Source organism: Calonectris borealis, chromosome 19 (genome assembly GCF_964195595.1).
Source record: "Calonectris borealis chromosome 19, bCalBor7.hap1.2, whole genome shotgun sequence".
Lineage (NCBI taxonomy): Eukaryota > Metazoa > Chordata > Aves > Procellariiformes > Procellariidae > Calonectris > Calonectris borealis.
The window spans coordinates 1,404,114-1,545,210 of NC_134330.1; the positions used below are offsets into that span (position 1 = coordinate 1,404,114).

A 141,097-nucleotide genomic window follows, 5' to 3' on the forward strand; every position below is an offset into this window, starting at 1 on the left:
GGGGGAATGACTTTGAATCTCTTAACAAGCTCTGTGCATCAAGACTTTATTTAATGCCCATTTAGGGATGGCTTTTTCCCTTGTCTTGTCTCTCCTGCCTCTCCCTGCAGCTCTGGGAAATGTCTTTTCTTCTACAAATGAAATGGTGATCGGGGCAGTAAGAGTCAAGTCTGGTTGGTCGGTGTTGTATTTCCAGAAAAGCTGCTAGCTTAGGGGACTAGAACTTGTTGTGCCTAAAACTTCAAAAGAAGAATTAGGCCCCTGTGCACAGAGCTATTACAAGTCATGTTTTTACTTTTTTAAAGGCCAGCAAGTCTTAAGCTTCCTATGGGATTGTATGAGAACAAGCAGCTTTTATTGTGAGTTCTGTGTAGAAGAGCGCTTGAGTCTTTAACTGAGACAGCCTCCACAATCAGAAACTCTCCTATCAGCAGTAGATTTGTACTACTGTGTAACTCAATTCAAGGTAACCCAGAGCTTGGACCAACCCTGCTGAAACAAACCTCAGAACTCAATTATTGGTTTGGGCAAATCACAGTGTAATAGATTCATTTTTACCTTAATGAAAGAAAAATGCAATCTGGAACTTCAACCCCTTGTACTAGACGCGTTGCCATACCGAAACAAGCCAGTTACACTTCTCTCGGGGAAAACAAATGCTTTGAAGGCAAAAGATAGCTTCTGTTTACCACAGACACCAGAGAGAACTAGACATAGTTCTTTTTTTCAGTGCTATTTGAGAATGGCTGTAGTTCAACTTGATTCACTGTTTATTATGTTTAAAAAAATATAGTTCACACAAAAGTATCATGTAAACATCCTTTAAATAACTGCTGGTGCTCAGGCAGAATTCAGACTTTGCGAACAACACAGGACTGTGAACTGATGGTCGTGTGGCTTTCAGCTGTGGCTGCACCAGTTTCATAGCTTGGAAGATTCAGTGAAGACTTCTGATGCTTTGTGTAAGTGGCAGACAACATCATCACAAGACAATTACACACCATGCTATATCTTTTGATTACTTGGTTCCAGGATTCCCAAGCCAAATCTTTCAAAACGCAGGACAACTTTGCTACTGTTAATGCTGAAAAGAGTGGGGAGGGAGAGGAGAAGGGAGGGGGAAAGAGTTATTTATTTTTAATTTTTCTTACAAAGCTACAGTCCTATAAAAGGAACTAAAATGGGTTAGATTCTGATCTCATACAACTTCAGATCACCCAGAAAAGAGGCTTAAGTAATTAAGCAGCAAACGCATGAACTTATTCATGCTAACCTCATCAGAGGAAACATACAGCATAAATCTGATTTGCCTCAAATTGAAAAAACAGGAGCTTTTCATAAGTACCTAAGGCGGGTAGAAGCCCGACACTTGTTTTCAACGCGCCCTTGGTTTCCTTGAAGTAGAAGGGAAGGAAAAAATGACTTACAGAATTTTCTTTTTAAGAGAAAGGGGTGTTTTGACAAGGTACATCAATCGGTTAAAAAAACCCCAACAGAACAAACCCAAACCCATTTGCTCCTCTTTATAGACTGTAGCAAGTGCACAAAGATGTCTTTTCCTTCACTCTTAAACTGTTAGCACAGCTAGAAACATTTTCACTGCAAAATGCCTTCCTGCACACACGCACTCAGGTGGACGGCAAGGCAGACAGCCTGAATGTGTGAGCTCTTGCAGGAGACTTTGAGAGAATGAGTGTGTGGGTGTATATGTCCTCACTGAAGACAGTAGAAACATCTCTGGTTCTTGGTGCACGTTCTCCTCTGCCCCTATCCTCTCCCCTCCGAAACATGATATTTTTTCAAAATCATGAATTGGTAAAGAATGAAAAAAGACCTTTTCTAAAAAGGCACATATTTGCTGTGTTACCTACAATTCTGCAAAGCCCCTAACGTTAAGTCAGACATTTTGCTGAACAGGGGATGTAAACAGACGCAAATCATAAAATTCAAAGCACTGGATTTGCAAGGGGAGGAGGAGGAACTGACAGGCGCTCTTGCCTTCCTCCTCTTTTAACTCAGCATTGTAGCTGATCCCAGCTGACCCATGTGGGCCAGTTCTGGACACCACTTGTGGCCTGGTCCCCGGTGGGCTCAGGGACTGCAATCTGCTCCAAGCAGAGCAAGGACCATCCTTCTTTCCACTCGAGAACTGCACCAGCTTCATCCAGCCCCTGACAAGATAGACCCTGGCTTCAGTGCTGGCTCTGGTCCCAAGGGAGAACCGGCACAATCTGGCCCTTAACTCTTGTTGTTTGCAGTGCAAGCGGAGTGTTCAGTCATCGGCTGCGCCTGTGAAAATGTACCTGTTGCTTTCAGTCACAAAGCCACAGTCCAGCACTAAGGGTGACAGGCGTAATAACCTCAGATTGCAACTAGGAAGCTGCACCCTCCGCCTCGTGAGACTTGCAGGCAAGTCACACCAGTTTCAGGAAAACCCCCAACCTGCTGGGCAGGACACACAGCACTCGCTGCTGCTTGCACCGGGTTAGTTAGAGAGCAGATCACCAGACCCTTTCCAGGAGGAAGTTACAGCCTGCTGAAACGCTTCAGAAGTGAAAGATGGCCACGTTGTTAGACAGTAACTTCTCGCAGACAGGAGTTGTTATTCAAGCTAACAGCCCACACCAAGCAGAAAAAGGCAGAAAAGGAGAATTCGGATAAAGTGTTGATTATGTCCATGGGCTAATTTCGTGGTTTGTTTTTGCTTTTTTAAATGGAAGGTGATTGTCCAAGTTGCCAGTTAGGATACAACACATGGAAACATGCAAGGTGGAGCCCGTTATTGCACCAGTAGCTACAACCTACAAAGAAATATGGGAGGGAAGGGAAAAAGACACCATGAGAGTTAGTTTTCAGTTATTTAAAGCAAGCCCTTGAGAACTACATATTATAAAGCTTACACCAGAACAAAGCATGGGGTTAGTGCAATGTTTCTCAAAGGATTTGTCAGAGGGGATGTGAACATGTCTTTAGTGGGTTTTGAATCTGAGCAGGTCTCTGGCTGACATGGCTACGAGACCCTCCCAAGAGTGACTTGAGTTTAACGCAGTTTGCAGGGGATGAACAACAACTGAGCTGCCTGCGCTTTCATTTCAACGAGCACTAATTCAGCTGTCAATGCTGATAGTTAATACTGACATTTAAAGTACTTCTCCCCTATTAAATGCTTTGAGTAGAGAAAAAGTATTAATGTATGCAAATTGACAGGAACCACTTGTGGGGGTGGAGGGGGGTGTCAGTCCGTCTACCCAGGGAAAAGTAACGAGGGTAGCTACTACATAAGACATCGTCCTGCAGTTCCACAAGCTGTTCAAGAATAACTCCCTATGGAAACACTAATCCAAAATAATCACTTGGCAAATTGCTCTGGAATAGAGCGTTCTCATGAACTGACTGCCCAAATGGGAAGCATTACTTCAAGTTCATTTCCAGTGTGATGTTAGAGGACAATGCGAGTGTGATTGTCTGCATGGGAATGTGCAGGCAGCCTGGGCTCTCAGTCTGCTCCCTGGTGTCTGGTTAGGTAGGTGAAAAGGTGTCAAATCAGTCATCAGAGTTAATGATCCAACACAAGTGGACCTTATTGTACAGAGAAACGAGGGCATGAAAGTGTTGACACACAGAACCATGGTGTTGGAATATCGTGTATTTCTGCAGAAAGGAAAAAAATATTACTGAAGGACACTGCTCTATCATGGAAATCTCCTGGCAAAAGAATTGTTGTCTTCATAACATAACACGACTTAAATACAACAATCTTCCTTTGAGGCAAGGGAGGATTAGTTTAAAAAAAAATAGGAGGAAATGTCACAGGTGAAACTGGATGACTTGAAGGAGTGGAAAATGGTAAAGCACATACTCAAGGTAGCTGGGTATAGATCTGGTAGATCTGGCCAATGCAAGCTGTGCCTGGAAATAGGGTTTGGTGTGCTTTAGGCCAGAAGAGGAAAAAAAATTGTTTCTCTTAAATTATCACTGAAGGACAGATAAGAAGCAGCAATTACATGCGGGTCCATTTTTTAGCTCAGATTTTGTTGGTTTCTTTAAATTTTTATTTTAAAAAATCTAGACAATTGAAATCCCAAGGACTGATGTGTAGCTGTGACAGCTCTGCTGGAGAAGCGAATGTTCAGGGTGCAGAAAGACACCTTGCCTCCCAGCTACGTTCCACAGCAGAGAGGCAGTAACTGATGATGCAAAGAACAACTGCCAAATGTAAGGCGCTCTCAACCCTTTGTTGTACCTTTTTAAAATGAGTGCTGTGATATGCATATATACCTGTCTAGTGCAAGGAAAAAATACCAGACAGTTCTACTTATCCCTGAGTGGGCAGTAAGCATTCAATCCTTGCTGATAATAGTGTCCTTTTGTATAGAGATGAGGCCACAGTCTTGGAGAAGTATTCCGCGTTTTAAAGTTGTTAGACATCGTAATGTATCAGGGATCAAGTACAAATGTTAGGGAAATTGCACAAGAGACAAATGGTGAAACTTTCAACCAAAACCCCAAAGAAGACACACCCACCAAAGCACAAAATGCCATGACAGTCACCATATAAGCAAACAGAAGCATTTGGTTAGCTATGATAAGGTATTGCAGGGGGATCGTGAAGGGTTATGGGAAAGAAAAGGGTAGATTAAACATCAAAAAAAGGAAAAAAAAAAGAAAATAAATATTAGAGGTTCAGTAGATGAAAATAAACAGTGAGCAAAGTACGTGGTAAATGGGCACTGGTTGCAAACGTGTCTGATCTCCCCCAGACTTTGAGAAAAAAGACTGAGGTCATCAAAATGTGTTCCTGAAACTGAGCTGGCTGTCTTTCACTGGGGCTTGCAGGCCCAGCCTGTTAACCGAAGTCCGTCGGAGCTACTCAGGGTAGGAGCGGTCAGCAGTGGAGATTAGGCAACTGACATAAAACTGGTCTGGGGTGGGGGTTTCAGTCTCTTGGCTCCAGAAGTTGTACCTGCTTTGCTTCCACTTGATTTTGGTAGAAGTGGAACTGGGAACCATCCCTTCTCTGAGAGTGACAAGTTATGCACAAGAAGGGAGGCTGAAAGTTTTAGACCTTGTGGCTTTATGCTCATCCAGTCTGAACTGGAATGAGTTTTACATTCTGGTCTGGTCTGTCGTAACACGTCGTGGGATGTACAGTCAGGTGTTTTGAGGGACCTCTTCCAGTTTTGACAGTTTACAGGTGCTTGACCATATGAGACCTTTCTTCCCCAGTTGAAAGTGACTTTGAAAGTATCACGATCTGACAAGGATTTATGCTGACTTCTCATGATTTATCTTTCCTTGGTCTAGATCTTGACAGAGATTCAGTCCAAACATTGCAACTTGCTCCTAGCTGTCAATTTACTGCACCTTCAGGATTATCTAAATCACTTGATACATGATTACCACCTACTTTGGTTTTTCCCCAGAAGTCAATTATTCTGAGTCAGGACAAATGCTGCATTTCTTTATCTGCTTGTGCAAATTGGGCACTCTTCCATCAAAAGGAAGAGGGGGTTGGATTTTTTTCCTACATGCTCCTTGAGGAAGGCTACAAACTTAGGACTCTTCCAAAATTTGTCAGTTCAGTTTCAAAGGGAAACAGTGGCACATTCATTGGTCCTTCCCTTCCTCAGTCAGTACCAGCCATTATAGGGGAAATTCTAACCACTTTGGGGTCATTGTGGGCCCTTTCCAATACTGTTGGTAGATACTCTCTGAAACCAAACATAAAGCTGGATAAGTCATCTACTGAAGGAGGGAGGTGAATATGTTAAAGTAGGAAATTAACTGTCTGAAGCATGCAAGCTTAATTGCATAATTTCCTAGTAACTAGAAAAGCAGAACAGCACGCTGTTACTCTCCCATCAGAGGTTTGACAGACCCCAAGAAGGCAAAATAAAGCACAGAAATGATCAGTTAGGAAGTTCTGAGTAGCATAAATGTTCAAATTCTCAGTGGCATAAATAGCAGCAAATACTCACTCAGCAGACTTCCAGAAATGCCCTGGGTGGGAGAGCCGACGATTCAATTTTGGCAGTTTTTCAAGCATATCCATGAGGACAGTGAAGCTAGGTCTCTCACTGAGATCAAATGACCAGCACGCTGAGAGAATTTCCTGCAAAGGATATTTGCAGCTCATTATCTCCACTTAGTTCACAGGTCAACTGTGCAGACCAAACAGCTGATTGAGCATTGTGATTTGTGCCAGAGATACCGTTTAACAGAAGTCTCGGACATTCTTATAATCAAACAGTATCCTGCGTACCAGTGGATGTCCACTTCTATATGACAGTAATGTTCTCTCTCCTGGCCTTTATCTTTAGACTTATAAGAAGATAATAAATCTCCTCTTTAAGCAGCTCCCTCTTTTCCTGATAAATAGCTGTATGGAAGGATTCCTGCAACTGAGGTACTTACGTTGACTTCTTTCCCCAAACTAACAGTTGCAAGGACTTGTTTCACTCCTTCGCCACTTCCAATCTGCCAGATGAGCGCCTCTGCAGGCTGGTTCTTGAAAGGCCATTCTCTTGCTTGGAGCTCATACCACACAGTCCTGCAACATCAACAGACAAATCAAGCCTTTGCCTGCTCTTAAGAGAAAGATACAAAACCCTGACACTCTTCCAATTTCTTCAGATAAGCTCTGGAAGATGTATAAGGCTGTGCAGCAAATCCCTCCCACCCCACACACCTCTTGCCCATGACTTTTGTAGTAGGTGAGAAAAATGCGAGTCTGTGAGAAGAGGAGCACTGACTCACAAGGCTCAGGCCTGTAACAAATCTCATTTGCAAGCTCCCATGGTACTCGTAGGTGTTCCTCTCTTACCCAAAGGCATAGATATCTGCAGCTTTGGAGAAAGGCAGCTTATCTTCATCCTTCCCAGGGGCCATCTCACGAACAATCTCAGGGGCCAGGTAGCATAACCAGTCATGAGGCAGCTTCAATTCATTCTCCCTCCTGAGTTCAAAAGAAAGAAGTGGTACTGAAACACTACTGCTTCAACCAAGAAGCAGCGTATGGACCGTATCTGTGCTTCACCTAATGCCTTGACTTTATTTACTCAAATGTTTTCGCTGACATTTCCTTTTTAATTTTCTTGCCATATTAAAAAATATGCTTGTATGCTAAAATACGTTAGCCTGACTCTCCAGCTCATTCTTGGGCGTAAGGTTCTCTTTGTTCTGTGTTCTGAGTCTTACTCCATACATAACTTCCTAGCTCTGTGCTATGGGAACTGTAGAAAGAACTCTGCTAAAAAAAAGAAAACAAAGAAAAAGTGTGTATTCCAAAAATGTGTGTATCTACTAAAGCAATCAACACTCCTCACTTGTACTGTGTAACGCATCAAAATGTTTCCCTACTTAATGATTATTTATCACTCTAGAATTGGACCAAGCACTTACCTTCCTTCCTGAACCACACCCGAAATTCCAAATAATCCAAAGTCAGTGATCACAACTTTCCCATTGTCATAGAAAACATTCTTGGATTTCAGATCCTTATGTACAATCCCCTTTGCGTGAAGATACCCCATGCCCTGGGAAATATATGCAGAGATGTAAACTTTTTTTTATTATTTACAAGCCTCTAACTCTGGGCATGCTTTACTTTCTAATACACATTGACTCTTATTACTCCAGCATAAATGAGTAATTGTATGTGGGGACACAGCAGCTGTCTGACTTATGCAGGAAGGGTGCATGGGAAGTCTGCAAGGGAGCAGATCTCAGGTTAGTGCGCAACCTCTGAATTGCTTTTCATCCTCTGCATAGTAGGGCTGCTGGAAGGGTACTCTTAGTTGAAGCATTAAGTGGCTGTGGACTTCACAATTCTGAAGAAGTCTGTATGTGCAAGAACAAGGAACAACTGACACAAGTTTGCTCACTAAATTCACAGGATATTTCTGCCAGAAAAGAAAACAGCAACTTTAGAAATGCTTCTTCAGTTGAGAAATACTGAAAGCAAGCACAGAAAACACTGTGCAAATCTGGGAGAAAATGCCATCTACTTCAGAATGCATTAACTTAGCTGCAGTTACTAATAAAGAGAAGAGACCAGGAAGGAAACCTGTGCTGCATACCTTTCTTCATTGTTCCCTTTACCTAAATTGTCCCCCCCAACCCCTTACTGACAAGCAAAAGGTCTATTTCTCTCCTTATGGGCCCTTAGCTTATTGCCCACTAAATTAGCACTTTTTTTCAGCCAACTTTGAGCATCTCCTGCTGCAACACCCTGTCAAGCTATTGAGACTTACAGAACTGTGCAGCCCCTAAGCTCTTGCTGAGGCACTGCCCAGAAAGTGGATGTCTCCCTCAGCATAACGTACCCTTACCTTAATGATCTCCTGTGCTATCTGCCTGGTTTTGTTAATATCCAGGGATATCTTGGGGTCCCTTACAAACGAGTGAAGCGTTCTTCCTTTGCAGAAGCTACAGGAAAGAGGAACAACAATCCTGAAAAAGGTCTTTAAAATATTGCAGAGAAATAAGAATGTAACACTGGATGTTCAATTGGTTTTCTTATCATGTTGACAGAATCCCAGCCCTCTTCCACTGCTGAGAAATGCCATTCTGAAGAACTTTAAGGACCCAATTGTACAGGAGACCTATAGTTAAAGCATGCTCAAGGATATGCAACAAATGCTTAGGCCTTTCTTCAGAGGCCCAGTTGTTGTTATACTGCTCTGACATCTGAAGTCCAGTTTTCAAAATCTGAGCACCAGCTTCTGCTGCTGGTGCTACTGGTCACTTAAGCAGGAAACTTCTTTTGGAGCTGGCAATTAGGAGTGATTGAGTACCTCCTTGCCAGACTATGAGAATGGCATGCCCTTGGCCTTACTTAAATTCAGCCTGCATATGAACATCCCAAAAAGCTGTTATTTAGGGGCTAAATGATCCTCATCTCAACTAAATACTGAAAACAGAAGAGAAGGGAAAAATAGTAACATTTTTGCCTAATCAGCAAGTGTCCCTAAGAGGAACAGAAAGGAACAAATAACTGTTGCATTATCAGCCTCACACATTGGTTTATTGTCACTTTGCTGAATTGGAACCATCGAGAAGTAGATGACAGAGGAACCGCCTGTTCCAGGTTTTTTTTTCTCCTGCTTTTTGAATTTTATTATTTAAGAATTCAAAAATAAGAAGAAAATCACCAAAAAATATTGTATGTTCCCTAAAAGGAGACAACCCTAGTATCCAAAACTGTGAGTAACACAGACCGCATTCATGTTTGCGACCTTCTGACCACAGTGAGAGGTTTATTTTTATGTATGCAAAATAAATGTTATCTAGCTATATAATATCTATATTAAAAATAATACTAAGATGCTATATCCTTACCTGGTAATGATTGCTAAATGAGGAGGGTTCATGCATGCTCCCATGAAAAGTACCACGTTCTCATGCCGGGTCTGCCTATAGTTCATCACTTCCTTTTTAAAGAGCTTGAGATGATCCTGATTGTTCCCGTCTATCTCCAACAGCCTGATGGCCACTTCCCCATGCCATTTTCCCTTGTAAACCTTCCCCCAACGTCCTTGGCCAATAGGATCCCCCAGTTCAATCTGTTCAAAGGGAATGTCCCATTCCTGCAGGTAGACGCTGGTCTGGCTAGGTTTGCGGTAAATCATCCCTTGCAAGTGTGGCCGTCTGTTCGGCAAATCTTCCACCTCATCCTCATCATCTTCAGGTTCTGATTTATTAGTCTCTGCTTCTTCCACCTGTTTAGAGAAAGAGAAGGGAAACATATGCTGAGAGTCCCGTCTGAGGGGCAGAAGCAGCCTACCAGCCAGCAGCAAAGGCTGCTTTGAGAGAACTTCAGGGGGTTGGATGTACACATTCGACTACAGCTCCAGAAATATAGCTCACAGGACAAAGTCATCTCAGAAGGCTACAGAAAGACATACATCTTGTGTACGCCAGTGCACGCAGGTGAAGAAAGAAAGGCTTTATCCCATACAGAGTTAAATTTGTAGAACCAGCACTAACATCTAGGGACTCAGCATCCCTCAGGATTTGGCCTTCAGTGTGGGGAAAAATACTACAAGACCACTCTAAAAAGGAAGGGTCAAGAACCTCTTTGTTCTTCAAACAAATGTGGGTGGGTTTTTGGGTTTTTTTGCGATTACTAAAATTCTCCTGTTAGGGAGAAATGCTCCAAAAATCAGCAAGCTTGATCCAGATTCCAGTAATTTCTGCTGAAATCATCGATTCCATCTCTATAGGTTTACTCATCCCTACAGAAACCCATTTCAGTGTTCATACTACAAGCTGAACATGTGCTTAGGCACTACCAAAATCAGAATCTTGCGAATAGGTATGGAAAGGCTTTCCTATGCAAAACATTAGCTCATGGTAGATCCTACAAAGCAAAGCCTGTAAGCATGGGCTTATGTGACCACGGGTAGCACCTACACACGCATTACTTGCAGATTTGAGGACTGCAGAGCATTTAGACTTTGTAACTCCAGCAGCAGGCCTGCAGCTCTTGTAAGGTAAAAATGGCTGCGCCAAACTGAGTAAGCCAGAAGTTTGAGAAATACCATCTTAGCCCCATTAGAAAAAGTTAAGTATTGTTACAAGTTCTTAAATGTTTCAGCCTAGCTACAGAAACCATGAATTTTCAGCTGAGATCTTTGCAGTACAAACAGTTCAGTGGAACTGAGGTAAGGCACAGCTAGTCTACGCTCCTAATTCCAGGGCCACAACTTTTTTATTGCACTTTCAATTATGGCATTTCTGATTGTACAAAAGGGCAAACCAGAAAACCTACCTCTGCTTCACATTCAACTCCATCTGTGTCTGGCTGTTCATGAGCACTAACAAGAGAAGACAAGTTTACAGTGAAAATAATGTTTGCACATCCACCTGAGTCAGAAAAGTGGGCTGCTACATATGCCATTAGCGGAGTAGAAAGAAGCAAATAGAGAACAGATCTTGATAGCAGTATAGTAGGTCAGAGAAAAATACAATTACTGCTCCACTTAACTTTCTAAGCTTACTTTAGCAAATAAGGGACAAAGACTTTGAAGTGATTTTCAATGATTAAGTGGCAGGAATTGATTTGGCAGTGGCATGGCTGCATTATTACAATGTGTTCCAGTAATGGACACTCCTATTCCTACTACCGAAACACCTACAGCGGCGAAGCAATTGTGAGTGCTGGCAATGCAGGCTAAAATCTTTTGCACGCCCTACAACTCGGATCCTTAAAAGATGTTTGCTTGCAGCTAAGTGTGTCATGCTCTTTCAATCGTAAAACTCTAACTTCTATTTCATCGGACCTTTCTGATTTTGGGAATGCACACATAACCGTAACTAGGTATTAAAGGTGTGGGCTTCTTACTGTCTGATTTACAGTAAATATCATATTCAGCTTTACAAAACTGGGAATGCCAGTATCACCCTTGCTGACTAAACTTATCCTGTGAGTTCTCAGATAAGATCAGTTTTGGTCATAACATAGTGCTTTCAGACGGATCGGAAGATTATCAGGTAAACACTATGCAAATAAAAGAATTTAAAACTATACTTACTTAGTGTCTGCAGCTGTTTCTGGAGGCTGTGCTATTTGTGCAGGACTGGGAATTTCTGGGAAAGTAGAAACATTTATGATACATATTTTACACTTTAATCTCTTATAGATTGGAAGTTTTAACGTTGCAATAGGAACGCAATTCCTGCAATTCAGGAATAAGAAGTAAACTCAACCACAGACAATATGATTTTATACTTCTATTCTTTTAAAACTATGCTCATCTTTCCTAGTACTTACATGCCTGTATATTAACCAAGCCCAGCGTTCTTCCCATTCACCTACTTATCTGTAATGTCTTTCAGGGTCAGTCCTTGTCTGTGAACCAATCACATGCCTTCAAGTTGCCTTGGACAATCACAAATACTTAAGTCTTCACAGAACTAGGATGTTTGAATTCATCTATACTGCAGGTCATGCATTCCATCTGCACCTAGTCTGTCCAATGTTACCAGTGCACAGGAAATTCAGCTTGGCTTGCAAATCCTTTCAAAATTCAGAATAAATATTCTGTACCTGGCATCCTACATCATCAATTCTCACTTTGGAAAAAAACAAGCTGTTTCTAAGGGCTCACGAACAGCTGACTGAGAAAAGTTTGTATATGCAAATCCACATATGAATAGTGTTGCATCGTTCTTAAATCCCACAGGCAAAAGCCTCAGTTCATAAAGGTGAGCTCAGTGTTCCTGAACTGAGAGTGTCCATTTATACTAGCTAAGTATATAACCCCAAAAGCGAGCCTTTTTAAAGAAAGAACATGGCTGTGCATAGAACCCCACAGCATAAAGCTACTGTTTTACAACTGAATATTCAAAGTTTCACCTTAGTAAGAAATCACATCACTATCTCATATTAGGAGAGAGAGGACTGAATTATGTACTGAGATAAGAGAAAGTTTCAATTGTTTTAGATACTTTTTTTTTTTAAAGCAGAATTATTGTTCTTGGGCAGCATGCAGAAGTTTACAAACAAGTTACTTTTTGGCAGCAAAAGCTGGTTAGTAGAATTAAAACAATGAACTCACCTGGGAAGATAAATTGTTGTCTATGCTGAATGTAGTAGGCAGCTTTTTTTTTTTAATTGTTTAAAAAAAGGACAGCAAAAAAATTACCAGGAGAAAAAAAAAAAAACACAAACAAGTTAGAGGATCATCAGTAAGTGCCCATACGCATTCAATGAATTAGTCCCAACTCTCTGTTGGGAAACAGATTAGTAGATTATCAGCCTGCTTGAGGGGGTGAATTTCAGCACATGCATCTTTGGAAGACTATGACGGATGATACTTATCAAATGAAAGCTATGTTACCAATAAGCAAACAGTCTGGTGGGAAAACAACACATTCAGACTTCAAGTGGCAGAAGCAAATTTAGAGAACCCAGGAATGCTAAAAGGCAGGCCCAAGTAAAAGCTGGTGCTTCAATGCTCTCTCATGTCTTCAGCTTTTCAGAGATGCACCCAGAGAAGCTGAAGCTCATGAGCCATCTGCAAGCATTTTTTTTATTTCAGTGAATTTGAGCAGTATGTCCTAATACAAAGTAGTTGCAGTAGAATCCCTGTACTAAACTGGCTCTGCTTCTGCTCCTTTTAAGTAGGCTAAAATAGCAACTTTCACTCACAGATCAAAAGCTTGATGAAAAATACAGCAATGTTGAAGGCTAGATATAGCAGCTAGTGAGCAGCATATGACTTCATTTCCAGATCAAAGGAATTAAATTTATTCTCACTATGTAAATCTTTGCCCTTGTCAGAGATCCTTGCCTCTATCGACTTTAGTAACGACTGCACATTCGGATCCTTAATCTGTAAAGTATGTAGCGTAAATTCTACTCCACCATACGTGTATGTCAGCGGTTTAAAAATGAGTGTTGATTGTTGGTTATCTTTTGGAAGGGACTGGTAAAGCAATTCATCCCAGTTCTCATTTTCACATTTTGCTCTAGCAATCAACTTACTCATGATTTAAAGCCACTGGTGACCAAACACAGCAGGCAGCATGCATTTTACAATACAATGAGAAAAGGGAGGATAAAGAATATAATTTTTTTTTCAATCCTTTTCAAAAAAGGAGAAAATAGAAAGATCAAATAATTTAAGAAAGGTGCCAGCACTCCTTAATAATCTGTCTCCTGCAAAGGTATCTTGTTGATACCACTTAAAAGAACAGACAATTTTCTTTATCAGGTAACAAGATACACCTTCACACCTTGCTTAAGACACAACCATGTATTCAGAAACCTGCAAATACCTATGAAGTCTTGGTCAGCCTCTGCTTGCGTAGAGACCTTTCTGATCTTGGCAGAGGTCTCCTGAAAAAGATAAGTTTACCTGGGAAGTTAAATCGTCCATCCCTCTGGCCCATAGGAGATGGGTTTGGGGGAGGTGTTGCACTGGGAGGGTTGGAAGACTGGAAAGGTGCTGGAGAAGATGGTGTGGATGAGGTTGTCGAAGAAGGATTACTGCTAGAGTCCAGATGATTTATTGCTGGTGGATGCTCCTGCAAGGCAAGGAAAGTCACTTGTGAGAAAACAATGAAAAGAAGGAAAGAATTCCCCTCATTGTTTACTGAACAACAGAGAAAGGAAAGCTGTCCCTAGCCTCGATCATAGCATAGCTTTTCTAAGTGAGTAGGCAGCTGGAGCTGTGCACAACCTATGTTTTACAAGGAGAAAATGTCACATATCAAAGTCTCCTTGCAAAGCGAAAGCTCAAGGTGCCATTCTTGCTCCAACCAGCAAGGTACTGCTGCCACCTCTCCTTATTGTAGCTCCTCAGTGACTTACAGACACAAGACTCACTTCAGTCACCATGTACCTTTTTAGTTAGTGCTTTGGGAAGAGTTCCAAATTGTGGTTCTGTTGGTCTGTCTACTGGATTATTGATATCAGAAGGGACAGACTCCGTTCTTCTTATTTTTGTTACTGAAAAACAGGTTGGAGAAGGGAGAAAAAAGCTTTAATCAGACTTTTTATTCTTGTGATACCATCAATTGCATTGAAATGCTAAGAACTTGTAGAAAATTACTTACTGGGAAGGAAGGATATTCTACAAGCAGGTGCCTCTTTAGTACATTTGTTGTGACATTTTAATCTGAAAGAGAAATATTACATGTTAAATAGCAACTTGTTCTTTCCCAAAAAGAGGAAGCCTGCCCTTAATTTGTAATTCTTATGCTAATCTCAGAGGGAGTTCTGGAATGCTCCAGGCCCCAAAGCAGCATGCATTCATATGAAGAATCCTACTATGTGTGTCATTAGGCTAATGAAAGCCATATACATATCTTAGCATCTGATTTATTTTTAATATAGTTACCTTCACTGACTCTCATTCTGTGAAAGTGAAGCGCTAAAATCTCAGCGCTCTGGACTAACAACCCAGACAGAGAAGCAAAAACTAAAATCCTTGCTCTTATTTAGGTATCCAGCTTCCAGTGCAAGATTTGCCCATGACCAGGTAGGAAGCCTGTGGCAGGGAAATAAATTTGGTTCATCTATGTGTCAGGCTGCCAACCTAAGTATCAGTTGTGCCAAAGCATCCCTTTGCCAGTTCAGAAGCTGACTGAAAAAATGATGCCACTGTTGAGTGCATTGTCAAGAGATACTTGTCACTGGCAAACTTGAACGAATCAAATGCAAAGTTCTTCTGAAAAAGATCCTTACTGTGTGCTCACCTGCAGTACTTACACTTCACCCCGAACATCATGCTTTTCTGACAGACTTGGCAAATCTGAGATAACCAAGACTTTGTAGAGAACCTAAGTGGAGATAAGAGGGGAAAAATTATGTTAACTGGTGTCTAAAGGAAGATTAACATTTGTAGGTAGTTACAGACAGGCTATACTCCTTTAGCCCTTTCTGAAAAGGGCAAGTGGTGTTGTGAAAAGACTTCTCACTTTTCTGATCAAAAGCAACTGAAAGAAGGCTGGCACCAACTCTGCTGGCCTCTTGCTAGTTCTCCACTCTTGGAACATGGCTGAGAGGTGCTCAGAGGTGTCTCTGACAAGGAGACAGGGTGTGCATGTACACACATCTCTAGAAGGTCCTCAAAGCTGCAATTACAGATCTGAAGTCTCATGCAACCAAAGATACCCAACTGACAGAACATCACATCTTTTCATAAAAAACCCTCAAACTGGAATTGAGCTTCACCTCATGAAACAAGCAAGTACTCTGAGAGGGAGGAGCCAGCACACACTCCAAGTGCAGATCCAGCCCATGAGCACGTGCTGCCTATCAGTCACTGGTGTCCCTCCTTAGGTCAGTAGGACATGTCAAGTGTGCTGGTTATATTCACCTGAACGTCTTTGTAGAACTGGGACCCAATTTATGGTGAATGGGTAGTGGTGGGAGAATTATCCCTTTTACCAGAAAATTAAACGGATAGGTTTGTTTGGCATTAGAACTGGCTGGCCCAGTTTTGGTTTGGATTTGGGAAGGAGGGATGCAGGAAGCTACAAAGGAGGAAAAGGGAGGGAGGAGCAGCTTCCCTTTCATTTGTAGCAGTGGAAGTGTTTTAGAAAAGGCGTTGTTACACATTTGGTACGCTTGCACAACATTGCTACTGCTGGTACGCTAGTCATTACGGAATCACAAGTCAATTGGCTTTGTAAACAGGATTTCAAGAGCATATATGACGCTGAAATACAGAGTTAAGGCTGAACTTGGCAAATGAGGCACCCAACTCAACTTCAAACCTCTTTTAGAGCTGTGACTGCTACAAATGCACTAAATAGGATGCTGTCCTGGTCTGACCTCTCAGTTGGTCTCCTTTGTGGCTCCCACAGCCTGTGTTCCTTACCTGTGTGTTACAGCTAAACCAAAGTCTCTTCGTACCGTTTGAGGGGATCCTTGGGAGAGTTCTGATGGAGAACAAAAGGATGTTTTAGGGAAGCATTACTCACAAGCGTGCTTATCAGTCTAGACAGAAACAAAACGATCCCTGTCATAGATAAGGACTAGTAGCCATTGCACTGTTAGTAGCATAGCTGAGATTTGTTTGCCTTCTGCTTTAAAGCTACTACCAGATACTACTCTCTTATTTGTTTTCATATGGAGGCAATGGAAGATAAGATTTGGTGGTGGAATCATAATTCTTCCTTCTTTTTGTTAAATCACTGTGTTTTACATTTAGGAATTACAGAAGTCCATCTGATTAAGTCTAGGCCATTCTTAAAACGAAGTGGAAATCAGACTTTACTCCCAATTGTTTTACTTCCAATTGGTTTACCATGAATACCATCACACAGTTTTCATGCAGTGTCAGTAGACTTCAGAATATTCTTTTACACTGAAAATTATTGTCTCCATTTTATAGATAGGGCCAGTGTGACCCAGAAGAATAAAAAGATTTAGTGAGATCACTTAGCTAGCTGTTAAGTGCAGAAAGGGAGACCTAGACTTCAAAATGCCAGTCCAGCACTCCAGTGGTTATACCACATAACTTCCTAAAAATGCTAAAATACTAAGATTCTGGCATATTCCCTGAATTAAATCTATAGCCATATTGCAAATCTGGAGAAAACTCAAATCTGCAAGTATCAACACAGCTTCAAGGCTGGACACTGTCAATGCTTACAGAGAGCCAGTCTCTTTATTTGACCCTAGATGGCACCAGATTGTTTTTTATCATTATTCCAGTGAACGTTTAAAGGCATCTGTGGTCTTCAGCATCTTAGAATAGGCTGGAATGACTAGTTGCATTTCCAAGGAATATTGCTTATCTAGTGTGGCCATCCAAATGCACAGCCGTCTGAACTAATCATAATACAACAGTTAAGATGGCTGTTAACATCAGTTAGGATGGCTAAATCCTTACTGAAGAGTCCTAACAAATATAAAAAAGTTTGGAATTGAATGGGACTTAAAAGAGCCTACAGTATAGATTTTAAAACAGACAATACAACTATATGCATAGAAACACCAAAATTCTTCATTTGTTTGAATTTATTCTAATGCCTTTTTTATTTATTGCATAAATTCTATCACTCTCACAAAGAAATGCTCAGATTTCTGCTTGCATTTTCATTTTACAGTTTTCTTTCTATGTTTTTTCAGTTCTGAAAGTAATTCCTGGGATTTTTGTTTTAAAGGGCATTAGATATATGTGTCGTGCTACAATGTCCTTATTTGGACTTTTATACTTTATAAAAAGGTGAGACACTTTCCAAGATGCCCATCTCTCTCTACATTAGCTTCCAAGGTTACAGGTTGTGTCTGAGACGGACACACAGAGTCACATCAGGATAGCTAAAACACTAACTGGCATTGATACTGGATAAAAACACAAGTCCTAGCCCTGTAAGCCATTAAACACATGAATAGACTCATCAACATCAGAGGAAGCATTCCACATTTAAGCACCTGCTGAAGCATTTCTCAGAAGGTTGCACGCAAATGTCTAATTTCATTACAGAGATACTTGGCAATGAATATCCAAAGATACTAAATGGTTAGATATGAAGTTATTTCTAGTACCCAAGAGGCACCAATAACAGCTGTCTGCAGTCACAGACAAGCAATTACACACAAACCCCCTGCTTTAACCCTTTAAACATCAGTATTCCTTTTCCTTGCTTTTGTCATCTGAAGAAATACCAGGGACAAAAAAGACCATGTAGACATCCTGCAGTTCTCCAATAGGCCAAGTAGGCCAAGCTCCTGCTAAAGTTCACAGAAACTCTGGGATAGAAGGCCCTATTGAGGACCTCCAGAGGTTGCACAGGGATGATCAACAGATAGTTGACAAGGACAGGTTCTTCTCTCTCAGCAATGAAACGAAGACAGCCCTGTAAAAATCTCTTACCGAACCTAGAGAGAAAAAAAAAAATTTTTTTTTAGACATTCATATTCATGTGACAGGATACACACTTTGCTAGAGCAGAAACTCTTTCCTGCAGCGTTTGATGTCAGGTTTACAAACATTTCTGGTTTTGCACAGGCTCCTGAAGTTGCTGCAATATTTTCCTTCTTACAAATGGTAGTCTTTGCTGGGTAGAGCTCCAGCTCCAGTCTGTGAGTGAAGTGTACAAGAGTGCACCTGAATTTTGGCTTGCAGATGAGAAGTGTTAATGGGGCTGCCCAATTCAGTCAGCTGGCAGGCTCCATGGAAGTGCCTGAATTGCAGAAGTGCTACATTTTGCAATTCCTATCAGACTTAATCAATAGGACCTGGATCACAGCAGAATCAGGTTCTTACCACTGAATTTCAAAACAAAGCTATGCATTGGCCACAGATGCGGACTTGCTGCATTTAGACGTTTAGCAATTTGCAGGTTTTAGTATATACTTCATATGCACTCACAGTATGGAAGAATACTGTACTGCTTACAAGCCTACGCTCTTATAATGAACTCTTTCATATCAATCACCAGGCAATACAGTACTGCAGCATCAAAAGCACAGCCCTTTGCTGTTAATGCTCACACCCAAAATCTCAACTCCATTCTGAGCTGGGCTAGTTTCCCTTATATAAAAATGTAATTTTGGCAAAAAGGTCCCGAGTAGAACAGGCTCTTTGAACTCTTCCAGGTCGTCAAAGAGTTAGGGTAAGTTGTAATGATCCAGTGCCTGCTACAGAATTTGGATGCTGACCTAAGTCTCTGCGATATTTAGGAATAGCCAGAGTCTTTGGAAGGCACATTTCTTTCCCAGTTTCAACTATTAGTTAAATGTTAGATTAATACCTTCCATCCTACCTACACAAAAAACCCGTATCTCAAAGCCTGGATCGCTCCAAAAAAAGGTGTAGCCTAAGACCATTTGTCTTGTCATGGAGCTATAAGTTGTCTATACTGTAATAAATGTGTTTTAAAGCTCACACTAGCAGCTAAAACACATCTTAAGAGAAAAACATAAAAGGATACCAGCCACCTGAACTGTGAGGAACATTTAAGGACAGAAGAGAATTCTAGTATGTGGAACTGGCTGCTAGATGTTTGAGAAAAACTGGTTGGGGCCCTTTAGTAGCAGCAGCCATCGCAACCTCCCAGGCAGGTGCCATTTCAAATAAATTCAAATACATTTCAAGTAAAGTACACTATTAACAAGCAGGTTTTGTGGTTATCTTAGAATATCCCACTGATAGAGATTCTCAGACTACAGTGAAACCATGACGAGGCAACTGGACACCAGCTCTTTCACAGAGTCCGAACTGGAGCACTGAATGCCATTTGGTATGAACACAGCCCACCAGTGCCCGTGGGGTGGGAAGAAGTGTCATGCTTACTTTATTGGAGGAACTTCATCTATCCTGTTTCCCAGCTGTGATTCGTGGGACTTGCTCCTTGTGAGGGTTGGAAAGTTGGGTAGCAGCTGAAAAACCTTCCGGCAAGGAGGAGGAGGAGTCCGTGGTGGCTTCAACTTATGCCGTCTCTTGGCTTGAGGAGTGGTTGGTGGAGTGATGGTGATGCTGTGAGGAGTCCTTGGCGTTAACCTTCCACTGTGTGCGGGGAATGCAAAAGGGTCCAGGAGGTTTTCTGCATAGATAGAAGGTCCATGACTCGAGGCAAGAGAATCTGAAGATGGGATTGTAGATACTGACACAGAACGTGCCTGCTGGCTGTTGCCTTTGGGAAGGTGCAGGGCAGCGGGAGTCCATGTGGGTGCAGAGGAGCAGGGGGATTCGGTCGTGTTTGTAGAGCTGTTCTCTCGGCGTGCCTCAGAAAGATTCATCAGGACATCATCTTTTAACTCCCCACCTGTTCACCAACCGTAGCAATGTTAGTGATTGATTAAAAAGAAAAGCCAATGTATATACACATACCACATCGTGCTGCTTTAGGCTATAAGGTGATTTTTTTTTCCCCTGCTTCGCACCTAGCCAAGGCGCAAGCCTAGTTTCTCCACCCCTGACATCCATCTAAGACATCAGCTAAAGTAACCTTTAAAATGAGAACAGCAGTAACTACCCTTCTTTCCTATCTGTAGCTACGTATCTCAAAAGCTAAAATCAGGTCCTGTGTTCTAAGATGGGCTGAGTTTTAATGGGTTGGGGCCCTACTGAAGAATGTGCGATATATATACCTGCATAAAACAGGCGCTCACATCCCACTGCAAGCCTATGTGGATTTGGTGCCAATCTATTCAGACAAATCTGTACATCCAACCTGGCACCCTGTCCGCTTTTAGGCTGGTCTTTGGTAAAAAAAGGAAACTATTTTCTGTTAGCCAACAGAAGTGCTAAATACCACTTAAATTGAGAAAGGCCATTAGATTGGAAACAAGAGGTATCTAGGAGCTCCTGATACTCATTTGGCCACTTTTTTCTCTCTCTGGCATGTAACCAGTGCCTAGAACTCACCTGACACCTGGAGTACTGGGGCACTGCTGTTCAATTACAGGCAGCAGCAGCACTCAGCACAGAGTTGCTGTGTTTGTTCAGACTGTATTAGCTAGAGCTGCACCAGGGACAGAGCGCTGGACAAAAAGGAACCACCACATCCTGCCGGATCACTGGTGGAGCCCAGCACTGCCTTCTACAATGCCTAGCACTGTAGTTCAGAATGATCCAGTAGAGCCTGTAGACCGATTCTAGGTATAAATGGGAAAAAAAAGTGCAAAGGCCTGCAGGCAGCAAAGCAGGAAGGCACACATTATTGGGATAATTTCAGAGGCTTAATTCATCAGGATAACTCTCTGTCTTAACTTGAAGTATGTCCTTAATGACTTAAATCAAGGTGAAAAGTCAAAGCTTCAGGCCCTGATGTCCTATTGACCAGTCAGTGGTTGAAAAGAGACGATATACCTGGATTTTAAAAAATGTCATTTCTTTATAATAAGTGAACGCCATGACAATGGCTGGTTTTGCCACAGTATGGATGGGAAATATTTGGCAGCCCAGGACAAGGAAGATTAGAAAAAAGGAAATATGAAACTGAGCTGTTTGCTGACTTTTCCATTAACTAATCTTTATGATTTGTGAATGGTATGAACTGTCATAATACCAACAGGAAACATCACCTTTCAGGGACAGATTGATAATTGCTACAAAGAAAGATCTGATGCATGTTAGTACCCGTATGCTGTGAGAAACACTCTCGTACAAACAGATTTTACAATGCCTTTGAAAGTAGCCTGGGGAAGGTGACAGGGGAAGATGGTGAAACAGCGCTCTGAGAATCTTGAGTTTGACTGATCTTAAATAACCTGGTCAGATCCATTTGCATGCTGAACACATGCATTTCTAATTACACAGTTCCTTTCTTTCCATAATTTCAAGGTAAATCAGGGTTCTTTCTAGCTCTTGAATCTGCTATTGGAATTTGGCTAATGATTCTATCAATTCTAGTAGTCAAAAAAAGATAGCAGGAGGCAAGCGGTTTTAGAGAGAAGCGAATCAATTGGCACACTACAAGCTACGCAGTGATAAAGGGTTGTCAGAGCAATGTTCTTCACTTCCAAAGCATTGAGCTGAACAATACTCAGGCTTCTGAGCAAAGTAATGCCAAAGAGAATTACACCTTCTCTCTGAGCTAGCAATATTTGGGGAGGGGATTACCTACAAGAAATCTGGTTGTATCCTTGTTAGATCAAGGATATGTGTACTGAATGATGGAGGATTAATTGGAGCATTAGACACAACTCTGAACAGAGAGGGAATAAGGATATAGTCTGTTGAGAAGGAGAGGATATTTCTACGTACATTTATTTCCATTTATTTATTTATTTGACATGCTGTCAAAACCAAATCCAATCCACAGCTCTAGATGCATCTGATCACTGCAACTTCACATACATCCAAGAGCCATAACCTGAAACTGGTTATAGAATATACCCAAAGACATCTTCTAGAGGTTTTTGCAGATTCTGTCATATGAAAGGAGGCAGGATGGGGGCCGGATTGGCGAGAAATTAATTCCATAGAACAACAAGGCAGTCTGTACCTGATTCAGTCACCTTCCGTAAGCAGCTCAGTGCTCCATTGAGTCTGGAGCACTCCTCATCTCTGGCACCACATCTCTTCATTGTTTCTTTCACCTTTGACTCATTCATTTCTAGTAAGGCATCTAAGGTTAGCTCCTCTGGTATTCTCTGCAGAAAAACAAGAGGATACATTTTTTTTTAAATATACATATATAAACAAGACTGTCACTTGTTATTCTGATGTACTTTAAATAGTGCCACTGTCTCACTGTCTGGTCTGACTCATGATTTACTCATTTTGGTAGCGCATCTCTCTTAAGGATCACTGGGTCAGTAATGACCATGCAGCAGATCTCAGCAGTGCTCAGCAGCTGCTCTTTCTCCTCCTTCCATCATGAGAGACCAAGCATATGCTCAAGTGTGCTCTGTATCATTAGGATGTTATGGTCATTCTCTGGTATTTAAGTTAGGATTAGAGGTGATTGAAATATTCTTCTCCCCTTGTGGAAAGTTTTCACTCAGTATTTTTGAAAAGCTACTAATGAAAGCTTAACTTTTTCATTAAAAATAGCAGTCGGAAAGAAAACAAGCCTAAAACCTGAAAAAATGTCAGATAAAGATGTTTGGCTTTTCAGTAGGGAAGTGAAAAGTAAAAACAGTGAGGAAGATGTTAAACAAAAATAAATGTTTTGTTTAAATGTTTTGTTTGTTAAACAAAATGAATGTTTTGACAAAGTGATAGCGACCTCCTCCTCAAGCAATTTTTCCTTCATTAGAGAATCAGCCTTACCCATTTCTTGCTTGGAAAGAAATTTGTGCAGAACTCCTACACCTTAATACATGGAAGCCCCTAAAGTTTTACATCAGGCAGACACAAAAGATACAAGAGACTGGAAAGCATGAAACGATCTGGTATTTCCTGACACAGAATTGAGCTGTGTCGCCTCTCTCCTCCCCCATTCAAATGTTTCCAGTGTAAGTTTGCAGCAATTGTGGTTAATAAACAAAACCAGGATATTTAGCCCAGATACCCAGGAATTTCCCTGAAAGTTTTGCCTAAACAAACCTCACTGTTGCCTGCTCTCACAATGAGATCACAAATTTCACAATATTTGGCCTCCTTCCTAAAGTTTCAACTCCTGGAATCAAACTATATAAAAGGGTTTCAACTTTTATTTGAAGGGGAAACTCAAAAGTGTGTCTCACTGTTTGGAGAAACAAAAAGCTTGAAATCCTCTAGATTCTTAAACCCTGCTTCTGACTATAAATCAGATTTGAATGTTGTTGAATGTCCTTTAACAATCACATCTTTCTTAATCCAGACTCATGCCTTTGAGATCTGATGCATGACTTCTGATTTTAACTGTGACAGTGCTAGAAACAGCCCCAACCTTTGGAGCTTTGTAGGTGGTAACACAGAGAGTAATCACAGTTTCCATTTTTAGTAACTGTTGCATGGAGCAAAGAAAAAGAATAAATTAAGAAAAGGCAGAAGGTTAAGAAATGCATCCCGCATCTTCTGTCACATGCCCTGAACCGGACGAAATACAAAACACAGCTGACTCAAGGAGAGGCCAAGAATTTCAATGAGCAGTAAGCACAAAGCAGGTCCATAGTAAAGCCAGAGTTCAATGAAGTTTGGGCAAATTTTCTTGTTCTTCTACAGTCAATATTAGCAGAATAACAAAAGCACAGATATCCCACCCGATGCTGGGTATTACTATTCATTTTCCTGCACATCTACACCACCAAGATGCAGTAAGACTGCCCCAAAAAACTTCTTCCTGAATGACTTCCACTTGGGTAAAACGCAGGAAGCACAAAGACTCCAGTGAAAACGCAGTGCAAAATCTGCTCTCCTGGGATTCCTACCCTGATATTACACTCCAAAGCACAAAAAAACCCAGGGGTTCAGATCACCTGAGTTGAAATTGGAATGGGTTTCCACAACTCAAATATGCCAGCATGAAGCCAGTACAGGTTTGCTCACACAGCTCCCCAGCCGAACTGGGCTGATAACAACAGAATTAAACCAAGTCATTCTTATAGTTAGTTATTTCCCCAGCACCCCCTGAATTCCTCTCCCCTGCACGCAGACAGGCAGCTCACAGAAGCATCTTTGTTCAGCGATATCACAAGGGTGGTTCTGCGATGCAGGACGTCAGCCTCGCAGCAACAAGCAGCTCTAAAAGGGACAGCGACTGGGGGCAAACATGGAGCGAGTTTTAGCGTAATACGGAAGAAAGTTTTCTACACCGACATGGGTGCCCCTGTGCTCTGAAGCAGGGAAGCTAATGTTGCCCCATTAAGCATAAGGGAAAGCCAATGTCTCTTACAAAAACATTTATCCCGTTTCATGCTTTTACACGGTCTTAGAGTAAGTGGGATTATGGTGATGTCATTCTTGAATTATCTTGAAACATTTCCTCACCCCCACCACTCCCCACTAAGAAAACAACCCAGATTACGTAGCCACTGTTTTAAGCATCAGTGTCATTCCAGATCCCGGTATAAACTACCAAGTCACGTTACCCAGTATCACCTCACTTCCCTATCCTTCACATGACACAAATGTAACCAGTAACTTATTAGAGCTATTAGTAAGTCAATCAGTGAAGTGGAAGAGACTAAGATTTCCTCTGGAAAGCAAAGTTTTTCCACCACAGCCAGTTCCATAGCCCGGGCTTTAAATGGCCAGCAGCAGCAGCTGAAATGCAGGGCCAGCCGGGACGGGACTGGTCGCAGTGCGGTTGGGGATCTGGTTTCTCCAGTGCCTGCTCTATGGCAGGATCCCGAGTGGACAAGCACCACTGATCTGCAGTGTTCACACTCAGGGTAGTGACTGGCACCGGGGGGTATCAAGGCTTGGCAGCAAACAACATCTGGGCTGGCAGAAATGCTGATGAGCCACAATGCTTCATAAAAGCAAGTGTGGCATCAGGTAGTGAAAAAGGTTCTCCCTGCCCAGTTTAGAGATCACAGGAAAGTCAGTAAAGCAAATCCCAATAAAATAATTTTTAAAATCCCCCAAAACCAGAGGCTAGAAAAAAAAGGAGGAGCTCGGTCTCGTCTGCAAGCCTGTGCCCACTCAAGTGGCCACCTGCAGTCAGGTTCTCTTCTGTCTGTCCTCCTTTCACACAAGGAGGGCAAAGTACAGCAGTTACCCAGCGCAGATGACACTGCACCTTTCACAAGAGCCTTGTACCTGTGCAGTTAGTCCTCAGTGGAGTAAGAAAGGGGCTATTATGTCTTTGGACTGAAAAAAATGAGTGTATACACTGAGTGTGTCCTTCAGTTTGTATCAATAAGGCGGAATTGACTATTTTAACTTACCCTAAATTAAGCTCTCCTGGTTGTGCTAGTATAGGCAAGGCCTAACTGGGGAATTCCCATTCCCTACTGTAAGAGGTATGTGGAATGGCATCCGAGCTCAGCTCCTGCTTGTAACAGCACACACACTCGCTGCTCCCAAGGCACAACTCACAAGCACAAAATTGTCGAGCTCACAACCAGCACACATGCCCAAGGATGGCAGGGATGGGGTGTTGCAATATTCAGGGAGCGGGCCTGGGTCCTCCACAGTGGTGCTCAGAGCCTCACAGGTCCTTCTCTCATTCCCAGAGGGGAGCACAACCACAAGTTTACTGGCACAGAGAACTTAGCTGTCATCTCTGTCCTATGGCAGCTTGATAGTTAAACGCCAGGATTGCCTGTTGTTGCAAGTCTGCTGGTGTTTAGTGCTTTTCTTTTTTAAAGATCAAACCCCTGCAACCAGGAATTCCCAGCTTTCACTTCTAATTTTCAAGCCTTCCTGGTTGCAGAGAAAAACCTTTAAAACAATTTTTAAAAACAAATTTTAAAATTTAACATTCCAAACTATTGAGCTTTTTAGAAAGTTAGGGCATTTTTTCCTTCATCTCATTCATTTGCAGGACACAATCACTATGGAGGGCTTGATCACCCCTAAGCTGACTGGTTTCACTTCCTTAAACAAGTCTGTGCCCTACAACTCGATGTGTGGCCTGCCATGAAAAGCTGTAACAGTTCACACAAGGCACAACTGAGCAGTGAGGGGCAGTCCCAGCTCTTCACTGTGAACTTTGCTCTGCATCCCTAGCACAATCTCACCCAGACACGCACGCTTACAAAGGGTCCAGCCTGCTGCTAGCTTGCCCCCTTCCTGGGCCTGCATGGAAAGTCCAATCTACTCTTTGCTCAATAGTCTAATTTTAGAAAGACAGAATAGCAAGTTGTAGGAAAGTATAAGTACAGAAAAGGAGATTATATTTAAACAATCCCAATGACCTTGAGCTGGGAGAGCTCAGACTTTCTGAACCTGCTGCCAGCCCCCATGACACGCGACAAAAGGAATAAGCCTTAAAAGGGGGGGAGGGAGGGGAAGTAAGAGGCTTTCTTTAAACAGCCACTCATGTGCTGCACATATGTGGTGGCTTAATATAAAACTGGTCAACCTGATCCCTGTAAGATTGGTCTGATATGATTTAGCTCTGTGTGAGCCCCCCAGCCAATGTGATAATGATGAGGGTCACTAGTTCAAGATGGCTCTTAAAACAGGTTCCGTTGCTGCTGATGCTCTGGCTCAGCTGTTGAGTTGGGGGGAAGAATGTCCCCTGCGAAGCGCCCTGACAGTGTCCATCTCAGAGGAGCATGTGGTGGGTTCCAACCCCCTCAATGCAAGTGCAATTCTGAGTCCTTGCAAAGGCGTTACTTCCAATCTTCAGCACTGAGGGTGAGAAATGTGGGTCCAACAGACCTCTCTCTACCTGCTTCTTCATGGCTACTGTGGCTTTAAAAAAAACACAGCTTTAAAAAAAATGCAGCTTAAAGGCTAGCCTTAAGGCCAAGCTAAGTACCATCTCCCTGCACACACCTTGCCTTGACTACAGAATGACAGAGGAAGCCGCAAGATATTCAGATACTATTCTAATAATAAGGTCAGATTAAAAAAAAAAAAAAAAAAAGGAGAGTAGGAGGAGACAGAGCCTGCTTTCAGTCTTTCAGCACCTCAAAACTGCCAGAAAAATCTAAAGCCTTACTCACCACACATTGCTTAGCAGAAGTGATGCTAAAAAGCCCAAACCAGGAAATTATTCCTCTTTACAACAGGTAAGAGGACTTTTCTACAAAGCCCTCCTGCTTATCAGACATACAGACTGCGTACTTCATGGTATGCGTGTTTAAAAAGGAAAAAAGTAAACCACAGTGTATCCAAGAAGCCATCCAAAGGTTAGTCTCAATTAGTCAGGGTGAAGAGTTCACAATAGTGTAAGAAGGTCTTTAATCTTGCCTGGTATCCAACTTAAATCCCTGAAACATGGCAAAAAAGCTGGTATCTAACACAGTGGATGGGTTATTTTTGGTGAAGATTCCTCCCTGCAGATAAGCCTACGGAGCTAATGCTGCTGCTAGCACTCTGCAAAATCAGTCTGACCTGCTCCTCGACCTAGTAGACGTGGCTCTTCCTATAAAGCCAGACAGTTGTCAGGGCCACAAATGCCTCCTCTTAAATCAATACGTTCCCTCACCAATCATCTTCCTGTAAAGCAGCAGATGCTAGAAGAGAAAGCCCATTACATAAGGTGCTTAAATTCCCACTGACAGCTCTAAGCAAAGCATGTAAGGATGCTCTTAGAACATCTTGTGCCTGCTAGTTGTTACTTTGCTCTGGGTTTCTGGTGTCCAGTGAAGAAGGTATTGAAAAATTGTTGTATTATTAAATTTCTGGAGATTTTATGGGCCTTCTGGAAAGCCTCTCACATGAAATTTCTAGCTTGCATTAAGCTGCGAGTACACACAGGCTATGGTTTCACATAACATCTCCCTCTTCACTGTTTCACCTCTCACACAACAGGTGGGGTGGAGAGCAGCTGACAGTCTCAGGGCATTCCCATTCAGTCTGCTCTTTGTGGACAGGATAGCTGCTGTCATTTACTACTTTCCTGTGGGAAGACAGACATAGCGGTTGCAGTGTTTCACTGCAGAGCCTGAGGGGTAGCATGAGCCTCGTGCAGACCTCAAGCCATGAACGATTCACAGTGAACAAGGCTGTGCAAGGGGCACCTGGACCCCTTGGCAGGAGACGGGAACCCTGGCAGTAGTAGAGAATATTTTCCAAGAGCTGTTTACACTGGGGAGAGGCCTTCAGCTGGAACATGGTGGTGGAGTTTTAGGTCCAGGAAGCCTGCAGGACAGTGTTAATTTGCATACACACAATTAGCACATTCAGGATCTCTACTATCTAGCAATCCAGTCAGAGCTTCTGCTGCCAGACCCATGGAAATCCCCAGCAAACGGCCAAAATCCTCATAGTCTGTTCATGTAGATATGCTGACAGAAAAAGATGAGAGGATACAGCTGTGGAAACCTGATAGGCTTAGGCAGATCTGCTTCTTTTATTCCCCCAACCAAAGTAAGGATGCACACACATAAACCCCATGCTTTTCCTCCAACAATTGATCAGCATGATGTGCTACAAGCTAGATCACAGTCCAAGCAAGCATAACCATCTGCCGTGGTCTCCTTAGTATCAACCCGATGCCTATGCCTCATCCTCTACAGATTTTCACAGGGGCAGCAGGAGACTCAACAGACAATTCCTACTCAAGGCACGAGCCTTTCCTGCTCTGTTCCCCAGCGTGCCAAGCGCTGCCCCTGGCTTGCTCAGGAACCACTCTCGACTACTTACAAGAAAGTAGGTCTTTGGCATAAATGCTAAATGGGGAACGAGACAAGTTTCATAAGCAAAAAGGAGGTATTACGAAAAAATATATACATTGGGAGTCAAATACATTCCCCAAATGCAGCGGCCATAAACCAGACCCAACCACAGTACTGTTTCATCTGCTCCCACGTAGTCTCCCTGGTGGCAAAGTTCTGCTTACAGACAGCAATCATTAGGGCAGGATTTGCCCCTCCCCGTGCGTGACAGTTATCTACTCTAAAAACAGCTTTCCAAACTTGATTGACTGGAACCCCTGCTACACGGTGAGCAGGGCTGGTTCAGACATGTTTCAGAAGATGATAAGGAGATGACTATGTCCTTAAGTTACTTTTTAAGATGGTGACAAGTTATATGTGGGAACAAATATAATAGTGACATTTCTGGGAAGAATAACGGTAAAGACAGAGAGGATTTTTTTCCGTGCTAAAGAAAATAAGCCAGTAGAGATTTTTTAATCTCTTTTTTTTGGTAGACGTGCCCCCCGCCCAGAACCTCGTTAGTAGCTCTGCAAGAGACTTAACCTAACAGTGGGGACAGCACTCTTTTCACATCCTCCTTCCCTCCCACTCCCCCCTCAATTCTTTACTCCAACTCTCAAGGGGAGCAGGATAATCCAGATCAGTATATTTTTCTAGGTCCATTTTCAGAGCAACTTCTACCCACTGGAGACCACTATATAGCTTAGATGTATCTTCTGGCTGTATGGTTCCTTGTTCTGCCTTTTCTAGTTCTCAGTTCAAGTACCTCTTTTCCCAGTTTCAATCCACCATATTTAACCATTTATGCACCATTTACGATATTAAACCACATGTACACAGTGCTAATCAATCTCTAGGACTCCAAGCCAAAAACAAGGACTCTAGCTTTTCCTAGGAAAATACTTAAAAAGAAAGTTACAGAACAATACTAGCCCAGCTCCAAAGCAGAGCCTGCTCCACACTAGCCACTGTTTTCTATGATAAAAATCTGTCTGGCAACTGATTAGAGGAACAATAACAAAGAAACAGAAATAGCACAAGTTGGGGTAGGGGTTCAAAGTTTCCTTACCCCTCAGAATTGTGTATTCACAGAGAGCAAACAGGATCACAAACTCGAAGCTTGTATTCACCACCTACCTCCAAGTCTGCTAGGTCCACACAGAACAGCCCTTTCACTCCACGCAGCACGACCGGCTGACTGTTATCCATGCTCACAGGAGTTTTAGCTGTCGCCCAACGCCATAAACAGTGCATTGTTATTACTATAATCTCTTTCAGAACTAAAGGATTTTACAAGCAGTCATTATTCTTGTTTTAAATATAGGTTTTCAAAGAAAGAAAGGAGCCTGACAACAAGACAGCAATTATAACAGCAAGTGCTTTCAAGCTTCACAATGTCTAGAGCAAGTCACTGAGCAAAAATAGTCTTCACTGTGGACTAGAGGAGTCAGCAGATATTCTAAATTAGAGCTGGTGCTCTATTTCTGACAAGAGAGCCTGGGAGCTTCTGTGCTTCCCTGCATGGCAGCTTTATTTGGGAGAGGACTGGGGGGGAGAGAGGGGAGGAGAAGAGAGAGGGAGAAAAAGAACATTGTTTCTCTAACGGCTGAGCTAAAAAACTGCTTGCAATTAGGCTGTTTTTCAAAGGTGTTATGTCACAGACTAGCACAACCTTGCAATACTCCCTCCAGCAATGCTAAAAATGCAAAGGGAATCAGAACCAAAAAAAAAAGCAAAAAACCATGAAGCAGTGGGCCACAGGAGAGCCCTTCACCTGCACACACCTCCTGCATTGTACCTGCTGTTTCTATTTAGATCTCAGAGGTGGACAGGGAAGGGCTGCGTTGCAGCTATTCTCCGAGACTCTACAGGTACTTGGCAACCTCTCCAACTAGTTTCAGAGCCTAAAACTCTCAAGAAAAGAGGCTATGTGCCTAACATGAATACACTATCACAATGGTTGTGGGGTTTTCTTTCTCTCTGCAGCACTGTTTGGAAGCATTAAGAAGGAAACCCAGTATGACTATTTCAGTTTTACAGTGAGCTAACTATTTTAGAGATGGGAAGACATTCCCCGGTGTGTCTCGTACACCAGCCACAGAACCAGGTATGGGACTCAAGTGTCCCCGTTTTCACTGTCTGACCTACTCAGCCATCTCTTTAAAGGCTCCCTAACCACCTCTCTCCCCAGTCATGTCACAGGCAGTGTGCATAAAGCTAAGGGAAACCATTATATATTTCTTAATAACTAACCTATTAAAGCTCCTTCTGTCAGTGATTTCCATTTTGAAAGCATTCAGCTGAATTGTGGTTCACATGCTGTATAAAGTCTAAGCAACAGCAGGAATGATCCCATATACCTGTAACATTTCTGAAAGACAACTCATCACAGACAAACATCTCCCCTGCACTGTCTGGTGATGTCCACGCCACCAACACCAACAGTGGCTGCATTGCTATTTTCTAAGCAGTGAAATAGCAGGACAAAAAAACCAAAAAAACCAAACCAGGGCAAGAACAGAGCAATTGGTTTGTTAGCCCAGCTATTTCCATTTCCCCCAGATTACAGCCTGTTCCAGCATGCCTACTCAAAAATAATTTTAATGACAAATGGGTGTTGCAGTTCTCCTGTCCAGCTATTATAAATGCTAAAGAAGCTGTCTGCAGCTGCATGAAATGGATGCAGAACTTTTAAAAAATAACCATACATTTGGAATCACAGAGGAATTTAAATGCTTTGTACACCTCTTATATTTCCGTCCCAGAGAACAGAGGGAACAGTTCATTACACTGGTCACTGCTTGGGAGAGGGTAGCAAGAGAGCATGAATAAAAATAATAAACAGTTGGAATACGTTCTCTTCCTGCCTTAGACCAAAACCGAATTTGTTCACCCTTTTTAGTGTCTACACAAACGGAAGGGCAGTCTCAACACTGTTTGCTCCCTGAATTAGCAGGATGTGACAGATTTGAACTGTCCACCTCCCTCCCCCTTCCTCTACCCCTCCTCTTTACCTCTTCCCTTCCCCCAGTTCTGCAGGCACCACAAAGGATTTAAAAAAGAGCTACAAAGACATTCTTTTAGGCTCAGGCAATTCCAGTAACCTTAGAAACCAACAATAGTTGTGAGCCTGGCAGTCTGGCCACAGCAACAGGCTGCTTTTCTGTTCTCTCATTGTCACTGCTGCACCTTTAGCTGCGCTACCCAAAACCTTGCTGGGCTGGAAGGCAACATGCAGCATCACATTCAAAATAAATAGTAGTAAATAAAAGGAACAACTCCATCCTGAACTCATCCTATTTTACCAGAGTATGCTCAGTTACATCAGGACCAAGCTGCAGTAACTTCCCTGAAAATTTGCTGACTTTTTCACTCAGGCAGATCCCTGCTGAAGTCAAAGAAAATTTTTGCTTGTGTAAGGATCAAAGGAAACTGAATGAGAACACTGTGATCTGCCCTGCAGAGCCAAAAAATGGGAAAAATATGGAAAAAGCCTTTTCTGCTTTGTTTAGCCATCAGTGGACTGAGCTCTACTTATATTGCCATTAATGTTACATTGAACCGAACTATCCCCAGTACAGAACAGCATAGGGAAGCCATGCACAGTCCAGACCCAAGGGAACAATCTGATGTCAGTGCCGTGCAGTCCTGGAGTTCCCAGTAACCACCTAACCGTGGCCAGGATTTCAGGCTCCTCTTCCGAAAAAAAAAAAAAAGTGCCGGAAAAAAAAAAATATGTCAGAGACAGGAGCTGGAGGCCTTGGCTTATCTGGTCATTTCTGATTCCAGCAGAAGTGTCAGATTATTCTGTGCAGTAAAGAGGCTTCCAGTGATTTGCATGTTAAGAATTAAACTGTAAAGATCAGAAGGAGCCACGATCTGCAAGCATGAACAGCTGATGCCGGCCACCACACAGACCACCACAGGAAAGTTATTTATTCCATTCTTTTACACTGATGCAATGCTCTTTGGTATCAGTTTGAACCAGAGACTTTACTCATGGGGGGGCGGGGGCGGTGTATAAAATGAAAAACCCTCTCTTGTTTCTGAACAGAGACTCCTATCCAGTCAAAATCCAGATCAAAAACCACCTGCTCACTACTGGGTTGCAGTCCACTTGATTTTGTAGTCCGAGTGCTGTGTGAGGCTACACAGTTTCAAAACCATCAGTCTGGGACAATCTTGTAAACTCTGACCCCTTTTGCTAGTCTAAGTTTAGAGGGACACAGTGCTATTGGCTATTTTTGGATCTTCACTAAGTTATAATTGTGGCATGTATGCTTTTAGAGATAAGAAAACTCCAGGCTGTCACAACTCAACATTTTTGTCCATTTGTTGGATCCATCAGTGCACAAAATGGTAACTCTTGGTCCTTTTTTGGCTAGTACTGGACGGAGAATATAGTATGGTACAGTATTATTATTATCTAAAAGTTAGTAAGTGATTAATTTATGGCGTCGTTCTCGGCCCTAGCAGGCAGAAGAAGAGGAGGTCCTGGTAATGCAGGACCTTTGTCTCATACTAAGCAATAGGCGTGAGGCGCTGCTTCAAATGCTATTATGAGCAGGGAGGGGGAGAAAGGGAAGGGAGTATTTCAGCACTCCCACTGGGTGATCACTGCTTCTGGGAGATAGGAAGAACCCTTTCCTCCAAAGGTCCTTCTGTGTACTCACATACTCCCACTTTGCCTGAAAGTAAGTTCAGGAAACTTAAACCCAGCAGGCAGCTGGGAATGTCTCGAAAGGGGAGGAGGGTTCTGTGCTGAGGGTTGTCTTCTCCTTACCTGTACAACTTCTTTCCTCACATTGACAATGTCTAACCAGTCATTGAATCTTGGGTAGCTGTTGAGCTCTGCTGTCCTGTCATTCAGGGGCACGCTCAGCTTACACTGCCGTTGTCTGTGGATGTAGTCAATCAGTTTCACCTGTTGGGATCCAGAAAGTAAACAGTTAAGTTCCTTGGGATATGTTGTCATCTTCCTGGGCAATGTTTGTATAGTACCTAGCCAAAGGGGATGCTGGTTTCTGAGTGGGGCTCTTTCATGATATAATAATAACATACTCTTACAAGCACTCAGGGAAATTCATACAGGGAAGCACTTCCCTCACACCGAGCATCTTTATTCTTCAACATTTCAGCAGAAGGCAGGACCTTGCAGGGCCCATCCCCGCAGGACTCTTCTCTAAACTCGTATCAACAAAAGTTCCGTACAGAGGCTGGGTGTCATGTCAAAATATGAAAGGGCGTCCAAACCATCTGAAATAATTAATTACATTCAATTTAAAGGTACTGCACATATACATGCAACTACATTCTGGATGCTGCGGGTATTGCTAGTCTAACCTACTATCTGCCCTCTCATCCATTGCTCCCATATATTTATTATATTCTCTTACATTAGGACTCATTTGGGCTAGAAGATCAGTGAGGCAGGAATAGCCAAAGTACCCAAAGACTCTGAGGCCCATTAGCTGAGGGGCATTTCTATTAATAAAAACCAACACTAAAACCAATGATCTTAAAAGAACAAAAATTCAGGCAGTTGGACTAGATGATCGTTGTATGTCTTCTATTCTCTTCTAAAGTTTTATTCCAAAGCTTTTATCACCTGACCATCTCATGCCAAATGCACTACACAGAAACCTTCACTTCAGACACAGAAGAATAAAATGGCAAGAAGGAATATTATTTGTGCCTTATGTTTGCTTATCAAAAAGAAAATATTCTCAAAAGATTTCTCACTATGTCACACATTCCCATGGGGCAGACTTAAGCTTCAAAACCTTCCTAACAAAACAATGCCGCAAAGCAAGTTAGCTGATATGTGATTTATAAACTAAAACACGTTCTTAGTCAACAAATTTTAGCATTTGGGACAAGATCAGACTACAAATGAAAATGAAAAAACAAACACAGATTCTTTGACTGCTATAATATCTCTCCTCTGAAGTTTCTGCTCAAAATATTTTTTGTCTATGTATCTGAATGATGCTATACATCACTTGTATGCACAATCTCAGTTATACATGGGAAGGAGAATTAGATCATCTCCTTTTTCCCCAGATAAAGGATATGGCAGATATTACAGGGAAAATAGATATGCGTTTGATCTCAACTGAACGAGCCCCATATGGAGCATAATGCTTTTGGCCTGCTTATCAGTTTGGGAGAGCTACTACTTCGTAGTAACTGTCCTAGAACAAATGCAAATTCTTCCCTGGCGGCAATATGTGGGTATCACTTGTTTTATTGAAAGGGGGAAATTCTTTCTCCCTCTCATCTTGTTTACTGTGACCCAGTCCTGCAAATGTATAATCATGAGGTTGATCCAGGTGCTCTTACACACAACTGTGTTAAATAAGCAAGGCTCTGCAGGGGATAATAACAGAACATGCACAGAAACGCAGTTAACCATAAACAAGCACTGAGCAGGAGGACCTGTACTTGCACAGGGGAACTACACTCTGCTAAGTTATTACATTACTAATACTATTCTTTTAAAATGGCTGATGAGACCACAGTTCTAGCTACAGTCACAATTTCTTGGGACTCAAGCCATTGTGGGCCTCAGTTTTTGCATATGGCTAAAGACTGGTAGTCAAGAGTAGGAAAAGCCATCCTTGGGAGGGCAACAGATTGCAGCAACATTTGACTGAAGTGACCCCACCTCAGCATTGGAGACCAGCACATCCAGCTGGATGTTTGTGGCTACAGCTTCAAAACTAAGCTATTTCCATGTGAATGGAAGAAGCATATAGCTTCTAGAAGCTTCTAGCTGCAGCTGAAGCCAGTGGAAGCCAAGTGGCAGCAGCCCCAAACAAAACACCACACTGGATGCTTCTTGGAGGTTGGTTGCGTTCTAGCAGCAGAACCACCAGTTCTGTGTAATGAAGAAAACCAGCAGCTGTTGATAAGGTATTTCTAGCTTGTGCTTTCCTGTAAAGTTAGCTGAGGGTTTTGTTTTATGAGCAATCTGACTCCTCACAACTATCGGGTATAACAAGTATGTCTCTGCCCACACACTTCTGAATTCAGACAGCAGTGTCATGAAGTTTGAGATTTATCAAAAAGTGGGTTAATACAAACAAAAGTGATTCAAACTCTTCATGCAATGAATACAGAAATGCAAAGCAGTGCCAGTCTTAGGAGAGGCAGCTGTGCAATAGGACTGCCATGTCCTAGAAGACTCAGCCATTCCTTTTCATTTACACTCTGACCACCCAGCTGAAACCAGAGGAACCTTTTAACCATAACTTCCTAACATGGCTTTGGAGCGTAAGACCTAAAAGAAATTACCTTGGAAATCCCATTCAATCGTTCTCAGTCTCAGTACCTCTTTTTATGAAAAGGGGATGATAGCACTTCCTTTTTTCCACCCTTTGTCTGCTTTCTCTAGTCAGAACCAATGCTGCAGAGCAGGGCAGGGCAGGCCCCTGCAGGCAGCCACAGTTCTGCTGAAGGCGGCTGGGCTCCGAAGGGGCTGGCAATGGGCTCAGCAGAGGCCTGGGCACCACCAACAGCCATGTTCCCGTACTCTGCGCCAATTAGAGACAAGTCAGCTCGCTCCCTCAGCCTAGTGCCGTATGATAGTGACCACGTGACTTTTAAACACTGCTGCAGCTTGCTCTGCCTGTACCTGTACTCTTAAACTTGCTGTCAGCTGTAGTCTCCTACACAGTTGCACCTTCAGTTGTACACACCCCTACATTAAGGTGTCTCAGGAGTATGCGTGCTCTGTTCCTTCAGAGTTAACTCAGCGCTGGCAAGGGGCACCTATGATGTCATTGGCTGGCTTGGCCATGACCTTCTGCTTTCTCACTGTCATACATACTTTCCCATAACAGCCTATCCAGCGAGCTCTCCCATTCACAGTCAGGTCAGAAATGAGCTTGGAGATGCTGTTCCAAGTATTTTCCTGCTAAGTGCTTGGTTTAAATTTTTTCTGCTTCTTGTTGTAATTTTTCCCCACCTCATGGCTTGGCTTTGTATCATATACATCCTGATACAGTACAGCCGCTGGCCCGCATTAGATGCGGTGTGTCTCTGCAGATCTACCCAGCCATTATAGTTAAGTCTGTGCACAGCTCGGGGGGTAACTCCCATATTAGGGGGAGGAGCTGGAAATACTGTCTCCTACAGTTAAAGCAACTGTTCCACAGTTTAGATTGAATGCTATCATGGCTCTTGACTTTTGCCTATCTGCCCTAAGCCTCCTTTTTTAACAGGAAAGACCTACATTCTCATCATTAGGGTTTCATTCTCAAGATACCTGGTTCTGTTGTTGTGGCCTCCAAATGTATCTCGTTTGCATCCTGGCTTCTTTCCTCAAAAGACATTAGGTAAGAAAAGATTTGAATGAGAAAGAGCTGACTTTGCTGGGTAAAGACAGGAACAAGATAGTCAAAGCCCTGGCAGGAAAAGTGAGGAGAGCACATTTTGCCCTTCTCGAAGAAGAAGAGGGGATCTTGGCAACCCATGGGCTAGAAGTAAGGTTAACCAAGAGCACAGAGTGGGAATGGAGGCAATAGGAGCAACAAATACCTGGTATGAATAGAGGGGGAATGTCCCCTAATAAGAAGCAGAAAGAGGAGGTTGCAGGAAGTTTGAGGACTACTCAATAGCCCCCAATATGCCAAAAATCAGCCTATATAAATCAAAAATAGTGCAGCTTCCTGGCTGTGCAATAGATATGGCATGGAAAGGGGAAGGAAGACAGAAATCATCCAAGCCTTCTCTTTTTCTGGAGGCCATTCCAAGCAAGGTTCAATGACGATATGCACTTTGATATACAAACTGCAACCACAAAATCCAACCAAAGGTAAACAAGTCGGCTGCGCATTTGTAAGCCGCGGTATGTAGAATTCCCAGGGTACTGTGGTATGTTACTGCTTCTTCCCCCAGGTCACCTCACCCCTTCCCCATTCCTGGGCATACCTCAAGGTTGCTGAGCTCCACTCTTAGTTATATGTAACACTAATTATATGCAAATGCCTTAAAAGTAGCACATGACCCAGTATAAAGCAGGGAACTGCAAGCACTGACAGTGGCAAGAAAAGGTGTGGGAATCTGTTCCAAAAACCACGGTGAAGGGCAAGAAGTACTTAGCATCTATTTATAAACTAAAAATCACAAATTAAGTAAAAGAAATTATACACAAAATGTATGGTCCCACATTATCCTATTACAATCTGCAGTATCACAAGGACAGCATGCTGCTTTGAGGAAGGATATTCGTGAGGTACAGTCACTATTCTTGCATTCCGCACAAAAGTTCTCCTCACCAATTTCAGTGTAACACCAGAGGCACCACACTTAATGAGTTAAGAGAATGGACCTCAGCTCCAGGGAGCTGGACTCTACTCCTAGCTCTGCCACTAACCTGCTGTCTGACCGTGAGCAAATTAAATAATCTGTCTCCTCTTCCATCCAGCATGTGGCTCTACCTGCTTGTATCATATAAACTCCCTGGAGCAGGCGCTGTCTTCAACTATTTTCATACTGCTTAAAAAAATATGGGTTCAAATATTTTCACTTGACGTGTCTCATCCATAGCATAAACTCCTAAAAGGATATTGCTGGACGGTACTCTATGCAGCACAGATTTCAGTGTCAAACTTTTCTTCTTCACTGGGATATAACAAAAACATAATTCTCAAAAACGGAATAGCCTGACAGCACAGATCTGAGTATCTTAGATCGCCAAGTCTGGTTTTCCCATGATAACTCCTTCGCATTTACACTTCAAGTCCAAATTTGTTTTCCCCTAGTCCTATAAATAGTATATTTGCATTCTCTTCCCACCCTACATGCACCACGCGTCTCCCCTAGGATGAATTTCATTTTGTTATTTCCTGCCCAGACTTTTAACTAAACTACATGGTTTGGCTTTAATAGCTGAGCTGTTGCAAAACCCTTTTCTGAGAATATAATAAAACTTCTGGGTTCAGTGACGCACATAAAAACCCACAAACAACATGCAGGTCTCCAACCACAAACTAGACAGAGAGATAAAGCCAATAGTAAGCTATGCACTGCCTGCTTTCCAAAGAGCACATCCTACTCATCACAAACGGCAAACCCCACAACAGAAGCAGCGATACTCCAACTGCTTTAAACCCACGGAGATGGGAAAGAACAAGAACAGAGACAGGATACGGAGCAGCTGGAGTAAATCGCTGTTCACAGGGTGTGCTCCATTAGAGCCCTCCTTCTCTCTGTCTAGTGTAGCTGATGGCCAAGACACCCAATTCTCATTTGCTCCAAGAACTGCACATGCTGCAAGGTATGGTCCTGGATGCATGTTTATCTCCTCCTTAGAGCGCTTTTTAAATTAATATCCCTTTACAGCGTATGTGAGAATCAGGCCCAAGATGTTTAGGAAAAAACTGCCAAGCTTGTACTTTTTTATTTATTTATACAAAATAAACAGCAGATCTCTTGAGATACAAGTTTGCCCATATCCATGACCTCAAGTCAACTGTTGGGAGTTTAAACGACTGTGAATAAAAAACAAATACCCACAAGTTCTTCAGCTGCACTTCTGCAGACGTGGCACAAGAAAGCAATTGCATCTGTAAAACTAGTTCACTGGCATCAGGCTGCAAATTTCAGGAGTCCTTGGCAAGCAAGGAGATATTGCAAAGATGAGATGGAAGAATTCAGTATTCTGCAACCCAAATATTCAGTAAACTGCAGCCCAAATATTTCTGACCTCTGGTTAACTGATCAGAAATCACGTTCTAACCTAATTTGTAAGAGAATGTTAATAGTTATGGTCCCTAACCAGAGAAATTAAGTTTCATGCATTTGGGGGCCCACTGTCTCTAAGCTTCTTGGCAATTATGTTTTATTCATTTTTAGAAAAGTGGCATCTTATTCCAGAAGTCATTAACAGGGAAGCACGTTAAACCTATTGCAGCTTTTGCACTTGACCAAAAACCAATCAGTCTGAATTCAATGCAATTGATCCAAATAAACAGGGAGAAAGGAGTAAAGGATAGAAGAGAGTGCATTTTTTTTAAGTCTTCCCTAGCTTATTCTCATGCTTTTAATCCACATATCTTGGAAGAGCCTATAAATGCAGCAAGAATAATTATTTTCAATTCACAAAAAAGGGAAACTGAAGCACAGAATGGAAATTATACATTAAACAACTTGGGGACAGCCAGAGGGACTCTGATAGGGACTCAGCTTTACCAAAGAGCCAACCGAGATTCCTTCAGAATATCAACGGTTTGAGACCAAGTTTGATTCAGTCATACATTTCACAACCAAATGCCATGTTTTCACATTTTCACAAAACTTACAATGTTCTGCTCATTGATGCCTACAACTTTCCTTGATGACTTGAAACATATGCAATGTTTAGAAGAGGGGTTTTTGCAATATCCAAAACAAACAGTTGTCATTATTTAATCAACAAATCAAGCGCATGTTCAAAAGCAGATCGTATTTCTCCTGTCCCAGGAGATGAAATCTCATGGAGTCTGGCAGCACTTGAAAACACAATAAATATGAGCTTACACCAATACTTCCAAGCCTACAACCACTTACTGTCTTGCAATTTAACAAGCTGGTGGCTGAAGTTTTGAAAGGATTAGATCAATGTATGACCCGGCTCTTACATGTGGCTAAGAGAAATGCAAATCATCTATCTTCCTTCAGACAGGAATTAATCAGGAAGGAACTCCTCTATTAACCTCCTGCCAAGAACAGGACCCAGAGGGCAAGGGTACGCTCTCTGAAGCATCAGACAATAGCTACTGCTGTAGCAGGGCACTTAGCTGGATCAGTATTTCATACAGTGAGGGAGGTTCTGCATTTCTACCTCCTGAAACTTCCGATCTCGGAGTTTATCTCCACAGGACACTGGGGAAAGTAAGATGAGTCATTTTAAGGCATCCAGTGAAAGTGGATTCACTTCACACGTTTAGCTGACTCTTATCTATTTTCCCCAGTGCCATTATATAGACAAACCCTAAGTCAGGCAAAAAAAAATCCTGAGCAACCTGAGCACTGAAGAGAACATAAAAAGGTCAGAATCTGACTTGCCAAATTTGTCTCTGAAGTCATGCTCAGCAACCATGTGAGAAACTGATAGAGATCTCAACCATTCAGAGACCAGCAGCAATGTGAGTGTACTTCAGGACACTTTTTTCAAAGTCATCTGAGTTAAAAAAGAAAAAAGGTGCAACTGAGTTGATCCATGCAAAGGGAAAAACTAGTATTTCATTTTTATAGAGCAAGTTATTTTGTATGCAAGGCTGCTTGCTTTGAGTTATGAAAGCTGAGAGCTGAGGAGGAACCTGTGATCTGAACAAGAGCTCAGAAGGCCCCTGTGCAGATGGCCGGCACAATGAAACACCTTCCTGACCTCGCCGGTGCAAGGCATGCACAGCGGCTCGCTCGTAAGTACAGCCCAGCAATGAGGGTAAGTGTTTGCCACTTCTGAGGTATGGTTGTCGCCACCCGCTCTGCCTCAGATTCCCATCTTTGAAACGGCCGTAAGAACAGACATTCTTTCATGAGTTTTGGAAAGATGATCACAACAGAGCTAATAAGTCACCTGGATACCACAGTAACAGGGAGGGAATTGGTGGAAAGTAGCACACACCATAGTAGAAATGCTGGTTGGTTTCTCCGGTTAGGACTGAAATGCAGCAACGCTAAGTGTGTCTAGAGCAGAACCTCCCCTGGTACGCAGTAATCGAGGCAATCACAGTTTGTGATCAGAGTGCTGTTGAGCCTGCGCACTTATCTGGGGCCAGAGAAGACCCAAAGATACACCAGGACGAAGTGCCCGACCAGAGGAGACAAGAATAAGGCCAAAGAACCATTACGCAGAAATAGTGCTGAGGTTTTCCTGGTCTGTCCTGCAGACTGTGCACAGAGCCAGGAGCAGATGGAGGGAGGATTACAAGGCATAGATAGCTTCTAGTCTCAGCTCTGCCAGGGGTCTGCAGACACAGGGCAAGCCACTTCATACCTGCCTGCGAGGCCCGCTGTTCAGTCAACCATCCTAAACAGTTCTGATTCAAAGTTAACAGTCTGCAATACCCTTCAACTAACAACAAATCAACTGTCTTTGCAACTCCTGTACGCCACACAACCCAACACTGAGCTGTTCCTTCTGTGAACTTAAGCTTTAAGCAGCTGACCCATTTGAATGCCCCCCGGCTATCTGAATTGTTATCATTATCTGATCATAGCATCACCAAGCAGCAACTGAAGTCTCAGAAATTCTCATTTCCCCTCTGTGTTCAGAGGACTAGTTTGTTGTGCATATAGGTATAGAGATACCTTATAATAATGTGGACTGTTCCCCTTCCAGTATAGGAAGAACTAAACCAATGCCTGGTTTTGACTGGTTTAAAGTTAAATCTGCCTGGTGAAATGCAGAGAGAGGGTCTGTACCCTTTTAGCATGACATATGCTCATTTTGCAGTGAAAACTCATCCAAACCTGTTCATAGAACATTTCGTTCGACCACACAGAAAAACATCCTTCCCATTTGTGCTTTCATTAGGAACACTCAGATGATGCAGGATTCAGCTGGAGAGTCATAATCTCACAAACTTCAAAGCTACCTTGAATCCAGCATGGAATTCAAACAGCTCTTTTCAAGGCAAGCACAAGAGCTGCACAGGAGCAAAATGCACAACCCAAAATAAGAAAAGATGCAAAAAACATTTCAGGGAATTATTTGCATCCTAAAAAATGAGGTCACTCAATTTCTCACCCACATGGCTTTGCCCTCAAAAACAACTTAACTGAATCCACTAAAGGATGACATTTTGACATCCATCTTCACCAACCATATATGAGTAAGGCAAAGCTAGCAGATAAGACATTACAAAGAAATATCTGGTAGCACATGCATTTGTTTATTTGAGATAGTATCTGAGAAAAGAAGCTCGCATACATGTCAGACATTGACTTGCAGTTTGTGGAATTCACATTCACTTACTTGAACCCAGCTGATTCATTCAGCAAGGAAGTGTGGCAGAGCGAGCAGGGCTCCTGAGATGTGAGGCCTGGCTTCTAGTTCTGGCTCTGCTAAAACAGTAGCCAGAGTCCTCTCTTCCTTGGGTCTGTTTCCTATCCTCCTCTCCATTGATTACACAAATGCAATCAAAGGCACCAGGTATGTAGGTTACTGCTATGCTGGACCACAGGCACAGTCCCGTTTGAAAAAGACAGTTTGCAGAACAGTGCCACTGCTTTGAATCCCAAAAACAACTTATGAACATTAACATACTCACAAGACCCCATGCGGTAGCACCTTATTAAAAAGAAGAAAGAGGAAGAAGGATTAAAAATAATTGTACAAAGTCAAGGAGCAGTTCTAAAAACAGGTCACAAAAGACCTAACTTTCAGTCCTCTGATCTAACCACTAGATCATGGCAGCATTGACTGCAGTGGAGCTTCTAAAAAGCAGAGGAAATCACAACGATGACAAGGATGGGAACAAGCCCTCTGAGTGACAGCTGCACTCTGGGGGTACCACTCTGCAGGCTGCAGCATGCCACAGTGAGGGAGCTGTGCTAGCTCACATCGGCTGAGGGTCTATGCATGGAGTTTCGACGCCAGCCTTACTTGCACCGGCTTCCACACAGAAGCAACTCGCAGCCTGCTGCTTCTGCAGAACCTGGGTGTCTGGGCTGACTTAAGGACTTTTGGTTTTGCTTATAAAAGAAAAGGAAATAGTTTCTCAATGCATTGCTAAACAAACCCTGCAAAACAAACCCAACACAAGCCAGCAGAAAAGTGTACAGACAAGGTATGCTCTAGGGAAGGAAAAAAAAAGCCTTAAGAGAAATTAGTAAATAAAAGCACAGAGAGTTAGAGGGATAGGGAGAGATAGAACACCAGATGGATGGATTTTCCTTTGAACCTTCAGTCATGCCTGAGGCTGACACAATAGCCACTGCCCAAACACTACAGTATGTTATTTCTGCTTTGTCAGATGATGCAGACAGCATCATTTCTGGGTCACTTGGAGGCCACATACCACCCCTTTTCTCTCCCCTCCTTTTCACAATCCCAGTGACTGAGAGCTGTAAACACTCAGTTGAGGCCTCCCCAGCTAAGAGTGGGAGCGGAAGGATGAAACTGCACAACCAAGTAGTTCCCTGTGCCTGATAACATGACTCTCTTCAAAGATTTCATCCTAGGGAGGCATCCGAGCCTAATGCAGCTGCAGGAACAGTCCTCTGCTTAAATATCAAAGATTTCACACCCACTGCACACTAAAAATGAAAGCCCTCCCCCTTCCTTTTTAACTTGAGGACATGCAACTGCAACAGAATGATTGAGAGTGCTCTGCAAGACTAAGAACTGTACTTACCATTTGCTGAGCACAACCCTGCTGCTGCCACATCAGATCTCCAGCTCAACCTTCTCTCAGCTCAGACTTCTCTCCAGCACCCATCTAGCTTCTTTAGCTCAGCCACGCTTCATTAGGCTTAACTGTATTTCCATATGGAACACAGGAAGACTAATACTTCCTCCTGCACAAAGCGGATACGTAAGGATATCATTACTCCAACTGGCCTACAGACCTGTTAAGGTTTCCCATCCACTCATGAAATTAGTGCACGTGCCATTTAGCAGGCTTATGGATTTATGCTGCTATGAAGAATACTTCTGTCCAAGCATAGCATACCTCCTGTTCTCACCCGTTTGATTCCTTCCACAGGGTTCCCATATCCTGCAGCCACATCTCAACCAGCTCAAACTGGGTGACCATCTGGAAGAGTATGACCATCAGTCCGGAACCTGGTCCTCAACAACTAAGGCTTCACAAAGCCTAGTTTAACAGAGTCTTGGCCCTCAGTCAAGGTCTTTAACAATAAGTTAACAAGCATCTGTCAGAAATGGACTAGGCAGAGCTACTCATGCCTTTGGCAAGATAGCTAAAAGGATCTCATGAGGTCCCTTCCAGGGATTCTACATTGGCTGAGACACTGACCCACATCACAACAGCACTGAAAGAAATTTGGAAAGCCTCAAGAAATCAAAGACTTCCACCTCCCTGCCCCAAGCAAAGATCAGCCCTAAATAAATCTTTCTTGACAGTTGGGGAAACGTAGACTCAGATCCTCCTTCTCCTTCCTATTTCTTGCACGCTCCTAAGCAAACCACTGCAGGCCAGATCCCCTGCAGACTTCAATAGCAAGTTAGGAGCTTACATACTTTAATGGTTCCGCACCTTATAGTCTTCAAGGGTCAGTTCCTGGTTTGTTAGAGCGTACACAGTGCTACCCTACTTCACCAAGCTGGGGAAAAGGGAGGAATTTATGAGGTGCTCAGGTCCTAATACAATACAGGCTTCTCAAAGTAAAGTATTGCAGATAAACAATTACTTGTCCAACTTATCTGCGGTAGCCGGTAAAGTTATACGAATGAAGCCCAAAGATAACACTAATACTATGTTTCTCCCTATAACTATAATTGTTCAGTGTCTTGGCAAATCCATTGTATCTCTCCTCCCATAAAGAAAACAACTAACCCAAATCCCCTGCAGGTTTTACAATGACTACAGCCAGAAAGCAGCAAGTGACAGGGAGAAAGATTACAAAAGGTTCATAATTTGAAGAGGAAACACCAGGTCGTTTTGGGGATACAGGTTGTGTTACAACCCATGGATCTCTCTGTAAAATTCAAAACTTGAAGTGCCTTTAAAGATAATATCTTCCATCATTTTTATGATTGCACTGATCATTCTCACGTATTTGTAAAAGAACTCTCAAGTATGTGGGGATTGTATGGTGGGGGAGGTGGGAATAAAGAACCCAACAACCTGTGTAAACTTGCAGCACAAATAAAGAAGTAGGATTTACAGCAAAAAAATATAAAGCCAGACATTTCCTTCAGCAAGGTCAGGAAGGGAATGACTAATTCTAGGTCCCCGTCATATTCTTGCACTTCCCTTTCCTCTTCATTGCAAGCCTCATCCTGCAAGGTACTGAGCACCCACAGCTCTCATCAGAGAGAGTGAGGGACCAAGGGGCAATACCTTGGATGTCTAGCCTGAAAGCTCCCAGTACTCTCTGAAGGAACTGAGCTCCTTTAACGAAGCAGTTTACTGCCCAGGATGCTGTCCCTAGTCCAAAGTTTTTTTCCACATTTCTTTTCCCCTTGCCTTCCCAACCATCTCCCTTTTGTCTTAGACATTTCTATTTCTGAAGCCTCAATAAAATAAAGTACATTCACAAACCTCCTGTCTCTTCCACTCCCTCAGGTACTGGTTGGGGAATGAGACAGATTAGCAGCTTGTTCTCTGAAGCACTTGGACTTATTAGCAGACCAAGGGAAGGAGACAAAACACAAAAAAATCAAATCCTTTGCTCATTTGACTCAATTATTTGAGCACTTCAAGCGTTCCACCTTCCCCTCCTCCCTCTGACACACACACTTCCCCAAAGTGCTGCTGGGCTGGACTTTGGGGAAGAGGTTTATACAGAATAAGAATATGTAGGAGCAGGTTGCAGGTCTTAGAGTGGAAGGCATTATGTCTCTGCACCCTGGGAAATTTCAGCTAAGAAACCTTATTCTGTGAAATGCTCCAAGTTATTAGCTTTCCGCTAGAAAGAATGGAGCTATTTTGGCAAGGACTGGGATCACATTTCTGTTTTCAAAGACACTGCGTGAGAAAGCTGCCATGGCTCACTGCTCACATTTTGTTCTTCCAAAAATCTCTTTGGGGCTCTGTCTTACTGGTTAACATTTGCCTATAGCAACCACATGGGGTTTCAACCATTATTTTAAGTACAAATACAGTATTTAGAGTGGAGACACCTGAATCCAGATTACCACCCCACAAAAGAACATTTTTTCTTTGTGACTCTGAGACTTTCATCTAAACCATGTTGTCCCCACTTAGAAAATGGAGGAAAATATAGTTGCTGACCTAGTAAAAATTGTATGAGGAAAAATACATAGGCGACTGATAAGCAACAACTGGCCATAAACAGACAGTACTGCAACAGCTACTTGGCATCACACAACAGCCTGGAAAGATTTTAATCAACACTTGAAAAATGATCACAGACACATCCAAAGACAACAAGCTCCAAGTTTAGCATCTTTAAGCCAGATACAATACCCGTTACTTTTGTGAATTTCCACAGAAACTCCACACACAGCACATTTGTCCCTGTGCCTAGTCAGAAAAGGAGGTGGGGGGTTTTGTTGGTTTTTTGTTTGTTTGTTTTTGCTTGTTTAAGAGAAGTGTATTGTAACAGTTTGTTAAAACCAAGATTTTTCCATGGAAGTGATTTAGATAAGTTTCTCATTTTCAAAGTGTTCTATGGAAACAAATAAAAGTTCTCAAAACATATTTTTCTAATAAAAACCTGCATTTAAAAAGACTTCACTTCTGCATTAAATATATAATGAAAGGAAATGTGCCAGTTCAGAATCAAAATTTAAGTGTTTTGCATGTGTGTCCAAAAATTATTTTATGCAGAATTTGTGAAAAATCTGAGCCTGACTTTTCACTCCAACTGGAGATTGGAAAAAGGCCTTTGGAGCAGGAAAGTTCTCACATTTGCCATCACTTCCACTCAGAACTCCTGATCACTCCAAGATTCAGAAAACAATCCCAGAGCATCATCCTGTAGCAACATTTCTACAAAGTGATTTATACACTTGTTCTCCTTCAGTCCACTCAGCTGCTGAGCTTTGCAATTTTTTTACATCTTGCACTTTTCACGCTGTACAGTCTCCTTGGGAAACATTCTTCAAAATACTTCTTCACCACCCCTTTTGCATTACATGTGCTTAGTTATATCCCTTTTGTCTTAAAGTGTCTCCTCTGATTATCCACTGGAGAATAAGGTCAGCAGCCTCTGAGGTTCAGGATTTTTGCTCAGTCTCTTGCTCAGATGACTGCATCAGAGAAGGGACTCTGCTGAGCGACAGCGACCAGAAAGAGAAAAAAACATGCCTGCTTATGAGAAAATAAAAAGCCATTGTAACAAGCCTGTATGCTATTTTGTAATGGAAATACTCCCCTCCTAAGGAGCAGGGGAAACACAAAGGGATTCTATGTTGTATTTTTCTGCCTGCAAACTGACAGTTCTGAGTGCTGGATACAAATTCATTGCTTAAGCTTTAAGATTTTTCACTGCAGCCAACCAACTCTTCATAGTTATTCAAAGATCACTCATGTTTTTTTCAGACTCCTTTCATTTACAGTATTTCATCTTGATCTTTCAAAAAGGAACACGAGTAAGTTGGGCATTACTGAAAATACTAACTTCCCTAGGATGCTTTTGAAAACTGAAATGCCACACTTGTACAATGGAAGACTCTAAATGCTATTGGTACTCTACTACACCTCCTGCTATGTGTAATATAAAACACTGCTGGGAGTAATTCTTCCTACAGCACTTCTCCAGAGTAACAAGGCCAGAAATACAGTGAAGGCCTACAAATGTTTGAGGGATCCAGCAGTGCTGCAGACAGCTTCTTACCTATCTCATAGGCACAAAGTCAGTGCACACATACAGCTTTCCTAATATTTGGTTCAGACGGTAGTTTGAAAATAGAGCAAATCAGCTCTCCTTCCAAAGCTCCGCTGTTCTGAGGATCTCCACGGATACAAAAATACATCTGCTCAGCCATCACGTGATGAGTGAACAAAACAGCAGGATTCCCTAAGTATCAGCAGTCTTTCTTTAGTATCCAGCTTCTGAATCCAAAATGTCTTAAAAAAAAAAAAAACCACTTTCTATCTCCATCCTTTCTTCATAGTCTTATTTCTCTTTGTGTTTTGGCAAAGGGAAGTTATAAATTCAACTAGATTATTTGCACTTTCAAGATTATACTGTAAACAATGAGCAGCAAACTATTACTAGCTTTCCAGCTGTGACCTGATTCTGAATACTGAAGAAACTGATTTCCCAGAATGCTGGATTAGGTCCTGTTTGTGTTGTCTGTTACCCTAACAGTACAGTTGACATTAGGGCCTTGTGCTTGGTTAGGTCAGAAACAGGCTTTTAGTAGCTCAATACAAGCTGGTTTGGCTGCCCAGGCTGGTCCTCAGCCTAGTGTTTCATGTTCTGGAGTTCATTTCCATAACCTGCCTGCAAAAAACCCTGCATGTTGAATCTTGTCTCTACAACATTGCCACTGCCAATCATTTTCTTCAACTGATAAGAGAGAGGACTGAGCACAGTCACCCAAAAATAGGAAGCTACAGCATTACTCACTACCTTGAGGACTTGCCTGCCTTTCATCCTTTTCAATTACTCAGCAGATGTTCTTAAATCAGTTACTCAGTTTTTAAATGCACCTGCCAAAACCTGATTTCGCAGGACATACATCCACCCACTGAACTCAGCAAGGCAGTTACTGCTACCCCCTTGCTTCAGTGAGAAGGAGCATGGCATTTTAAGTGAGCCTCACTACTTTAAACTGTACCACAGCATCAGATACAGCAGTGTTGCTTTATGTGGTTGAACAACTAGCCGTTCATTCCCCTATCACAAGCTGAAATCTCTAAGGGCAGGATTCCCAAAAATTCCATTACTGAGTTGCTTTTGAGGTCTGCTGCAGTAAAAAAAGGCAAATCTACCCCCATGAAGGAAAATACTATTTCTAAAAAAGCCTCAGTTCTTAAAAATTCAAGTTTGCCATCTATGTTACAGTCACCAGTGCCAAGGCTCCATATTCTGTTCTCATGATGAGACAAGCGGAGTTTGCTCCAAACTGCTGCTACCAGCACTATTTCCACTGAAACTTCTCAGCAAAAAGCAGTAGATTCTTTGATTCCTTGAATGCATCTGAATATCCTTGGAAAAGAACAGGTAAAAGAGGGAAAAAGACAAAAAAATATTCACATGAAAGCTTTTATTTCTTTATGTAAAGATGTTTGTACTGCCAACAGTTGTAAGTCTAAGAATAATTTAGTATCACACAGCTGGACAGACTTCAGCTCCTGGGAGTAGATACTCTACTGCTGTATGCCTCTCTCATCCATCATGCACTTTTTTATACTAGCATGTAATACACCAGTAACACATTTCTCCAGAGCAACCAAGAGGTATGCAGCTATAAAAACTTTGGGTTCTGCACTACAACTGGATTCTAAATATGTAAACCACTCAGAAAGAAAAAAGTGTTAAAAGAAAGTACTTTTTATTTACACCATACTTGAGATCAAGTATTCCCCACCACCCCATATTAACATTTGTTTCTAAGAGATCAGATGTTTACAAGCAGAAGATCTTTACACTACACAATGAATCAAAGCACACAAGCATGCCACTGATAGACATTGGCCTTCCATGGTTTGCCAAAGAATACTCACCTCAAATGTGTAAGTATTAATACGGGGGTGGGGGCTTCTGTGTTTCTTTTTTTTTTTTTTTTCCTTCTTGCACTGAAAATGGAGGAGGGAGATGGCTGAGAAAACCACACTTTTAAAAAAAAAAAAAATATGTCAACTATAGGAAATTGCTTAACTGGAATGTGGCAACTTGCCACATTTTCTGGAAGTGTCTTTTAAAACAGCAAAACAGCTTTATTTTAACAAGCTGCTATGAGATTGCATTTTGGGATTGTCAGAAGGAACAAAATACACTAAAACCCGCTCTGTTCAAAATGCTTTGAAGCTATAAAGCAAGCTTCCTTATTTCAGATTTTAAGAGGAAGAAAAACTTTGATATGTTCTGCCGTGCAGTGGGGATCAGAGATTTTCAGTTTGCTCATCAATTTTAGAGAATGTTTCTAGAGCGCTATGTACAATGCACTAAGGCACAAAATATAGGAATAAAAAAATCTTTGCAAGCATAACTGAGATTCAGCTGCGAAGTAGAAACTGGCTCACCCACAGCTCAGCCCTAGAAAAGACTCCTAAAACAACTGAAAAATAAAATGGAGTCAAATGGATTGTATGAGTTTTCTTTATCTTTCCTCCAGGGCCGGGTATGTCATTAGTAAGTAGGAATCGTACTTAGTTTGCTTCCCTGGTCAGCTCTCTTTTCTTCTCAGAAAACGAACATGTAAACCCACACAGATTATCTTTCCAATTCCCTTTCTTTCTGCAGTCCCATGTGTCCTCAAGTTAGCCTTTCTGCTGTCTCAAAATCAGGAACATTACAGTCTCAGGCAAACTTCTGTGAAGTGTAGTCGACTTAAGTGGGAAGACAATGTAAGGGAACAGAGAGCCTAGCCCATGAGGTCTAAGACATGCCTCCCAACATGCCTCCCAAACCAACCCTCCTGCAACATGGTGAGTGAGCACACCTCACAATTAGGCTACAGTACAGTGAACACAGAAATTCCAATTATGCCTGAGGTATCCTCAGATGAAGAATCACTTCTTCTGCAAAACATTCCTGATTTCCTAGTGTAGAAGTACTCACACTCCTAGTGTATTCACTTAACTCTACTGTCTGCAAAAAGCTAAAGATTTGTGAGATTTAACACCGTTTGAGAAATTTACTTCTATGCAATTAGTAACAATGGAGAACAGCATTCTTGATAGCCAATCACCCAAAAACACAGGAGGGACTTCCCTGCAGTGGATTATAGGTAGAAAATCCTCTCTGAAACCCCAGGACCATCCCACTGAAGGAGTCAGTGTTATTGTAATAAAAATGAAGGACTAGTTGAAGACGTTTGGGTTTAACAAGAGATGTGGGGAAATGCTATGAAGCAGAAGAATGGTGTTGCACAAAGGCTTTATTTATTGCCTTTTTCCTGATTTTGTTTTGAAGCTACTGAGGTGAGCTATGTGCATAAGCTCTACTGTTTTACTCTGCTGTAAAATTGCTGTTCAGTTGCTGGGTTTCTTTGACTGTGTGTTGAATGAGGTTTTGTATTGGACTAGTTCTCCTTCCTTCCTACTCCCCCTGCTATTCTGCAGGGACATGAACAGAAAGAGCGAGGCAACAGGAAGAGTAGGAGCCGCCTCTACAGAGACAAAGCAGGATGTGACCTCTAAATAGGGCACAAATGGCCGGATCATGACTTCCAAGCTGGTGTCTCCCTAAAGGAAAGGGCCAAAGTGAAGCTGTTAATCTTGGATTAGAAACTGCGAATTTAATGACATCAATGGTGCTTTGTAGGAGGAACTTAATTAACTGCAAAGAACTTAAATTAGTGACTATTCTGATGGACTCTTGCTAAACAAAGCTTAAACACTCTAGTACTTGATGGAGCCTCAACTCTGCTAAACTTTGACCTTACAAAGTATTGGTGCTGCTCCTACCGGAGAGCATCCAGCTCCTGCAGCCTTGGTGCTCTGCTCGCATAGGACAGAGTGTCTGGAAACCTGTGTGACCTGTTTGTCCAGCTCAGAGGCAACCCTTCCCCAGTCAGGCTGTGCTGTCCTATTAAACTTTGCCTTTGAATTTAACAGCCTATGACATTGGTTTGTTTCCATGAGCTGCCTGACCCCCTGTTTCCCAGGGCAGCATACAGATTACTAGCTGGAACAAGGCAATGGGAGTGAATTGCCATAAGGTAGTCTCATCTCCAAGTACAGATGCTGAGCTGTACGAAGTGTCTTTTCAGCGTCAAATCTAAGAAACTGCTGTATTAGCATGCAGCAGAGTACAGTTGAGGGAGGCTTTATTGCTAGTAGCCAAGCACCCTTACTAACTCAGTGCTCCTGTGCTGGCTATAGTTACAATCCAACTGTTGTTGGAACTGTACAAACACCAAAGATGGTACCCCCATGCTAGAAGTTCATACTTTGAGGGTGGTGATTCACCCAGTTCAGCCTCTTTAATCGCCAGTCTAGGAGACCACGCCAACAACTTCTGAACATGCCTGCCTTCAAAGCCAGGGCCTTGGGTGATCTTGTCTGTGAAGGATTTCTAGTAGTATCCTAGATAATAAGAAAAAAATTATCGCAGTTAAGATGACTAGCTCGATTAGTGGTAGCTGGGATGACTGAACTCCCGAGTAGCTACACCCACATACCATAAGAGGGTTGTGACAGCAGGTGTAATTGCTCAGGCCATTAAAGTCAGAACAGCCACATCTCCTAGGGCCACTGAAGTCTCACCCCCAACCTAGCAAGGTAATTCTGCATATGTTTTATTCAGCTATGCCCTAGCTCAGGAGTTTAAACACATATTGAGGCAAAGCTAAGAACTGTACTCAATACATCTCTAGAGACTAAAAAAAGGAAGCTTCCACTGCTGTTTTAGAGCTTAGTGCTCCTTGTATATCTCTTCTACTGGAAGGGATCTTAGTTTAGTATGGATGACTGTTGAACCAGCTTCTTGCAGTGCTTCAACTCTAGCTTGCTTTTCCTGTTTAGCTGAAACACTTGTGTATGAAGCGAAGTAAAACTGACTTAGAGTTTGTTTATGCTTTCAGAGGGTACGTGTTCTGTGCTGGAAATGAGTACCTCTAACCAGACTGACTCTGTACTACAATAATAACTGGAAATGAACTCTGGACCATCGGCTCCCAGCCACTCTGGGTTAGATCATGTTGCATAAATAATAGCCAAGTCTGGGGGAGGGGAACACTCTTTCAGTGACACAAAGCAACCTGCCCTCTGCTGCAAAGGCAAACACTCTTCTAGCAGCTGCACAAAGCTTCAGACCAGTGATGATATATATGAAACCAACAAATACAGCACTAGGAGAAAGAGAGAGGAAAAAACTTTTGGGTTACACAGCAGCTGAAAGGAAGGGACCAGGCTATAAAGCCAACTACTATATAGTTTCACTTGAGCTTGAACCTTGAGACTAGCAGATAACCTGTTGGGAGTTTGCTGCAGATAAGCAATGCTAAGGCTCCATTTGTCTCAAACATGCCATCTGTAATAGCCATTCCAATGTGAGAATTACAACTGCACTTTTATTGCACTAAGTGTCTTCTTATCCCAACTTCCACATTATCTTGTCTCCCAAATACTAAGCAACATCAGGACTACAAGCACTTTCTCTGAAATGTGTCTGCCCTAGCTACTTGCCAAGAGAGGTTAGAAAAACTGTGGCTAGTAGCAATGCCCTCATGAATAGGTGGACTGCTTTCAGTTCCTTTCAACTGAGACTGTAATGTTCTCAGCTTTCACTTACAAACATTAAAAAACTCCCTTCTTGTCTTTGGTCATTCTGGAGAATGAGGAAGGATAAAAGAGAATGGATTGAGTGTAGGCAGTCCTCCCTCTTAATGCAGGGGGGGAATTGTACACAACTTCTAACCCCAATTGTTCATTCTGAGGAGCCTTTCAAAACATGCTGACACATCCAGTATAAGACACAATAAGATTGTAAATTAGTCTTTTCCTTCACAAAAGGCTCATGACAAATGATGATCTCCAACAAGATACAACGACCTGCTAAATTGTCTATTGGTCTCTTGGGGGGTTTCCAGGACCTCCCTGATCATTTCCTAAAGTCAAACCTCTGCACTTATCCACTAAAAGAATGCATGGCTTGGGTAATGGTAGAGTCACTTTCCTAGATGCTATTCTTGATTCCTAACTGTACTAATAGTTCATTATCAGCCTCAGAAAAAGGTTCAAGCTCTTAAAAATGCAGAGAAAGACCTTAAGAGTAATTGGACTTTAAAACATTCCTGTAATCATTTCAGTGGCAGAGATTTTAAAGCTAGGTGTGAACAAGTGAAATCTTTATACAAACAGTGAATATTATTTAGGTCATGGGTAGCAGTAGTTACACGTTATGGGGGCACAGATAAGAGCATCATGCAAGAAATTTCTTGCCACATATACGGCTCAAAAGGAAGAAACGCAAGTAAGAGTTGGTTCTGGATGCTATGAAGGGGCTGAAAGAGCTAGAGCAGCAAAGCTGATATACAAAGAGAGGAATAAGGAAGAAGGCAATAGAGGAGGGTCAAGAGCAAGACACAGGCTTTGAAAGGTGAAATAGCTCCGATGGTATGCTATCATTGTCAAGGTATTATGTCAGTTTACTGTGGTATTGGCCCCATATGAGATGTGAGAAAACTAAGTTAGAAGTCCTTGTCACATGGTCTTGTAATCTTGGTAACAGTTCTTTGTCCTTGTGCAGTGGTGTGGAGAAGTAGTAAGTTGCAACTTTTGATCTGGAAGCATCGGCCTTTTGAGTGCAGGACACTTTTTGTATAAACAATTTAAGTTTTTTATAGATTGGAGACCAGCAATGGCAGAATAGCTGGAAACAGGACTCTGACAATCATTACATTCCCCTTTAAGCCCAGTTTTAAATAATGTGCAAGATAACTACATCGAATTTTGTACTTGATTGTGCAACTACAAAGTCTGGACAATTTCTGCATCAACTTTTATAGATCAGATGCACAGGGTAAGTCAACCTAGGATTTGTTTCTTTACCATGCGTATGGGAGAAATGAAATCAAGTCTTTGGCCTGATGTCAGATATGGCCTTCCATTGTGTATAAAATATCCTTTCTCCATACACTCAGTTGAGATTTGTGCTTCAAAATGAAGGTATATTACTGTCTTCTGTTCTGAATTGGATCACAAAGCTTCAGCTGAACTGTATTTCTCTACCTCAGCACTATGAATCCATCAGATGAAGCGAGACCGCCAAGAACTTGCAAAACTATCCCTTTAAATCCTATAGTCCTGAAGGAATTTGACAGAAGCAAGAAAGACAAACTCATCTTCAAAAGTACTTAGTAATTTTCCAATAATGAATGGAACTTGAGCTGCATCTATAGCCTGCACATTAAGTGCTAAAAACACACCCAAGCTTATGCTCACTGTAAACACCAAATAAGCATAATAAATACCTGGAATAAGGTTTCCATAGGTGACAGTTCTGGAACACTGATTATATATCTTCAAACTGCATTTTACTTCAGAGGCTATGTAAACAATGAATGGAAGACGGTTATTGCTATAAACAGATATACTTGGGTGGAGGCAGGCTGGTATCCTCCCATGCTGGGGCTTTCTCATAAAGAATGTGAGCTGAACTGGAAAAAAAGTAATGTTTCTGAAACAAGCATCCAACAAGATGAAAGAATATATAGCTGTTAAATTTTCACCACCTTAAGGGACAGGTGAAATAAGGCAGAGAAAGAATCCTTCTGTATTCTAAAAATATCGACTTTCTCAGTTTACTATCCTTTGCTATTTAAGTGTTGTTTTTTACTAACTTGCCCATTCGAAAAACACTCACTTTACATCAGACCAAGTCTGAAGACAACAGCACTTTTGTTTAAATGGCTGGAGCTTCAAGTGAGGGTCAAGGCCACACTGTTTAAGATATTCAACCTTGAAAGGCACTTATAAAGGAACTGAGCCAACAGAGACTAGAGCTAAATTCAGCTCTTATCCTAGTTTTAAACTGCTTCAACTCCTTTGTTTTCAGCACAGTCACATTCAGTTTCTACTGTTGTAAAGGAAAGTGGCTCACATAACCTGACATTCATCTAATGTCAACTGGATAACCCTAAGAAACACAAGCGGGGTCCTAAGTTAAAGCCAGCTGTACTCTTTGCTACAGATATGTCACTTATGTGATACCTTTAGCAGACCAAGTGTTCCATCAAGTGATATGGCTGTAAATAATTTACCAGCAACCCCATAACACTTGATTAAAACCTACTGAAAGAAGATCTAATTAAATTGTCTCTGAAAGAACAGATAATGATATGATGGCTGTGTAAGGGGCAGATGGCAAGTAGAAGCTCATCAGAACATGAGAAAATAATTTAGAAAAAGGTACCTTTATCTGTATTGAGTTGTGGTGATCTCCACCTCTCTGATGCTGGCTGTTCTGGAGGTCATTCCTTCATTCTGCCTTTGGGCATCTGAAGTGACAGCAAGAGTACTGGCTGTCCTGATGAGTGGCATTTGGGCACCTGTAGAATAAGTACCTAATCTCTTAGGCAACCAGGTTAGGAAGTGTTTACTGCATCTTTCAGTGATGAGCAGCAGACAGCAGGTAAAGTTAGGAACTGCATGAGTCAGAACCGGCAGTCTTTTTTATAAAGGCTGTATAGAGGACTGTTGGTAGCAATCAAGCTATTAATGTATTGGTGGCCAATACTATAAAACTTTGCAAGGCCATTAGTTTTAAAGCTGTGTATCTGTTATACTGTGAGACATATGTGTTACGAATTAAAGAATAGTTGGAAAATACGTTACAGGAACATAATAACTACCTTGCTGCAAATCATATGTGCTTTAAGATAAAGGAACACAGCTCACAGCAGATGTTCTCCATGCTTTTCGGCCTTTGAGGAAGACAAGTGTTCAATTTCTTACCTCACACCTAAGAACAGACATGTACCTAAACCTAACATCAGGGAGTTAAGTATAAATCTACAATAGCCCCAAAGTTCAAAGGTATCACCCAGTTCAAGGTTTTGCTTGGAAACTAAGAACTTACTGAAGAGAATACAGACTTTTGTACTCTGTAGAATGAAATACAATTCATAAGAAGGGCATGAACCATGTGCATGCTGCTTTAACGCTACTGTGTTTCCACTAAGGTAGAGCCAGAAAATAAGGCATTTCTTTTCCATCAGCTGAAGGGCAGCCCAGGGTAGAATCAAGGCTCATCTCTTAACGATGTACCTCTCTTCTCCTTCTCATGTCTGAATGAGTTTCACTGCTTCAGTCTCTCAGCTGCCATTAAAGAGGAGTGATGTTATAATCTTAATAAATACAGACTATAGCATGTTACAGACTGACTACAGCATGTTACAGACTATAGCAGACTGCACTACTGGTACATCACAATACAGGCCCTAAATCCTGTTCTACAAATAGGTCAAACTTGGACAGCCAGGCAGCAGCAGACACGCTGTGGAGTTTCAGAAGAGACAAATACCCTGGCCTAGAAGTCATGCTTATTTCTGGCTGGGATAAATTGATACACATCTCCAGGTTGGGTCCCTGTCACTGGGCACAGTAAAACTGAGCTGATTTTTTGAGTAGCAGAACAAAGTTATGGTAAACATAGGGATTGGGCTGAGTGCAGAAAGTTGAATTGAAACAGCTCCAATATAACCCTTAATACTTTTTAAAAAGTTAGCAATGCAGACACCCAGAAGAATAGCTCTTGCACATATAAGCCCACATTAGAGGATGCAATACCCAAAATAAATCATCCCTTCCTCATACAGAGTTCATGCCAGCCCTCAGCCACAAATGCATATTTATAGCCCAATTTGCCAGTACCTGGAAACAGGTTTATTTTGAGGTTATATTGCTAACTACCCTCCCCATTCCCCAACAGCAAAGGCATGAAGAAAAATGGAAATGAAAGCAACATTAAAAGATATTAAAATCAAGATTTGGCAGGTACCCAACCACACCATTTCTAGACAGATTTGGAAGACAGCCCTTCAAATGGACAATAGTCATTAAGGAAAGAGATTTTTCCAGTCATTCACTTGGGAGTTAGCTGCTGCACATGCAACTGCAATGGCAGGGGCACTGTGATCCCCAAATTATCAGAGACCAAACAGGAAATGCTCCTGCTTTGGGGTCAGACCCTTAGCTAAAGCAAATAGGTCCTACTTCACATGAATCTACGTGAAATCCTTACACGGAAAGGATTGGGACCCTCTTGAGTGAAAGTGTGTGTTGTGTCACCAGTATGATGAGTGAAGGAGAGGTGCTCTGATAGTATTAAGTGCCATTGTTCTCATTTTACAAAAAATCTTCCTGTACCCCAGCAATTGCCCAAGTGACTTGAAAAGCTCATGAGAACTGAACCACCCCTTCTGAGCGGGGACGCTAGGCACTGGATTAACCTGCCTCTTTCCACCCATCTCTCACAGCCTCAGATTTTAAGCTGTGAAAGGTCTCCCCATTGTTTTGCGACCTCAGAAGAAGACAGCCAACAGTAATTCTTCCACTAGTTGCAGAAATTAAGGTTCAGCTTAGTCTCTGAGCTTGTCTATCCCAGTTGGGGTAAGAGAATCTATTACTGAGAGACAGGCTTTCAAAGTAATTAAATGTGATTCTGGAGCAGCTACATGAGATCAAAGCAAAGCTATGCCATATATCCACATTGTTCTCACAGAAGCTGCAATCTATTTGCAGTCAGTTACATCGGGATTGGGTGCATGCTGGTTTTTGTTACTGGGGAAATTGTTAGACTATCTCACACTTCGAAAATAAACACTGCAAAACTCAACCCTCTCCTTGGTGGTTCTCACAACTGCTGCTGTGCAGGTTAACTTGTAAAGTACCTTTCCCAGAATGCCTATCATTTAAGGGTAGGAAGGCTTTAGAAAATCTTATCCTTAGACAACTCTGCAACCATCTGCACAGCAGCATGGAAACCATACTACACTCTCCCGTGAATAGAAAGTGCTTTGGACCACTTAATATGCCAATACTGCAAAAAGAGGTGGTACCAGGACTTCTTAGAGGAAAAACTCTCAAAATAATTTTTCCCAAAGAAATGAGCCTTTCTTACTGATAAATTTTAAAATCCTTCACCCATCAAGGTGGCTCTCCAATTTTCCCCATGTCCTCTGCCCCAAAGTTTGAGGCCAGATAAATCTCAGAGCCACAGCTACTTGCATTAAGGGGCTGAAGGCTCAGCATTTAGAAGAACTCCAAAGAATTCTAGCAATGCGGAGACTTGCAGTGCTTGCCGATACTGTTCCCACACCACTGAGGCTTTGTCAGGAAAGCTGACAAAGACCATGCTGCTAACCCACCCTGCAAAACACAGTTCGAATGTCGAGTCTTTATTCTTTGCGGTATAAAAGGGCCATGCCTGGTATGGAAGTGACCTCACACCAGGCTCCTCATCAGGAATACAGGAAAACAGAAAGGGCTGACCCAGCCTATTTATGTAGAGAATCCATGAGGAGTGAAGGGGAGGGACAGGGACCAGACCATGCATTTCCTCATGTGTTTCCCCTTCCCCCCTGCACCTTGGTTTTACAGCTGCAGGAAAGATCAAGCCAGAACTGTCCAAAATTGCTGAGTCAAGCTATTGCTGTGGGGCCTCAGAGAGGCTGTCTGCAACACTTAAGCCAGAGGACAAAGCTTTGTGATAAGGAAGCAAGCTGAGCAGCTGGAAAGACCGGGGTAGAGCAGGGTAGAGACAGTCAAGGGGTATGATGCACCCATCGCAGGCACAAGCAGGATTCCCTAGGCTGAAGGTACATAGTGGAGCCCTGCCAGCGAAAGGTAAGAACCAGAAGCATTTTGCATTAAGAGAACTGGAAAGAGGATGCAGGTTAACCCTAGTAGAAGGATTTAGCTAGTCCTGGCTAAGTTACCACAACAAAGGCGGTGGGTATGAGCATGGGTGCTTCAGCAGCCTGCTCAAAGTTCTCCTGACATACAGCAGTAGTCTCTAACAATGAGAACGATGCCCCAAAACGCACCTCAGGCAGTTAAGAGGACTCTGTTGCCACAGAGCTTAGGCGTCCGCATCGCGCACGCTTCCAGTCTATCTGGAAAGGGGACTGCCTTTACCCCTGCAAGGAAGAACCAGCATTCTGGTCAGAACTTCAGCTGCCTTAATCAGATGTTGAAGTCAGTGAGGGGTTAAAAAACCTGACCTCTGGAGCTAGACAGGTAACAGGCATTTTACATGCCTTCTCTTCCCAAAGACTTATACCTCAGCAGTTTGTTAAACCCTGAACTCTGTGGGCAAGAGCACCCGCAACAGTGGGCGGTCAGCGTGTTTCAGAGCTCTTACTGCTCAATTCCTGCAGGACCAGGCATGCCATCGCAGAGACACCTGAGCCACCAGCACTCGTTGAGCTTCCTCTCCTCAGTCTTCCTCACTCCCCATTCCAAACAGCTCCTAGTAGCTCCACTCATCACAAAGTCGCCTACCACAGCAACTATCAAAGTAATTTCTGTACGCAGCTTTAAGAAGGAATATCTTGTAGTTGTCAGCTCTACATTCTCCTCCCTGTGCTGCCATGAAAAATTGGGTGCCTTGAAGCCAGATGTTAAGCCTCTCTCAACTCACCCTTCTTGGCACAACAGTTCAAAAGGACACTGAAAAATCTGTTAGTAAAATGCTACAGGCAGGATCTGCCCCTTCATTAAGGAACACAGCAAAGGCAGTTCGACTCGCCTACAGAGAAGAGCTGCAAGGAGCACTCTAACACTACCACGGACTTCTAATAGCTAATAGCAGTGTTGCATCACCACTGCATTGCTGCTGCCAAAGTACTCATTTCTCACTCAAATGAAGGGAGAGATGCTGCTGCCTTCAATTTGAAATCTTATGTTGTGAGGCGTCCATTAACTTCAAAGCTCTTCGCCTCAGACCACAAACTAGTTATTCTTGGCAACTGAGGCAATTTGAATAACACAGTAGAAAAAAATAAGGAAAGAACACATCAGTGGAACTGGAGCATGCCTTGGCAGCAGGATAGTGTTGTAGATTTAGTTTCCATAAGAATCAAAAACTAAATATTAGTGTCACCCTAGTAGAAGTATTCAGTTAGCTCTTGCTAAGTTAGCGATGCCTCCAGTTACAGATTGGCAGATAACAACTGATAAGACCCATTTAGTTAGATGCAAATAGGTAATTACTGCTACAGAGGTTCAACATCATTATAAAAAACATCTCTTACAAATGCGGTCTCAGCACAAATCTAGCCAGTGTTTCAGTGCAGTAGCTAAAGACCTGGGCTTACAGCAGCTCTCCTCTATCCCTCCAAACTTTAGTTTCCACGGACTCCACTCAAGTTACTGGCCATGACTGCAAATGGCCCAGGAATTTAGGGTGCACTGAGAGGTGTCCCACAGAAACTCTGCCTCATTATACCCATACGAAATGCCACCAATACAACAGTGCTTAAACCAGGCTTGTAGCAGTCAGCCAGTGGTTCTACAAATATTACGCTTGACCCACAAAGCAAGACCAAACCAGTTTTAACACACATAATATCCTGGCTTAATACACATGGGGTTGACGAGCCCTTTCATATCTACTCTGGGGTTTCTCCCAGCTTAGTTGTGTGAGCAAATGCTAAAAGTCTTTGGTGTTTGTGCTTGCCTTGGCTTGCTTCAACACTACGACCTCCGTCCTCTTCCAGAGCACTTACAGACACCCTTGTGTTTCAAAGGAAAAAGAAAAAAAAAAGAAACCTTTCTTTTTCCAAAGGGAGCAGGCTGAAGACCTATGCAAATCTCCCCAAACAGATCAGTCTCCTGGTAACAATACCTGTGTATTTTAGTCAGTTGTTTCCTTAAAACAAGGGAGAATAGACAAGAGCATAGCTTCCAGAATTCACTAAAATGAGGGGAAAAAACACTCCATATGATCTGCACCTGAGAGTCTGATACTACTAGCTGATGCTGGTCTGAGGCACTCAGAACTGTCTATAGAAATTGTGAGAGAGTTAAAGGTCTTCTTAAGAAATGTCTTACTTTGTGGAAAGTTTCATTTTTGGTCAGAAAGACAAAAGGCCCGTAAACTGAAATGTTTTGCTTGGCAGATGAAGAGCAGTGTTTAAGAGGGAGATGTCTGAAAAATTCAGGAAGCTTTAAGCAACAAAAACTTATTACTTCTACTTATTTCAGTGGAGCTATGCAACTGTATCCTAAAGCAGGATTTAGTCCTCTAGCTTACTCTAAAGGTGAAAGGAAAAAAACACTGCTCTGGAAGATGAAAATTGTTGCTAGAAAATTCTCCATGCTTTAAGGATGGGTAGAGAAACAGTTGTGGAGAGGTTCTCCTAGAGCACTATAAGGCAGCCTAAGGGGCACCGACACACATCTTCCAGTAGCAGTACTTACTGACAGATTCATTTACCTCCCCTATCTAATATCTTTTAGTGATGATGCCTGGTTGAAGTTCTCAATCTGTAAAATATATTAATTATTTATTCTTTCCAGTTTATTCAGCATCACTAAAAACTAAAAATAAAACCTCACACTGGAATGTGCAAGCCTCAACAATAGCCCCCCACACAGCAGCAATGAGAAGCTCAAGACTTCCTTTCTAAATTTAGATTGCTTCAAACAGAAGTGAAAGTTCTTTGATAAATCAACAAACCTATATTTTAGAAGCACGTAAGGAGAGTAGAACTGGGCAGGAAAGTGCTTGCCTGCACTGTAAAATTTACTTACAAAAGGCTTCTGAAGACCCTGCTGGACCCAGATCTGGCTGCATTCTGAAAACTGTGGTCAATTACCTGTTTCAGCAGCGTCAGATCAGACCAGATCAGAGCCTGGATCTGCTGCATCCCAGTGAGATTCCTCAGTGTCATGTTAATCACTGCTCTAAAGTGGGTCTCACAGCTGCTATTAGAGCTCTTCCATTTGGGATAACTAATAATCATCATATCAGAGGCACTCTGTAGCCCCTGATCAAAGCATGATTCCTTATTCTACTGATGAAGTGTCCCGTGATTCTTCTCTGCTTCCCCAAGATGCACACAATACAAATTAGATTTTCTTTCTAGGCAGAAAAGGAATGACTGGCCTCTGTTCACTTTAGAATACATTCCTGAGCGAAAAGACAGCTGTATTTTGACTTTAAATCCAAATTTAAAAGTACCAAAAGCAAGATGGAGGCAGCGGGTCCAATTCTGCCTGCAGAACCCTGAAAGCAGACAGGGAATGGCTAATAGGCATGAAGCAGCTTCATTGCAACTGTTCTCTGAGTTATACCAGCAAATATCCAGGGAGGTTCTGCAGAGGATATTTGTAATTCCATTTACACTGACGTTAAAAGAATAACTACTGTTCAACCACCTTCTGGACAGTCACTGCCCTAACTTAGGCCAAGCTAGCATTTCCCTGTAGGCACATGCAAACACGGTGTAGCTCCAGTGGTGAGTCTCAGCAGACTTGGAATTAGTCCTTTAAAACATAAAACATCAAGATAGATTCTCCCTACTAAAACTAAGGACATCCTTAAAACTAAGGACATCCCTTTAAAACTAGGACATCCTGGTCAGTGGCTTGTTTTGCACTGTGATGGGCCAGGGCATCCTTTATCTCTGTCTAAGGGGAGGGTTCAGAAGACAATACACTCACAGAAAGAAATTCAAGGCAATGACAAGGAGTAACCAATCTTATTCTTAGACAGAGGATGCCATGGGCCTGCAACGGGGTTCAGCCCCAGCCCTCAACATTGTTCCTCCAACCACCTCCCCAAGGATAACCAGAAGAAACACATGAAATGCCTTGTTTTCTCCTTTTAGGAAAATCACTGCTAAAAAAAACACAACAGGAAGCTGTCTCTTTTTTTCCTCTCATTCATTAAAGCATGGAAAGTATATTTGAGTCACAACCATCTAAGCACACATTCTGCGTGCACCATCTGTTACACCCCCTTCCCCAAATCACTTTTGGCTGACCAAAAGTGTTGCTAGTCAAGCTACAAAATTCACAGCTCATATTTAGGTGGGAAGAGTTCTATTGAAAAGCTGGCTGCTTTTACCTGCCATTGTGACTTTACTTTGTAGGAAACAAGTAATTTTGGGTATTTCGAATGATATCCTGAACAACACCTGAAAAGGCTCAAACAGAGCCAAAGCAAGTAAATATTCTGGCTTTGAGTTCTGTTTTAGTCTCTTCCGCACTAACACTAATATCTTTCTGCTCTTATGTGCTTTGCCCACTGTGCCGAACATCACAATCCCTCTGCTAGGGTAAACTTGTACACTTCTGCAGCCAGCTGCAAGCTACTTCCATCGCGTATATATTCCCCCTCCTCCTTTTAAAAAAACCAAAACACTCACTTATTGGAAGCAAAACCACTAGCGAGCTCCTCATCTCCTGTGCACTTGCATAACCACATTGATTTCAATAGCAATTTAAAGCATCACTGTATATATAGGTCATGTTGCTAGTTGAACAGTCTTGAGCTCAGGTGCGTAAGTCCAATGAGATTTGCATCTTCCATCTACCCACAGCCCCCATAGCTCAGACTGAAGACACATGTGCTGCACGTAGAGAAAGATGAACAAAAGGCACCTATTATCAGACTGAGCTGTGATACACACATGCCCAGAGAGATCAGGGCCTAAGCTGAAGTTTGAGTTTCCACCTCCGGAATGCTCCAGGGTTCAGTTTAAACAGCTCGTGCAAAAAGCAGGTTTACAACATAGACAGTGAGCTCAGACACAGAACTGGCAACTGTCAACTAGCACAGGTTCAAGTGAACACTACAGCTTCATGTTCCTTGGAGCGTGTACAGTGGGAGTACAGCTGTGCGGGGACATGCCTCTGGGATCTGTAGCTGGCACAGCTCTGTGTAGCTCCGGCTTAAGGGAAAAGACATATCTGACCACCTGTACACTTTGGTGGTTCTCAGTTGTTCTTCCACCTTATCAGCAATACAGAGTTTCTCTAGTTTAACTTGGGACTGATCCTGTCCTAGATTCTGGGGGCATGGACTACAACCCACCATCCGCCCTCCCCCGAGCTATGCCAATAAGGAATAGCTGCAGTCAAAGCCAAGCCAGATTGCCAAACTGTTTCTTAATCATGCCAAGCTAGTCTTTGACTAGACTGAGGCTCACACCAAGAAGCAGGAGTGCCCGCAACACTTCTATGCATAATGCTCACGAGTTATCTCTTGGAAGAACTACTCATTTCTTTTGGAACAGGTGTGTTTCCAGACACAAAGAGCCTCTGTTCCCCCAATTTGCTAGCCGTGGCAACACTGTGCTGCTGGTAGTGTCAACTGTGTGGGATTATTCCACAGGAGCAAGAAATGAGCAGGGAGGGAAGTCTAAGAGATGTCTGAGTCAGTACCTCTGGGTGGTGTCATCTATACATCATTCTGTGCCTTTCACCACAGCAGTAATCTAGCCAATGCAACCCCCAAAACAGTGAGAGATAGCCAGGCTTGCTTTCATTACAATTTTCCTTTTAGTTTAAAAAAGAGGGAAAAAAAAAAGTTCCCTCTGGGCTGAAAATAAGGATAAGTAGTCTTAGCCTTAAAGGAAAGATGAGGGTTTATCCCTCAAGCATCTGAAAGATTACATGGTCTATGCTGGAAATATCATTTTAAGCATAACTATTCCCTAAATAACTTGGTGTGTCACATGACTTCTTTTATTAAGTGTTCCTATTTATGAACAAAAACAGGTGATAAATTTGTGTACCACCATGCTGATTCACAGCTGTAAATTTGTCACTAGTATGCAGCTTTAACACTAATCAGGGTTTTCCTTGTGTAAAATGCAGTTAATGGCTAGCATTTGAACTTGAGTAGCAGACCAAATTCTGCTCAGGTGGTATCTGTGCAAGCTTGGTTACATCCACGAGTTTAGCTAGATAGAGCTGAGGTTCAAGTCAGGCCACTTCACTGATTAGATCAATTCTGAACATGCAATAAACTTCAGAAATTGTATGCGGAGACTGAGGCTTGCCTGGCACGACAGACTGTGGGTTCCTGTTAGTGTGTGTAGGCACGTACGTACAGAGGTCTCAACTCCAGGCTCTGCTGAACTTCTTTATTGCTGTTCAGTTGCTGAAAAGGGTCTCCAAGCTGACTCTGCATGAAGATGAGCAGGAATAATTCTGTTTTAACATAATCCAGTGACCACACAAGCAGTCTTAGAGAGACAAAAGCAGCACAAAGTCTTACTCTGATACTTCCTTTCTTGCTTCCCAATCAGTGCATCGTAGAATGCAACCAAAGGCGAGAAGTACATACAGACCTTGACAGAAAAGTGAAGAGAGTCCCTTGACGTATCTTCATCTGGATGATAACCTACTCATCAGAGCTTGTTCTGGAAACTCCAGGTAAGTTAAAACACTGCTGCTGACTTTTTGTGTCAACATTTATACAAAATCAATGGTAGGAGACAAGCTAAGTTCCATTACGATGTGCAAATTCTGATCATATACAGAGACACACTGTCACAAAGAAAAGAGGATGTCTACAGACTTGATAATAATATATGGTTCTCCCTCCTTCCAAGTCAAACAGAATCTCTGTTGAAGCCTATCTTATACAAACAAGCGCACAAATTTAAAAAAAAAAGAATGTGTCCTACAAAAAAGAAGACATCTTTAAGAAAAACAAATGTGTTGCATATATGCAAGAAGTAAGATGAAGTAAGAGACTTTCTTCTTCTCTTACATAAGACCTGCTGGAAAAGGAAGTCTTTTCAACTGAACAAGGCTCATAAACATGTGGCTACAGGTTGCAGTTTGGCCTGAAAAATTCACTACTCCCACTACTTCCAATTTACAAACACCCAGTCTTCCTTTCCTTATGTGTACCACATGCCCAACTTCCAGTCTGCAAGTTTGGACGATTACAATTCCTCTTCCTCTCCTCTCGTGCCTCCCCCCATTTTCAAAGCATTTGCTTCTGCTTAGAGATTGCTTGGTAAGAGATAAGCCTTTTCTAGCCAAATTGCCAAATGAATCGAGATAATGCCAAAGCAAGTTCAAACATATTTAATCCACAGGTATCATTCAGCCAATATGAAAGACTGATTTGTGGAGTAGTAGACTGATTTATTTGTGACACAGCACAGCTGGAGTCAGGCTTTCTGACCTGATATTATATTTTCTGGAGGTGGGGAACAGAAGACATTCCTGAGGAAGAAGTCAAAGTGATCTTTGCACATGCGGCCAAGAGTGAATCTATCACAGACATAGCCCAGCCAAAGAACGATGAGGACAGTTCTTCTTAAAGAGCAGGCAGATCTTAGCAATGCATGCTACCGCCCCACCCTGACACTCCCACCATAACCAGTTTGGAGGCAGCTTCCATGCCAGAAACACTGCAGTTAGCTCTTATGATTTAAGAGCCAAGGTAGAAAGAAAATACATCTGCAATCTAAATACACTTTAGGTCTCAGTTCAGCCTGGTCCTGCCTCATCTTTGCTGCAGTTCAAAGTGGCTGTGGGTGGGAGGGGAAGGTGCCCCACTTAGTCTGGTAATTCCCACAGTTTACTGAGCCAGCTATGCTGCTTCCAGCAGAAGAGACTGAAAAACCATAGGAACTTTCCCTGCAGCCAGCACATAGGACTGTGTTCTCCTCCTCACCTCCAACAGACTGGCTTGAGCTGCAGTGTTAGAAGTTTCATGTGCTTCACTACAGATGTCAAGTCTAGTCCCATTATCAGCTTCCTAGCCAGAGAAATGAATCCAGAAAGATACTGCTTTTACAAAGAAATACAGCTAAAAATAATATGCCTCTAACTTCGCAAAACCAATTTAAGACTCATGCAAGGGATGAGGGTAGGGACAAAGTTAAAGTCTAACAGAGTTGTTTCTTTCCGAGGATGCTTGAAGCAACATTGGATGCTCACCACATGGCAAGACATTTTTTGCTCTCTTACGTATGGGTTAAAATTACCATTATTTTCCATTTCAGTTTTGTAGTCGACTTAAGAAGTGAGTAAACCTGCTAGGACAGAACGGAAAGCAAGCCATATACCAAAGCACTGGGTAAAAAGAAAAACACTCAAGCACTTATTTGGCAGAACATATAAAACTTTTAAAAAAATACAAGACCTTGTGGCATCAGAGAACCTTCTCTGCTAATAACCAAACTAACACAATCTACTTTCCACTACAGGGAAACTCCCTGCCCTTCTAAGAAACGGTCTTCCTACATGTGAAACAGGGTCAGCTCATGTAACACATCTACAGTCAACACATATTTGCAAGCAATTCCCATAGCCCCTTCTTTCCCCCCCTTCTTTCTGTATTACAGAAAGTTTTCCCTGCACTCATTTGAGCTACCATGAGTGCTTATCTTTACCTGCCAAGGTCCCAGTTTGAAATTCTTATCTACCATGTGCTTTATTTTGAGAAGACCTTATACACATGAGGAATGAGGAAGGACTTAAAGCATTTCAGTAAATTGGGAGGGCCATAAACATGCACTCAAATACCTTTAGTTAGGTTGATGTTCTTGACTTTGAAACACACACGTTATGAATCATGTGGTATACATGACAGCTATCTAAGCTGTGAACAGGCACAGAGGGAAGTAGTGCCAAAAGACCCAAGCTAGTATGTCTAGTGTAAAAAATTAAATAAGCATTTAGATGAATTTGTACTGGTGTTTTAGGGTATTGATTCCATTCACATTACAACTACTTTCAGAACTTTACTTCAGGGCTGTGCTAACCTTGGGATTAGAAATGGCAATGAACATGCACTGCTGTCTGACCTATGCTGGTATAGAGTTTAGACAGCCACGTCCACCTGACAGCATTCACCCCCGTGCATGGGTGGTCTGAATGCCTGCGCTTCACTGATATAGAAGATTGTGTTCAAGGAGATATCCCTTCACCTGTTACGTTCATGATTTTGACATCAAAACTAGTCATTACAGAACTTTCAGAGATGTATGAGCTATATACAAATTGTATTATGGAAGCTTCCCTGCCTTTTCATCCCTTTGAATAAAAACAAAAAGTGAAATCAATAAACTGATTTTTGACTTAGTATATTGGACTGTCTTCAAAATCACACACATGCAGCGTCGCATTTGGCCTCAGGAGCTACTTCTTCAACTTCAGAGTCAAGTCCCCTCCCTTTCCAAACTAGTACTTCCTGCTTCCAGTTTGCTGCTTTTATCTATCTCATGTTTTATCATTTCCTTGTGGCTTTGCTACACAGGTTACCAGTTATACTGATGCAGCTAAGTTTTCATAATTCTTCTTTCATTAAAAAGTTTCTGCACAAGAACAGAAGACACATGTAGATTCAAATCCAAAGTACAGATGAGGCTTGCAGGCCCAGCAACCATACCACTTAGTAGCCACTAATTACAATCCATTCGGCGATTCGTCAAGGCCACCCAGAGAACCACAGCAGGCACTGGAGGTCTCCGAGCTCCTAGCTTCTGGTTAAACTACTGACTCTTGAGGAGTTGCCTGCAGTCTGCGCAGAGCTGCGCACCACAGTCAAACCATCAGTAACACTGGCTCTGCAATATCGGAGCACCTGTGTCTACTGATGCGATCTGATAGGCAAATGCATACTACCACACATGCATTTCTGACACATTAACCAAGGCACAGTAATTACACTGTGTAATGCCACAGGCAAGCCACCTGGTACTTGAGACAGCACTGCAGCCCACCACCCTCTGGTGCACCACAGGAAATTACAACTTAGGGAAGTAAACAGAGACCCTCATCTGGTACAGTCTGGTTCTCTGCTCTGCAACTGTCGGCAAACCCACTGCAGCCTGGCGCAGAGAGTTAAGCAGAAGACTGGGGCCATACTTGACAACACATATTTTGGTACAGGCAACTGAACAGAGCATGGCTTCACATGTTAGCAGAGATCCAGCACTTCGTTGAATTCCCAGAGAAATCATATACTGGACCGTGCATCAAAGAGAATTTTTTCAGCTAAGATTTTTTATGATCATAAATTTTATAATCATCAGTGAATGTGGCACCCATTTGTTTAAGCAGATAAATGTTTAAGAGGAATGCATGCACACACTCTACAACTATCACTAGTAACAGCTTTTGTTGCTTTAAGAACCACCTGAAGATGATACCAGGCCTTTATCCTTTGTGAATAAAGGTTTCCTTTTAGAACAGGTCCACCAGCAAAATACTGATGATCATTTTCCAAAATGATGCTGATTGACATTATTTGAGCATTAAAAAGGCCATCAGTAGGGTTGCCAAAAGCCTACACAAATATTGTTTTATAAAGAATAGCCTTTTGAACACTCCTTGGAGGAAAACGAGTGCTACAAATTTGAGAACAACAAAATAAAGCATCCCACACAACAAACCAAACAAACAAAAAAACCCACAAAAAAGGCAGAGGAAGAAAAAAGGAAGAACGATGCATTTCCAAGAGGTTGTGCCAAAAGCTACCTACCACCTATTGTTTCACAATTTTTTTGCCAACCTTCATTTCTCATGTGATGGATTTTGCAGCATATATGTTTGTTACAGTTACACTGTTGTAATGACCTTTCTTCCTAAAGGTCCAATGCTATAGCTCCACAGCATCCAGTATCAGACTAGAGAAAAGGACCATTAACCTTTACAGGAAACTTCTACCAAAGAAGGGGGCAGGGGGGATTGTTTACTCTGCTTAGAGCAACACTACCTGCACACAAGGTAAAAGGAAATGTTATTTAAGTATTTAAAGGTCAAATGAACTAAGCAAAAATTCTAAATACTTACGTAGTTTTGTAATTCAGCCCCTCTTTGAAAGCATCACAACAGCATGTTTTGTGCTTAAAGAGTTTCATATAATTTTTCTAAACAGCGAAAATCTCTCCAACCCAGACCGTGATGCTGTTTGTCAGCCACGCCAACGGCGTGAAAAGGAGGATCAGATTAGATCAGTGAAAACGAGCCAGGTATACAGAGACAGGCCTGGAACCATCAGAAGCAAACACCGAAGACCTAAGGGAAAACGTGAGTCTATCCAGCTCCCCAGGACAGGCGATGCGGCGACCCACCTTCTGCTAGGGAGCCTCAAGTCACCTCTGGTCCCTACCTCACATGGCATCTACCTTCACAGTGACACCGGAGCCCAGCCACAGGCCCCGGGGCCGCGCACCGGGGCGGGGGGCGGCGGAGCGCGAGCACACGCAGCTCCCACTCCCCGCGAGCCCGTCTGACAGCCCGGGGCACCCCACGCCCGCCCCGGGACGCGGCACCCACGGGCCTGCCCAGCGATTCCCCCGCACCTGTCCTCCCCCGCCCGCTCCCCGGGCGCGCCCTCTCCTCCCCTTTAGCACCACGCTCGGCGGGACGCCTTTCTAGCGGCGGAGGGCTGGGTGGGGGGCCCTGCACGGCCGGCCTGGCCCCACAGCCCGGCTGGGGAGGGAACCGACCCCTACTGACAGGGCTGCAGCGGGACTGGGGGTCCCTGCCCCTGCCTCCTTCCCTTCCACGTACACCCCCACATCCCCTTCTACCCGAGGGAGAAGGGAGGGAGGGAGGGAGGGGGTGCCTCCCGGCCCAGACACCGGTGAGGGCGCGCGGTCCCCGGTGCTGAGAGGAAAGGGCGCCGGGGAGGGGGCGGGCCCCGGCGGCCTCCATGAGGGGCAGGCCTCGGCCCCCCGCTGTGAGGAACAGGCACCCCGGGGGGCGGTAGCGGGGCTCCCCTCCGGCCCCACCGCGGCTGCCGAGCCCCGTACCTCCAGGGTGCGGATCTCCTGCTGGGTGAGGTCGTTGGACGCGGCGCACTTCGTGCGGAGCCCGCGCAGGTTGGAAAGCGAGATGTCGATGAGGTCCTGCAGCAGCCCGCACTGCTGCAGCGTGCTCCGCACGGCCGGCAAGCCCCGCGCTGCCGCGCCCGCCCGGGGCCCCGCGCCGCCGCCGGCCGCCGCCTCGCCACCGCTCCGCTCCTTCCTCTCCAGCATGCCGGCGGCTCGCAGGGCAGCCGCTCTATCCATTCCTCGGCATCAGGGAGGCCGGGGATGAGAGGCGGCGGCGGTGGGAGCAGCAGGGAGGGAGGGCGGGCAGCCGGCGGTTCGCTCCGCCCCGCCTCTCCTCTCCTCTCCTCTCCGGGCAATTACCGCGCATTAACATGCACGCCGGCGAGGCACCGCGGGCGCGGCCGGCCCGCGCAGGCGGCGGCTGCTCCGCGAGGGGGCGCGGGGGACGCTCCGCCCCTCCTTCTCATCCGCTCAGTGCCCGCCTCAGCGTCTCCCTCCGCCCCCCACAGCGCCCGCCTCAGCCCCTCACCGCCCGCCTCAGCCCCTCAGCGCCCTCCTCAGTATTTCTGCTGCCTCCTCAGCGCCTCCCTCCGCCCGCCTCAGCCTCTCACCGCCCTCTCAGCCCGCCTCAGCCTTCCCGCAGGTATGTCGTGACCTGTAGCTCGCCGTAGAGGAGCCCCCGGCGCCGGTCCACTGAAGGAAAAAGGATCAGGGGGAGTGCTGGGCCTGGCCAACCCACCCGGAGGTGTGAGGGCCCGGCTGGCCCGTGCAGCCTCTCGCCTCTTGGCACTGGAAGGAGTGCTGTGCACAGCACGATGAGACGAGCCCGTCTGTGTGTCTGCAGACATTAAATAACCACGGACCTGACGGTCCGGAGGTTAAAAACAGCATCAAAATGGCATTGCGTGTTTTCAGCGCCATCCCACAGAAGCTCCTTGTGCATTTCCGGATGGGATGGTCTGCTGCGGCCGTGGCACAGCCGGAGCCGTTGGGGCTGGAGTCTGTGGTGTAGCGTGAGCAGTTACGGAGTTCACTGAGACTGGGACGGCTGTGCGGTTACACTGGCACAAACTAAGTGCTAGCTATAAACAGGTCACTTACTAAGGCCAAAGAGAGTTTTCCTAAAATAACCTTTCCCAAATGTTCTATAAATCAATCAGGTACATATTTTATTTGACATAAATGTTTACTTAGTAAAGAATAAATGCAGGTCTAGTACCTGAAGTGGGCATTATAAACATTTTTAAGTGAATATAAACACTTGAGTGCAATGGTTGTGTGGGTTCATTCATATCATGAGTAGGAGGGAACTTTATAATGGCCTCGTGGAACCACTGTGGTTTCAGCTTTCACAATGGAAATGCTAGAAAAATGGAACGGGTAACTGCATTTCAGGTGCATTTGGTTGCATATCCTAACTGTCTGATGGACTTGCACAGAACTGAGATGTCAGTGCAGGAACGATGCATCTCCCAATTATTAGAAGAATTAGGACTGTTCATCTGACATGAGGGATCCAGAAAGGCAATTTGGTTGCATCTTGCTGACAGAAGAAGATAGCCTCCTTAATTTGGACTAGATTGACATCAGGTTTTAAAAGCTAAAATGACATTTGAGCCACATGGGGCAATACAGAAGAGAGTTTTACGCAAAAAAAAAAAGGGGGAAACAATATGAATATAGGACATGAGGCAGTGGAGCAGGGCAAATCAGCTGACACTGAGCTGTTTTTCTCATGGTTCGATGGATACTGGTATCCACATTAGTTTGTGCGTTGCATCAAGTAGTGTGGCATATGCTGTTTAGTAATTTTCTTAAGAATGTGGGTCAGGTTAAGTATTTGATTTCATTGTCATTATTCACACGCTGTATATTTCATACGCACTAAGGGCTTTGCTGGATTAGGGTTTAATTAGTTTGCCATCTGATGAGTCCTGTGGTTTTGGGAAAGTAAGTTATTTTGCTTATTACCTCCATGTCTCTGACCTTGTGAAAAAGTCTTTATCTACCCCCTCTCCTCTTAGGAACACTGGAAGTTTAGCATTGGAAATTTTAGTTTGTAGAACTCTGACAGACTGAAATCCTCAAATACAGGTGACCATGGAACTGAGAAATATTACTAACAGGGATATTATTCTTGTAGACATTCTCTGTATACCCACCTGAGAACATCCATTTGCTACTAGAGAAGAAACCGAGTGTATTGCATAAGAAAGCAAACTAGGAAAATTGTGGGCTGTGCATCACAAGATACTTGGCATTCTCTTCAAGTGTTTGTGTACCGCGTTGGGAGTGCCGGCCTCGTTAACTGGCTACCATAAGTGGGCAGCATTCCAGTCCCAGCGTACAAGACTGCCCTCCGGGCCTGCATGGAAAAATGTGCTGACTAAACACTCCATACATGCTGTGCATTCATGTCCCTGCTCAGTGTTGCTCACTGGCTCGCATGTTCGTGAGGCTGTTGCTTTCACAGGAGAAACGGGGAATCTCTGAGTGCTCTTCTGTGGAAGCAGATTACACCCAAGTGAACTGCTCTCATTCTAGCTAGCTGCTTTGACTCCAGTAGCAAGGCTGAAAGAAGAGGCAGAGAGAGCTGCACACACTGAACCACAGGGGAACCATTATCTTATGCCGAGATGAACCCAGAGCTGTGTTAGCACGAGTGCAACCTTGGGTGTCCCACAGAGTTGCAGCCTGCGTCATCCAGGGTGACCACTGAACAGATGTGATGCTGAGGTACCAGGCACAGACATTTGTGAACATGGGGGTGGGGAAGGAGTGTAATTTTTGTGATTTCATGGATGAGGCCAGCAGGATTTCACAGGGAGTGTATCTCTTTTTCCAGATCCTCAAAACCAGCCATGACAGAGCATCCCCATGTACTGTTCTTATGATGGGACACAGATTCTATTACACTGTCACACACATCCTTAAACATGCTGTTTCATATGAGGTCTGTATTGAGAATGTGTATTGGAGAATGCAGCTCAGAATGGGGGAAAAATATGATTCCAACTTCATTAGCATTTGTGCCTCGTGAACAGTATTTCCCAGCATCTTGCATCTTGTACAGACAATTTAAAATTCTACTGTGTTGATCCTGTTGTGATTTTTTCACAGTCTTTGCCTTGAAAACAAAGATACAGAAAGAAATGGAAGGAAAGCATGTCGATTGGCACCTAAATTCAGGTTGCTGTTTCACCACAAACTTTGTGTGTAATCTTGATAATTTAAAAGTTGTCTGGAATCACAGCTCTCTGTCTACAAGGAAAGGGAGGTAAAAACACTGCTTTATCAGAGGTCTTGAAAAGAGAAATACAGTGGCTGGGCAATGCTAAAAGGACCATGTTGAATGAGCTGTTTTGCTCAGAGATTCAGGGAAGTAACATTTTTCATGCTGTACATTATACATTTATTGATGCACTTGTTAGGACTTTTTCTTGAATGTACAGTGTATGCATGGTAGACATAAGAACTGCATTCTGTAGAGGAAAACAACCACTTTTTTCTTGAATCATGGGCACCACAAACACATTGTGTACTTCATTCCTATGTGAAGTGTACAGTGGCCTTTTTTGCATATCAAAAAATAACAATAGTTTTGAAACCCACAATATAATGTGGAATGCCTAAACTGGATCAGAGAAAACTGTTAAGTCCTTGGTTAAGCCGCTGACCTAAGAACTGAAAGGATTTCTGTTCCCCACTGCCCCCCATATCTCTTGCCCACACAGACCAAGTTCTCTGGGACAAGAATTTTCCTCTGCTAAATACCACAATAAAGTCCTAACCTTGCTAATCGCCCCTAGGAAGTCCTGCCCTGTAGACCATATCAAGGGTCTTCAGCTCAGTAACATAAGCTCACCAGAGAAAAGCAAAGACCCCTTTCTTTTTTTTCCTGAAGAAAAGCACTGATGCATTTCACATGCTGCTTTTATGAAAAGCTTCTATTACCTTTTTAGCTAGCTTGCCCCAATTTCATTCAGCTATCACAACACTGAATTTAGATGATGAGACTGAATTACTCTATTTGATGTGTTTAACACATAATAGAAACCTGTTTCAAAAAAATGCAGTGTTGGGATTTGAAGAGCTGAAATGTTAGGTGTTTCAGATAAAAGAGGCCTTTATTATCGATGATTTTCCCCTCAAAGGCTTCCTCCTACACAGACAGTAAGAATATTCCTTTCTCATTGCAGCACAGCACAATAATACACGGCAGTTCTGGCATGCTTGTCTGCTGTGAAGTTGAGAAACTTAAGTCCTATTTTTAGACATGCAGATGGATATTCTTTTTAGGATATACAGAGAAAATGAAGATGGGGAGATGGTAGTCATGGGACAAATCCTCACCATTTTCCCCAGTTTAAATGTGTCCATTGCCTGCAACTGAGCCAAACCAGTTCATACCAGTTTAAGATTTGGCCTGCACCTTTAAGAAAATTTTTAGCATAGGTCCACTTCTTCCACAGACTTTTTCCTGCTCAGCTGCCCAGTTGGTGAGCCTCATGCACAAATTACAGTAGAGGCCACCTTGGGCAGGCGAAACACCCACTCATTTTTGTCTGCTTATTTTTCCCTTCTTTTGTATCCCCTGTCATCAGATAACCCAGGAATTTAATAGGAGTCTTCTGACAGTTAAAATGGCAAGGTCAAAAGCAAGGGATGGAACACCAAATCCACAGGTTTGACAGTAGTATATACAATGAGACATGGATAGATACAGGTAACTGAACTGTATGCTGAGAATAATGGAGGAAGAGATGTGAAAATTAAACATTACCATTGTTCTTAAAAATCATTTTCTCTTGCTCCACAAATGGAGGACACAAGAAACTAGCTGTGTAGCTACACTCAATGCTTTCTGTAGACAGGTCAACGGAAAAGAACTTTGAAATGGGACTGAAAGGAGGATCATTGGAGTGATGCGTTCATCTTGTAAGACCTTACCTCCTGGAGCCACGTGAGTAAGCAAGAATTGCAGCTGTTACAGCAACCAAAAACTTTCTAGCTTTAAGAAAAAAACTTGAATATACAAATTTTCATAGTCTATAAAACAAACAAAAAACTTAACATTTATTTTTAGAAAAATCTCATGGGTTTTGCAGGCTTGCTTTAGCATTAACTGTGTTGCAATAATGCTGCCTTTTCTCTGCTTTATCACTATTAAACTACTTATCACCAGTTTCTTCTGTTTAGACTATAAACTGTTTGGGGCAGGAAGTGTCTTTTACTCTCTGCTTGCACGGCAATGCCTGAATCTCAGCTAGAAGCCTCTAAGCTCTGCTGTAATATAAATACTAAATAATTATAGTCACAGAGGACTTAGCCCCCACCCCACTTGGAGGCCTGCCAGTCTGCAGGGTTTGTTCTAGCAGCAGACATGCTAACAGTGAAAAGTGACAAATTTTGTTGGCGAAAGATATTCATAGGTCTGACAAGGATAAGAAACACCCGCCTCTAGAAACAGAGGCTTATGTCTCTCCGCGAATAAACACACCCAAGATTGACTCATGCTGGCATAATCCCCTTGTGCAATTTGTATATTGGCATTAGCTGTGTGTGAGGCAAAAAGACAAATATTTGGTTAACAAAACAACACAGGGATAATAAAAAATAATTAGGCAGCTTTACCTCTCAAAACACTGCAGCAGGTGAGCTGCTGCTTTTCCCCTCAGACAGGCATGCCCATCCCTGCAAGCAGAGCTTCCTCATGTTTTTTTATTTGCAGCAAAATAACCAGTTTATATGGTTAAATGTTATAAGAGTAAAAATAATAAATAAATAAAGCCCAGTAGCCCACAGTCTGGCGAGGGAGGGGATGTATACTGTGGTGGAAAAAGCAGGCTCATATTCCACAAGAGAGCTTTGTCAAGTGTATTGCATAAGGAGATTACAGCCGAGTCTGAAACACAGCTGAAGGTTTTAGATTTTTTTGCCGCTACCTCTGTGATTAGCACACTACTGAACTGCATCACAACAGCCCCTCTTTCATCTGTGTGAAAAAAGTCTCAAGGTCCATCATTATATTTTTCAGAGCTGTTACCCCACATGGCTATTAACTTCATTCCCCCAAGCCCTTTCTTGTTGTTGTTTTAAATAAAGGTAGAGGAGTTGGACGGGTTAATCATCTGTTCATGTTATACCCTGTGTTCTTGGATTCTTTTGATGTGACAAGCCTATAGAAAGGACATGAGTCCAGATTCTGCTGTGCACATCCTGTGTAAGGCTTGTCCTGCACTCAGGGTTCTGGCAATGTAGTTATGTTGATTAGCAAAATGAGAAAAAACTCCTCACACTCCTGTGTACCGAGCTTCTGTCAGCAAAACTTTGACTCAATGCCAGTTTTGCTGGCAAAAGGAAGAAAAAACCCAAACTTTTCCTGATGCAGCCTCTTCTGTGTATAGAGAGATTTTACCACCAGTTCTCATACTGTTCTGTGGGAGGCCTCACTTCCAGTTCTGCAACCCTTCTTCCACATCTGCATGTGCAATGCCTCAGAAGTGGGGTGGCCACATACATTCCTCAAGCAATTCATTATCTCTCTCATCGCGTACCTAGGAGGAAGGCTGTCCTGGCATCAGCAGGGCCTGCTGGATAATCCACATCCCTTTCCATGGGAGGAGCCGGACCACAAAGACCACTAGATCTGATAGCCGCATTCTTCCCAAGATTCATCTGTACATCTGATGTAGCTGTGTCCCTCCATTGTGCATGGTGGGACCTGGGAGGAGCTATTGGCATCTTCCACTTGTGAAACTCTCGTGAAGTCTCTTTCCCTTAAGCATTCTGGTGCACGTCTTGTAGCTCTCAGTTATGTAGTCGTCTCTGGGGAGAGCCTGGATAGACTAACATCTCTGTTTTAGAAGAGCTGAAAGAACCCCGCAGGAGATAGAAATGGAATGAGCTGGCTTTCACTGCTTTCTAAAAGTTGAGACACTGTGAAACAGACTGGGCCAAATTATGTTAGTAGAGGATCAGCCCAAATGCATCTGATCTGCATTGCCTGTTGAGTTCCTTCATAGGAGGTGGAATTCTGCAAGCAATGACCTGTGCATTCTGGTGTTCCTCCTGGCCTCAGAGCCTGCTCCTGCTCTACTGAGTCAGGCTCTTGGAGATCGGGTCTATGAAAAGCCTGCACATAGTCTAAAAAAAACTTGCAACACTATTATAAATATTTAAAAATTCAAACCTGTCCCTTGCAAAAAACTGGCTCAGCTGTAAGTCATTGCAGTGATGATAATGGAAAGGACATTTTATTCACCTATCAATCATTCTAGCTCTTGATGAGTCGAGAATTAATCTGCAGAAGAAAAAGCAAACACAGATCTTTTGTTCCTTCCGATTCAAAGTCCTTTGAAATCAGTGTCTTCCCAATCAGTAAGTTTTGGATTAGATCCTTATTCCGCCTTCCTTTCCTCTGTCCCTACAGTACCATGAAAATTCAGGCTGTTTCTCTTTACTTCCTTCCTCTTCATAAAATGTCTAATAATCAGCCATCTGGTGTCCAAGATGCCTTGAGTATTAGGGCATTTCCTTTATCCAGGGGAGGCTTGTGAGAAGAAAGATAAATGTGTTCATGACCCATCTCTGCTGTGTGCTGATTAGGGTCTGGCATTTTTTCTTTGTTCACAATGATTACTGTAGCACTAAGTTGTTTTGTAGAGAAACATATTTAAAGGGAGAATCTTAGTTTCTGGTCTAGCAGATTTCATGACATTACTTAACTATTCTTAATTAGAATTCTATGTAACAATATAATACTTGTAATACATGTTAAAGACAGAGTGGGATTTTGAAGGGAAGAGGCAAAGGGAGATCTATAGAAAATACCGTGTATCCTACAGAACTGCAGTCTGGATTCATTCTCATTTTAATTCTGGCTCACAGTGGCACCCTACTTTTCAGAACTAGCTAAAAAACTTAACCCCTTCCTTTCGTTCTGTATGGCAGACTAGTAGCCTGAGACCCCAAGCTGCAATGTAAACTGTGTGCAGGGCTCTGTTCAAGTCAGTGACCGTCTCTGGGGAACAAGGGTTCTGTGTACCATGCTGTATAAAACTGGGACAGGTCTCAAGGTAGCCAATGGATTGAGATTCAAGTTTAAGAAGAAAATATTGAAGGGCACAGAGAAACAGAGCATCCACTGGACCATTGCATTCCTTTAAAACAAAGCCTGGAGGGAGAGGGCAAGTCAGATAAAATGAAAACAAAAGCAGCAGGAAGAATCTGCCATCTTAGCTCTTGCCATCTTAGTAGAAGGCAAAGAAAAGAACTACCCCTTTTATTCTATGATGACTTGTAGGCCAAATTCTTGACATAAAGGAGGTTTGTGTTTTGATTTGTGAGCCCTTGGGAGTTGCAAATTTTTTGTTGCCTTGACTGTGGTAGCATGAAGAGATGCCAATAAAGTACTGTTTCACAGAATGATACTCCCTTCCCTTTAGGGTGTGGACAGTCACTAAACGTTTGTACCAGGAGTCTTCACTTGATGGTATGTTTATAAATAGTAAACAATTTTGGTCAGGAGTTTGGAACAGGAGTTTGTAAGGTGAAAGAGAAGTAAGAACAGACATCCTTAAAATGCCTTTAGGCTGTTTCTGTACACCTTAGTTCTCAGCAAACAAATATTTATAATTTTTTTTTCTTCTTCTTTTGAAAGTCACCTTTAAGGGCATGTACTATCCAAATCCCTGCTTGAACTCTGCATACAGTACAGGCTGTGGATTATGGTAGTCATACCATTACATTTAAGCTATTTAGTGCATCCATGAATTAACCAGCTAATGGCATACATTAGCATGAGTGCAAGAAGTAATAAGATAGCCTAAAGTTTCCGTGCAAGACTATGCAAAACTTCCTTTAAATGGAAACATTTGTCTCGGTCAGTGCAAAGAGCCAGGGTTTCATACGTATACTTAACTTCTCACACAGCAGATAGTCACTGCCCAAACTAATCACCGAGCACAAATGTACATACAGACAAGTCTTTTTCTGATGATGCTACAGAAAAGAGTGAACCACATATTATGCAGTCTACTCAAACACAGTAAAAGTCTTTATAAAATCCAATGGGCATAATTTTTACATTAACATTTGAATTAAGTTTCTCATTTTGAAAGCATACCATGGTAGAAATGCTCTCCATTTTGGTTCTGTGGTTATAATATATGATATTCCTAAACATGTAGTCATGATAGTCGGAATAGAGTTTCATAGAATAGACCATTTCAGACAAATAGAGGCAATTAAAAACCATACACCAAAAAGGCTGATTTTTTATCCCTTTGGTGTCAAAAAGCCTTTGAGCTGTTTGTACTGACACTTTTACTAACCTTTTCCTGCAACAGGCACTAGCAGACACTATTAGTCAGTTATATTTATGGTTGATCATTTTCAGTGCTTCATGATCCTGCTTCAGCGCTATGGAACATTCTGGGGAGGCAGGATGGATAAGGTCTAGACAATCTGAAATCCTGGGCCGTAAAACTGAGATGCACGGTGTTACGTTATAGCTCCTGATACTGGCCTTGACTCAGCCAAGATTTTTAAATACAAGTTATCATGCTAAATTCAGGAGATACACTTCTGTGTCTTGCTGAATCAGGGCACATATATAACAGGTGATTTAGAAATCCAGCTCTGAACTGATTTGCATTTTGCAGTGGTCAAGCTTTTATTCCTGAGCTGCATTCCACAGCTTTGGTCTGGTGTGGGCACGCTGCAGTCCCACTGCAATCTCAGTACTGCAGTCCTGCTCTTCTGCGGGCTTCCCAGCAGAGAAGAGCTTAGCCTGCTGATGAGGCTCATACAGATACCTGGGATGGGTGGCATTGCTCTGATTTTAGAAAAATCTTCTTAGACAGAAAGTGCTAGAAAGCACAGCCTGTCTCATTACCCTATTTCTGTCGGTAGCTGCTAGTGTGGTAGGGCTCAGCTGCCCCAGTTCTGCACAAATGCACGCTCCAATCTTGCAGATAGTGTCTGGGAGAGAGAATGGTCATGGCCAGTTCTTGTCTGCATTTGAATTCAGTCTCTTGGTTTTCTGCTAACTCTTCTTCCTCAGTTTCTATCACAATCATCGACTTTCTCAGTAACACCATCTCTGGAAATACTTTGCACCGGAAGCAAGATAAGCAGAACATGAATGCTAGCAGGAGCTGAGCCAAAGTTTTGAAAATTCTGGCTCTCACCCCACAGCACCAAATAGGAAGCCCTTTGCATTCATGGCAGACAAATGTACAGGAAAGGACAAAGTAAACCCTTACCACTTTCCCTCATACTTGAGCTTAGTTTTTCCTGATCCAGCAGCTCGCATGTTTCCTTACCTCTGCTCTCACTGCAAAATTGAAGAATTCAGCCAGCTGAGAAATAATCAGCTGGCCTTGGCTACTGCCTGCTTCTGCAGTTCACAAGGTAAAAGTCCCCATTGTTTTCTGATGGGGAATATCGCCTGACAAGACCTGAGCACTTGATCACAATAAGGACAGAGGTCTCAGTGCAGGAAAGTGTTTTTATTCAGGACGTTGCATAAGCATAGAGTTAATTTTAAGTCCATACTTAAGTGCTACAGCAGTCAATATGACAGAAATGTTTACATTGAAGTCAAGTTAGTATCTGGTTTTAATTGCTACTGCACAGGCTTTGCCTAAGCACGCTTTCACGTGCTGCCTTGGAAAGGAACACAAACCAGCACAGGCGTAAGTATTTTGCTAAATCAGAGCTTGTTGCAGTACATTTTCTCACTCTAGATTGTCTCACTGTGACATTCATGGAAGAAAGGTGGTAGAAACCCAGCTTTTGCCATTGGAATGATCCCTGTACACCTCAAACTGTAAGTTATTTTCATTAAAGAAAAGAGTTGGAAAAGCTAACACAGAAAACTTCATACTTCCATAGGGCACTGATCTTTTCACTATCTGTAAGTAGCTGTGTAGGTCCAATTCAAACCAGGGGAGAAACTCCCCTTGACTTCAGTTAGCTCATGGTCAGGTTCTGAGCAGAAGCCATAAGGCTGAATGACCTGCTTATCACTAAATAGCAGATAATTCACAGCTTCTGACTGAGAAGTCAGGAATTCTAACTGCGGGTCCTGAAGTTGGTGCTACTCTATTTTCTGAGCATACTAACAGGGGAGAGGCAAATCTCTCTGAAGGCAAAAACTTGTAAAAAAACATAGAAAGAATTATCTTAAGAAAATAAAGCTTTTCCATGTCTCCCATGTTGTATGTCCTACAGGAGCTTGGACGCTCATCTGAAGGAAGAGAGAGAACTTTTAGTCTTAGCTTGATCATCATGAAGAGGCAGTTGGAAAGTTGGATCTGTCTGTACTTGGGGATGACAACCAGTTTACACAAACCTTTGCCTCTCTGGAATGCTGTCTCTCGTCATACGCACTGATAACAAACCCCCAGTGTCAGGAAGTAATACTAGCACATCCTCTTTGCAAAGCTATCTGAAAAAAACAGGGAGGAGTTTGTTTCTAACTGAAGTAGAGTGACACCAGTCCTACAACAGCCATCTGCATGCCTCTCCTGCTTCCTTCCTTCTTTTTATTCTCAACTCTTTTTATAGCCAATATATTTCCAAACACTCCACACCAGATTCTGAGTTGCCAGCTTTTGCAGTCTCTGGTCAGTTGCATTACACTAATGCAACATATTTGCAGCAGCCCTCCTCACACATAATTTACCAATACAACTGGATTAACACAAAGTGTAACACTAAGGAATCAAAGTACAAGGAATCAAATAGGTCAGCTACCTGGACTAAAGAACCAGTGGATTGGCATGGTGTCTCTCACATCTCAGGTGCTCATGCTTTCACCATTCGATGCAGTTTTCTGTTTGTTCTTTGCTCAAATCAATCCCCCTCTTCCCTATGAATAAAATCGTAGTTATAGGGAAAGGAGATGTTGGCACAAAGCAGCATGTTGTGTTTCTTTTGCATGGGAAAGTCCAGTTCAATAAAAATTGAAAATGGCTTTCAAAAAAAACAGATTCATCTTGGTAAATCTGCCTTCTCTTCAAGCCAGAATACGGTTTTATGCCCTGAAGAACTAAGGGACATATTCTGAAACTTTATTTAGGCAGTGCAAGGAAAGAGCCCATAACTGTAGCTTGCGGTTTATTGGGAGTACGTGTTTCCACTACTTTGGCTTCCAGTCAGTATAATCATGATTTTGGAAACCATTTCAAGGAAGGGAATGATGACCCTGTGGTTAAGACTTTGAGACTGGACCAGTCTGGTTCAGTTCCTGGCTCTTTCAGAAAGTATAGCCATGGGCAAATCATCTAATCTGTCTGCCTCCCCCATGAAGTAGAGACGATAATGTTTCCTCTGTCTGACATGTCTGTTTAAACCATATAGAGCACTTAGGATTTAAAATTACAAGGATGAAAAGGGTAGATATGATCCATATCTGTGCTTCCCAGAATCCTTTTCAAAAGGTCAGATTTTGCCCATTACAACGGGCATAATAAAAAATAATTCCATTGGTTTAGTGGAGTTACTCCACGTATTCATTGAGCTAAATGAAGTCAGAACTTATAATACTAGATCTAAGTGCTTCATGTTGTTTCTTCTTTAACGGGATTACAGTCGTAGCTATTTGAAACAGAATGTCTCCAGCTCCCATCCATCCATGAACCTCTTTTCAGTTTCAGCCTGTTAGCTCTGTAATTCTGCACCATCTCTGAGATTTGCAAACTCCTACAAATTCAAATGCATGGTTCAGTAGTATTGCTTATCTTTTACCAAAACATGAAACAAAAAAGCTCCCCTCAAACCATAAACACAGTAATTTACCCTAAACAATTCACATTTAAAATAGGAAATCTGAAATATCAAAACGACAAGCATTCAAGTGTTTCCATGAAGGATAATCAAGATATTGGACTTGCTAGTAATTTTATGTAGGTGTTCAAGCTATGAAAGAACCCATATGGTCCTTTTCAGTTCTGTATTTCTGTTAAAAAGTGATATGTAGAATTTCAGCAGTTGTTGGCTGTTCTAGATGTCTTCAAAATGGCATGTGCTGTTCACCTGTGCTGTGAGGCTAGGAATTTTAGCCCAGCCAATGCTCCCTGTGCTTTCTCTACATCCTGACCCCTCCATACCCTTCAAACTGGGAAAGTTTCCGTCAGAAGGGCTGTTATAGGTATTTGCCCAGCTCCACTTATCAGCCTTGGCCTGTCTGGAAAACAGCAGAACTGGAGCTGCAAATGTCTTTCTGCTCACATCTTTCCCTCTCTCACATGCCCCAGAGCTACACAATGGGAGAGCTGTTCGGAATATCATAGTGGAGTTTTGCCGACAGCGCTATGCTGAGCAGATACAGCCATCTGCAAAGAATTCACATTTCAAGACATGCCGGTTCCAATGTATCTGAAAATCACAACTAGTCAGCAGGAATGGATGCAGTCTGCATTGCTAAACGCTTGGGTGCACTCATATAATTGCATAATTCAATGTTGTGAACTCCCTCTTCTCAGACAATGTGTTTTAGATATTGACTGCACAGAAGGTCAGCTTGTGCTAGAAAAACAAACAGGCTGCTTTGCTTAGTACAGCACTATAGGGAAGGCTGGGAATAGGCTATGACAGGAGACATTTAGCCTTGTTAATTGTTGTTACCGTGATGTAGTCAAAGCATTTCAACCTAGCTTTTAGCAGTCCAGACTTGATGCACTTTTTTTTTGTACGGTGATGTGTGGAAGAACTAATCCTGATTGGCTTCTGATTACATTAGTCATTACATAGACAGTTCTCAGTCCAAACCACTGACTGCCTAAGTGCATGAAACATATGGGTAAGAGGTGGACTGTGCACCAGAACATCGCGCAGGGGCGCACAAACTTGTGTTCCACATGGTATGCTGCCTGTCCTTGTGAAAATACTGGGTAGATCAAGGCAGCTTGTGTGACTCCCTAATAGAGTATTTATTGATTTTAAGCAAATTTCATAGAAGGGTGGACATATTAGAGATCATTAAATCCCTAACTGTTTGGGGAAGATAATCTTATGATGAAAGTGCCAAGCTGTAGCATGAACTCATTACTGATTCGAACCAAAGAAAAGTTCTCATCAGTGTCCTACCCATAAGAAACACTTTGTTTGGAGCATGCATTTAACGGCAAAATCCGAATTGCTTTTTGCTCATAGAATTACTTGACACATCTGAAAAGTTACACACAGGCAGCCCAACTAATCATATTAGGCCACATAATTGTTCAGAGGTAAACTGGAAATGAATGGCTGTTCCCTCTTCTGCTTGTTCCTTGAATCAAGTTATCCAGGCTTTTGCAGTCAGCACAAGCCAGCATCCCCAAACAGAGTAGCTTTGCTCCCAGAGAAGCAGTTGGGAATTGCGGAGGGGAAGAAAAAGTAAAGTTATGCTTTAGCAGCTGAGCTGAGAAAAGAACACAGGGTTTTGTGTGCACCTTGAGCAAGTGAAAAATAATCATGTGGACTGCAACGTATCGGGTAGCTGCATAGATGTTAGGGACTTGTCTGCCTTATAGAATATTTCCAAGGGTCTAAGGTTCTAAGTATACAATTTTTTTTTCTAAATGGATGCAGTTAAAATGACAGAGTCTTCCCTCACTGGGGACAAGAAAAGCAGAAAAAAAAATGCTTAATTAAGGCATAATTTATTTTTCTCTTCTGCAGGGGCTATCACTATTCTGTGAGACAGATAAAGCAACACATTAGAAAGGCACATAAACTGTGCTGCCAGGGAAACCTGACTTTTGTTCTTGTTTTGTTGCTTCTTTTAATTCTATGTACAGAATTCCTGCTGAGAGCAGACTGGTAGAAGCTTGTGAATAATGGAGAGGCATAATACTTAGCAAAGTCATTGCAACGCGCATCTGCTGCACAGAGTATGTTTATTTAACCCTTTCTTTTTAATAGGTGCTTCAAAGGTATATACATTGAGGCAATTACATGCAGAGAAATCAAAAAGATACCACAACAACAAATAATAAGAATACCAGGAGGTGCAGAAACAGTAAATACCTGCTAGGGTTTTTTTTTCCCCCAGGTATTTATTTTTTAGGATGCAGCCACAGCTATAAACATGTTAAGACAGCCTTTTCTTTTTCTTTCTTTGGAGAGATGAGAAATGCTATCTAACTTGTGTGATATAGGGAGAACACTGCCTGAGCAGTCCATCACCTCAATCTCCTATAACACCACCCTTCTAGAAGATACATTTTCTTACACACTTATCAGGAAACATGGATGCCCTGATGAATTAAGTTAAAATATTGCAGGCAACAGAAGATTTATGATTATATTATGTGTTTCCTTAATGGCAGGTGTGGTGGTGGGGATGAAGAGTGGAAAGCAGTATGGAAAAACAGACTGAAAAATAATAGGGCATGGAACCCTGTGCACATGCATCTGTGGGGGAACGAAAAAAAGCTCAGCAAGTTATGAGAATTATCAATTCAGATGCTTACAAACCAGCTGTAATTGATTATCTTCAATTCTCAATTAAACTGCCTGAATCAGGTGGGATGCTGGGAGAGTTTACAGTTTGATTTATCATGGTGCTCACTGTAAGTCCTACCAAGGTGCAAGGTGGGTTTAGTTAGTGTTGGTAGTTACCTGTAGACGAGGATGGACCCTTTATAGTCAAGTGTAGTTCAAGTACTAGGACTGCCTCTTCCAGCATGTTTTAAAGGAGCAAAATACAGAAAGATGAAGAAAAGAGAGAGAAAACTCTTTCAAGAGAATGAGGCCCTGATGATAAAGGCTGGTTTTGGAGGCAGTGCACTCACTGGAGATTACAGCATGGCATTAGGAGAGGAATGCAGTCCTGGCTTGCCTTCTGGTTGTATGTGATATGTAGCTTTGGGCATATCTCTCAGGTAATCTTGTGATCTCATTGTAAACTGGGACTGATAAAACTTACCTAAGTATCTCTTTCACAAGGTTTTTGAAAAGGTTGATTATTTAATTAGGAGTAATTTATCATGACTCCTATTTAGAAGAGTTTTTCAGAGGTCCTAATAGGCTAGGCCCTAAACTGAATTTAGAGACAAGTGCTGTTCAAAGCCTTGCAGGACCTAGGAAAGAAAGGAAGGAAAGCTAGTTGTCTGTCTTAAGCTGTGGGTTACCGGCAGAGCTGAAAGTGGACTGCAGCTGTTTCATCTGGTAGCCTAGGAAATCCTCTGTAAGTGTGAAGGAATATAAGGAATTGTTGACCCTGAAAATCAGGAAATAGACTGGACTGGCTCATTCCCCACATGACTGTGGGCACTCCCTTCTGATTATTACCTGGGACCATGATAGCAAAGAACAGGAATGTAGTCAGGGTATCACGGGAGAAGTCCAGGAGGTTTGTGCTGGATGGTCAGAACATCTCTCTTCTGTTCCTAAGAGCTGCGAAAACTTAAATGCAAAGCAGTGTAGCATGCTACAACTCTGACACAAGCTTTGTACGCACATAGAAACAATTGTTTGTTGTTCAGCTCTTTTTACCAGTTTTGTGATTTTTAAATTATTTGGCAAAGGGGAAAAAACCAAGTGATTGGACACACATCAAATCCACCTGACCTGCGCTGTGGTATATATGATTCGGTTGAAAAGTTCTAAGCTCTAGAAATAATGGCCATTGGCACTTTCCTAGCATTCACCAAGTCAGCTGATTCCATGTTAGGGCAGGTAAATAAGTATGAGCCTGCATTTCAGAGAGCAGGGAAGTGAGGAGATGCAGTAACCTCTACACAGCTGAATCATAGGAGTCAGAACCTGCTGGATGAATCCTGTATTTCTGGCTAAAACGTTCTCTCCAGCTTGCAGTACTATTCCATTCTTATAGCTGAAACTGGATACCTTTTATCTTTGCCAAATCCTAGACTGCCTATTTATTTACTTCAGCACATAGAAGGTGAAGGACTGTCTTCCCATGTACTTTGCTGTAAGCTCACAGAATCAGTGTTTTCCAGAGTTGGATCCATTTTCATCATGTAAGGATCCTGGTTCCCAGATTGTGTGTCACGGATATCTTTAACAGAAAAGCATTAGCCATTTAAGAATCTGCCCAGCCTTCAACTCTCTCTGCAGGAGTGCTGGGGAAAGGCTGAGTTATCGCAGTCGCGGGGGGGTGTCAGCTCACACATGGCAGTGAGACTTGCAAATTCAGGCTGGGAGTCCCAAGGGCAGTACAGATTCCACAACCACTTGTGGAAGCAGTTGTGATCACTGTACTTTCCCACACACACAAAACAACATCAGAGAACTTTCATATAAGGAGGGGGAGAAACAAAAAGCCACTAGCAAAAAGGGACAACAAAAGCCTCCAGGAGACAGTCATCTTATCTGCAGTTTGCACTCAAATAACCCAAAATGGCTGCTTATCTGTAGCAACAATGGAGCTCTTACTGATTTGAAAGTGAAAAAAACCCAACCAACCCTGAAGAGCTTATCAAGTTACTTAGAAAAATATTCTGCAGTGATGTCACAAAAGGAGTAAATGATGAGGTCATAGGGAAAATGCAATCCTTTTCTGTCACTGGGAATGAAGGATCTTGTTTGCTAAACTCAGATGAAAATTTGAAATATTGACATGTTTGGGATGTTCAGGGCTGGAACTTTAACTGTCTCCCACTTGGAGTTTGCAGCAAAAGGTTCAACAATTTTCACACAAAATAGGGCTATTTAAAGATGCTGGGATAAAAATGTATGAACACTTCTGTTCTGTAAGAAGAGTTGCAGAACAGATGCTAGCTATCTATGGAGGCTGCTGTACATGAAGCATTAATGTTGCAGATAAGAGTAGTGCTTATTTCCTGTTCCCTATGGGCTTGATCCAGTGTCTCTTGAAGTCTTGAAAAGGCTCCCAATTGACTTGTCTCTAAACTATTGCTCTTTCTGCCAAAACCAGATATGGTTCTTTAACCCATTCTCCCTTGCATGAAGAGCATCTTCCGGTAAGCCAGGGAGAGACACAGACACACTGAATTTATTAGAAGCTAAAGAATATGGTCACATCTCTCAGCTGTTTTATAGGGCTGGTTTCCCTCACACCAACCACTTAGTTCCCTGCTGGAGTGAATACTTGTCAACCAGGAGGGAAACAAGTTAGCCGTGTGATTAATTGTCAGAAAAGTGACTGTGATGTGTCCTGAGAAAGTCCTTCCTGGGTGGATTATTTTGCTTCCTAATGCATTCAGATGCACAGGTAAGGACAGTGGTCAGGACAATGTCCCACTTTCACTGGGACTGTAGTATGTATTCTGTAAAGCAGCGAGTATGAGCCCCTAATTTACATCTCTGCAAATTTTATGAGAGCTTTTGTTCATTGCTATGGCAAACCCAGGGACAGAAGTGTGTCTGACCTAGGATGGCTTACGTATATGTATACATCAGTGTTAGTGTGGCTGTGGAGGTGACAGCCCTTGCTGCAAGCTGATCTCTGCACACCTGGATTCTACCTTCCTAGGCACAAAGGTAGGAAGCTGCTGAGGCTTCATCAGCTCTCTCCAAGATAAGCAACATATGCGGCTTTTAGTGACATCCCCTGTGCCTCGAGGTGACACAACAGTGACAAAACAGCTACCCAGTAACATTGCGCAATTCTGCATTTTCTCCCAGTCCAGGAAATTACTTAAGTAACAAATTGAGCTGGTTGGGCCAATGTGTTTATTGCTACTGTTTTTGGCGTGCAGCCACTACCCAGATGAACCAAGTCCCTCAGGGCTGTAAATCCCCTTCTCTCCTCCCTTGCACAGTGGCGTAGTGTCTCTCTGGTACCACAGGCTCTCTAGCACAGCAGCAGCAATGCCAGATGGTCCTGAAGCAGAAGAAGAGTTTCATAACAGGATTCAGGGTAACGCTGCAAAGATGTAACTGGAAATTATGCAGCAGGGGCTGGGCTTTGTCCCTCGCCCCCCTCGCAAATCTCCCTTGCCCCCCACCCCCAGAAAAGAAAGGCGTCTGCCCTGGCTGCAGCGGGATTTCTTCCCAATGCTCTGGTGCCCTCTGCAGCCAGGCGAGCCGGGCCGCTGCCAGGCTGGGAGAGGGCTGCCCGGCACGGCCGGGCTTCGCAGCGGCCCAGCCGCGTCCCAGCGTCCGCCGCAGGTGTGCGGGGAGCAGCTGCGGCACGGCGGGGGTCGGTGCTCCCCGACGGGAACTGCAGACAATCGCAGGAAATGAAAAAATGTAATCCTGCCGGGAGACAGCTATTTTCATTAGATTAACTTAACACGCTGGTGTTCCGGGTGTCTGAGGCCGCCGCCTTCGAGAAAGGGAGTCATGCAGCCAGGGAGTTTCCACGCATGTGTGTACACTCGGGGCTAGAGGGTGAAGGTGGACGTACTTCTTTCTTCTCCTTATATTCTGTGTTTTCTCTACCTCCGACTGTGAATTCTGTAAAACCTAGAGATCCCCCTCTGTGCTTTAATTGAGCCACGTGCAGGACAGGTAAAGGACCTGCTTTCTTTAAATGTGCATAAATCAAGAGCAGCCCTTTTGCAACCTGTGGAATAACAGCAGCATAAGTAAGCTGAGAGTCAGACCACTTCTGCTCCCTGTCCTTTTGCCCCTTGTGTCTTAAGTGCTGTTTCATGCGCAATACTTACAGTGTGGGCAAATGCAAGCTGCTCTCCCCACATCCCGTCCCTCTACTTACACAGGCCTCTTGCATCTCCTGTGGACCTATTATTTATGCACCTAAATATTCTTTTCTTCATCGTGCCATCATTTATTCATGTTTTTGCCTTAGGAGCCTCAGTCAGGGCCTGCCTCCCCACTGTTTGAGTCACTAGGGGACATAGTTAGGGACAGACCTAGAATAAGAAAATGGTACTTGCCCCAAAACATTTACAAAACATGTCTGCGTGTATGGTTATAAAATAGCAGAGGTATGTATACTTTTATATATATATAAAAAAATACTTTTTTTATATATATATATTTTTTTATATATATATAAGCCTCAGGAGCAAGAGACACTGGGGTGCTTAAGAAGATGAAGTAAATCAGCAGTGGTCTTAACAGACTCACTACATAAATCACTGTCAAATCTACTTTCTTCTCAGCATTGCTTGTGAGAGTGTACAGTTTCTTCTGTTGTGGACGTGATGAAATAAGATGTGTTCCAGGTGATTTGGATCAGTCGTGCTAAAGGGAATGGTACCTACCCCTCCACCTACCCATTCCACCTGGGTGGAATGATTGCTGAAATGTGGAGGTAGCTGAGAGAGGTGACCTGAAATCATCTCCATTACACAGTAATAATCTCTAAGAGTTTCTCACTGTCATGTCCTGATGAAATATTTTTTCAGGTGGCTGTTTTAGTGGTTTAAATCTTATCACTGGAGTCCCATGCTGTAACGTATTCTCTGTTGGAGAACTTTGGTTTCAGATCTTTCCCTTCTTTGTTTCCTGTTGTTGAAGCTGTTATTTTTTTAAACACAGCTATTCTAAAATCATTGCTCATGTCCTGCATAAGCAATATCCCACTTTCCTCAAAGGTGCAGTTGCCAATAGAAGTTGACTTTGATGTTCTTGGCACAGCTTTGCCTTCAGCCCCTGATGTGTAGGTCTTAGCATCTCTGCTCAGGAAAAAGAGCTCCTGGTGGTGGCTGTTGCTAAGCACAGGTGTTGTGCGAGCTCAGAGGAAGAGGATGTTGGACCCCATGGGCTCAGAGCTTTGAAGTCATTTCAGGCTGGCGGCCAGCTGTAAGCTTGCTCACAACTCAGTGGGTTCATCAGAAGTCTATTTCTAGCAGGCAGATGTGTCATTCAGCAACCACAATGGACACTTGTCTTGTGGACAGAGCCCCCAGTCCCTTTTGGCATCCCTCCTTTCTTGCGGGGGTAAGGGGTCTGTGGCACCACCATAGGATCCTGTAGTGTAACACCCTCTGTGTCCATGGTGGGGAATCCTGATGTAAAGATTCTTCCTGAAGTGAGGTCTGAACACTTTCCTTGACTTGGTGCCTCTGCTGAGCCTCAGTCTGAGCAAAACATTCCTACTTCTTCTGTCAGAAGCATGGAGACAATTAAAATAGCTCCTGCTGCAAGTGGTGATTTTGTAGGAGGTAAAAATAAGTAGGGAAAAACAAACAAGACACAGGAAAGGTGCTTTATGATGACAAAGCGTCCTAACACAGAGACCCTGAAATCAGGGGGTTTATGTATGTGTGTTGAGGCAATTTCAGAAAGAAATTTGGCTCCCCATGGAAGTCACTGGCTCAACATAACTGTGGATTTGGCCTTGTGTACACATTGAGAATTCCCTTAGAATTTCTTTGAACACAGATAAGATCTAATCTTTTGCCACAACATCAAAAGTTGGCCACTGTGATCAGAAACACTGTTGAATCTGAACAGCAGCGCGGAAAGTAATGATGCCAACTTTATTGGGTTGGATTTTCCTGCGTGCTCAGCTGACCTTTTGGCACCCAAGAAAAAGACAGATTTTCTGGAGGGCTCAGCACCTGGGGGTGCATCTGTACTCCTGAGCTCCGTGGCTAAGCAGGCGTTGAGCTGTGACTGCTGGAATCCTGGGGGTATGTGGAGCACATCCTTTCAGCTGGACCAAGGTCACCAGTCAGTTAAAAGCAAAATAGCACTTGGCAAGCTCATTGCTGAGAGGGGAACCCAGCAGACAACAAGAGGCCAGGAATTTCATTGCAAACTACAACTTCAAGGCGGTTTTGCCATCCAAGAACTCTGACCCTGCTTAGCCATGAGCAGATTCTGTGCCCTGTAATCCCACAGTGATCTGGATTACTTTTTTATTTAAAGAAACTGACCTCCAGCAGCCACACCAGGTCTCTCTGGCCCAGCAAGTGAGTCCTGAGCATAAGTAAAGAAACAAAAGTTATAACTAAAAAAAAATGGCGGTGACCAATATTGGGCCTCAACTAGAAGGCCAAGGAAAACCGGAGAGCATTATCTTACATAGATCTTTTTACTAGTAGATTTAGTAGTTTAACAAGTTTCATTAATTCTGTTTCTCAATTGATAAATTAAGGGTTACCAAATAATCAGCACATTTGCTAAGAAATAAGGCATTGTTAAAAGTCTGGCTTCTCATTACTAGCAGCCAGCCCCATTTCTTTTGTTTTTAAGGAAAGAATACACATCTCCATAATGCAAGTATTAACCAAAGACACAGGAAACCTATGTTTACATCTCTGATGTGACACAGACTTTGTGTGTGTCTTTGGGTAAGTTCCCCAGCTTCTCTGTGTTTCAAACGTACTCCAGAACTTCTCTGCCTCCCAAAGGTATCATAACGTAGAAGTAGGTGATGCTTAGATGCCTTATTAATGAGGCTGTGATAGTCATACTACATGCAGAAGTAAATAAAATGTAAGAATATTAAAGGCACAGTAGGTGCTCAGGCACCGTTTGCTCTGACTCGCAGTGCATGTCATGCAAGTCACCCAATGTCCCCTCCCACTGTAAATACCACTCTCATGCATTTTCCTAAACATTCTCCCATGCCATTGCTAATTTTAGCCTCTATACTCCACTGAAAAGGTCTCTTTGGCACCCTCAGGTATTTCATGTGACTGTGTAAACTCAGGCAATGCTCACTTAACTATCTTCATCTTTATAACAGAAACAAGTCCTAAAAGACCCACTGTTAAACTTCCAGTTTATGCTTCTTCCTAAAAATAGTCCTTGGATTGCATGTGGGCTAGAGACATGATTTCATACCTGCTATTCCTGGAACTTCTTTCCTGACCATGAGCGCCGCCCGGTTATAACCCTTCCTAAATACACTTCCTTAAGGAGACTTCTAAAAGATAAATGATGGGTGTGATGTTGCAAGCCTGAGGTTGCTTTGTCAACAAGGAAAGAGGCTCTTTGTCCCCATGTGTGAGTGTGATAACCATTGAGCAAAACACAATGTTATTGATACAGGTATTCCAAGAGACCCTGCATTCCTCCCACACCAATTTTACGTTTGCCTCCTCACACTGCCAGTGTTTCCTATTACTCCTTTCTTACCAGAGCTGTAATGTGGTAGCCCCATGCCTGTAAGTTTGGGAAACAGCTGTTCACATCTATGCTGTTGTATTAGAAAAAAATACATTTGAAAATATAGTCCTCGAGATGAATGAGAATTCTTCTTCCTTTTTATGCCTCTGGGAGTTATAAGCCCACTGAAGTACTTCGTACTAACAGCAACGATAGGCTGCTTGGGCTGTATTGGAGGGCAGTACCTCTAAGGAGCACAAGGGCTGTGGAGATGTGATAGTTCTGAACAAAAAGATGGTGCTCTGCTCTCCTGCCATACTGTACTGCTTGGGAGGGTGTCTACCCAATCCTGATTGCATCTATGATCAGCATTGACATTTCAGCATTAGATCAGGTCAGAATAGTGCCATAGTGCCTGGCTTACTTCAGATAAAATGTGAAAGAAGTGATGACATTACTCATTACTAAAAAAAATATATATCTTGACTTTTTTTGATAGAAGTGAACATCCTTGCCCCCTGTTACTGGCCAGATTGCCATCGTTCATCCCTGGAAAGTGTTTGATACCAAAATCTAAGTGATAGTGATGGTATCCTTTAAAAAGCAACAATATTCCCATAGCAGCTATTGGAAAGTTACCTTGATGGTACAGAGAGGGATGTTGTCTGAGTACAAGATATAGTCTTGATTACAGACCTGGCCTTTGTCACCTGAGTAACTCAGCCCCTCATACTCATCTGCCTGGTCTCATAATCTTACAGTTAGTGTTACAGCGTTTTCACTTAAAAGCCCCATTTCCTGCAGTCACATGGTTTTATGCAAACCTCAGCTTTCACTTTAATAACAAAAAATAAATAAATTCTTCATTACTTCAGAAAAAAGAATAAAAGAAGCTTGCAGGTATGACTGCATGGGTCTCAGAAGAAGGCAATAAAGAACAAAATTTTATTTAATTATTTTAAAGTTAGCTTCCTATCACTTTTCAGATGTTTGAATGCATATATTTAACAGGTCATATATACGGTAATGGGACAGTATTAGGAACTGAGGCTCCAAGATGTTAAGGCTACATGAAACAGGAAGATGGTTGCAGAGATGGAAGTGGAATTCAGTTATCTGCATCTTAAATCCAGCTTTCTCACAGCTGCCTTGCTGGAAAAGGAACTGTTAACTTTATAGCAGTGAAAGACATTATTTGCAAGAGTCGGGTTGGTGATAGTGAGCAAAACAGAACATTAAGATGTTAAAGTTGCAATAAAACCTCAATTCTTTAGCAAAATATCATCTATGCGTGACAGAGGAACAAAGTTGTTATGAAGCTGGAAGCCTATAAAGTGGGGACTGATGGCTTCATTGTGTTTGGGACAATTTCAGAAAGCAATTCCTCAATACTTGCTGGAAGAACAGTTTTTCCACTCTTCCTTAGGCTGGGAGCCAGACTGGTCTTTCCCAGAAGTGATGAAAATAAGCAGCTTTAGCTGGAACTCTCCTGACACTTTCCAGCAAAAGGAGTCTTCCAGTACAGCCCCACCAAACAAAAGCATGATTGTTTGCAGACCCATAAAAATACTGCTTGCAGATGTCAAGTGAGCAACTTTAAAAGAGGAAACCAAGTTTTGATAGATGCCAGTCTCTGTCACCATCAGGCTGCCATCACGCTCTGATGATTCATACACAAAATGTATCAAGAAAGGCCTAGAAAGCTGTGCATAATGTGTGATTTCCTTCCTCTTCCTCTCTGAGGGCAGCAGTTCACATGTGGCCCAACTGGCCTTTAGTCTCAGAAGGGGTGAGAGGCTAAAGAGCTGACAGAGGTGTGTATTCAGGAAAAGAAAGCATTGAAGTCTTACATTTATTTGATTTTCTGGGACTGATTGGGTTTCATGCATTGGTTCTTTCCAAATCAAACAGGGGAAACAAAGAAGTCAGAGGTTTGTCTCCCGGCCTTGGCAGAACTCTTTCATACTCATGTTGTTGCTTACAATGTACACAAGCAGCTCGCAACTTACAAGAAGCCAGGACACTAATGGGACAGAAAATCCCACACAGGATCATTTTCTTTCTCTAAAGCTGACAAATCCTATCTGCAGCAGGATGCAAATGACTGTTATGATGCAGAGCGGAGCTGCTGCAGAATTCTTACCTCCAAACCCAGGCCAAACTGCAAATCCCCGTGCAAACACACCCTTGTGGTTTTATTACCTGCTAGAGAGCTACTTTCTCCACTCTGACCTCAGGATGTCTACCTTTGTGCATAAACATGGGGAGGTCACCAGTGAACATCAAGGCCTTCTCCCAGGAGCCTGTGGAGGTGAGCAGGCACACTTGCTTGGCAAACCAATTCTGCAGCTGACTTCCCGGTCCCCATCCAGAACTGCACTGCCTCAAATTACAGTTAAAGACAGTAGCGGTACACAGGAACCACAGGGTCCTGCAACAACATTAATGTAACAGCTCTGGAGTTACTGAAAAGCCACTGGGATAGGAGTTGGTTGCACCCTCTCATGCTCCCCTGTCGGCCTCCCTTCCCCACATGTCCTCAGACTGCCTGAGAGACTAGAATTTTTGCCCCTTCAGCTGGTCTCAATACAGCCTAACAAGACCTTTTGAAGAAAGCCAGTATTATAACCATTGCAACTACTGAAAAATTAAGTTTTACTCCAGTAAGTAAAGCTCGTCGGAGTCAGGAATACACTCCAGGATCTGGTCCTATGGCAGCTGACACCAAGCACATCAGATGGAGAATAGTAGACGTTTGCTAACACCAGGATGCTGTATTTTTGGCCACATTTCTCTTGTTTTCAAGCAATTTCTGCAGTTATAGGGCAGGTGGCACCTTGAAGCTTGACAACACAGAGTTCACCATTTTTTCAGAACTATGGGCCAAGGGGACATACCTGGAAAGCAGCAGCTCCCTCACTTTCCATCGAAGAGGCTATTTCCATTTCATACCAGGTGAGCAATAGCGTGTGTCACCCAGCAGAGAGCACTGCAGACCCAGAAAGGGTTCTGGTCTGGGGAGAAGACGAATTCTCACAAATTGATCATAACAACTTTTAACTGGATTTTTTTTTTTTAAGGGGATTTCTTCTCCTTCCTTCCTCATGCCTTTTTTTCTCAGCAAATGAATACAGCAACAAGTCAAACCAATCCCAGCTTTTCAGGAGAAGTTGAGCAGATCACAACCAAGGTCACATGTGAAAGTAAAAACTCATCAGGAAACACACAGGGTCAGAGCTGGATGTGGGGCTGCCAGCCCCACTCATCTGAAGTGTGAGGGTCAATATAAAATGCTGAGCCTTAAAAGAGCTCTTTAGAGAGCGTGTGGCCTTAAAAATAACGTGATCCATGTACCTTGGTACCTCTTGATTTTGGTACAGAAATAATTAGAGATCATGTTCTCAAACATTTCTCTAGAAATATAACAAAATTTTGCTCCTCATGCTTTGAGATGAGATTCAGCTCAGATAATTTTGCTCTGGAAATTGAGCATCGATACTTCGTGTGAAATCACAAGACTAATGTTTTGAAAGAGCAGAGGAAATCAAGCCAGCAGCAAAGCTACATCTGTGATGAATGAAGTAAAATCTCTAGAGTGGTTCCTGTAGACTGACTTTAAAGAACTGTATTTACATTTGATATTTGTTCTGAGGTGCAAGATAGGCATGTGCCAAAGGTACTGTCTTACTACTTCAGGGAGGAAAATCAAATTCTGAGGTTGGCCACGGTTTTCCTTGGACTCTCTTTCTGTGCCTCATTTATTTACCTATAAGTGAGGGATTAAGTTTTGTGTTCACAGTTTTGTCTCTTGTCTGTTTAACTTAGGAATTCTTTGGACTAGAGAGACTTGTTTATTAAAGGCTTGGATGCTACTGTATTGCACAAATGAAGATAATTCAAACATTTACAGATTTCCATAAACATTCTGAATGCTATTATCCTTACAGTTCTCCGTATATGCTACTGACTTACATTTTGATTAAAGTAGGATTTCAGATAATTGGTTTCTCAAAATACTGGTTTATTTCTGAATAATAAGCACTTAATAACATCTGCTGTTGAAGCCAAGAACTGTTATAGATTTAAGAAAAAAACTAGACTGAAAAAACCCTCAACACCACATTTCTTATGAATTACTAGACAGAACTGATACTAAAAAGAGGAAACCATTCTCTACACATCACATTGCACAAAACATCCTCCCAGCTGAATATAAGAATCTCTGTTGAGGGGAATCTGGGGTCTGATGCTGGCTTAGATTTCTTGGGCAAAGAAATTCGTAGGAAAAGGGTAATTTAAGAAGTTCTACATCCACACAGATGGACATCTTGAATTAATTTCTTTTGGAGTCTGTTGCCAAAAGAGCTCATGATCTGGCCTGCGTACCATTCTGTGGACAGTAGCAGTTTTGTTTAAATCAAGTCCTCCAGGTCTGATTATGCAGATTAGCTGCAAAGAGACCCTTCCTCACCGAGTACAAGGCTGTCTGTGCAATGTGTATTCCACTGCAGCAGTGAGTATTAAGCCAGGGCAGGTCGTTTTCTGATATTTAGTGGCTCAAGCCTTTATCACAAGAGAGTCACATCAGAAGATGCAACACTTGTCTTAGCTGAATGCCGTCGTGGCAGCTCTTCACAAACACAAACCTGTAAGGAGGTCAGTCCACTTCCAGCTTCTCTAATGTCTCATGAGCCAGTGGACACAGTAGATAATAAACCTTGTGAAGCCAAGTGGTCTTTGTACCTTCCCCTGGGACACCATAGTAAATGCCCACACAGTTGCTGCCTCTCTGGAAACAAGATCACAAAACACGTACCGAGCTTTTCCCAGGCTCAGGAAATAAACCTTGGTGGTCAGCTGGGCGCCACCACGTTTGGATTACACACAGACACATATGTGTGGAGGCACTCATCCCCACATCAATCCGTGTTATGGCACAATCAATATATCAGACTTCCCTTTCTTTATTGCAAGTCTTTCTTCGCTATGAATATGACTCATTAGGACCTGGTCATGCGTTGATCAGATTACTGTCATTATGTTCTCTGTTTAGCTAGATTTTCATTCACAATGTTGTGTTGGAGTATAGTCAGGAGAGGATTCTCTAGGCAGTAAATCAAACTCACCTATGATAGCACTGAGATCAGAGAAATGTCATTAGCAAATTGCAGGCCAGATTTAGTGCTGATTTATAGCAACAACAGAAAAAATGTGCCACCCACCTAATTCTTGTTTGTTCTCCTGAGTGTGCTAATTGCATCTGCTTTACTTGATTAGTAGGACTGACTGAGCAGCGCTTTTGGAATCGGTGTCAAGAAAATCACTTGGCACATTAGAAACCTCCCTTTGATGCCAGGTGGCCTACAGCCTTTCTAGGATGTCTTGCTGTTTTGCAGACATGTTGCTGAGGTCTATAGGCATGGGGTAGTTTCTCAGCTGCCCCCATTCCTGGAGGGATCCTTACTTTAGAAATGCCAATGACCTAACAAAAACCAGAACAGCTCTCTGGACTGGGACAGCAGCAGACAGATATCTCAGTCTTGTGACATGTCACATCAGGATCAAAGTTCTTCCCAAACTAAGTCTTCTCACTACTGTTATCTGCAGTGGACCTTGGATTTTTTTTGCTTTCCCCTGATGCAATTAAGGTGAAGCAATATTTCTTTTTTAAATCTTTCCTCTGGACGTGTTTCTTCTGCTGTGACCACAAGGAGCTAGTCAATAATTAATAGTACCATCAAAACATACCCTAATGGCTCCTGTGCAGGTGCACAGGAAGATACGCTGCTAATAGCATACATCAATGTATTTTTCCATATAATTTCATTTTAGTTTTTCCATCCTGGTATTTATTCTGGTACAAGATGCTTTTTTGCAACTGATGTTATATAATTTGAAAGCAGATTAAGGTAGTCTTCCTAAAAAGGTGCTTGTCTTTTGGAGCAGGAGGTAACAGAGAAGGAAGTAGCATCAGTAAAATCTTAGTGGTTTAGTTATACTGGTATAATTAAAAAGGAAACATGTTTCCACAGGTCACTGACCTGATGAGCTTTTTGGTTTGCCATGTGTACATAGCACAATGGGATTTCTGTGGTCTAATGTAATTGAAATAATAACAAAAAAGCCATAAAAAGAAGCAGAAAAAAATCGCGTAAGTGACACCATATATACAATTTTCTTTTATAATTCACCCTTAAAGGATATGTTTCTAATCTAGTTGCTGAATTAGTATTTAGCCATCTATCTCTTAAACTCTGACGTTTATTGACAAAATAAAAAGGAACTCAAGGCTTCTGTTGGATTGCATGGCTATTTCTCCAATTAACCTTATCTGTAGTGAACTTCTGATCTGAGTAATAAAAATGCAGTCTTAGTGAGTGATGCTTTTAAGAACAGAACAGCTATTTCTGCCCTTATGCTTTCAAGAGATTAGGGGTGAATTCAAGGTAGAGACCAGTTGGCATGCCAAAACCACTATGTTTTTCTGCAGAGTGTACAAGATTTGGAAAGATTATAGGTGGGAGAAAGCACAGATAAATGGAAGTTCAGATTTTAAAGGAGTGGAAATAAGGAAAAGCTTCCGATGTCTGTCTTTCAGAAACACACAGTGACAGCTTTCGTCTCCAGCTTTAAATACTCCTAAACTCCTGTCTTTCATTATAATTTCTAATACGCCTCCTTGAAAATGGTAGTTTGTACCTTGCAGTGGGAGCGTAGTTCTGCACACCATATCGTAATTTATAGCAGTATAATACACATTTGTTCATGATGATGAATGGGAACCGTAGGGCACACTTGCATGACTAATACTATTCATTTCAGTGGGACTCAGGCCAGGTCTACTCTTTGCCAGTGCAGCCCTCAGTCAGAGTTTCTTTTCAAAGTAACAGTTCATCAATAACTCTCCCCTTGTATTTTGCAATTTCAGAAATTTCTGAGCACCAGCAATGCAACACTGCTTTTTGCCTCAGCTTTCCTGCACTCTGACTTCTTCAGCATTATACAGCTCCTATGTAGCAACTAAACTCATAGCGTGAGTGCCTAAATGTCATCCATTTGTGACCTTTCTGTGTTTTTTAAAAAAACCTATGTATGCATTTTACCTGTACCAAGTCCCTGCGATTTTTGCCAGACTGAAAATCATGCTTACAGCTTTGCCAGTTCAGAGGACAGACTGAAAAATGCATTTATTTTACATACGTTTTTAGAAAGTGGCTTTGAATCCCGAGAGTCCTATAGTCATTCATTTTGAGTAGTCCCAGCCCTGAATGTAAACAGACCTGCACTTTCCCAATTCAGTTTAGATTTTGAAACCACCACAGCTTTGACATATTAGTTACTGCAGGTTTTAAATAATTTATAATGCACAAAAATGCATTCCTTTACTGGAATCTCACTTCACGTGTTATAGCAACAAATCTTTTTTATTTTGTTTTTTAAGAGTTCAGTTTTCATAATTTCTTGACAGTAGGAATGTTACTCAATTAGCCAGAGAGCAGATCTCCTTTTCTCTCCTAGAGATCAAATGTGAAACAGGTGCCCCAGTGTAACAACAATCAAGACTTGTTCCATATCTGCATTTACAGTATGGACAAAGCATGTTATTCACTGCTCACTTACGCCTTTGATGGGCTGACTTTAGCAGCTTTTGCTGGAAAATGCTGACTTTAGGGATGGCTTGGGGAAGCTGTTAGCCCAACTTCTAAACTAATTCTGGATTTGCGCTTAGTGCAGTTTTGCACTCAGAATGACTTTTTTCCCCTAGATCTCTCAGAATGACTTTTTTCCCCCTAGATCTGTGCCTGCTCAGTGTCTTTCAGTTATGATTCATCTTCCCCACCAAGACACTCAGCAGCAGTTCAGGGAGACTTCACAGGCATTACAGGAGATGCAGAGCTTTAGTGAATTAAATACTCTGTATTCGACTATCTCATGAAACCCTATGTTGCTGGATGGCAGGGGAAAGAGGAAGTGTGCTTAGGACTCATTTTTGCCTTCAATTCTGTGCCTTAAACAGCAAAAATATCCCAGCAGTCTCATAACTACACACAGTCTTGTGCTTCTATCTTCCTTAGCTATCATTAGAAAGTAGCTGCCATTGTGTTGAGTTTAGAAACACCAGGGAAAGCAGATGTACATATACAAAGGGCTGCGATGAGACGACTTCACCTGCAGATTTTTCTACTTATATTATCTTCTTTCCATGTACACAGAGAACCATGCAGGTAGGAACCGTAGTTGGTTTTCATGCGAGTGAAAAGCCGTCCTTAATTGCACAGACATAAGCTAAAGTTGTGTTGTCACTTAGACACCCGAAGGAGGGTGAAGTACTCTCCAATTAAATGAGAAAGGGTTCCTCATCTAATGTGCAGGGGGCAAATTGAGCTATCTTTAATGTTTGTGTAGTTTGTGTAGACTAAGAAGTGAGGTCAGAGAGAGATGGGATTGTGATTTCTGTCATGTAACCCCAGTCTAGCAGCGCTAAGATAAGAGCCCATAAATAAATATTTTTCTCCTTGATGCAGCAAAGAACTCACCCATCTAGAATAAAAGCAAACATTCAGGATCTTCCAATCTCATGTTAGAAATAAATCATATCTGCCCCAGAACTTCTGTCTGGAATTCAACTAGTTATACAAGGCATAACCTTGCTGATAACTAATATTGTGATAATGACTTAAACAAAGTTACTGATTACTTATCTGAAGTTTACACTGGCTTTCTTTTCATTCTAGTAAATCAATAATTAAAGCTGTTCTGAAATAGCTTAATGCAACTGGATTTGTGTGCTGTGTGGAGTGGTGTTTATAAAACAAAATTATCCTTCTGCAGAAGCCAGCGTCACACATAAAACCCATTTACCTTACTCAGGTGGTTCTAATCTGAAATAATTACTTGGATAAACAGTTTCTGCATGACATCTTTACCAGATTTCCCATGGGATCTTACATAACCTCTGTCCTTTATGAGAATATTGTAATATGTAAGGAAAAGAGGTCATGGGATTCATCCACCCTATTTCTAAACTGTTCCAATGGAAGACCTCATTCAGTGTTAAAAAAATAAATCACACAAAATACTTAGCAGTGTTATTCAGTCTCTCCCTAAGTGATTCTACTAAGATGCCGTTTTATATGAATGTGGAAAATAAATATGGTTTTCTGAGCATTTCCAGAGAAATAACTTCCTTCTCACTGAAGCGCCAGTTTTCTCTGGGACTTGCTTCTCTCTGATGCAGAGTTTCAGACAGCCACTGCAGGCCAGTTTTTGTAGGCAGGGGCTAGTCTGTCCCCTGGGCTCCCAAGGCAGGCAGTCACTGGGGACCGGTTGCAAACTGTCCCTGTATCTGTAGGCATTCCTTCTCCCTGCCCCTCATCTGAAGGCCAGACAGCATGGCCTTGTGGGGATGAAGCTAGCAGGAAGCTGTGTAGAGCTGGATTTTCAGGTGAAAATCCTCTTAGCTCCATGGTATTCATACCATGAGTATCCAACCTAATAATTTTAGTGCCTGTGTGAAAGAGACTTCGGCACTTAAAGCACAGACTTTTCCAGGGCAGCAGAATATAGGATTTGCCTTGGAAATGAGAGGAGCACGTTGTCTGAAATACTCCTTCCTGATTCCTCTCCGTGGTTACTCTCAATCACAGCTGCTTGTTAAGGGCTGGGCTGTAATAGCATCTGTCTGCCCAGCTTGCTGCAGCCCTCACTGCACTGGCCAGGGCTCACCCGCAAAGCAGAGAGCAGTCTGCTCAGCGCTGGTCTCTTTCTGGAAGGTGGGACAGGGGCTTTATTGTTAGCTCACATTGCCTTTTTTTTTTTTCCTTCCCCTTTTGCCTCTTTTTTCCTTCTTATCCTCCTTGTAACTGGTTGACAGCTGTTACTTAAGAACAGCTGGGAGGGAATTGATACCAGCCTGGGATAGGTTTAATTGCAATCAAGTCCAAGTTCTGTCCTCCTGTGGAAACTCCTTCCCTACACCTTTAATCTTTCAGTTTCTTCCTCCCAGCCTTCTTTGGGGAAGAGGTTTCCTGGGGAATACTCCATTTTGTGTCCTGCATGAGTGCTGCTTCTCCTCAGATAATGCTTCTGCTTCTCTGCTGACTGTGTACTGGTACCCAACGATTTGCTAGACCAGGCTGCCTCCTGCCTGCCACAGCTCCTCTGCCTGTAAGTCATATGTGGGTTTCTTGTGCTTCTAGAAATGTTAATATCAAAGTTATAACAGCAGCTTCAGTCCTCAAAGTTTGTGCTGCTCAGGCATCCAGGTCTGTCAGAAGCTGCTGCTATAAGCAAATGGAAGGGAGGATAAATATGCCCTGATCAAAAATGAGCCTTTTACTGTTAGATTCCCAGAAGAGTATTAGACATCTCTCTGCAAAGTACGACTGGTTATCACTCAAAGGCCCCTAAGCCTTGTGGTGCTGCAGGGAACACGAGCAGCTTTGTAACTCATCTGTCATGACGCTTCTCAACCAGGTTTAATGTTCTCAGGTCACAATGCCACACAGCTGCTGTTTCAGTTAGTCTCAGCTAATGAGGTGTGTCTTCCCTGATACACTAGCATGAGCCTCAGGGGTAGCTTGAGTTAGTCATGTAGTGATAGTCTAGAAAAATCCTCAGGGGTACCCCTCCTTCCTACAGCTGCAGGCATAAACCTCTCTAACATTTAGGCATATCTGGATCGAGCAGTTAAGCGCTAGCTAAGCTGCTTGGGATGCAGTGTCCCTCTTCCTCTACCAGAAGAGGTACTGTGCTTTGAGAAATTATTTCTCTATCTCTGGGAGAAGCTGCATGTCTGGCCTTATTGCTGGGCTCAGATTTGTACAGTGGTCAGAACTGGAAACTCCTGGAGGATGTTGGGGATGAATCGGTCGTAAGCCTCACCTTGTGGTATCCCACCATATCAGGCAGAGGCTTGTAAATGTTTTAAATTATTTAAATTATTATGGATACCCTCATTAGTGAAGTAAGCTTGTGTACTTTGTCTAAAATTATCATTTATGTCCCGGGAAAAAGGTTATAACAAACAGAAGAACTGATGCAGGCAGAGCTAGCCGAAGCAGGCTGAAACTTCGTGGAGGTAGTTTCCTTTTGGAATAACTGGGACACAGTGTTCAGAAGGGGGAGAAGCAGGTATGTTGTTTTCTTCCTCCACTTCCATAAATCACAACTTTTAGTGAACGCAACCTGAGATGACCCTTCATTAAGTCTCTCCTGCAAGACTCCGCATTTAAGTCACACTTGCTAATTCCAGGACTGGAACTGTGATCTTGCAGAAATACACACTTGGCAAGCCTAACTTTTAGCTCAGTTCACAGAGGTGCTTAAGCAAGCATGTTTCCAGCTCACACATGCTTATGATACTTCCATGGCTTTTGAGAAAGCTCTGTAAGCATTTGTCTGGTAGCACAAACCATGTCTTAAAAGCTCGGCCTTGAATGCTGTGCTGACAAGCATGGCAAAATGAAAAGCATTAACTGTATGCTGTAGACAAAGAGGGACAGGTAAATATAAAATAGAGTCAGTAGCAGGCCAATCTCCACCAGTGTACCCTTTGTTTATAGAGAAAACAAACAGGATTACAATATCTATCTCAGTTATTTTTTTGTTTGTATCTGTGGTAGCCACAAGAAGCTCTGGTTATAGACCAAGACCCAAGAGTGCTAGCTGTGATATGAACAGCTAGGGGTGGGGAAGAAATCCAGAGACGATACAGCTTGAAAAGCAAAGTGTTCTCAAACAAACAAACAAAATCTCTCTCAAAGTTGGCAGCATGAAAGGAAATTTATTCTGGATCATCTTGGACTCCTGATCACCTTTTCTTAATTTTCCTACAACTCTGTGTAGTGCCTAGTGCAACAGAGCCATCATTCTTGCCTGTGCTTCAGAGGTTATGAGGCTTTACTGTGCTCAGGCACAGAGGAATGGAGCAGATCAGTGAATACTCCATGTAGTCCAACATCCTGCCCCCAATAGAAACATCTGTTCTGTATTGCTGCCTGGGATTAATAAACAATAACAATAAAAACCAAGAACCACTCAACCTTTCTAATACCAGTGCCCAGCCACAGAGTAGATGACCAAATTCCTCCTCAGTGAATCAGAAATTTCCACTTTCCTCTTGCCTATTTTGACTACCTCTGTCTATTGCTTTTGTGTCGTTAACATGCTTTCCTTTTTAAAAGCTTCTGACCCAGTGATTCTCAATTATTTATTTGTGTCTTTCTGTCTTCCCTTGCTTGATATTTCTGCTCCTGTCAGGAAATTTTGCAAGCTGTTGCATCATCCCTCTTTCCTGTTAATTGTCTTTGCTGCCTACCGTGGTGAGGCTGTGCTGCAATAGCTGGATAACGCAGGCAGCGTGTCAGCGTATTGCAGGACTAGCTCTGCTTCCGGCTCCCTTGACTCTTTTCCTGTCAACTTTATTGACTTTAATACCCAGAGCACACTTCAGTAGAGGATTGCAAAAGGATTTATAGACATTAATTACACTCACCACAGAAATATTCACCACGCAGAATATGTTTCTAGACGGCTGTGAACAGATCTAAAACCAGTTCTGCTCAGCCCCAGCTAAACAGGACACCAAAGGTGCTACTTTACTCAGTTCAATTTTTCTCTTCATGAGCTGTTTTTAACTAGGCCAGCCTATTGACAGCATGCTAACAACAGCAAAGCATGCTTTAGTCTACAAACCTCTTCCACCCATCTTAATAACATTCTGGAGGTGCAGTTTATTCCCTTCACTCCTGACTGTACGCTCAGTGGTAATGGCCTTGGCAAATTTTCTGCACGTTGTTCCAAGGTTGTAGAATAATTATTTCCTTCATCAGGCAGAACTGTTAAGTACATGCTTTAAAATCACAGCTGGTTGCTATTCTTCACTCACGTCTGCATTCAAGTTGGGATGAGATGTTCTGGGGGGCACAGAACTCACCAGTTCTTCCTTCAACTAGAAAATATATGAGAAGCCGTGTCTTAATGATACATATATTTTAGAACAAACAAAAAGAGGGAAATACTTGGTTCAATTTCTGAGTGGGTCATTAAGTAGCATGGCAACACATACACTTTCTATTTCCTTGCAAGCTGGGTTTTAATTCCTGAGGAAGTTCTGTCTCGTTGGCTTTGTTCTGTAGTACTCCTTGGAAAGTGGAAAGTTGATTTATCGTGTTTGGAAACAGTGTTTGGGGAAATTGTCCTGGAAGATAGGCATGGGTGTCTGGGCTGAACTTTCTAGAAGAGGATTGCTTGCTTGCTATTGGCAGTTGTCTCCCTTCTTTTGTGTATGTGCAAATAAAATAAGTTACATTGAAAAGACACTGAAATACCACATTACTTCTCTTTCACTGAATCTGACGTGCAAGTGTTGCTACTGGACAGTGGTGTAGCAATATGGATACAGAGCGTCAGGGATATTTATAGTCTTTTCAGGCTAAGGCATGCTGGGCTGTACTCAGTAAGAGTTCTTTCTGCCTTGTCAATAGACTTTTTGTATTTCACCCAAGAAAACAAGGACATGATCAGAAAATACATCTGCCGGTGAGACCAGGTTGTTGAAGTAGAAAAGTGCCTTTGCAATTCCAAAGCATTCTGGGCTCTTAGAATGCTAATAGCATGCCTGGAAATGAAATAACTTATTTCATTATACTTATTTTATATAGTAGCTAAGCTGGTGGAAGCCAAGAAGGCATTTAGCATTGTCCATGCAAAAAGTAAAAAGATGCATTACTTGATCAAATGGGGTTGGATGGAACCTCCTTTCCATTTTTGACAGATAAGCAGGAGTTGCACATCTTCCTTCCATACTAACTTCAATCTATGATTTGCTCTGTGGGAAGTTCATGCAAAGGAAGTGAGTTACCAACGGTTGCAAAGCCACATGTCATGGTCACTAGACAATTTTAATTACACTGGACATTTGATTGGGCTGTGATGATTCAGCATCTGGCCTTGTCCAGACTGACCTTGTCCTCTTGTCCAAATATAATAGAGAAAAACTAAACATACTTGCTTTAACAGATTTGTGCAAACAGGGTGTCATCAAAAGGATGCCTTCTCTGCACAGCACCCTTGCCAGCTTGTTCAGTGGGATGATAGTTCTGAAGAGCTTTTGCCACTAGTCTATAGGCAGTAAAGTAATGAAAAACAGTTCTCGTCAGTCCTCTGTTTTCCAGTTTCACCTCTCCTCCCCTGTGCTCTTCACCATTCCACTGTAGGACCAGTGCTGGAGCTGCTGCAAAGGTCTGCTCTTTGTAGGGAGGCACTACTGGGATGGGAAGAGCATGGAAACTGGTCTACCATTTGTTGGAATGAGGGAGAGGAGAACAGTGCTTCTGCCCAGATGTGAGGCTGCTTCTTGCTCTGTCTCCCACCCATCGTCATGAGGATGGAAGTGCCAGCTGCTTCCCTGGGACTTGGCACAGGAGTTACTTCTGTGCTCTGAGAGGATCTGCAGCCCTCCTCATACCTGTTACCGCCCGCCCCCGGAACTGGGGGAGTTGGCAAATCTGTAGCAGAGCTAATTTGTAGCAAAAAACATGTAGCTAATTTGTAACAATTTGTAACAAGCCCTGTGAGGAAAAGAATTTGGGTCTCCTGATTGCAAGTTGGAAAATCCCTACCTGCTACATCATATGAATTATGTAATACTTGAGATGACAAAGAAGGGTTTACCAAAACAGTACTCTGGAAGAGCAAAGGAGTAAGAGCTAAGTTCATCGTATGCAGTTTTACAACCTGTGGCAACCACAGATGTATGTTGCAGTCAGAACTCCATTTCCACATTCTGCACCATGCAGGAGCTGGGGAACACTTACATCACATATGCTTTTGACCTTTGCCCATATAATAGGTTTGAAGATCTTGCTGTAGCTCCCCACAGTAAGTTTCACCCAGATTAGGGTTCTGTGGTCCTGAAAAGGAAAACTATACAGAGTAGCAGATTCCCACTAGAATTCTTGCATGCAGATAGTGTTGATAGATCAGTCACCAGATGCAATATCAAGGAAACTTTTATACAAGTCTTTAATAAAAAAATTCAACAAAAATATATATATATATAATCAGGCATTTTATGCAATGCATACATTCTTTATATCTGCAGGTACAGATAAATAACAGAAGGCAAAACCAAGTATTTTGCTTATCTTTGGCCATTAACCAATAATCACCCCCGAAGAGATATTATAGGGTTAAGAATAAACTGAGTCTGTAAATATCTCTCATTACAGACAAAGTATCAGGCAATAATACAGTAGTTAGATTTTTAGAAATGTAAGGAAATATTTCTTTAACACTGCCCAATACTGAAATTTAACCTGGTTTGCTGCTATGGAACTTAAGGCCGCCTTTAGTTGACACACAGGCAACATTCCTGGGTTTATATTAGATATACTCCAACCCTTACCTTAACCTACTTCCCTTCACCATACATTGCTCTAAAAAGCCAAGCTATATCCTCTTCACGAAATAAACTAACATGAATTCTTATCTGTGGATCAGTTTCCTGAACCCCAACCAATGTACATACATACAGAGCAGTTAAGCTTCCTTAAGTCAATATTTTTTCTAACTCAGTGTCCCAGAATAATAGCTATCCTTCCACTTTACAGCACAGATGCATCTGATGGCTCTACCAAAGCAATATATACATGATACACATTAAAAATCATAAAAGCAGTTTTAAAGGTACATTGATAACATGTAGCAGCTTATGTCTATATATGTACATGTTTTCACAGTTATATTTTAGAAAATTGAGAACACCAGGAATACTTCTACTGGGTTTTCTATAAATATTAAAAATTTACCTGTCAGGCATTTTGACAAAATAGTATCTAGGTTATCACTTTAAATAGCTCTTGAAAATCTGTAGAGTTTTAAGCTTAAAGGCTGTAAAGTTTGAGGATTCTTTAAAGTATTCAGCTAGTTTCAGCAGCTGGGCCACCTGCCAGTTTGATTTTTTTTTTTTTTTTAAAATTCAAATCTGGTAACAGAGGAACTCCACTACTTTAGATGGGATAGGCAAGTTCTTGACTAGGCTGGTGGGCATCACTCTTCGAATTGCCATGCGACATAGATGTTGGAGACTGGAAACTTGTCTTGGAGTTGCCCAGAAGTACACGCTGCCATCCTGTGTCCTGCACAAAAAAAAAAGAAAACAAAAAATGCCACCAGAATTATCCCACCTGAATGATTTCAACTTAGTACAAATTCTCACATACTTTGCTGGTTAGGGACTTCCTGTTTCTTAGTTCTAGCTGTTCCAGACTGTCCTGGTTCCAGCTGGGACAGGGTTAACTTTCTTCCCAGTAGCTTGGGGGGTGTGCTGTGTTTTGGGTGGAGCGTTGATGGCCCATTGATGCTTTGGGTGTTGCTGGGTGATGCTTGCACCGGGAGGGGGGAGCACAGCTGGAGTGGTGGACCCAGCTGGCCAATGGGGTATTCTATACCACGTGACATCATGCTCAGTATAAAAACCAGGTGTGTGGCAGGGATCACACACACACCCCCACACCCCCCCCCCCGTTCATGACACGTGGTCGGTGAGCGGTTGCGTTGTGCATTGCCGGTTTTGTGTATTCTGTTGTTGTTGTTCTCATTGTTATTATTACTGTTCTACTTAGTTTTAATTCAATTATTAAACTGTTTTTATCTCAACCGGGGAGCTTTCCTACTTGTGCCCTGCTGATTCTCTCCCCCATCCCACCGGGGGGGGTGTGATCGAGCGGCTGCGTGGAGTTTATTTTTGCTGGCTGGGGTTAAACCACGACACAGACTCATTTACACTAGATGCCAGTTCTTCTTTTAAGCTATAGCAGCACAATAAGCAACTTGCTGATTATCTATGCAACAGGCCTGAGCAGATCTTCCAACAGCTATTGAATATACCACCTGAAACTGCCCTTGATTATCTAATGGTCTTTTTCCAATCCACATGTTTGTGGGTCTGTCTTTTATTTATTCTCGAAGATAAGAAATGAGTTTTTCAGCTTCTTGATTTTACTGCTATTCCAGGCATGTTTAAACAAATAGTACCAGAAGTAAAACCAAGTCAGAAGCATCAAGTTGCAAGTCACAACTGAGGATTTTTAGAACAGTTAGCCACTGTTTCCAACCTTTGTGTTACCTTAATATTTTAGGAAGCAAAAGAAAAAGTATATACTTGCCCTGCAGCTAGAACACTGCCATCAGTAGAAAAAGTACAGCAGAGCCCATTGTTCAGAGGTGCAACTTGTACAGGGTATTCTTCATCAATTCTCCAGAATCTTACCATTCTGAAAAGGAGAGAACAAAGTAGTAAATTATCAGAGTAGACATTTAATTCTGCCTGATGTTTTCTCTGACGCTGCATATGAAACTAGTCTGAAGCAAAGCTCAGGGAATTTTTATAAACATTTTAATATGCATACAAGGTGTTTCCGATTTGGCCTGAAATGCTATGATTTCTTCATTCCTGATATATACCTTGATCTGTACTTCAACCATTTTAACTTGCCCAATTAAAATAAAAGATTGCCTTCAACAGCAGAAAGCAATAACCTGAACTACAGGTTTAGACAATCTCTCTCTTAAGTGTCATGTATGCTAGGAAATCCCAACAATGCTTATCTTAATTAAAAAAACTAAAACCCTCCTGTAGATAGTTTAATACTCTTGCTGCCATTTTGAGAAAGCATTCCTCGTATTCTTAAAATATAGTTCCTCAAAAATAGTATTTGCAGTGCTAGCAGAAGTTGAATACGAGATCACAGAATACTTTTCTTTTTACTTTGGAATCTACTACTATACAAAAGACTTACCTGCATTATTAACTCCATTTACATTTTTCACTGTTTACAACCCCTCTTCTTCTGTTTTCAGCTGTTACACACTTAAGTTATCCAGATCATCTACTCTGTACACAACTAATTATTGCTAAATTCAGAATGAACATTAACATATACCAGACAACTCATCTACTTTTACCAAGACCCTTAGAAGTAATTTCTCAGTTAAAAAAAACCCCTGACTTAGTATTTAAAAGTTCATGTCATATGGAAAGAATTAGAGGAGTCTAACAAATCTTTCCTCATACTTACTTATCATCAGCAAGGCTTGCAATATGTAGTCCGTCGTGACTAAAAGATACTGATCTGACCCATCGGTCATTTGCACCTCCAGCAAATATTGGAGTAGGAGGGGGAAACAGATGCCTGGAGATAGAGAGACACTTAGCTAACAGCATAATGTTTAAGAACTGTGGAAGTGTTTCCTTCAGCTATGACTAGCGAAGCTGAGGAAGAAAAAATGGATTGAACATTTAACTATGAAACCAGGAGTGGCGATTGAACTACTGTCTTTTGTAATACTGAACACTTCAGCTTTGCTGAAGATGCTTAAATTAGTACACATTAAAATATCAGTGCTTTAAATTCTTTCTCAGATAGAAGAATAATCTCCACTGCTCTGCCACTTTAGGATTACCATCAGCCACTGCTAAGATTTTTCCCAATTATCAGTTTAATACATAAACCCATTAATTTTCAGTAGTCATCTTCACTCTAGGAGAAAGTTTCCAGATTTGACTACTTTACTTACCCAAATTCCATAAGAATAACTCCAATATGTGGATCCCAGACATAGACTCGAGTATCATAAGATGCAGTAGCCAGTAAAGCTCCATCAGGAGAAAACTCACAAGCTACAACATCATTGTGATGTCCTTCAAGTTTCCGTATCATGGAGTATTTATCCATATCCCAGAGAAAAACCTGCAATTAAATAAGCTAATGTTATAGCTCTGCTCAGAGATGCAATGAAGTATTTACTTTTGGGTTTTTTTTTTTAAAGTAAAGCTGCTAGTCTTATTTAGGATTATATTAAAATCAGGCATTATGAATTACTACAATTAAGAAATATGCTCAGTGTCATACTCGGATTAAAATCAAGTTTTTTTTTAAAAATAATTAAAGCAGACATGCAAGTTCTAACTCAAGTTTGTTAAATGTTATTAACAAAATAAGCCAAAGTATAAGATAAAGGCAACACAATTTAACCATGTAGCTTACTGAAATTCATGTATTACAAAACTATTTTATTAAAATATGCAGAAATAAATAGGGTTAAACTCTACAGTCCCCTCTTTTCAATAACTACCAAAATTTTAAGAAATATACAGACAGAAAATGTAAGGTTAACATATTGTTACTCCAGTGGCATCCCTTTGAGTTTAAGATCACTTGTTTACAATTGGCTTGGATCACCAACGTCAGCCTAGGAAGAGAAACAGATACTGCAAGCAAAAAGAATTTTCACAGCCAAAAGTTACGTCTTTGGCAAAACAATAGGGAAGTCTAACCACATTATTAGAAAGAATTTATGCATTTTAAATCAAGTCAACAGTAAAAAAAGACATTAATATTACAATTTACCCGGCTAATTGCATATCGTATTATAAAAATTGATAAAAGATTATAGTATTCTGGGATTTTACATGCAGTTGTACATTATATATAATCAAAATAAAGACTGTGCAGAATTACTTAATAGGAACGATCTATGTACTGCAGCATAATTTTAGAGAAAATGTAAGTCTTTAGCATAAGATGTTATGTCCCTAAAAGAGCTCATTAGGGTCCTTCATTTTTCCCCTGACTCAGTTTTACTGCACAGATTAAATACTGACATCTTGGATAAATTTATATGTTTGACCAAAGCAAACATAGCCTTAGTGCCTCACATACTTCCTAAAACTGAACCATTTCACAATCAATTATATAAACGTGTTGACCAATTTCTCCAAGGAGACCCCAACATTCCATTACACTGGAAACTAAGTTTCAGGAGTCAGTGTGTTTCACTGCTGTGAAAATTATTTAAAAAAACAAAAAAAAAAGAAAGAAAGAAAGCAGAAAGTGGACATCAACCAGCACCTGCGTACGTACAGTACACCTTGCAGTCGAATGCAAGGTTACTTCATCCTACGGTAAAGTTCGCCCCCAGCCTGGTAGCCAGAGATGCCACTCTTTCTGCCCAGCTAACACCATTGTGCTCCTGTGTGAGTGGTGCCAGCTTAACCTCAATCACACCAATATTGCTGCCACCACCTGTGACAGGGAAAGCAAGAAGCTTATGGAAAACACACAGCCTAAAGATATCAATGTATACATCCACATCTGCTCTATTTAAAGGAAAAACAAAACCCAGACCTCAACTATTCTCTATCAAATCTGCACTGATAATTTAAAGTATAAAATGCATTTGAACAGTCATCCATATCAAGTGGTATCCAATGATTGAATTGTGCTTTTACTCAGCATGACTAGGCTTCATTAAACTACCTACAAAGACCCTGTAACTAGACTGAATTCCCCTTTCTGTTTTATCCTAATTCTTCAGTGCCAAGAAAAGCAGCTTATGGCATACGTGCTTTACCTGCACTGCTTTCAGTTCTCTAGCAGGGCATTAGAATACGGATGAAAACAAAACCAGTATGCTGTTCTTCGTTCTAGATCTCTTAGACACGAGTGCCATTTGTATTGGAAAACATGTAGAAACATTTTTGTTCAGCAGGAGATACCATGACTGGCTCAGACTTTGAAAAGTCCTTCTCATTGAGGAAATAGAGAGGATAAAATCAATTACAAAATAGTTTTATGCATTAATTAAGTATCTTTCAACACTGGAAGCTTTAGTCTTCTTTGATTTTATACTATGAACATGTGCAGATGTGTAGAACTATTTCTCAAAGAATGCTTACAGCTTCTTCAACTAAAAGCAGTGCAAGTTCAATTCATAAATCAGTGTCTCAATGCACCATTTGCTAGTTTAATTTCATGCACTTTTACATCATCATAAAACATTAAAAGTTCATGACACCGAGCACAAGCTTAATGTTACTTAGATTTAAAATGATTATGCACACAATTCAGTAGATTTAATGAACAAGAAACTCTGACACATACTGCTTTACTAGCTCCAACAGAACAGAGAATAGAAGAGTCTGGAGAGAACGCACAACCATATACCCAGTTCTGATGTCCTCTCAACACTTTCATCATATTCCCTGAAAAGAAAGACATTCCTGTAAGAATTGATTAAATATTACAAATTCAAATAGAAAAGCTTTTCCAAATTAGTTCTTCCTTTATAAAATTTTATACTATTTTTCCAAACAACATCTTGCAGAGTCATTCTACACAGAAATAAAAATTCTGTCATGCAGCCTGTAAATCCTATGTCCCTATTCAGAAAGGTCACTTCATGCACTCTTTTAACTTAACCCAATAACAGCTTATACCTTTAGGGTACATATAGATAAAGAATTTCAAGAGAGCGTACAGAGGGCGTGACTAATAGAACAAAATTAGTTTTTTAAGAAATCCTGACCTAACTGAGTTTATAGCAATAAAAGAGGAGAGTATGTGGATATTTCTCCTAAGTATTACAGCAGATAAACTTAAAATGCATACCATCATCTTTCAGGTCCCACACTCTCAGTGTTTTGTCTCTGGACGCAGACACTAAAATCAGGCTGCCATCTGGGGCAAAGGTTAAATCTCTGACAACTTCTGTATGGTCCATCAGGTTAAGGAGGAGTTTTCCTGTTACATGAAAACACCACAATTTAAAATGAAGGACTGCACTTCTAATCAGATCAAATGCTTTATGGATACAAATACAGAATACAAAATTCCAGCACGTAAAGCCAAATTTTCTTTGTAGAAATGCTCCCTACAGTAAGAAGCACGCGTATCCTTTTAGACTCTTCTGTATTGAGAGGCAATTTCCTGAAGAGCTAGTAAATCTATATAATAAAACCATATGCTTCATAATTAAGGCAAGACTTGTCTTTTGATAGACATCTCTGTTCTAAGCTTAAATTTACAAGACAACGACAAATTACTCAATAGTCATTAATTTCATTTTTTTAAAGCTGAGAAGTTCTCTCCCAACCTGGCAGCTGTGCTACCAGCTAAACTGAGATTCCCTAATTTCAGATTCAGTCTCTTATCATTTGAACAATTATTTAGTTTTAAAAAAAAATAAAAGGTCCTCATCAACATAATCCTTCCCCATACTCAAGAACAGACAGCAACTTCATGTTTCACTAGCAATATTTGAACATTTCTAGTTGCAGGAGTCCATGCTTTTTTTAGATTACTTAATTTGTATTCAAGGTTCCGTTCCCAATTAAAATTCTGTAAGCAATTCATTCTGTGTATTAATGACGTTACTATTGCATAAAGTGACAATGAAGTGCCAACTTCCTCTCACATACGCTACCTGTATATACGTCCCATATCTTGATGCGCCCATTGTTCAAGCCTGTTGCAAGTAGCAGCTGGTCTTGCCCAAATTTGAAACGGTGCCATTCTATATTCACACAGCGGCTCTGCTTCTCAGGCACTGAAGATCCAAAAGCAAGGCTCCAGACGATATCACCACAGTCTATTATATGTTCATAAGGCTTATTTTTCTGACCACTGTCGCTATTCTGCCTTGGAAGTCTTGTACTGGTAGAATTTGCAACATTCTTTGTGCCATGCAACAAGCTGCAAAACAAACAAGAAATACAAAAAAATAGCATAAAGTATCTTGAAAAATAAATAGAATAAAAAGGTCTTTAAGATGTAATGAAATCTGCGAGTTGCCATAACGTACATTTTGGAGGCCTGTAATGATGCATTTTTACTTTCAAATTATAAAAGCAGCTTTTTTTTATAACTGTCAAAAATTACTAACATCTGGAAAGCTTCTTACACAATATAATACTAATACTTTTGTACACATTTTTACCTCTGTAGAAAGCAATATGTTAACTTAACCAACTGTGAAAAACAACATTTTTAAAGCATTTAAGAAACATGACTTACAAAAATTTCTAAGACTTTCTGCTAAATGAGCAAGAAGTTCCCTGCAATTTACTTACATGTGTTAAATATTGGGAAGAGATACCGAGGCCAGCATGTGAAAACCAATTAACCCACCACCAGAAAGAATAAAAAAAAAAGGGGAGGCAGGATTTGCTGGGAGGGGAAATGTAACCAGCTACAAAAATGCAACTGCTGGTTACTAATGTCGTTAAAATGTAACCTGCAAGTGAAAATAAAATGTGTCTTTTGGAACTTAACTTGCATTCTAATAAGAATGATAAGGAAAGTGTTTCACCTTTAACTAAATTCCTAAACGGTAAAACCAAATAGCTTTCTGATAGGAAATTTAAGAGTCCAGATCTGCCTGAGTCTTTAAATTTCCTTTTCATTCTAACTTCCTCTTATTTTAAAGCATCTGAATCAATTAATAAATCACTCCTCCATAGTCTTTGTGAGGTTGCAATATGCTTGTTTCTCTCGCTGGTCACAGAGGAAGAGATAAAACAATAGCGGTTACTTTAAAGAATTAGTTTTTCCCAAAGAGTCAAAGCCTAAAAAGCCAATACATGTGTTTTAATCTATTAAAAGCTATCTCCTATTTTGAAATTCTTAAGTTTTTCAGGTGAGTTAAAAGCCATATGGTTTTGTCTTACAAGTTATTAAGGCACTGAGACCAGGGGACCAGCTTCACTATGCGATGCCCTTGTGACCAAGCAAAGTAAGATCCATCAGGAGCAAATGCAACAGTCCAGTTTTCACGTCCACACTTCTTGTCAAAAGGAGAAGTTGGGGCTAAGAGTTCTCCTACAGTGCGTGATCGTGCTAAAAAGAAAACAAAAAGGAAATTCCATTTTTAAAAAAAAAGCCAGCATATTTTAAAAGGTTACAAGGGAACCAGGCAATATGTTAATTATTTTGCTTTTATTTCATGACATTTAAAGTAATTGGGAAAGGGGTCTTATTGACACTGTATAACCAATCAAAAGACTAAGCCTCAGCTGCAGAAGAGACTGAGTCACTAAAGAGAAACAGCTTAGTGTTAAAATGTCCTGGTCGTCATGTAAGTAACATCACATCTCGACGTCAGAAGCAGAACTCAAATAAATTAAAAATGTACTGAAACCAGCTATTACTTCAATTATTGTAAGCGTAGCTCTAGAGACAGCAGTAAAACTATGCTCCAACTTGACCTAATACTTCAGTGTTTAGCAAATAAGATGCCCAGTAATGATTTTTTTTTACCTTTAAAGAAAAATGTGAGTACCCTTGCACACTTTAGTATCCTGCCCTCCTTCAGAAAAAATACATTAAACAGCAGTCATAGGAAACAAGTTAGCACTGTGCGATCAGATTAGTTGGTTTTTCCCCCGCTTTACAATGTAACTGGATGTACCACGCTTTCCGTCTGCAACCCAGGCTGCGGGTGCGGGGCCAGAGCTTCGGGGAGACCTCACCAGTGCCGTCCACCACCCTTGTTTTTAGAACGTGGATGTAAGTGACGGGAGTAAGTCCGTAGCAGGCGGGAGTGAACGCTAGCGCAGTCAGCGGGCCCTGGCGCCACCGCCGCAGCCCGCCGGGCCGGGCCCGGTGGGGGCGGCGGCCGGGCGGCCCCTTCCCGCGCAGGCCGGAGCCGGAGCGGCCCCGGGGACCCGCCATGGCAGCCGGGGCCGCCCCGCAGTCAGCCCTGCCGCCGCCCCTGCGCTTTCAGCCGGGCAGCACTCACCTATTTTTACATCAGGGAAGAAAGGGCCAGGGCTGTGAAAGGAACAATATCACCTAAACGCTATTTAACAAGATTTTGCCCATTAATGGAAGGAAGCAGCTTCAGCCGAAGGAAGCCTCTGTGAATAATGCATTTTGGTTAGTTTCAAACGGGCTGCGTAACCGGCAGCCATCCCGCTCTCAAATCCAGGAGGACCGAGGCGGTTTCCTCCCCACAATGAAAGCCGCTGCTGCTGCGTCTAACGAAATCGGAAGGAAAGCGGGCGAGGGGAAGGCACTTGCGTCCTGCGCCCTGACACGGCCCCAGCCGCTCCCCGCCCGCAGAGCCGGTGGCTCCCGCTGCCCCCAAAGGCCGAGCGCGGAACCAGCCCCGGTGACGGAGCCGCTGAACCCCACCCGCACCCCGCCGCCCTCCCGGCTCGGCCGCCCCAGGCCCGAGCCGAGCCAGCCCCGCTCCCCCGGCCGCGCCCGCCTCTCACCGATGAGCTTCTCGTTAACACTCAGGGGAAAGCTGGCCATCTACGGGGCCGCCCTTCCGACCGGCTCGGGACCTGTAACGGAGCGAGAGCGACCACCGCTCGCCGGAGACGCAGGCACTGGGACAAAATGGCGGCGGCGGCGCGGGGTGTAGCGCGGGGCGGGGAGGCGGTGGCCTCGCCCCGCTGGCGGGGGGCGGGCGGGGGACGCGCCCTCCCTCGCTCCTCCCGCGGGATGACGGGGCCTCCGGGCGAGGGGGGGCCGCCGGCACAGCCGCTTTGGCACGCACGTCCCCGGGGAGCCCATCTTCTCACCCTGCCCTTCCTCCTAGCCTGCCCTGCCGCGCTTTCACCGTTAATTCGATTTCTGTTCCTCGGCCGCACCGTCGGTCTCATCCCGTTTTGCAGTCGCACACCTCTTCACTCCGCTCCAGCGCTCTGGCCCCCGTGCCTCGTCCTTTCCGCCCGCGCTGCCTGGGCACCTCCTGGCTTCCCGCATGGCTTTGGCTCTCCCTGCCCTATGGAGCTTGCCCCCGCTCACCCTGCAAAATTCAGCATTAAGTTCCTAGAGATGGCCAAAGCACGCGGTCTGATAAGAGCCCAGCGTTTGCTGTAAAATACCCTCCAGGACGTGCTTAAAATACATCCTGTTCCTGTTGTGTCTGGAGGAAAAATGGTACACGGCAATGCGGTAGCAAGACTGGATCTGCAGTTACAGCCCGTTTTAGCAACATCTTTCAATCCCATCTATGCCAAAAGATGAGTCACATTTTAACTATATAAGGGACTAAATCTGTAGTGACCTGGCTCCCTCAAAACATGGGGGTTCACAGTAGAGAGAAGAACCATAGTGACTCCCCCAATATTGCAATCAAAAGGCTTTTTATAGCTGCTGTTGTGGGGATGTACTGATGAGGTTGTGTCGATAAACTGCAGAATCCTCAAATGTTCTTATATTGCTTAAATGCCCAACCAGCAGCAGTTAACATTCCTGACGCAGTGAGTTAGAGGTTGTCTCCATTATCTTTTAAGCCAGGTTGTGACATGCTTGATGTCTGTTTGACCATGGGACTGCAAGGCAACACATAAACCAAAAAGTATGCAAAAGCTTATATGACTGTGTTGCGGAATGTGTGTAGGACAGTGATGTCTGCACTTGATTTCATCTTCCCTAACCAGGGGGTGGAAAACTCTTGGGAGTTTCCTACTCTGTGATGTTTCTTTCTAGACATGTATGGTTCAGCATCTAAATCCGGCAAGATCTGGTTTATGATAAAGTTTTGAATTTACTGTTAAAGTTAATGGAGTTGTCCATAAACAACTTGGAGAAAGAGACCCTGAGGCCACCTCATTCTCTGAGTGATTTTGTGTTAACATCCATGTATTCCCCTACCTCCTTCCCTTCCATTTCCTCTTTCTCCTTTTGCATATCTAAATTCTGCCCCTCTTCTAAGTCTAGGTGACTCCTTCCTTATTCTCTCTTTGGACTTCAGAAAAGCACATATCAGAATAATTAACTGCAGATTATAACTATGATTTCATTCCAAAGCAGTGGCCTCACTGGTAGATACACTGAAATAGCTGTATGGATTAGCTATTCAGCTGTAGCAACATCCAGAAATTACCCTTATGTAAGCAAGGCCAGCAAAGCATTTTTTAAATCATGTACTGAGACAATGTCAAAGAAAGGAGCAGGAAGAAGTTTTGAATATATTTGGTGGTCCAAACGCTAGCATGGATTAATGCTGGTTTATACGAACTCCCTTAGCACATCATAGCACTAATTTGACACAGTACTTTTTAGCAGCATAATCCTGTGCCTGCTCTATCAATCCTCTGCTGCCTGCAGATGGAAAAGCCCTAAGCAGCTATCTTCACTTAATCCCTCAACAACTTCTTATAACAAGGCAGATTTGTAGCCAGTGAATATTGTGAAATGCTGCTTTGGAGTTACTCATAAGTTGTGAATGTTTGAACCAGGCCATCTCATAGATGAGACAACTTACTTTGTAAGATTTCTCCTGAGGGTCTGAGCCTCACATACAGCCAGAATAAAGTTGGGCTCTGTTTGCTTTCCTTGGGGGGCCGTTATAGCCAGGGAAAGATAGCGTTACTTTACGCAGCTTTGTAGGAGTGTTACCATGTTGCTGAATTTCTTGCTAGTTTCTTTTTAAAGAAGCAAAGTATTTTGCAATTTATTATTTCTTTAAGTCTCTGCATAAGTACTGCTCCAATAGTTGGTGTTTCTTCCTCAGTGTGCTTTCTGCTCATTAATGTAATAGATTTGAGGGCCAGAAGAGAACATTAGCTCGTTTAGTCTGGTCTTTGTATAACAGAGGAATATAATTTAATCTAATTTAACACACCTTCAAGCAGTGAAGATTTCCAGTAGTTACACTGTTGTTCAGCCTTGACAACTCTGGAGTCCAAATGCCGATCTTTGAACTTCCCAGTCCATTTTTTGTGTGTTATGGACACAAAGGCAAATTGTGATACATAAATTCCCAGGTTTTTGCAAGCTTATTAGAAATTGTTTTGTGTCACAGTCTGTCCTGGAGACATTACTAGCACCTTCTCTTTTCATGCCTGGCTGGAAGGGCTGTTGTCTCATGTCTGAAGACAGAGTAGAAGAGGTGGAAAGCTGGGTTCTGTCTGCAAGTTATCAACTCAATCATTCTGGTCAGTAAAACATATGTTTCTAAAACTCAGTCAAAACCTGAAGAGATAAAGAATCCACACTTTCCTTTCTTGGCACACTTGTCATGTGTATTTTCCTTGTAAGTGAACCAAACTGGATGATTTTTTAGATGATTTTTACAGTGCTTCACTGGTGAGGCATAGCTGTGGAATCAAGGGTGGCACCAGGCTGCATACCCCACACAGTCACATGCTGCAAGGGCCTGCAAGGCTGCGCGAATGACTCAAGGCTGATTTATGTGTTTTCCATTATCTTCCTTTATGGATGCAGCTGCCAAGTCTGCACAGTGCTGTTCAGCTGGGAAGCTAATAAACTCAGTGCCATCTTTCTCCATCAAGACTTTACATACTGCAATAAGCTTTTGCAAATGAAAGGACTTTTGTTTTCTGCCTGTCTTGAAAATACTTTCCAAGATCCAGGTTACAGAGCATTTCCCCAGGCTTGCTGAAGCACCAGGATCTGCTTATTTAACATTCTTGTATTCTGACATGGTGAATCTAATTATACCCATTTCGTTTGTTTTTTCTTCTCTGATTTTTTTAATTGATTCGTGATTGTATGTTTCTTAATCAGCTTTGTTCAACTCTTTTTGACTCAGTCAGTCATTAGACTGGACTAGGAAAGCCATCTGAAATTAGTGTGTATCCCAAATAAGGGATTGTGCTGCTTTTATAGAAATTGTTTTGGGTGCTGTTTTCTCTTTGCATCCCTTTGTAATATTATCTGGGGTTTGTAAAATGAGCCTAGGTGTTTGCCTCATGCGTTTCCTGTCTTCTAGCTGCTTGCAAGACTCTCAGCAGTGTGCTTGCTGTGCTTCATTTCCATTGCTATGCCTTCCTGCTGGAAGGCTTCCACCACTGAAAGGCTGTTCGTTCCGGTTTATGAATCCTAGTACAGATCAGCAGTGAATTCAGATCACAGTTTCTGTCCAAGTTCTGCTTATTGTGCTGTTCCCCATTCAGCTTGCACAAGACACCCCAACAAGGTTATTCTGTTCAGGGACCACCGAGGCTATCCGTTTCTGTTAGTTGTGGTTGTTTGGATTGTACAGACAGACCTCTGGAAGTTAGATCAGCACAGAAAGTGTAAAATACATAGGAAAGTACTAGAAAAGCTCATGGTGCTTTTTCAGGCCCACAAGTTATGTCCCCCCTCTTCACAGTTGTCAGTCTATAAAGCACTCCTGACAAACGATAGGTGAGGGAACAATTAAGGCCAGTCACACTAAGACCAAGGTAGCTGATCAATGCAATAGTGCATGCATCTTGGTGGTCTGGCTATCATTAAAAATTACGCTATTTATAGTCTACACTGTTAATAATTCACAAGCTCCTGTTTGTTTTGAGTAGCCTCCATGGGATGGAGAAAGTTCAGCATGAGTCTGTGGAGGCAAAAGAGAAGGTGAAAGGAAAAAGCAGAAGGGAAGAAAGAAAGAGCAGGCAAAGAAGGTTGGAGAGAAAAAGGGATTGCAGTGAAGAGAATGGTGAGCAGCAGAGAAGTTGTGTTGGTGAGAGAGAAGAAAGTGCCGTCAGAGTCCCAAAATAGATTAGCTGCTGTTATTGCCACAGTGCGCGCTGGAAAACTCAGCACCGACTGACTAATGATTCCAGGGGCCTGGGGAAGCAGCAAAAGCTTGAACCTCTCCCTTGAGAGGCTGAGTAGGTATAACCCTTACAGATATCACTGGGAAATGCATCTGCCGACTGCAATCTTGACAGAAGGGCTACCCTGTAGGTACAGAGCTACACTGGGAGAATTGCAGTCTATCCTACATGACTTTCCGTGTGGCCTTTCTTGCAGCAACTGTCACTGCCAGGTCCTGTCTCTGTCCTCAGCAGAGTACAGGAGCTAGGACTATAATGAGCTCTTATGTGACTGAGAGAGGAAGGTGCCTTGTGCTCAGCACGTGCAGGCCTTAGTGGTAATCTTCCTTAAGAGGAAAAAACGTAAGGAAGGATGGATTATTGACCTGTGAGAGAATGTAACAAAAAGACATTTTCAAAAGCACTGATAGTTGTGTGCTCAGTGCTTACAGAATTACTATGGGAATCGGGTGAAAAAATTCCTTTTTCTCTTCAAAAAGCTTTGGGCCAAAATAGTGGGTTAATGGACTTTCCAAGCAGTGATCAAATAGCACTAAAGTTCAGCAGAAGGTGAGGGTGGTCCAAGTGACAGCCCCACAAGTTGAAGGGTTAAAAAAACTTGACATACAAATAAAGCAACACCCCAGCCCTGCAAGAAGTTAAGAGTGTATGAGACCTTGTGTACAAGGCTTTGCAATTTCATATACTATAAATATTTTTTTAAAACTCCACGCAGTCTTTGCCCCTCTTAGTCTCTCCCTGCCACCCTTGCTATAGCTTATTCCTTGCTGTGAAATGCTGCTGTGACTGGCACAGTTTCAGCTGTTACTTCATTTCATGTACATGTTGTTATTTGCCTGGTGACTACAAGTAATATTGGCACAGTTCAGCTCCTTGACCCTGAAGAGTTTGCAGTCTAAATAGACAAGACAAACAATGGTTGGGAGGGGAAGCAGGGAGATGAGGCCACTTTCTCAGGGTCATCATGGCATAGCCAAGAGCATAATCTTCTGATTTTCCCACAGGCACCTCACGCACTAGACGAAACTGCTTCCCTTGTTGTAATTCTGAGCTGTCATTTCTCTGTCCCCTTCCTCCCCATTGCTCTGTGGCTTATTCACCATTGCTTATCATGAAAATTAGAATTAATTTTCTGTAGATGGTCATAAATTGATGCATGTCTGGTACCCAAGGGGTTAACCTGTAAAGGTCTCCTAAAAGAGCATGCTGTGGAAAAGTTGCACAGATGGAATATCAGAGATAGACTACAGTAATTTTTTCTCTGCATTCTTTTGGTCTCTTTGGGATTTTATAATTTTTGGACCACATCTTTGGGTATAATAAAGAGAGCAGATGGCTTAGTGTGTGTGATGAATTCAGCACTTTTGTGATGAGTAGCTGCACTGGAATAAGTGAGACAGAGGTTTGGGTTTATTCCTTTTAGGTTAAAAACCATTCCTCCTTTGTAAGCTAGCTATGGGGACCTTCTAAGGGAGCTGCTTTCAGAAACATCTGTGCTAAATTTACCCACTGAAGTTACAAGAGCTGTTATCTCAGATGGCTGAAGGTCACGCTGCGAGTTTTGAACTTGAACTGTCCCAAACAAGGATAGTAGAAAAGGGTCCCTCTATTATAGAAAAGGCAAGTTAGCCTCGCTTGAGTTCACTGTATCCACACCCTAATATATGTCAGCATAATCTCAGATAACACTGACCTCTACCACACAGCTATTTCACTTCTTCTTTAAAAAATCCTTTCTAAAACATAGTAGTTTTATGCATTCCTCTTCACCCTGTGTTTTCTCTGAACTCAGATGCCAATAACTTCAGTTGTTTGAAGGCGTTCAGGCTCCTTGCAGGAGGAGTGTGATGCCTGGCAGGCGCAGGCACTCAGTCTGCAGTGTTTCCGTGTGATTTGAAATGACATTCTTTTCCACTGTGCAGTGAAAAATATTACTGAGCTGTTTTGTATGCCTTTGACTTCAATTCCCTCACTCTGCTCTGTAATTACATCTGATTATTTACAATGGTGCAAACCACCAAGTCTCTAATTATAACCAGGGTTAAAAACATTGTTCTAATTGGTTCATTAAAATCAGAGAGGATACAAGGCCTCGTGGCCAAAGCACGGGATGTAGAATCAGAAGAGCTAGCTTCTCTTCCTAGCTTTGTTATTTGCTTCCTGGGTGAGTTTAGATAAGTCATTAAGCCCAGACTTAAACCAAACTTAAATATAACCAACTCAGTTCAGGAATGGTAACATAGTGCTCTGAGATTGAGATGCTAAGTCTTATGAGAACTGCAAAATATTATGATTGAATACTGAATTATTTTGTGGATCAGTTTCTTTTCTACCCTGTAGATTTAGAAGCTTCCTACATCCAAGCAAAATGTACCGTGAGGGAATAATATAAATCAAGGCAGAGGTGTTAAACAATAGAAAATCGGGCCTGGTGACATACTGGTATCCATGCAGGGTGAGGACGGGGACAGTGCCCTTCAGCAATCGCTATGTGCCATTTGACTGAATGCAGAGACACTCCTCGACACAAATTCCTGCCAATGCTCGATAGGGTTTGAGCAAAGGTCCAGTCCCGGCCTGCTTCCTGCTGAATGCACATAAAAGAAATTCAAAGCTTTAGCAGAGGCCTCTTCTCTCCTGCCATCTCCTCCCACCACAAAGCAGCATAGGCAGGCAGCCCAGAAGCTGTTTGAGAGATGATGCCTCTTGGCCCCCTTGCCTTTGCCAGCACAGCTGCAGACTCCAGGCAGACGTGGCTTAGCTCTTGTTTGGCTGCTGAGAGCTATCCTCTAGTCCCCTCCATTTTTTGTTCATTTTGCAAACTTGCTCCCCTTCCTTCCCCAAGATGCCAGATTCCTAATTTGACTTTCATCTTCAGGGCACCAAGGTCTGGCTGGCAGGGCTGATCAAACCGCTCTCAGCACAGCAGTGCGGTCAGACGAGACAGACCCAGCTTGTGAGAACATTCATTTCACTTTTATATGGAGGCAGAGGATCTATTGAGCTGATGTTCTGGTCTGCAACAAATCCTGTCGGCCAGATTTAAAATAACCTTTCTTGGACTGCTTATTCTTCTCTCCTGCTTTTCGTTCCCTCCTTCTGATAAGTACAGCGCAGTTAAAAATTCCAGCCAAAGCCTGCTGGGGAGGAGAAGCTGGAGCAGAGGCCCCGGGCAGGCAGGCAAGGCAAGGCGGTGAGGAAGCACAGCGGGTCTCTGCAGCCCTCACTTCAGCGCTTGCTTGCGCTCGGGGTCGACTGAGGCAGAGGCTGTTCTCATCTTCCTCCTCAGGAGCATGCACTGTCCTGAAGGGAAAGCACCCAGGAGTATTTGGTACATGCGGGCTAGAAGAGCTGAATGCCCCAGTTGGTAACAAGCTGCACCTTTCAAAGCAAAAGTGCTGCCTCCGCAAGTGTTAAGGGGATGTGTACTCTTTTCTGCCTGGTGCAATCATGCATTAGCCAAAACCAGCCGGGATTGGGAAGCTGGTGTGAGACCAGAGGAACGTCAAAGCAGTCACATAACAAGTCAGAATAAGGGCTATGTCCTGGCTGACTCTGAGTGTAACAGATAACAAGATAGCAGGGAATATTCTGAATCGTTCCATACACTTTTGTATAAATATGAAATAGCCTTTATTTTTTTTTTTTTAAAAATCTGATCCGAGGCAGTAACATACAGTGATTTATGCTAACCTAGAATGTAGTCAGTAATAAACTGCTGAACATGTTTACAATAGGAAGAAATTTTTTTGCTTTTTATGAAATCTGTGGTTTGGCATTGGACTAGCAGGATTATGCAAAGAGGGAAAATCAATTGCATGAAGGATGTCATTGTAAATTTCAATAAATTGTCTATAAATTCAGTTTATAGAAAAGTAAGTTGAGTTTAATAGGAAAAATGAAAGGGGTAGACTACCTACATTCTGTAAAGCAGATCAATAAAATAATAAGAACAGAAAAAGTCAGCACGTTGGGGAATTACAGGGTTGTGTCTAACAGCTTCTGCCTGGAAACAGATGAGGCTGCATTCCTGCTGTGGCCACATTGGGAAAGAGCAGGTTGCTTATAGATAAAGAGTGTTTGCTTACAGATCAGAGATGGCCTGAGCTGATGTGGAACTGAGCTTGAAAATATTTGGGTGGTTTGTATCCAGGCCTGCTGCTACAGGGAACATATGCAGAGGGCATTTGCAGAAAAGGTGAAGAATTTGAGAGAAATGGAGGTTCTTTGAAGCTGGAGGTTGGACAAGATAATTTCTTAAGACCTCTTCTAGCCGCCATTTTTGGTGGGTTGTAAAAATGTTGGAAATAGGTGTAAGAGTGAGGGGAGAAAATGAGAACTCGCTTATTTACAATGCAGGTTTTTATGTTACACTGAGAATGTGTGCCTGTGTTTGCCCAGTGTATACAGAGTAAGAGTGGTGTAAAGGAGTCTTAAAGTAAATATTAGAATATGAACTTGAATAAACAGTAGTGTAAAGACAGATATGAAGGCAAACAAAAGTAATGCCCTAAGACCAAATGTCTTTATTAGGAAACGTATACCTCTCATTGCTTTTAGGAAAATTCCCACAAACACATCTGAAGCTCAGAGGGCAGAATTTCTCCAGGCAGGCATATTCAGAATAAAATACAGGTGGAATTAGTAAAGGTAACTAGCGACATTTGAGTAAAAGTGGTTTTCTTGGTTATATTACTGACTCAGAACTCACATTACTGATAGACATTTATAATCTTGAATCAAAGCATGACAGGGGAAGAAGGAGGAAAAACAGATTAGGGGAACAGGAATTGGGCAAGATTAGAAAAACAGGATTTTGTATAAAATCTGGCAATGATTTTATACCATTTTACACCAAACATGACCCTGGTATCTTATTGTAACTTTTTTGCAAGAGGTTGTTACTCATTTTCACAGTAGCAGGAATGTCCAGCAGTGCAATCTCTTGGTGTCTTTGCAGTTTGAAGAGAAAGCCATAAGGAAAGGTATATAGAAGAACTGGGGTAACATTTAAAAGCTGGGGAAAAAAGAAGGAAGAAGATATAAGCAGCAAAGATTTCAAGCAAATGAGCAAAAGTCCGTTAATAACCAGAGGTAGAAACAATGTTTAGAAAGTGTTTAGAAAAGGTTTATCTAGTTCATTTCATAGGAATGGGTTAACAGAGCTTCCTTCTCACTGCACATTTTATCCTTTCTTGCAAACATTGCATTTTGCAAGCTACCTAAGGAGTTCTTGGCCTAGAAAAAGCCAGTATGTGGTAACACCACTTCTACAGACACATAGTAATGTAGTTTTAAGAAAAGCTAGCCATGTCGAGCCTTTCAGTAATGTCATCTTCTTCAGTTCTGGCTCCCCCACCAGATTTCTCTTCACTTTATCCAAATTTCTGTAATGTGGCAGTTGAGCAGTGTCATTTGACATCTTAGCTAGATCTGTGCAAACCTGAACGCTAGTCTGCAGACAGTTTTCTATGATTGTAAGTGAAACAATCTGGGAAGTAGACATAGTTAAAACACTGCAGACTCGTACTGCAAGCAGAGCTGTAATCATGTAGAAGTACCTTATGTGAGCACAGACCATTCCTGTAAATTGAAGGAATAAGTTGTAGCAATACAGACACATCCTATTTAACTGCCTCCACACTACAGGCTTTGTTTTATTATATGTATTTCTAAACAGACCTGGATACAGAGCACCAGAACTGTGACTGTTGTAATTTACCTCCTGCATTACTTTTTTCTCCGCTGAAGCGTCATGTCTGGCTCTGTGATCAGGAAGACGGGGTCACTCCAGTGAATCTGATAGCTTTTAAGGGGAGGATCTGCTCTCTGCATTAATGTAATTGCAGGTTATTTGTGAGATTCTTTCCATGTCTTACTTCCTGAAGGCCTGGCACAGAAATCTGGTTTTGTAATTTGAGTACTAAAGAGTGGCTGGATGTAATTATGTGCTCCATTATTCCAGCAGCCTCTGTAGCAGGAAAAGTAAAAGCTCAGTGTTGCCATCAGTACTGAAAACACACACTATCTTGCGCAAGCGGTGTAGTGGGCAGTGTGTACACAGGTATGATTTCAAGTTTAACTAGGGTCTATTTTGTACTGTTTATAAATGTTTCCCGAAAGAGGCTGATGACATTTCTAGTTATTAGCTCATTATATCTCTCTTGAAGTAACAGATTGTACAGAAAATGTGTAATAAATAAGCTTTGACAGTAGCAATAGGTTCCCCACTAAAGCAAAGCAGGATTTTGGGGGAGCATAATTTACCTTTTTGTCAGATGTTTTCATGACCATAAACAGGGGGAATGAGATGTGCGTGCTCAGACCTATGGACGGATTGATCGGCTGCAGAACAAATGTAATTGCAGCTGAACATTTTGTCTCACAGCAGCTGCATGCTGCCTCTTCGGATCTGTGAATGGCCTGGTCACTGGAGTCTTGAACGGGGAAAGGCTGCTGTTAAATAAAGCCAGAGGAAAGAAAGAGGGTATTCTTGCAAGACCTGAAATTTAAGCCTATATCCAGACATGAACAGGAAGTACATATCCTAATTCAGTAACACACTGTATGTTAAAAATATGCTTTGTAGAATTTGGGCTATAAATTCTGCTTTTCAGTCAGACATCCCGTGCTATGATGGTAACAACACTTTGTACTCCCACAAACAGAAAATTATTACATTAAGGATCTAAAGCTCACAACGGCTTTGACTACTGGTTATTATTAGCATTGTTTTATAGATGAATACACAAACTCAGACCGAAGATCAAGGATTTACCAAAGTTTGTGTGGAATAGTCTATAGAAGAACTAAAACTCCTCCAGCACCAGAGTCCAGTACTTCAAGCCAGGTACTATCCTTTCGTCCTTACTGACGCTGACGGATGGAACTTCATGCACAGGGTGCTGAATTACATGGGTTCTGGATACTCTCAGTAGACACCCTTAGCTGGTGCCTCACTTCAGGCCAGAATCCACGTGTAGGGCACACTGCTGTAGGAAAATGCACTGGTTGTGAAACAGTAACTCTCTCATGAAGGCAACAAACATCCTGGAAAAGAGCCCTGCATGGGGCCAGCTGTAAGCTGCACATTGTTGACCAGGGTAATGCAGATGGAAGAGGACTGTGTTTCCTCTCTCGTCTTTGCTAATGCCCAAGTTTCTGAAAGCCAGGTTGGCTCCTGGCCCTGCTGCTGGGGGGGGACAGGGGGATGTGGCAGCGGCTGTTCTGGGAGGTGGCCTGTCTGGGCAGCTGCTGTCATCTCCCCAGGTCTTCCTTTCTCAGCTGAGACATTTTTGTCTACTGCATAGGCACCTGTGCTATGTGACAGGCCCAATATCACTCGAGAAATGGCAAAGCATCAGCTGCAGATGTGTAGAAGAGCAGCCCCTGCAAGAGGAGCGGACTCCATCATATGCTGCTGCTTCACTGGAAACAGAAACCAGGGCTTTGGATGAGCAGTTGGTCCCGCAGCTGGTGTGGTAGGATCGATGCAGGACGTAATGCCGTGGCGTCATGTGATAGTGCCTCGACAGGCGTCGATGCAACATCATGCGGTATAAACATCCTGTGCCACTAAACAGGTTTACAGTGCAATTAGAAGGCTGATAGCAGTGTTCGTAGGAATACACAAGGCAGTGTTGTCAAGTAGAAAGACAATGTGAGGGTAGATCTTAATGGTATAGTACCTTCCACTGCTATAGTAGTAAATAAAAAATGGGTAAACTCACTTTTTGTTGCTAGTCCAAATTAGAAGCTACCAATTAGTGTTTATCCTCACTTATGCTGCTAAGCTCCAAGCCTACATTCTTCTAGAGACAATTCAGCTGTTCTCTGAGGATCTGGTGAAGAGAGTTTTCTGTCAGGAAGGGCACTGATCTGGGAGCCAGGAGACGGACATTGTACTCATGGCTATGTTACTGACTTGCTGCATGACCACTGAGTCAGTCATACCAGCTTTCTGTGCCTCTGTTTACCCTCTTGACTTTTGCCTGTTTCATCTTTTAAGGTTGCAAGGAAGGGATTTCTTTTTAATCTGTATTTGTACAGCACCTAATATAAAGGGATCTAGGTTTCAGTGGGAGTCCTTACAAGCTACTGCAATGCAACCAGCACATTGTATAGTCAAGAGCTGTGTTACACAACTTCAGTGTAAGGGTGATAAAGCCGCCACGTGGAGGCTGGGCAGACTTACTCATGCTCAATTTATGTCTGTACAGCTTCTAATCTTTAAACTGCAATTAGAATCTCTTCCATGCTAGTGTGATAAAGCCTTCTATCTCACAAGACAGCTCAATCAATGCCCTTTTGCTCTATATTTGAAGGTTATACTACCATGACTGTGTCAAGAAAGGGTTTAATTTTTTTTTTAACTTAGATCAATGTGCCAGTGAAAGTTCTGATAAAGATACAGCTACACAGCTGTAAAAGTGCACAGGACTGCATAATATTTTTGCTTTTCAGAATAGAAATAGACTTTTATAGCAGTGTAACTATTTCTGTATCTGGAAGGAAAAGATGAATTGACCACTTCAGTTCTGCCAGTCTAACACAGCAAAATATTTTAAGTGCAATTCCATTGCAGGATTAAGCTGGGGGAAGCTTGTGTGCTTCACAGGTGTAACCTTGTCTTTTCCTTTCCTTTCTTACTGAGCTAGGAAGTATTTTTCTCTCTTGCCTTCTCTCTCCTTTCTTTTGGAGCTGGCTTTTCCTGTCATACTACATACTCTCGAAAGAGCTTGGCATTTTTCCCTGCCCTTTGCAGCTTTGGAATGCTTTCTTCCTGTTTCTCAATCCCTGTTAGGACTGCAAGTAAGGCAGAGGTGGTCTTTGTTTCACTGCTGCTTTTAACTCACATGATGATATTTAGGAAATCTGTGGACCTGCCGTACTGCAAGATTACACCCATAATGAAAAAAAGATTACAAAAATGCAAAATGGGTTAATGAGTGCCCTGCAAAATGGGTTAATGACTGCCCAGATCCTTAAAGGGACAGGTTCAAGTTTAGGGCAACAATAGTTACTAGTGGCCAGCAGTTTGATTCTCCAACATTTTCATTGCCCATGCGGCTAGATAATTTAAAAAAAAAAAAAAAAAAGAAAGACTGGACCTATGTTTGGATACCAGCCAGGAAAGTGCAAATGGTGTTCACAAGAGGGCCATGGCTCTGGGGTCCTTCACAGTGCCAGGTATGCTGTTGCTTTAAGGGTTAAAAATAGTTAGATGCCCACTATTCTCAGAAAAAAGAAACACCCCTGAACACATCCAACAGATCCTTCCTACTATCCTTTTTCTTTGTGGCTTTACCCATGCAAAAGAAAAGATGGTAGAAGGTTATACCATAGGCCTCTGCGTTGCTTCCTAGAGTTTATGTAAGACTTTACTATGAGGTAGCAGGCAGGCAGTTAATTACTACTTTAGACTGAGGTCTTGACGTTAGTGCCAGTCAGGTAACGATTTACCATTGATAAAAGCCTTGCGCTGTGCCAAATATAGCAATGCCTCAAAGACAGTAGCAAAAATAGAACCCCTGGTTGCTTAGCAAGTATCTGTAAATGTAACAAATACCCATTTAGCTATTTATCTATCTATCTACCTACCTATAACACAGGTAAAGGATGACCCTCAAGTCTAATTAATTTCAATGGGGTTAAAATTTATTTTCCTATGTTCCTCCTTACAGATGGTCAAATAGTAGTACTGTTACTTTTCTCTCCTAGGTAAGCTTCATTCTCAATTTTCAGCTCCATTTAACAGCAGCTCTGAGACACTGCAACTGAGGACTCCATGCTGTTCAGCATTATTTGGAAGCCCAGCAAACCAGCATGTATTTTATCCACAGGGCAGTGCCATGTACCATCCATTCAAACTGCTTGATGTCTATTTTAGATAAGCTTTTTTAAAATTTTATTTTAGAAATATGGACTTAAGCAGCAGTTGAAATTAAATAAGGCAGCATAAGCTAATAGCATGACTCATGGGAAGGAAATAGAGCAGCAGTTGGTAAAAACTGTTCGGTAACAAAGAGTCTTTATATTCATAAATTCATACAGGCTAACAGGAGGCTTACAAAAAGGTTGTTTAAGAAGCAGAAAACGAAATTCTGGTCTTGAGATTCTCCCGGTTCTTGAAGACTTATCTTTTCATCAGACACTTTCCTTTCCCTCTTCAGTACCTCTTGTACACCTGATTATTTAAGAAGAGAGAGGAGGAATAAAAGGCAATCTTTGGTGAATGGGCTGGTCCGGTGGCATTTCTGCATGCTGCACAAGTATCTGTGTTTAAAGTAAGTGAAAATAACAGTACAGATACACCAACTGTGAATTTATGCAGATCTTTGCTAAACCATTGACTCATACCTGTAGAAGTAAATCATATGTTTCTGATACCAACCATTTTGTCATTACTGAATTGAGCAGGAGTGCGGTATGAATGCTATTGTGTCAGCAGAGCTTAGACCTTGGAGGCTGCCAACAAAAGACATACTTTATCGATGTTCTGATGTTACTGAATCCAAATCCTGGCTCTGAGACTATGTGATTGTAATCTAAAATCAGCTGATCTAACTGAGAAATAATTCCACTGAAGTTAATGGAAATTACACAGGGGTTTATATAGTGTCAGAGGGAAAAAAGTATCAGCCCAGTCTTTTATTGTGCAAGTTGGAACTGATTTTAATTTCACAGTTCATCTGAGTGATGGGCATTCATCTGTGACTTGTTGGGTAGGTTTGTTTGGGTGAGAGTAGCCTTTGACACAGCTGATCACAAGGCACTGGCAAGCTTTATGAAGACAAGCACTCAAGCAAATATAATATGATTTTACAAAGAATCCTGCCTGCTGAAGTAAGGATAATTACCCAGAAGGAGCATTGCTTATAGTGGAAACACTGTGCAGGTTACACCCTGCAGAATGCAGAGTAGATGGAGACTGTAAGCAAGCTGAGAGGAGAGTGAATGTGTATCATCCAGCAAAAACAGACAGAAAGAGCTTAGATGTTCCCAGGTGGGCCATGCTGCAGGAGGATGTACCCTTAGTGGGTTAGCTGGCTTTGCTACCCAGTGACAGAGGTGTGCAAATGTAACAGATTTTGCTTAAAAGGCATCAGACAATAATGCTGACAGGTTTAAGAGGGATGTTCTTAGATGGATATACACATAATGCTTGAGAATAGGAACATGCCTTGCATGAGTCAGTGGGTGAATTTAGTAAACATGTAGGAATATCCAGTTTCTGGGAAGGGCTGGAAGGATGCTGGATGCTCTGGCAAGAGCAATGGTCAGAAAAATTCTTCATGTGAGGTCTACCATATCTTACAATCTACATTCAGGTAATAAGACCTAGTGCATTGCTGCAGAATTCAAAGAATTCAGCTCTAAATGGGCATGGAGCATAAGATGTCCTTAGGGATACTCACAAAAAATAGGACAGCAGTGAACAGCAAAGGCAAAAGGCTACTGGAAAAAAAACAAAACAGATAAGAAGGAAGACGTACCATTCAGTGTTTCCTAATGAAACAGAGTCAGGGCCCAAATAGAAATTCACAGACTGGGAAACCAAGACTGCTTTCCCTGGGGAGCAGTTTGTGTAAGCAGTTAAAAGGTCCCAAGCCACAGCCACAGTAACAACAAAGATAACGAGTATTGTTGGTGTCCTGGTTTCGGCTGGGATGGAGTTGATTTTCTTCCTATTAACTGGTATAGTTTTGGGTGTAGTTTTGGATGTAGTATGAGAATAATGTTGATAACACACTGATGTTTTAGTTGTTGCTAAGTAATGTTTATGCTAGTCAAGGACTTTCATTTTCCTGTGCCCTGCCAGGTGCACAGGGGGCTGGGAGGGAGCATGGCCAGGACGGCTGGCCCAGCTGCCCAATGGGCTATTCCATACCACATGGCGTCACGCTCAGCATATAAGGCTGGGCGAAGAAGAAGGAGGGGGGGATGTTCGGAGTGGTGGCGTTTGTCTTCCCAAGTCACCGTTGGGTGTGATGGAGCCCTGCTTTCCTGGAGATGGCTGAACACCTGCCTGCCGGTGGGAAGTGGTGAATTAATTCCTTGGTTTGCTTTGCTTGCGTGCGCAGCTTTTGCTTTACCTGTTAAACTCTCTTTATCTCAACCCACGAGTTTTCTCACTTTTACCCTTCTGATTCTCTCCCCCATCCCACCCGGGGGGAGTGAGCGAGCGGCTGCGTGGTTCTCAGTGGCCGGCTGGGGTTAAACCACGACAGTTCATTACACACAGATGACCATATGCTATAGCCACCCAAAGCTTTGGCTAGAGGCAGCTGTCCCACATTGTAGTAGCACACAGCAATATGAGGTACAGATAAAGATTAAAAACATAAAAAACAATTAATCACAGCACAACCAAGAGAAGGAGGTAGAAGTTTGTGTTATTTATAGTAGCATCCACTATAGGGAGTTAATGGAGAGTTAATTTGCACCTTCCCAGTAACAGAGCTGCGATATCTGCTATGAAGGAGAAAAACAACACTGAAGTGTTTCAGTGCCATTAGGAAGTAAAGTACAACCACTTCACCTGGAAGACTGAATCTAGTGAAAACACCTTACAGTGAAAGAACACAGGAGGTTCATGACTGGCCTGCAGCTCTTACCACGTTTTTGTCTCTCCTGATCTCATCTGAGTGACACTTCAGACCTCCAGCTTTCTTTCTGTGACTAAAACTCCTGCCCTTTCTATGCGATCACTCACAAAAGAAACCAGAAAATGTCAGTCAGTACTAAAGTCACAAGGTCTATCTGGTCTTCCTCTCCTGTGAAATCTCTCCTCTTTCTGACCCCTGTTGTATGATAAACGAGTAAGGAAACAGAATTTCAGGAGAGGAAGTGAGAACCTTGAATTATCCTTTGGGGCAATGTGATAATCGAGGGTAAACTGATTAGTCATCCAGAACAATTAAAATATTGCTTTATAATATTTAAGTAACTTAACCTCTGCAAATGACTAATATCTGGGAAAAGCGTTGCTTGCTAGGGAAAGAAAAAAGTAGATACACAAAATGATCTCATTCCCCTGAAGTTTTTAGAACATAAACACATACACTGGGAGAGATTGTGATCAAACAAACTTCAACTAGGATTCGACAAAGAGCTTGTTTATACCTCTAAGGCAAAATGGCAGACACTAATTTAATGTGTCTTTATCCATTTCCAGTGCATGGCATAAGCTTCAGTTTCAGAAAATACTCTGTTCCATTAAGTTCCTTTAGAATATCTGAGCTCTTATGACATCTTGATAATGGACTATGTCGTTGTATCAGATCAAGTATTGGGGATTAAACTCCTGGTGTTTTGCATCCAAATGAGATTTCTACTGGAACAGAAATATTGCATTTAGAAATTGATTGTGTGAAACAATGTGCTACAATTTTAATTATCCTTTGCTGATTAGACTTTCTGGGATGAAAGCTCCAGTGTGAATATTTTTTATGGAATCTCTAATTTCTCTAAAGTAGAATCCATCATTCTGTGATTACTATTAATCTAGTCAGATCATTTGCTTGCTCTGCTCCTATTTAACAGATCCTGTTGCAGTCAGGGAGGAATTGGGAAGCAGAGAATGCAAAAGAAAAGCCATGGCTTAATCTTTCAGAAGAAGTTTCTTCACATTTTGAAATCTATCCAGCACATGTCAGATAAGTCAATAAGATACATGTCATGGAAAGAATACAAAGACACCACTCATTTATCAAACAAAAAGAAATACGGACTACTTTCCTCTCCGCTAGTTAGTTCAGGGATTTTAGTGGCCTCTAATGCCCTCTAATGGACAAATCTGTTGGAGCAATGTCCTCTTGGAGACCGTGCAAAAGGGGGTGAAACAATCCAGCATCTTAATGGAGAAAGAGCTGTAGCACTGCCAGTGAGGCTGCACAACTTTCATTGGGAGCCTGCCAGCTCTTAGATTAAAACCCATGTTGAAGGGGTTTGTAGCTTAGAAATATTAAGTCACCTCTTACCAAAAACTTGGCAGATCCTTTCCTTCCTCCCTTCCTTCCTCATTTACTTAAGTTTGTTTGTTTAGCTTCACTTAAGAACAGCAGGAAAATATTTTTGACGCTGATCCCAGATTTGGCATATTTCCTCCAGAATGATACCCTATCCATCAGGAATTGAAACCAAACATGTGCCTTACGGAGGAATGCCTCCTTAAGTGATGGTAGGTTTCTGGACCAAAGCTGACAAATAGAAATTAAAAAAAGTATCACTTAGCATATTTGAGTCACTGCTCAAAGTGGGATGGGAGGAATGAAGAGAAGAAATTGAAGTATGAAACAGAGACTTCAGCGAGTAGGAAAAAAAAAAGATAGGTTAATAAATAAATAATTTGGGTTGAAAATACAAAGTAGAGAAAAGCAAAACGTAAAGATGTGGGAGGGGACAAATCCATATTCTCTGGCAAGAAGCCAAGAGAAGTGTCACCTCCAAGAGCCAGTTCAGGCATAAGAAAAAGAGGCCTAGATCTCCTGACTAAATTGTAAGTGATATCTAGAAATTAACTGAATCTTAAAGGGTAAAACACATCGGAAAGAAAGGAAATGCTTAAGGGCTTCTAGCTTTAAAGGGAATTTTGTTGGAAGTTGTGTTGTTAAATGATGCTATCTAACAACATAGGATCAACACACTCTGGAGTAAAGAACAAAGCAAGTGAGTTGAGAATTAGTGTGGATTTTGGTACAGATCTGGCCAGGTCATTTTCTGTGTGTGCCTTGACTTTCTCATCTGGTTCCCCATCCTCGTACTCAGGCAAAAAGCAGAAGTGCCAGAATACCTCCAAGGAAGTGATTCAAGTGGCCTTTTTTGGCTTGACTAGAAACATTGGTGTCTGGAAATTTCATGGGGGGGACTGTTCCCACATAGACAAATTTCCAACTTGTACTTCTAGTGGCTTGGCTCTTCAGGTTTTCGTAAGTCTAAACCTATGCTGAGAGGGAATAGAGGACATAGCAGGGACTTTCCTCTTACGTGTGACTCCTACCACTTAATGCCACTTTTGACAGCCACAGTGGGAAATTTTTAGTGAAGAAAAACCATTGGCATTCACACTAAAGCCTGACAAGACTTTGTGGATGCCTTAGGCTGTAATTTCCTATTTTAGTTTACAAGCTTAAGGAAGTGCATTAAGCTCTCGCTAAAAGTGTCTTTAAAAAATCCACCAAACTAACCAAGAAGCATGAGATTGTCAAGAGCTGCTAAAGAAATGGTACCACAACTGAGAAGTTATCTGGAGCTAGGGAACTTGGAATGATTTATCTTCAAATAATATCTAACTAGCAGTTATAAGCTGTCATGTGTCTACCTGTTGGAGGACAAAATCTTGTGGGTTTTCATGTATCCAACAGACAGGATCTAGTAAAAAAATTAATAGTAGAGATACTGTGTTTTTTTCTAGTACAGCAGATCACTTCTAGGATAGTGGGTCCCAGCGGGTCCCAGTGGGTTTGTATTGAACCTAGGAAGAAGAGGAAACAATTAAAAGGAAGCAGAGAGTATTGGGAAAGAACATTCTTGACCAAATACTGGCTGGAATTTTCCAAAGAGTTTGGAGGAAGTTTGTGAGAGTTTCCAACATCGCCGTTCAACCTCTGAAGTTTCCTCTCGTCTAAAATCTGGGAATACTACAGCAAGTCATGTTTGCTTTTAGGGAACAGATTTGCTTTGGGAAAAACACCATGAGAAACAGGAAGAAGCACTGTTTGTTTTGTTTAGTAAATTTTGAAGGGAAGAAATAGCCTGTCTTTTTCTCCCTAAGTCAAGAGTTCCCAAGATGCTTCTTTCAGCTAATCTTATCACCCCTGGTTTCTTTCGGGCTTTTTGAGACATGTTTTTCATATGCATATCAGTAAGCTGAAGTCTTTTCCTGCCCCCTACATGTATTATTATTGTTTAGATTTTGGCAGAATGTAGAGATCCCTATGAAGATTGTGGCTGTATTGCCTGAAGTGGATATTATTCCTGCCTGATTGCTATGGGATACTTAGAGGTCAAATATATAAACAGTTGAAAAAGGAGATTTGACAAATTCATGGAAGGAGGGCCCAGCAGGAGTGGTTCGGCCTCCAGCAATCCCGGAACTGCTGTTTGCTGGGAGTTTGACAGGTATGTCAGCGGAGGGAGTGCTCTGCTGTGCTGCGTGGGCACTGCCTGTAAGCAATAGGCTTGCTGGGAAAAAGGGGTAGCTGTTCCGAGGCATGCCCTCTTATCTACCATCAGCAAAATGAGCCAACTTAGTTCAAGCTCGTGAGGAAGGTGAGGATGAGATAAAGCTGGTTGACTGTGCCTGCACGGGGAGGAGGGAGCGTTCGTGCAATCCCTCCCAGTGGCAGATGCTGGTCCAGGACAAGCAGCGATCCCATCTCCAGTCATGACAGCGCTGGCAGCGAGCGTACGCCTCTGGCCTGAGTAAGGCCTCGCTCCATACGGTTTTAGACTGGTTTTAAGGCTGATGTTTCAAACAGTGAGACCCCTTCCAGACAGAGCTGAGCTGGCCGCAGGTGTTATAGTTTCCAGCTGCTTGTCACTGCCCCTCTGCCAAACGCTACTGCTCCTACTTCTCTGCCAGCCCAAGGCACTGTTGGAGGAGTTACTGAATATGAGAAGGGATGAGACTTAGTCCTCAGGGTTTTTTTTAATCATA

General features: G+C 42.4%; 2 protein-coding genes across 2 annotated transcripts; both read right to left on the minus strand.

The window, feature by feature from the left end:
• Positions 1-748: 748 nt before the first annotated feature.
• KSR1 (kinase suppressor of ras 1) lies at positions 749-72,400 on the minus strand. The gene is made up of 20 exons (XM_075168293.1): positions 72,111-72,400; positions 33,897-34,037; positions 22,414-22,561; positions 19,758-20,229; positions 18,336-18,340; positions 16,332-16,392; positions 15,205-15,288; positions 14,563-14,624; positions 14,349-14,455; positions 13,863-14,031; positions 12,561-12,602; positions 11,535-11,589; positions 10,772-10,817; positions 9,340-9,719; positions 8,331-8,427; positions 7,402-7,535; positions 6,824-6,955; positions 6,415-6,550; positions 5,979-6,112; positions 749-1,084 (listed from the first exon to the last, which is right to left on the minus strand). The coding sequence occupies exons 1-20, from the start codon at positions 72,366-72,368 to the stop codon at positions 1,006-1,008; spliced, it is 2,742 nt and encodes a 913-aa protein (XP_075024394.1). The 5' UTR covers positions 72,369-72,400; the 3' UTR covers positions 749-1,005.
• Positions 72,401-110,084: 37,684 nt separating this feature from the next.
• WSB1 (WD repeat and SOCS box containing 1) lies at positions 110,085-120,354 on the minus strand. The gene is made up of 9 exons (XM_075168294.1): positions 120,139-120,354; positions 118,591-118,759; positions 117,348-117,616; positions 116,534-116,665; positions 116,027-116,127; positions 113,661-113,833; positions 113,162-113,275; positions 112,250-112,357; positions 110,085-111,220 (listed from the first exon to the last, which is right to left on the minus strand). The coding sequence occupies exons 1-9, from the start codon at positions 120,176-120,178 to the stop codon at positions 111,061-111,063; spliced, it is 1,266 nt and encodes a 421-aa protein (XP_075024395.1). The 5' UTR covers positions 120,179-120,354; the 3' UTR covers positions 110,085-111,060.
• Positions 120,355-141,097: the final 20,743 nt, after the last annotated feature.

Coding starts and splice junctions, on each gene's coding strand:
- KSR1 (XM_075168293.1), bottom strand. CDS start 72,368: ATGGATAGAGCGGCTGCCCTGCGAGCCGCCGGCATGCTGGAGAGGAAG. Junction 34,038..72,110: donor AGGAGATCCGCACCCTGGAG/GTACGGGGCTCG, acceptor GGATCCCAACAG/GTGAAACTGATTGACTACAT. Junction 11,590..12,560: donor ACAACAATTTATCTTCCCAG/GTGAGTTCATTG, acceptor CTACTTTCCCAG/AAATTCCCAGTCCTGCACAA.
- WSB1 (XM_075168294.1), bottom strand. CDS start 120,178: ATGGCCAGCTTTCCCCTGAGTGTTAACGAGAAGCTCATCG. Junction 113,834..116,026: donor CTGTTGGAGCTAGTAAAGCA/GTATGTGTCAGA, acceptor ATTTAATTGCAG/GTTTTTCTCTGGGATATGGA. Junction 112,358..113,161: donor GCAAGCCTTGCTGATGATAA/GTAAGTATGAGG, acceptor TCTCCTTTTCAG/AATGGTAAGATTCTGGAGAA.